The sequence below is a fragment of the Coccomyxa subellipsoidea genome (genome assembly GCF_000258705.1).
Source record: "Coccomyxa subellipsoidea C-169, whole genome shotgun sequence".
Lineage (NCBI taxonomy): Eukaryota > Viridiplantae > Chlorophyta > Trebouxiophyceae > Coccomyxaceae > Coccomyxa > Coccomyxa subellipsoidea.
This window is the reverse complement of record NW_005178040.1, coordinates 275,239-379,110: the sequence shown is the minus strand read 5'-3', so window position 1 is coordinate 379,110 and position 103,872 is coordinate 275,239. Positions and strand designations below refer to the sequence as shown.

The following is a 103,872-nucleotide window of genomic DNA, read 5'->3' as shown; positions in this document are numbered from 1 at the left end:
GCATGCTGACATGCAAATTTGGATTTTAGCAGGTATCACTTTTGCGTACTAACAAGTGATTTTGTTCTGATCAGGTACCACGACTGGCACGATGGCATGGAGACAAAGCATGGTATAAACAAGACGAGTCACTGGCGCAAGGGAGCGCAATGGAACGCCCTCGTACGCAGCCACGCCCAGCTGGCAATCGAGGACACCAAACTTGTGGAGGCCTTCAGCACCGACTGCAAACTGTGCCAGGTGCATCCCTATAGTAAATTCCCATGACATGTAATTTGTGGGGGCCATGTTATGTAACTCTGCCAGATAAAACAACACCATGTCAAAGTGCTCCTGTCTTACGAGAGTCTTTAGTCTGCATCTGTCACCCAGTGTGGCCCAGGCAGGCTGCCCTTGGCCCTCGGCAATGCTGCCAATGCCTGTTTCCAGCATTCTTGATACTGTTTGTTGCACAACTTTAAATGACAAGCGAGGCAAATTCATGCGCAATGCCTTGGCCGTACCTGGCAGGGGGGTGTGACATCCCAGGGGTTTGGTCCTCCCTGAGAATGGGCTTATGCTTCCGGATTCCAGGACGGGATTCTGGTCCACTCACAATGATTTGCCACTTTGACTGTCATTCTTACAGGGCAGGTCATAAGCCTCTGGGATTGCCCAGGGACATTCAAGAATGCTGTCTAGACAAACCCAAACTTCTGACGGGGCCCGGTCAATCACTGGCTGCAGACGCCCTGCGTGTTGCCGTATGGCCTTTGGCTTTGAACACAATGACCTGTAATAATACAATAATCACTGCTGACAGGTGGACGAGCGTTTCTTTGCCACGCTGCTGGCAACCTACGACGTGGAGCACGAGTCGTTCAGGCCCGGATTACTAACATACGTCGACTGGTCGGTGCAAACCTTTGGCGGCCACCCGCGGAGTTTTGAGCCGGATGACGTAACCCCGGAGCTGCTGCGAGTCATGCGCCAGATGGACTGCCCGGAAGCTGCCGACTCGCGCGGCGCAGCTTCCGCGAAGCTGCTCCTCGAGTCGTACGCAAATGTCGGCGCCGAGGCGGCAGCTGCCGGGCAGGTGCTCTTTAAGCCCCTAAGCCCCAGCTGCCTGCTGTTCGGCAGGAAGTTCAAGGGACCCACAACTGACGCCCTGCTTGACTTGGTGCAGCACCAAAGCTTCCATGACTGGAATTATACTCAAGCCTGACTGCCAAGGCAAATCTCTTTATTCTCCTCGAATGAGAAGATGCAGAATGTGGGCTCTCTTCCACGATTGAAGAGAAAGTCTTGAAGGCCCAATATTGGCGGCCAGACAACCTCAGAGAAGGCGTTGCCCTCAATGCAAATTGTCAATTGGGGGCAAGCATGTATTCTTTTTTTCTCATCTCTTGTCTTTTCTTTACCCCTGCGCCGCCAATTGGAGCAGCGCATACTATTTGTGAGAGAGCCTCATCAGGGCATTACTTGATACACATGACACCAGTGAATGGCCGTTTCTCTCTCTGCATAGTGGCCTGGCAGATCTGCTGCTGAAGTCCGCTCCAAGGGCTTCAGCTGACACTTCTGAATATATTCTGAGGACACACCCTATTTGAGGGTGGAGCCAGAATGGTTTCTTTTATTAGGTCGCATCCGGAAAGAGAGGAGATTGTTTGTGGCCCAATAACAGCAAACACCGAGGTCGAAAGCAACGCAAGCATGCTGAGAATTGCGCTGCAGCATGCTTGCACGCTTCATTATCCTCTGGTTTGTTCTTTGGTTGCGGTGGCCAAATTTTTTGAAAGCAGAGGTGCTGCTTCCATATTTGTTTGTGTGACGTGAATCTGTAGTCAATCTGTGTGGTCTATTGAACCACATTCAGGGCAATCTGCTTATTAGCACAGAGCGTGTTTGTGGGTATTTCGAGGTTTGCAGCCGCGAGTACTCCTTTTGCCACATGCATCAGAGCAACTTTATTGCCTCACTTTTTAGTGAAGAATTGGGTCATTAATAGACAGAAGAACGGAATGTCATTGGCAGGCTGGCCATTTGGCAGCACAACTGTTATCTAGATGGGAATCATTCTACAGGAAGTATTCCCATCTAGCTAACAACTGCTTCTTGACCCTGACAATTTATAGGATATACTTGGACATTCTTTCTCAAGGCTCTACTTGAGCATGCGCTCTTGTCATGCATGGAATGAGGAAATGCCTGATCCTCGGTTGAAAGCGAGAATTGATTATGCAGACGGTTGATGTTGATATGCTTGCGTGACGCAAAGGAGCCCAGGTCTTTTGTGGTCCTGCTATTTGACAGTGCCATGCTTTTGTTTCTTGAATTATCTTGTCAAGATGTGAAGGAGCAGTTGTATCTGCAAGTCACACTGCGCGACTTGTACACTGCAGACCTCTCCGGTTGATGCCACTGCACCAGTTGCATGGCAAAATTTCAATGGATTTCTGTGTTTGGATACTGCTGCCGATGCAGCAACTAAAGCCATGTGAGTCACATGGCTTTAGTTGCTGCATTATGGGTCACACGATGTGACCCATGTTGGGGAGGCATCTGTGCCTGCAAGGAAATTGGGTGTAAGAAAGTAGCACTACATAATTTGCTACTCAACAAGTGAAACTGGTCAGCAATCTTGATGAGACTATGGCAGATCATGCGGCTGATTGTGAGCAGATCTGATTTTGTTGGAAATTTGAGGTTGATCTCTCACCTCATGAGCTCGAAGTGAATATGATTATGACTGGACATTCGATGTACTTGCCGTTCTTGTGTGGCCGAATAGAACATGCAGACTATAGGTGAATGTCTAAGCACCCCATATTAAGGAATGCAATTTCCACTGGTTCTTGATTGAAGCATTTCCGCGGCAGCTGCAGTGCGGCACGCTTGCATATACGCATGCATGCATTATGCACATGCATGCGTCTGCACATGCACTGGCACTGACTGGTCCTGAGATTCCGTGAAAATGATGTTCGAACGTAGTCTTCGTGTGTTCAAGACCTGTTAGTGACGTACGAGTGAGTCTCCTTCCAGATTGCTAAGGGTTGAATAAGGCGGGCATCTATTCAGGGGCGTTGGGCATTCTTACTAGGAACCTTGGAAGATTTCGTTCTCAAGGTAGCTCGTTGTGAATCTTGCCGACAATAATTGATATGCTGAAATGTCAGAGATTAGACCCGCATTGTATCTCAGCTTACGAGAATGGTGTCGTTCAATAACGACAAATTGAAGGAGCTGTCCTAATGCCAGATTCCCTGTGCGATAATTAACATGTTCTGCGCTAAGGCCGCCTAAATCCTTTTTTTAAATGCTTCGTGCAGTACAAGGCCTGCGCATGCAACTTCATCACTCTGTGAATATGACAGGCAGGGGTAGACACTGCCCAGTGTATGTACGTGTAGGACTTGTTCTTGTCCTATTTCAGTCAGTCTATTGCTGTCTTTTGGATTCAGAGATTCGAAATCATCCTCGTGTGTCACTGGCGTCTCTTCTTGACGATGAGCCAAGCGTGGCTAAGGCGAAACGTGGTGGTGCATGGGGATTTCCAAGCAAGACCGTCGGACCAGAATTGAAAGCAATGCCCGTCGATTGGTGGTACAACTGGGTAATTATATTCCTGATGCAGACGCTGAAAATGTAACAAAGGTAACTCCCTGGTGTTACCTGAAGCTACATCCGCACTTCTGCATTCAAAGCCAGGACATCTGCAACTGCAAAATTTTAAATTAAAGCCCAGGCAACGGCAATGAGATGCATTCCAGAATGCACTTTTCCACTACGGTACAACTGGCTTGACAAACGGTGTACTTGTGAAAGCAGCACTTGCCAAGTATCTGCACAAGTGACCTCAAGTGTGCAGGCATGGGTGATTTGCAGCTGATGTCATTGGGTGGGAGTTTCATTTACTCCTTGTATGTGTTCTTCCTGCAGGAGTCAGGCATTGCCTTTGTGCCCATGATATATGGCAACTGCTGCGGCCTCGATCAACTGCCCGAGGGCCTGCCAGACAACATAACCACAATCCTGGGTTTCAACGAACCCAACCACATGTGCGCAGCTGCCCACCTGAAACACAAGCTGACTTTGCTCTCCCTGTGTGACACATGCGATGCAAAGCAATAGCCCTTGGCTTGCTTGGAAGGCCCAGGCTATGAAAGCAAGCCCTTTCTGTATGCATGCATTTCAAGGAGGTGCATATTGTGGATTTGGTGCGCAATTTGATGGTCACTTAGACTGCTGATTAGAGAAAAGGCCATAGACGGCGGCTTGGCCTTCTCATTTCCTGCGGCGAACTTGGCGCATCTTTGGCAGGACATACAAGACGTGGCCCTGATGCTCTACCTCACACCAAAATATGGCTGCCTAAACAGGGAGCAGTCCAACCTGACGCCGGAAGCCGCCGCGCAGCTGTGGCCGCGCCTGGAGGAAGCCGCAGAGAAGCTGGGCGCCCGCCTCGGCTCGCCATCGGCCGCGGTGTGCGGCGCAAATTGCATCGAGCGTAATCCCTTCGACTGGTGGGACCAGTTCTTCGGCAATTGCAGCGACTGCCGCGTCGACTTCATTGCTACTCATTACTATACCTGCTCGCCCCAGCACCTGCAGTGGTGAGTAAGCCCTCTCTGGGCCTGTTAGATTTGATAAAGCAGAAGCATGTGTAAATGAAAATCTGCAGACTGTTTTGCCAAGGCTGCCATTTGCCCATGTATCAGCAGCTCGTCAAGGAGACCAGTGTTTTTCAAATGTTCACAACAAACGGAGCCTCATGAGGCATTGTGCTGGCAGCAGCAAGAGTGCTATCCGGGTGCTGATAGAGCTGACACGGTGGACTGTGCCAAAATTTCCTCTGTGCAGTCTTTCTGATGTGCTCGAATTCGTTGTGGTGCTGAGCAGGTACTTGAATGACATTTGGAGCCGGTACGAGCGCCCAATTTGGCTGACAGAACTGGCGTGCCCCAATGAGAATGGCACGCTCAGCCGCCAGGTCAGCTTCATGAGGAACGCCCTCAAACTGCTGGACGAGGATGACTCAGTGGAGAGGTGTGACACTTCCTCCCACTCCTGGCGGGGCGGATCACTTGATGATGAATTGCTGTCTGAAGACTAGAAGCTGCAAGCCATGTTTTTTCCATCAGGATGAAAAGATTGCAGCGGGTCTGTACGGACTTGAAGAAGTTGATACGGGGGCATATGAGGGCCATCTCTAACCCTCAACCCAGCAGACCAAGCTCAAGCTCGAGCAAGTATCTAGAATGAATCTACAAGCTGTTTTATTCAGCTTTTCATCCTTGCATGCATGAAAATATGGGATTATCTGTCTTGCTGTGTGTAAATCAGGTACTCGTGGTTCGCCCCTCACACTGAGGATTTTGGGTGGATTGGTCCGACGGCGTCTCTGCTGCTGCCGGACAGCGATCCACCCGAACTGTCGGTGCTGGGGTACATTTACGAGGGCTATGCGCAGCCGGAGGCGACGACTAATATTAGCGGATCTGCCGCCACGTCAGCCTCGCTGACATCGGCGCTGACTCAGCCGCTGATGGCGGTGGACAAGGCCGGCAGCTGGCTCGCGGCGTGCGGCGGCTGCGTCGGCGCCGCAGGGGCGGCTGCTGTGGAAAGTGTATCTTCGGAACACTGCAGGGACTGCGGGGTGGCCATTTATAACAGAGGGCAGGGTGACAGGGTGATTAGTGGGCATGGGTTCTTAGGGAGTTATGTCAGCAACTTGTCTTGATCGGTCGTGAGATTCCAGGGAAGTACATGGCTGGTAGTGACAGAAGCACGCGTGCGGTGGCTAACCGACTGGATTATAATTGTGACAACATTGAATGTGCCATTTTTGCAGTGTGCTGCTATGGTTCTGCATTCAAACCTATACCGGGCAAATGTGTCGCTGCATTGTACTTGTTAGTATGACTTCTTGTACAATGTCACAGGACGGTCAATGACCAGGTTTTACATTTGTCAACTTGGCAGTTGGTGGATATGGTGCCAGCAGCATTGCTATCATGCGTTACAATTCTTCTATCAGCACTGTAATTCTTGCCATTAAATGCACTCTACTGTTTGCCAATCAGATCTTTGTTCCCTCGCCGGCATGTGTTCCTCAAGGTTCAAAGCATTCACAGCCTCTCTCACCGTTCTCTCACTTCACTTCCATTCGACTTCCAAAGCAGGTTCTCTGTTTGTAACAAGTCCAAACGCTTCCTGGCTGAGCAGAGCTGAGTCAGCTTTTGCGCGCATATGTTCTGCGGTAGAGTGAGTCCACCTCGCACAGGTAGTAAGTGCCGCTGCGCAGATCGCTAATCGGCCGTTCCGGTTTGTACCCTGCCTCTCCGTGCCGCCGCTCTTGCAGCTCAAGCGTTGCCACAAACTCTGCCGGGTCCGCCCTCCGCCGCGCCGCCAGCCTCGCCTGAATGTCCAGCTGCACGCCCACACCAGCACAACTGAACATTGGAACACTGGCAATGAGTGGGAGCACGATAGCATTTGTCAAGTGCTCGCGTAGGTGATACAGGTTATGTCCTCAAGCTCTGCAGTGCATGGATCCAACGCTCAATGTTGTCAGCCATCTGTGACTTACTCTCGCAAGCTACAAACAAACAAGACCACCGGACATTGGGTTCATCATCTTTGTTCCCAAGACAAAGGTGCTCAACGAGCAAATGCACAACAACCGGACAGCTTTTGTTGCACATGAGCATGCTTGACAAGGCAACAGGGTGGATCAACAGGTCAGCTGCTCATATGTATCCATCGATTCAGGGCGCGCCGATCACCTGTTGCACTTTTTAGTTGCTTTCGATAAATTTTTCAGCGCAGAACAGAACATGCCTGGGAAGATTCAAGTACCTATCTGAATATATGAAGTTGATCCAGAGGGAACGGGTCACCTTTGATGCGACGCTGCCGAGGGCGAATTTGCCGTCGATGCGGCGTCCGATGAGGGACCAGAGCGAGGCGGCCAGGCCGCTGCCATAGCTGTACATGAGCACGCGTCTCCCCTCCAGCGCAGTTCCCTCCGCCTCTATCAGCGACGCCAGCCCGGCATGCACCGATGCTGCACAGTGGTCATATGAACACTGTCAAGACTGTCAAAACAGTGAAGACCATTTTCAAATGTTTTGGTACGGATCCTGTGCTTATGGTGACCCAAAAATACTATTCCAAGCTCTGGATGCTAAGCACTTGTTACTGTAACACCTGCCAATCACTTCGCTTAAGCGCCTGCATGACCTCTGGCAGGCCAATCCGCATGGACGCGGAAGTGCCCATAAGTAGCCTTCATTAGGCTGGGAAAATTCATGCTAGAGAGCAGATGAAGGCCTCCATTGTATACGCAGCACGCAACGCCTTTCATGGGGACCAGGATTTCTGAAGAGCGCACCCGCGTACATGTTGCCGCACTCGGCCGCGGCGGTGAGTCCCGGCTGCACCATGCGAGAGAACGCCTCAGCAGACGCTGTCGTCGCCGCGCGCTCCAGCCCCCGATCTGAATAGCTCTCCGGTGAAAACGCGTCCGGGTCTGCCGGATATGCGTCCAGCGAGGCCGCTCCCGCTCGAGTGGCCTCTGCGGAGATGCGCACAGAGTACTGTTACAGATCTAACGAGAGGATAGCAATGGAGAATGCAGGATGATGCCTCCTCAGCAGGGCTCGGAAAATTAACCAGTGGCCATGGCCTCTCCCTTACTTTCTGCCCAGCATTCAGTATGGCAGTCTCGTGCCTCGTCCTGCCCATTATATCGACACGTTATGGCAGACTGGTGTGCAGGCTTTGCAATATAGCAGGTGTCCATGATGGGTGCACCTTCTTCTGCAAGGACGTCGGCTGCCGTCTGAGCGGCCGCGCCGCCACAGCCGCGCTCGGCCAGCAGCGGAAGCGGCTGCTGCGCCGGTGTGGCACTACTGCTGCTGCTGCTTCGCCTTTTCAGCTTCCTCTCTGCCTGATCCTGCCATAACATGCCCACCATTCGAAAGAGATTGTTTGGAATGTCTGCTGGCCCTTCGCAGCTCTGTGTGAGCGACATTCCACTGTAGTACTGCATGGCTGACAGTGCACGGTCAAGCGAGCCCTGCGTCTACACATCCTGCCTACAAGGCAGCCCAACCATTAAAATGACATTCAGCTCCAAGCTAACCTCCACATTGACCTTTCCTTGCAACAACGCAGCAAAATCCAGGGTAGTGTTAAGGAGAACGGTTCCTTTGCTTCAGTGACAAGAACTGATTTGCATCAGTGACACGAACTGATTTGCATCAATGGCCGAGATGGGAGCATACCTGCAGGGCCTGATTCCTGGACTTGGCGCGCAGGTGGTCTTGGTAGACCAGCCGGGCGAACCCCTTGCGCACCATTTTCACAAAGGGTGAGTGCAGTATGCAGAAGTCTGCGTCCGCCAGGCTGAACCTGGGAGGCGAGCCATCTGCGCATGCACACAGAAGGCAATTTATATTTACCCATAACACGCTTTTCCTGCCAGAGGCAAGGCACGTCTTCAGGTACGGCTGCCACATATTCTCCCTCTGGATGGACTCGCCAAATCCAGGCAAGACCCAATCAACCGTGGGCACGGCAATATGAAGGCATGTCAAGTTCTTGCTGGTGACACGGAATGCATCCCTATGAGAGAAAACTGCTAGAAAGGTTGGGCAAGGCATGAAGCGCACTTGATTGCGTGCATGTATTGCCCAAAGTGGCTCGTCGCCGTTGCCGCTCAAATTTCTCACAAAGGCTTGCATAGCATCGGTCCAGGGCGATCAGGTAACAGGCCACCGAGCTCTTTCCATCCACCTGCAAGACACAATTCAAATTATTTACACACGTGTCAAAGCATTTTCAATGCTGGTCAGCTCATCTTGTATAATCTAAAAGGATGGGTGGCCAGAAGAGTACAGAAGGTCTGCTAAGCCTCCATGGCGACATGAGCATGCATGATGGGCAGACTGGCAATTAGAAAGGGATATGATGTGAGGGTTCGCGCACCAGGGGGTAGAAGCCGCAGGGTTTGTAGAAGTCGTAGGCATGCTCCATGTGGCTCGCGCACAAGCCTCGCTCTAAATCCAGCGGTGCATCCGGGCCTGGTGTCACAGGCAGCTGACACACTCAGACGCACAAGTCCAACTTCGTGAGATGGCACTGCACACACCTCTTACTCCTGCTGCTGACATGAGGAGGCAAGTCTTCCACGTTGCAAGGTTCAAGCACCGCACTCTGCAGCTCTCTATATATGGCAACTGCATAGAAGCTGCGCCCAACACGAGCAAGGCTGCATGCATATGGGTATGCCTGAAAGTCAGACATGGTGCTGACTGCGATGGTAAGAGGCAGGAGGATGGTCAGTCATACTGCCTGGCTGAGACATGCAACCCATTCACACGTCTTCCAGCCTAGTCAATGCTGACCAAATACATGCCTTGAATCCCACAGTCACAAGCATGACATGGCACAACCATGCATGCATGACGCAAGATCGGCAACATTATAGAGGCACATCGCTGTTATTTTTTCTGAAAGGATCAGCTCAACAATCTACCTATAAGCATGGCAATTGCGCCGCAGCCGCCGGAGGGCCGGGCCGGCCCGGCCGCGTACATGGCGATGTCAGTGGCAACCACAATTGCCAGGCGGCCGTCCCATGCGCGCGACTCCACCCAATTCACCGCATTGAATAGCGCTGCTGTGCCCCCGTAGCAGGCATTGAGGCTGTCCACCCCCTGCACGCAGGGTGCACCACATGTGTCTGCCCAAAGTCGTGCATGCAAGCTCCGTGAGAGCACAAACGTGGGTTGTGCAGCAGTCGCTAGTGCCCAGCATGACATGCATGCCGAATAGAGTCCAGAAATAATGCGGTCTGATTTCTAATGCGCATGTGGCATGATGAAGTGTGCACTCCCCTGTGCTAGGACCCTCTTGCTGCCACATTTGCAGAGACCCAAAAAAAAGCGGGGTCTGCATTAGACCTAGACCTAATTTAGACCTAAGGGTCACAATGCTAGATGGATTTGCATGTAATGCAACGCAAAGACAGTCCACAGCAACCCTGATTGTCCTGCAGGCGCACAGCTTTGTGGCAGGGTGGAGGGAGCATCAGCTACTCACCTCAATGTCGTGATTGCCATGCTCGGCAAAGAGGGTCATGAGGAAAGTTTTGATGGACTTGCTGCGGTCCAGTGCACTCTCTGTGCCCACCTCCAACCTGCAACAGGGGACACAAAGCAGCTAAGAGGCAAAGATATGCTGTTAAGTGTTGAGCTTGGGTAGCCTTCGACGCCTTTGTAGAGTAGAAATTGGTAACGAAGGCTAATCTCTTGTAGTCTGATCTTTATCTCTTACTTTGAAGCACAGGATGGCCTTTTGCTTGTGCTGTTGTGTCTTTTAGAGATACATGAATGCCTCGTGCATCAGCAAGTTCTCTGCATGTAAACACGATTGTTCAGCGAGCCAATCATGTCAGGTGTCATGATTGGGGCTTGGGGCAGCATTGACCACAGGGATCTCGCATATGGTATACATAAACTTGTTGGAGAAGAGCATGACAGGAGCACAGGGAGCGAAGGGGGACATGCCTGCCAATGCTCTTGGGGTCCACATCATACTTCTCCAGCAGAGAATGCACCGCTGTGAGACTCATGGACACCACATCCTCCTGGTCTCCACAGAAAGCCATGCACCGCTGTCCCAAGCCCAAGGTATATTTCCCTTGGGCCACCTTGTCGTGCACCTCGAGCTCATCTTGGGACACCTGAACGAGTTGTATGCATGTCAAGGCCCATGGCATGGACGTTCGTTGAAGCCTGAGACCAACAGGGCAATCCTCGCTCATAGATGCCCTTCGGCGATAGATCAGGCCGCGCGCATGTTCATGTGTGCCATACATGGAAGGAGTAAGCCAATAAAAAGTAAGAAAGAAGGGAGGACCCACGTAGATGTTGGGAAAGTAGACTTCCAGGGCAAGGATGCCAACGTGCTTGGCCCTCTCCTCCGACTGGACAAGACTCACTGCTTTTCTCACCGGCTGTCCAGCCTCCACTGGTTCGTCATCGATCCGCTGAGGCTCATCAGGTTGCCCATTGATAAACTGCTTGGCCTCCTGGGTGTGGTATCTTTCAACTAGAGCCATCTGCTGTGCTGTTCAAGTCATATAACGCACGCATTAAGGATTCGATTTGCAACGGAAGACGTTTGACATCAATCGCTGAATAGAAAGCAAGCAAAAGCCACGATGAGGCCAAATGAATGGTTCAAGTGAAAAAGATGGCATGCCTCAGATGGAAACAACGGCCACAGCTGATCGGCAAGAGCTCCAGAACAATTTACGACCCGCTCGATGCCAATTACCGACGAAATAAAGCATCACCGGATAAAGTTGTGAGTCTCGAGACCGGATTCACATTCTTGGATTACTTGCTTTGGCAAAACTGGCGGTAGTAAGACACGGCGAAACCCAACCTGGCGCGTTGCACAAAACCCGTCACGCTGACCTGGCAGGCTCGCATTCTCAACTGCTGGGCTTTCTTTCTCCACAGAACATTGGCTTTGCCGCGTTTGCTTGTTTGAGGGCGAGACTGTTATCCAAGACGGGAATCGGCGATGTTTCCCGTCGATGCCGAAGCAGGAGCGGCACGAGAAAGGCAGGGCAGCGGAGGTGGCCAGTTACTGATGTCTTTCGCGGCACGACTTGTGATCAACTGAGCTTGAAAGGCTGGACATCAATTTTCTGACTCTTGCTATTCCTTGGCGTGCCATGAAGCCGCAGCGCGCACCTTTGCCCAGCCTCTGACCCGGGATCTGCTTCAGGTGCAAACACCCAACTTGTATTCATGCTGGAAACATCTCGGGTAGCACCTCGTCTCGATTGCATGTGAAAGAGTGACACATATGTCACACGGAATAAAGTCACCGGCTTTCCTGCTTGAATTGCTGACGTCGGCTGCGGCTGTTTGGGAGACCAGGGTCAGTGTTCAACACATTCATGCATGTGCATTGCGATGTCAGTCCTGTCCTGCCAATTAGCTCTGATTTGAACCAGAACTTAGGGACGTGCTGATTCCCCTCAGCGAAACAGATTTCTTGGGTCTCATTCCACTAGGACACCATTCTGCTTTTGTGGCCTGAGCTGCTCTGAAAGGCAAAATTGTAATGAAGTATTGACTTTTTTTGTGTCAGCAGGGACATTTTACAAGTAACAGTTCCACTGTGACCACATGGGGGCGTATCTAAGTTCGCCAGTGACTGTAAAGGTAACTTTGCCATCGTGTTCCTCCTCGACCCAAGTCCCTGGCCCTTCATAAGGGATGATTGCTTGGACGACCTCACGACACTGCTCACATGTGCACCGATCGCGCGTGTGTGCATCTGGCTCAGAATGTGTCAATCCTGCAGGCGTCTGAAGAGGAGGAAAACGAGAGCTACAATTATGGGGTCTGCGCCATGCAAGGCTGGCGCACAGAGATGGTGAGCATTGCCCTGCATTTATCACCATTTCCAGGCCTCTTGCAGACGCCATGCGCGCTTGAGATTGTGCATGCATGGGTGCTGAGTGCCGATTGACACTGTATCTCCTGATGATTGCCCTCTTGGCAGTGTACTCGTCATTCCATGTCTTGAGGGGGGTGTCAACATTGCTCATGCATGTCACATGTGATTCGCAGGAGGATGCACACAGCGTTGTGCTGGAGATGGAGGGAGCGTCAAAGACCGGATTCTTTGGGGTGTTTGATGGGCATGGCGGCAAGGAGGTCGCCAGATTCACCGCCCTGTACCTAGTGAGTAGCTGTGGCTTGGCACCCTCGCTTGTGTTGCAAATTTTACTCATTGCTCCTGAATGGGCCTTTGCTCTAGTGGGCCTTTGGCAAGTCGTCAGTGATGACCAGACAGGCTTGCCATTGATATTTGCCCATGCAGAGGGAACCCTTTTTTCGAGCCTCACTCGCGTCATCTGTCATCAGGAGTTCTCATAATACTGCTGTGCCTCAGTCTGCCCCATTGGGGCCGTTGGCCATGCTTTCTCAAACCTTGAGGACGTTTGGCTGACACGCCATCAAAAGCTGCTAACATGGTGTGATCACCACAAGGCTATCATCTAGCATGATGCTTTGCAAACATCAGTCAGCAGTCGCACGGCATATGCCCTACTGTGTCATGATCATCTGATAGTGAGTCTTGAGTAAGAACCTTTCTGCACAATGCTCTGTGTGCAGCAGCCATTAGCAACATGGGAACCTGCCCTGCTGTGTCACTATCACTCGATGGCTAGTCATGCTTAGGAGAGTGTGTTGCCTGTTCCGCTTCGTAAGCGATCACTTGATGGTGAGTGATGCTCGGGAGACCTTGTTGCCTGTGCAGGCGCGTACCGCAATGCTCTGTATGTAGCAGTCAAGAGTCAATGGCAGCTGCACTGCTGTCTGACCTCGTTACTTGATGAAGAGTAATGCTTGGGAGTCCCACATCGTCACGATCACGTGATGGTGAGCACTGCTGACAAAGACTAATGCTGACAAAGACTACATTGCCTGTTCAGGCGCGTGAGCTGGCGGCGCTGGAGGAGTATCGGTCAGGGGACATGCAGGGGGCGTTAGGCCGCGCGTACCTGCGCATGGACGAGCTGCTGGTCATGGACGTGCACGAGGCCGAATTGCGCAAGCTCGCCGGCGAGCCAGACCAGCCCTCCGCAGCACCCGGCAGAAGGTGCAGGCCAGAAGATTGTGCATTCTCGTGCTAACAGCAGGCTCCATGTTGCGCTGGACTTGAGTTTTGTATGTCGGGTTTTCTGGGCGCAAGTGGTTGTGAGGCAAGATGTCGGGGCCTGTGTGTGTCACTGGCTTTTGCCGCAGATGTGCCAAGACTTAGGGAGATTTGCTGAAGGTTCCTTGGTGCATGCGAGGACCAGTCCTCACACTCTTCCTTGACTGCCTGCACAGGCTTGGCATGCGCCAAGGTGTCGACACTATTCAGGAATCTCAAGCATTGTGCGAGCGTCTTTGACCTCAGTAAATGGTCCATTAAAGCCAGGTTCCTGTGTGGTTGAGTAGATTTCTTCAAAAGTCCCACTGACGTGGCACTGAGCTGTCCCTGACATGGCAGGCGGCCGAAGCGCGCACCTGCGATGGTGCTGGACGAAGCCGAGCTGCCGGAGGTGCTGCGCGACGCGCTGCGCTCGGCCCGGGAGCGCGCGGCCGAGCGCCGAGCGCGCAAAGCCGCCGGTGCCGGAGCCGGCGCGGCCGGCACTGACGAGAGCGTCGACGAAGACGTGGAGGAGTTTGACGTGGCGGATCTGATCGCGGGGGAATTTGGAGAAGACGATGACGAGGATGATGATGAGGAGGACCCTGATTACAAGCCGGTGGTCGTGGAAGGGGACGAAGAAATGGGACCCCGGGAGCTGGTGCGAACAATGCTCCTCTTGCTGCTATCTTTTCCATGAATTATATATGCAGTGCATGTGATTCGGGTAGGCCCTTAGTTGCTGGGATCCAGCGTGCTTTTTTGAAGTTGTTTTCGTGAGCGTTATCCTTCTGGATGATTCTGCACTGGTGGCTCTTATGTTATGCCAATGCTGGGACTTAGGGCATGGGCATCAAAAGAAGGGCAACTGGTGCAGGATCATCTTTTTCAAGTGATCTCGTATTGTCATAATCACATGGGCTGACGGCGATGCTTGCAGGTGGACCTGGAGATCGACTCGGAGGCCGACCAGGCCGGCGCGCCAAACCCCGGCCTGAGCGTGAAAACAGGCCCCAGCCGCATTCCCCCGGCGGCGCACGGCGTGGAGGCGGACGCGATGGAGGCAGAAGCCGCGGCTGCCGCGGAGACGTCGTCGGAGGAGACCGGCGAAGACAGCGGCGGCGTGAAGAATGGCGGTAAGCGCAAGCGGCTCGAGGGCCGCCGCGGCGGCGGTCGCTCCCGGGGACCCGCCGCGCAGCACGATGGCGTTCCCACATATAAAGGTGCACCTTCCAGAGAAATTGCGCAATGCGTACACAGTATCGTCTCTGAGATGCATCCTTAACAATACGAGTGACGCACGCGTGCCCCTCCTCTTCGGCATGTCGTAGATGGCTTCAACAGCTCTAGTACTGACAGACTCTTTCCTTTTTCAGAGTGTCAGTTCCATTGCTACATGTCTCTGCCCTTCCTCTGTTGTCTATATCAGCCTGGGCCCCCCAGAAGCCCTTTGAAAAGGTCAATAGAATGTAGAGTTATCTCATACCTTATAAAGCTCTCAAGATGACATATCTGGCGGTGCAGGGGAGGAGAGCGGCAGCAGCGGGCCGGAGGGCTTAGCGGCGGCTGCGGCTGCGGCCGAAGAGGAGGAGGAGTCGGGGCTGAGCAGCAGCGACGACAGCGATGAGGCCGAGGTGCAGGAGCCTGCGCGCCAGCAGCCCGGCTTCAGGGGGCCGTGCGCCGGCTGCACTGCGGTGAGTGTGGTATCTGTGGTTCATGTCTTGTGGAACATTCAGGAATTGGATGATGGGTTTTGAGGTGCAAGGTGTTGTTTTGATGTGTCGTAATATGCGCAGCAATAACTTCCTGTCTCGATGTTCTATCTGTGCAGATTCTGCACGTGTTAGATGTGTTTAAAGGATGTGTTCACTGCTCTGGACGTCTTGAGATATGCACGACATCGGTTGCGGAGGAGATTATTGAGTATTTGGCTTTTTAGCAGAGTGTGTGGCTGGAAAGAGCATTTATATCAGTAGCAGCCTGCCCACCTTTGACAAACTTCAGCCCTGTCAGACGTACACTCCTGAAGAAGTTTTAAGATGTCAAAAGGCGGGCAGCCTGCTAAAGGATGTACAGTTCGTCCCTTCCGTGACGAGCTTTACGCGCCTCTGGGGTGACAGCGTCCTTGTCAGCATGAAAGCTTACATGCAAGGTTGCCTGGGGTTTGCTCTGTCGTCTTCTTAGGAGTTGGCAAAGGTTTTGAAGGTTCCAAGATTGAAATGGGTGTGTCTGCGCTCAGGTGGTTGCGCTGGTGCGTGGGCCTGAGCTGTGGGTGGCGAATGCGGGCGACAGCCGCTGCGTCTGCAGCCGCCGCGGCCTGGCTCTGGCGCTCTCGCGCGACCACAAGCCCACCGATGACGAGGAACTGCAGCGCATCAGCCGGGTGCGCGCTCCTTAGTAACAGGCCATACGTGTGCAGTAATTCTGTAGAGTATTGATGTGAATGGCTGACGTCACTGCCAACGCTCTGGCGGGTGCACAGCGCAGTACCTTTTGAGCATCCTGGAAACTCTGAGATACATTAGCATACCTCGGGGATCATTGACAAAAGTCAGTGGCTCATGGCTCCCATCAGAGTGATTCAATTTGAAAGGGCTGCTCGTCCCATTTGCCCAACCAGGCAAAGCACTTTATCCCCCCTCTCAGGCACAGGGCTGCGCCAAATGGTGATTTCATCCGGGTCTTCAGGAGTGTCAATTTTGTATGAAATTCTGCTATTCGCACGTGTGATCCCTATTTGCGCACGTGCCTTCAGCATGCACTGTGCATCTCGGAGTCGGGCCGATACAGGCATTTTCACAAGGGCACCACTTCAATCTGCCACCCCTGAACCCTGAACCCGTCTTAATTGTAATGTGTAATGTGGGCGCAGGCCGGGGGTTTCGTGGCGGAGGGGCGCATAAATGGCAGCCTGAACCTGTCGCGCGCGCTGGGCGACATGGACTACAAGCAGAGCAAGGATCTGGGCCCCGACGCGCAGATGGTCACCGCCGTACCCGAAGTGCGCTCGCTGCGTCTGGAGCCCGGTGACGAATTCCTCATCCTCGCCTGCGACGGCATCTGGGACGTGCTCTCCAACCAGCAGGCACGCCCCTGCAGACACACCACACCACACCACACCACACCTCACCTCACCTCACCTCACTCATTTATTTTATTTGGTTTGGAACGCCCCTGCAGACCCCTCTCACCCGACACTCACCTCAGAAAGTTGAAATTCTATCTACTAGTCATCTCAGGCTGTGCGTTGTCACTGCTGCTTAGCACTGCTAACCGCACACACACCAGGGCCCGTGTGAAGCTTTCTGTGCTCAAATCTGTCGCCGTCCTGTCATATCGTGAGCTCTCGAGATTCACTAGATTTGAGCAGAAGGATGGGCAGACTTACTTATTGCTCTGGCGGGCTGTGGCCCACGAGCCAGGCAGTCATTTCCAAGTAACAATTCACTACCAAAGAATATAGGGCTACAGATTACCCACAAAAGATTTGTTGTAAAGCTGTGGCACCCAAGCTTGTTCAGGGATCCCTGGCACAATCTGGCAAGCTATATCTTGTTCAGACCTGCACATATGCATGGCTTCTTTCTATGCATGCAGAATCAGGGCTCTGTGCAGCAGGCGCTGGCTTTCTCGATCATGGTGCGTCAGAGACTGTACACAATCTGAGGGCGTGTGCCTCCATGCAGGCGGTGGACTTTGTGCGAAAGCGGCTGGCGCAACGCATGAGCCCGCGCGCGATTTGTGAGGCCCTCTGCGACCACTGCCTCGCCCCCAACACTGCGGTGCGCTTTTCTGTGCTGGACAAGTGTGTCCACATGTCCTTGTGCTGAGGTGGCGGCATGATTTTAGGCGCTCGGCCCTGCCGCACATGGCATCAGCAAAGCTAGCATGGTGCATCTTGCAGGATTAGATCAGGGAGTGACGCGAGAAACCGAGCCCTCACTTTTATTGTGATATGCAAGGCTGGCAAAATCTGTAGGATCCAAGATAGGGGACTCCAAGATTTTAAGGACCCTGTTGCAGACTTTCCAGCCCAACTATTACACTGTAGAAGATCGTTGCCCACTCGTTTACATTGTGAACTTTACAATGTGATGTATGGTAGAGACAGCAGGTGTGTGATAGGCCTGTCAATAGCAATCTCTGGGATCCTCTACGCCGGGAGGTGATAGCTATATTTTATATGCATTTCCATGCTCGGTTCCTTGTCCATCTGCACACTCAAGTCCCTCGCTGAGAGGCAGTGATTGAAACGCTCCGCTGTGTGCGCGCAGGGGTGCGGCAAGGGCTGCGACAACATGAGCGCTTTGGTGGTGGTGCTCAAGCAATTCTCCCCATTCGCCGCCGGCGACAGGGAGATCGACCTTGCCTCACTGCCGCCACCGCCCGCGCCAGAAGAGCTCGACCCCATGTTCTTGGGTGAGCACCCGCCTAAAACTCTGCATCACTTGCATTCCTGTGAACAATTTGTGTTCCTGGGTGCGCCCGAGATCTTCATTGTCTATAAAAGCGTCTCTGGGCTCGGCTGATAGATTACAGGTAGAGGGTGTTTGGCGGGCTTGGAGTTTGCACAAGTTGGTCGGCCTTTTTGGAGGGGTTGAGTGCTGACCATTTACCGTGCATTGCTGTGCCTCTTGAGGGCCCTGTAATATCTTTGCTTGGCCGTGTACATAAAAGCACACCCATCAAATACTTTATCTGACTTCACCTCAGCATGGCGTGGAAGGTGGTCGTTTTTCTTGAAGCAAAGGCATGTTAGCAGTCGAGCTCTGTGCTTGTATGTACGCAGATCACTCGGAGCCGCAGTCCGACTGACCAGCAGAATCCACGCCAGCAGTCAGCCATTCGCAGGTCAGTATGCGAACAGCTCTGTCGCCTTCTCCAAATGGCAGCCTAGGATGTGGTCATGCAGCTTTTGAAGCTTGTGTGCATCACAATGTGCAGCGGATGAGAAGGGTGGCATGGTGGAGGCACGCAGGGGCAACAGCCGAGCTCTGAAGGGGCCAGCACCAGATCAGAAGCGCAGCTACTCCCTTCGGCTCTTAGCTGCCCCAACAGCCTTGCGTTGTAAGAGCTTCATGTCAAGGGACGTAGCTAGCAGCTTGGGCGGTCGCGAATGCACATTTGCTGGTCAGCCACAAAAGAAATTGAATCAGCGCCAAACCAGCCAAACGAGCCTTTATCTCCAAACGAGGGGAAGGATGAGCTTTGGGTGTCCCCCTCAGAGATACCCCCCCCTGAGAGGCCAAGTAGGAAATCAAAGAGGCCTGTGCCCAAGAGGAAGCTGCACCCCACGCTTCTTTCTGACATAATTTTGGGCCGTCCTTTCAAGTATGCTGAGCCTGATGCTGATTCTATGGCGCCCACCGGTGTCGCTGCTTCAGTATTCTTCAAGCAGGCCATAAGAGGCTGCGCTGTGCTCTGAAAATGAGAAAGATATAAGGCCTAGGTATGTCTTGTTATGCGCGCAGCTCTGTAATTGCGGGAAGATTTGAGATGCCTAGTGCGAGGGGAATCCGTAATATGATGAGGAGTGTTGTACACCAGTATGCCCTTTGTCACCATGCGCTATAGAAATTATATCACTTCTGCTTAGGGGTGTGATGAGGGTGCTCCTGGGGTGTATATTATGTGCAAGACAAATGCCATGGTGATTGACCCCGCCCCTGCAGCTGCCTATGCTGCGGGGAGCGCTTATGTGTCAGACATTTGTGCCTTTAGGTGTCATTGGAGGTATTTGGATGCATGCCTGTGTGTCCGACATTTATGAGCCCCTGTGCGCTGAGGCACCCCTGTATTCATCTTGATTGCCCATTCATTTATTGTAATTCCTTGTTTACCTTGTGTCCCAATTTTCTGGTGAACACCGTCAGCCACATGCAAACGTTAGTATTGTAGCTAGAACAACCTAACATGCAGAGACCTTTTGCACGCCCTTGTGGCAATGTCTTAATGAGATGCACAGAATTTCAACCTTGCTCCTCCAGCTTTCAGCTGCGCCGGTAAGTACTGTGGCTGATGTCCGTGATGGCTGTCAAAACGGGCAGTAATTGGTACCACGTGTGCGCATTCATCATGCGCTTTCCCTACTGTATGCTGTGTTCCACCAATGCAAGGCAGCAACCCGCCCATCACCTCTACCCTTGAGTATTTTCCACCAGAAGCTCCCATTTAATTCTCTACTGCTCAGGCCATCCCTGTGTTAGAACCTATGTGGGCGGTCTTAAATGCTGAATATGCCGTCAGCACCGCGCAACTGACAGCACCGACCAGCTGAGTTGGCTGCGCCGTGCTGTTTTCATTGCCGTCTGCTGCAAGGAAAGTTGCGGCAGTCACATTGCTGCAGCCAACAACATAGCCTGGGAGGCCAGAGGAGCGCTCGGCTGCTCTAGTGTGGCGGGGTACACCTCCATATGACAGATCTCCACTTCTGCACGCAGCCTGGTCCAGTCAATTGCTTCCATGAACTCCGGATACAGGTTGCGGACTGTGCGGCCCCTGCACATGTGCAGCAAGCAGGCTCAGCGATACCGCTGCTGCTGCTCAGTTGCAGTCTTGTCTAAAGTCCATTGGCCATCTTAAGCCACAGTGCAGTGCAGCAGTGTTGTGCAAGGAATCAATGTGTCAAATGACCTGGCCAACTAACGGCTGTTCACGGCAGTGATAGGTGCCACTGGCATGTGACAAGCAGTAACGAAACAACAAAACTTCGGGTAGATGCTTCAGATGCTTCAAGACATGATAGTTTTAGCCAAGCAACTTCCAACAGATTGTGTTGGTCATGCCACGAAGACCCTTATATTCCCATGAGAGGGATTCGAGACCTTGCAGAGCTTACCCATTGACGGTGGCATGAGCGCCAGCTGGTCGAGGTTTCTTCTTCGGTGCGGGCGGGGCCGCGTACGTTGGTGGGTTCGGAGACCGGGAAGTCTCGCCCAAGCCCCAGTCCCTTCTGCAGGGAGTCGCATAGTAACCATAGTGCGTAGGAGATCTGTCGTCCTTGTCTCCCTGCCCCACGTGTCCCGCACAGGAAAATCTTTAAGGACAAACAATCCTGCAGCTGATGTCGCAGGCCGGGGGCCTTCTTGTCATTGGAACAGGGTACGATTTCTATAACTTTGGAGACATTGCACATCAGTGGCAATCTGCGGATTGGGTCACCACCTGCTGTCGAGGGCTTGGCGTTTTCTCCAACCCTGCCACCTGCGTGGGGTTCCAGGACATCCTACTCTGTCGGGCAAAATCCACTACTTTAGTGGACATGCACTCCACTACATTAGTGGATTTGGCTCTCTTTCTGATTTACGCCCCTTCGGGGCGTGCAATAACAAAAGCAATGCTGCACATCCTTCAGATTTACCTACAACAATCTCAGCATTGCATAGTACCTCCGTCAAGCTAATTATTTCGGTCAAGCCTGTATCTATAGGATCGTGCGCTACTCGTTTCTGCGAAGACAGCAATGCCATTTGCCAGGTTACCGTTGCAAAGTAGGATTTGAAAGGGGGGTGGGACGGCCGCAAATGTTTATGGGAGTAATTTAAACGAATTCTTGAAGTCTTCTGTCGCTGGCCATGTGAGGTTCGCACTTTTGCCGGTTTTTTGGCATCCCCATCCTTGACTTGTTTGGACTCAGCTAATCGAATGTCACGACCATCGACGTGCATGTCTACTTCTTTCGTAGTGACTGCATGCCCTGCCAAGCCAATTCCTTGAAATGAAATGCGTGCAGGCAACACAGAGCGTTCACCTGAATTGAGCACTGATGCACCGGACAGACACTGAAGTCGTCTACAATCTAAACCAACATCAAGTTCAATTGTTCTGGTGAGCGTTACGATCCCTCTGCTGCTGTGAGTAGCCGTGGGTGTCTGCCCTGACCTGGCTTTGCTTGGAATGCCAATCTGATGAGGAGCATCTGGAGAGGACTGTGCACCCCAAAGAGTAGCAAGTAGCCCAGGTGCTTGTAAGGATAGTTGTATCACTTGTACTAGAAGGCATGCTGCTGATGTACTTCTCATTCCTTTAATGTCCTGGTGGATCACTTGCAGAAACCGTTGTGTGATGACTTCATGCAGGACGAATGGTCAGGAACAAGAGGTGGAGGGTCAGTGTCAAGGTGATACCATCAGCCGACACTCCTGCTCTGCTGCAGCCAGGCCGCAGATTTGGGAGGAACCTAGGCAGCACTGTGGCAACATCTGCACCGAGGGGACCCCGGAGGCCGGCCAGCGCCCTTCCATCCTGGCGGATCCCTGCAAGAAACACAGCTCAGCAGGAAGAACAGCAGGATGGCTTTGCAGATGGAGATGGAGAAGCCGCTGCTGCCTATTATCAGCCTCCGCCCTCACGCCGGCGTCTGCGGAAACAGGCAGCTCAAGAGGATAATAGACGGCTGCACCAAGCATGGGATGCGTGCTTTGATGACAATGTATTCAGGAACACATGTTTCCAAGCTGGTCAGCCTGCACGCCAAGCAGCACTGAAGCAGCAGCTGCAGGCAGAGTTTTTGACAGCTGCCAGAGCAGCCCTGCCCGCTTGCAGTCCATGCAGTCAGGCTGGGAGGGTGGGATCAGTGTGGGAGCAGGTGGAGACGATCAGCAGGCTTGTGTATGTCTCGATCAGCGGCAGGACAGAGGTCAGCCCCCCAGCATTCAGGTGTGGCGGGTGCAGTGCCGCCTTCACAGTCGATCCTGTGAGCATGGGATGCTTTCCTGCAACGCCACAGAGGCCGCTGGTTTACTACTCTGGAGCGCTCATGTTGCAGACGCATGAGCTCAGCCTCGCCAGCCCAACCTCAATGGTCGCCTGGACTAGCGCCCTGGAGGAGGTGCACGTCAGGAACGGCTGTGTGCCGTACGGGCAACTGAGTGGCCTGCCCAAAAATATCTGGAGGAACCTCCCAGTGGCGGTCAGACAGTGGCGCAGAATGGACATCGCCACACATGACCTCAACAGGCTTGGCGTGCAGCCCATCTGTTCGGAGGCAGGGCTCAGCGGTGACTCAGACTTGCAGCTCGGCCAGCCGCCGCCGCCCCAGGAGAACACTCAGAGGGAAGCAGCAGCGTCGTCATCGCCACCAGAAATGGAAGCAGGCAGCCTCGCGGCTCAAACTGGCAGAGATGCAGCTGAGGTGGGCCCGGCGACCCAGGAATCTCTGGACAGTCGTGCCTCCGGGGGCCCCACTGTGCAGTGTCCTTGCTGCTTTCGCACTTGCGTGGCAGCCATTGCTGACGCCTGCCTGGGACTCACGCAGCTCAGGGCGGCGGGCAAAGCCTCTGATTTCCTGCAGCCGAAGCTGCCCTATAGCCCCTTCATTGCTGATGAAGAGGTGAAGGCCTTGCTCGCTCAACGGAAGGCCTTGGACCCGGCGGCGCTGGAGCGGCCGGTCTGCTCTCAGTTCGTTGCTGCCACGCCAACCGCCTCAGACACGCAGCTGCGCCTATATGTGCAAGTGAGTCTCCTCGCATTTTTCTGGGATCTTGTTGCGCTTACTGATGTTGGCATGCATCTCATATATCCATGATTTTTTTCTCTTTTTTTCCTGGCCCCGGCTGGCAAGGGTAATACTTGGCAGCACCCTAGCGTGCCTTGCTTCAGGTGGTAAAAATACTGAATACCATGCCCACGGTTGATTGGGTCTTGCTTGGATCTGGCGAGTTCAACAAGGGGTAGGGTTATGGCAGCCTTAAATTGCAGCTCTGCAGGATGTACCTTGCTTGGCAGGAAAGCGTGTAACAAGAAGATGTGCTGGTGCTTTGGAGCCGGTCTGACACTCCCGCATGTGCTTGTGCGTAGGGCGTGGCAGCAGCAGTTTGCCGCCACGGGTATGTTCTCGTGGCGGCAAACCTGTTCACACCGGAGTGCTTTGTTTACTACGAGTTGCTCCTGCAGCGTCTGCTGAAGGAGTTCAAGCCTGAGGAGGGCAAGGATCTGAAGTACTTCTTCATTGACATTGCTTGCCAGTTTGACCCATATTGGCGAAGGTATAATCTTTCGTCCATCATGCCTGGCGTTTACGTCAAGATGTGCCCTGTACAATTATTGCATGGAACAATTTCACTCCTAGTGTCTAGTACTAGTCATGCTATGAGTGTGTGGATTCGTCGGAGTGCACAGCAGCGTCCCCTTTGAATGGTGATGTGTTGTGCTGGCAGGATGGTTCAAGGAAACGTGGAGGGTATGCCTGGCCTGGCAGTGGGGCCGTGGCATGTGAAGGCTCACATTCCGGCATGCCAAGAAAAGTATGGCGCCCGCCGCATGCTAGCGGCAGGAAACTCCTTTGGTGACAACATTGAACAGGCTTGGGCACATTACAGGAAATTTGCACACATCTTGAAGCGCATGGCGACTGCCACGCGGGAGGACTACATGACGGACCTGGTGAGTTCTCCTTTCATATGATGCAAGCTCTTGTAGCCTTGCTCGATGTTGCAGTTTGTAACCCTGTAGGTGCGAGAAGTGACAATGTTGGTCCATGTGCAGGCGATGGCTTGGCAGCGAAAAAAGGAGCGCAGGTTGCCCAAGCAGCTGCTTGAGTGGCATAGGAGGGCTGCTCGACTGCTGGCACAACTGCGGCAGTCCACGGGGGCCCTCAAGCAGGAGATTGCCCAAATCAAAGCCCCCGAGTTGCAGGTAAAATGCACCCCTCCTAGTTGCTGCACCTGTCTCTACTGATTCTCTGGGGAGATGCCATCTTGATATATCCTGCAGTCTGCAATGCTTTGCATGCTCGCTTATTGGCTGATGAATCAGGTGCAGGGTGGCGGTGGCTCAGGAGGCGTCCCATCACCGGCAGGCCAGGATCCTCTCCAAGGCGGCGCTGGTGCAGGCGCAAGTGACGAAGCAGAGGTGTGTTGGTCCTTTTTGAAGGCTCTTCTCTAGCATGGAATAAGTATCAATGGGTATGCTAGTGAGAAGGAGGTGCTCAGAGGACTCAGAGTAAAGAGCTGCCTCAGAAGAAAGTATGCAAGCAGATTGTTTGTTTTGCACGCAGGGGTCTGCCCGGGAGCAGCGGCAGACATCGTCTGAGGGGGCATCAACAAGCGCGCCCACCATCCCGGTGCTGCTCCACTCTGCACCTTCAGTTGGCTGTACTGGTGCTTGTTCATATGACATGATAGGACATTTGACATGTGACTTATGACATGACAGGACAAGACATGACAGGATGTGCATACTGGTGGAGTTTTTGTAAAGAGCAAATGGGATGCACACCTTTGGAAGATACATAAAGATGCATGAATCACTGATGTCAGGATTCTTACTCGCAGGCCCGTCTCACATGGGAGCACCACTACCAAGGCTGCTTGGAGGAGTTGTACGCGCTGGGTGGCAGTGTGACTCTCGCAGCTGAGGGGCAGCAATCGCTCTCCGAGCAAATGCGGCATGAGCACCGCCGAGTCCTTGAGGGCAAGCTGGCAGCGTGGGAGCGCAGGCACCGGGTACAGCTGCGGTGGGTGGAGGCAGACCGGTTGTACCAGGAGATAGGGGGTCAGCGGAAGAGGTTCATGATTCAGCAGCTACATGCTTCCATTGCAGCCAGGTTCGTGGATTACTACGCCCTACAGAGACAGCTGGAGACAGCGGCATATCGTGAGCGCACTAGCCTGAAGCGGTTGCGGCGCCAGATGGAAGCCATCGTGTCCAAAGTCAGCGATGACATCCTTCAGCTGCGGCGCTGGCATGCCGCCCCTGGGGACTATCAGGGAGCGCAGTATGACTGCCAGCGCTTGACCGCCCCTGGCTTGCTCGCGGCAGACACATTGCCGTGGCAGCGACAATCTGCTCAGGCAGGGTTGCTGGCTAGGAAACTGGCCGCGCTGGCGGAGCAGCAGGAGCGCTTGAAGCGGTGCTCCGAAGAGATGACCATCGTGCGGCGTGAGGCCAGGGATATGGTAGTGTTTTATGAGCACTACGCCCAGCAAGTGCAGCAAGCCGCTGGGAGGGGAGAGCGCCGCCTGCCCAGCGCCCGACAAGTTCCCCATGCGGCGGAGCTGGGGGAGGCGGGTGTGCATGCAGCCCTTGAAGCTTTCCAGCTCGGGCAGCAGGTGGTGCTCCTCTCCAAGCTTGAACAGTATCAGCACTTGGGCGGCATGGCAGGCAATGCTGTGGAAGCGCTGCACGCCGACCTCACAAACCTGGACAGCGGCACCAGCTCCGACTCGGACTGGCAGGATGCGCGGTCCGATGCCTCCTCAGACAGCAGCGGCGGCGATGATGAGGACACATAAATATTGGCACATTTGAAAATTTGGCAATGAGCATCTCGCCTTGTCTGCCAATTTTGATGTTCTCGATGCTGTTTCAAACTTTGAAAGTCAGTAGCTTCTATATAGAGTACAGTAATCTTCTATAGAGTACAGTAATCTGATTGTTCTACAATTCATCAGATCCTTTTTGGGAAGGGAGTGCGCTGTGGAATCATCTGCCAATTGGCTCAAAAATCTCAAGATCTCTTAGCAGCTTGTTCTCTCCACACACTTAAAGCAAATAATTAACACAGAGTGCCAGCTTCTTATGTTGTTAATGTAAATATGCATTGCTGTTAAAAATTATCAGTTGTTCAAGCGAAAGGCAGCCTATTGAAACTTCCTGCAACTCTTGCAATTCATGTAGCTCTGAGCAGTGCCTCTCTCTATCTCATATAAGTGTCAAAATGTGATCAATGCCTGTCGTGAATGGAGGTGTCCCTGTCATGTTTTTAAAACTTTGATGAAGGTCCACCAAATTAAATTCGTTGAATTTTATTTTTGGCAGCATATCATAATATTATGATAAAATTATACGGCTAATACTACAAATTAATATTAGTATTAATACTTAAAATTTGTATATATGTACAGGTGTCCACGTTGTTAATAGTTAATAGCATGTTGACTGCCAGCAGCCAAAAAATGAACAGTATGAACCTTGACAAGAATTGCTACTTAGAAAGATTGCCTGCCAGGTTGTGAAGCTTCCTTAGTTAGAGGAAGGCCATGACCCACTGCCCACCATTAATGACAATAAAGACCTTCAGTCTTCAAAAGATTTGTATTGGTTCTAAGAAGATATGTCTGTCATAATGTGATTTTTTGATGACTCTTGGAGAGGTCATGTCAACAGTCGGCAACATGCGCCCATATGGCATGCATGTGACTCTGGACCAGATCCTCAAGGTGTAATTATAGTAAATATCTGGTTAGCTACCTATAGGCTGAGCATGTTGCAGTACCGTCATTGGCTTCACTTTCTACCAAAACCTGGGGGGACTTTAGTGTCCATGCAAGCCTGTGAGTGATCATTCTCATGTCGACAGCTTGTTTGGACCATCCAAATAAATGACCATGATATTAAAATATTTATCAGAAGCCAATTAGCCCTTCAGCTTCAATTAATGTTTAACGAGTCACCCATTGCATGGACTTTATCTCCACATTGTGAATTCGAGTTTCAAGCCTTAATATTTGCAGTGGCTTTAATTCTGCTTTGCAAGAATTATCAGATAAAAAAGAATAATGCATATATTTGACCAATTGGAGCAACAAGGCTTGAAGCCTTGCGAGCCGAGCTTGTTCAATATAATTAAATATAAAATAAATGAATGCAACAATAATATCAATCTGATCTATTGACAACAATATTACACTGTAGAGGCGCCTTCTAGTTATAATCGAGTGATTGCTTTTTAAGAGTACACTGAGGGCAATGGTGTGGCAAATAACTAGTGGGTACCCACTATTCACTTGCTACCAACACCGGTGTTGGGTAGCCATTGTGGCAACTTGCAATTGCCTGAAACGTTGATGCACATGTGTACGTGCCCACTGGCCACGGGCATGGCATGGGTTGCACCTGCAGCACAAGACATGCGTTGCTCATGAGCACATCTCGAGATGCTTGATGCTTTAAAGAAATTTCTCTCAGGTTATAATGTTCGACGGTGGTCCCACTGGAATCTCTTAATGGGTAGCCTTACGCCATTTATACTAGTACTGACCCGATGGCATCATTATGATCATCAGCATGATGCTTAAGGCTCCAAGGCTTTGGCCCGCGGCTTCAACCCGATTTCTACAGCACTTCTACACTTGGATCATACTCTTGCTTTCCTGAGATCTCACCTGTACATGACCAGTGCCCAGTGAATGAGGGCGGTGTGTGCATGCATGGCTCCCGCCTTCAAGGAAGTTCAGTGGTTGAAGATTACTAGGTTTCCTGCACACACAGCCGTGGTGCTTGAAGGAATTTCGAAAACCACACTCTTCGAGAAGGCATTTCAGGGTTTCGTTTGAGCAAGATTACAAAGGTGGCAGGTCCTATGTACTTTTCGCTCTCAATCTTCCCGCGAATAGAATAGTAGCCATTAGCTCTGGACAATGCTGAAGGTTCATCTCGGCCAAGGCAGCTCTGATGGAAATATCTGACCCCTGAGTCCACGGCATTGCAACGTTGCAATGGCACCCTTGCCTCTTGTTTGAAGACCCAGTCGGCAACAGCGTCGTGGCCGTATTCGTCCTTTGTCAGACCTTCTGAATAGAATCTGATAATATAATCACAACCTACACAGCGAGTCAAGCGTTCTGAACTTGCGCAGTTCGGATGAAGCTTCTCCTTGTCACTGCCACACTTGTAACACGGGATCCTAGCAATAATAAGTGACATGCTCGGTACAGAAACACATCACTGATCATTCTCCATGCTTACTGACGAAAGGCCTAATTTTTATTACCAAAATGGCATGCTATGGAATGTGTTACCAGGTGGCATGGCCCCTGATTGCCAATAATCCACCACATTAGTAGCGTTTACATCCACTAAAGTAGTGGATTTTGATTACTCGGGTGCCCTGTCCAGGATGGCGTGAGGTTCCAGCATGGCAAATACATTCCCCACTTGGTGATCATACACAGGATATGCGTATACAAAGGATCTGAGTATGTGTGTACATTTGCAACAAATGATTTGTATGTTTGTGCAGCACCCCATCACACTGAGGCAGCCAAGTGCTCTGCGCTGCAGAACAGGTGGAGGCTGCCAGACTTCCTACGCTTGATCCGCGAAGAAGATGGTATTCCACAATACAAAAGTGGGATGTACGGCTCACCTCCTGAGTCGAACGTCTGTTCATGGCTGCTGAATATGGCAGTAGTGGCGATTTGGATCGACCACAAGAAACTACTTGAAGATCGCCATGACAATTCTAGCTCCAATTATTCTGATGTGATAAACAATCAGCCAGGATCGGCTGGAAGTTGTGCAGCCGGTAAAAGGCGATCGGCGTGAAGAGGTCCAAGGATGGCCCCTGCAGAGTTGTTGTGGCCTGCCCAAGCTAGGTTCCCACGGCTTCCAGGGCCGCTGTGGCAAAATCATGGCGGTCCGCAAAATCATGCCATTGGCGGATGTGAAAAACCAAAGAGCTTGTGTTTTACAGTGATGAAAATGTTTTATCAATAAAGAAGACAAAGGTGAGACAGACGTTTATTGGCTCGCGAAGATCCAAATCGAGCTGCAAAATAAAGGAAGCTCGAAACAGAAGCAAACTCACAGACGCAATGAAGGGTATAGACCGGATATAGCAAATAAGTACGTGCGGACCACTCTGATTGGTGTAGATGGACCTACTCCACGCAGTTCCTCTTCTTTGGCGTATGCTGGGTCCCCCAAACTTCCGGGACCCCCCCGTACTGGGTGTTCAAAATGAGGAACGCGCAGCTACGCATATTTGCATTGCAAATTGATTCCGACACCAGCCCTCCACAGTGCGAATTTCAGTCAAAAGTTGTCGAACAGACCAAACAAGCGACCATATTTCCTGAAGATGCACATATCCAGTTCCTCTCTCGTCAGACAAGGATAAAGTCGTGTTGTGTAAGGAACTTGCAACGGCTGGTGCATGTTACACATATGGAAGACATTGAGCAATTTCAGGACAGACCGGTACATTGGAAGTTTCTTGCTTGCAGCATTGCACGTACAGACTAAGTAAGAATATATTGCCCAATACAAAGCAGTATAATGCGCTTGAGGGAAAGTCTCCTCAGTGGTGACAACTTCGACTTGGAGACAGCCAACAGCGATCTGCTGTCGCCGTCCCTCTTGGAATGTGACGAGAACGTGGATGATGACGGTGTGCCTCAACAGCCCTGACATGTACATCTCAACGTCTAGGAGACTGCTGTTCTCTTGAACTGCGCCTAAACTTCTTTATTCATGAAAACGCTCATCTCCCATCCATATCTCCCTACATATTGTCACTGGTTCTGAGCGGCCTAGGGAAGGTAGCTGGGTAACATGAGACAGGTTGCTCCCACAAGATGGGCAGCACTACTGTCCCTAATACATGAATTTAACGTGCAGGAGAGTGGCCACTTGAGCTCCCATCACCTCCAAAAGCAGACAAATCCGCTCGTGCCGAAAGGGAGGCCAAGCAGACAGCGGCCTGTGAGGCTCTTGCGATGGCATTTGAAGATCTCACCCCGCCACATGCCGGCAGGCAGGAGGCCACATCACCAGAGGTGCTCGCAGAGGTGCTGTATTACCTGCTGTGGTGGTCCTTTGCGCACCATTGCTTTCCAGCGCTTTGTCTGAAGTAATCGCGATGTCTGAGAGGGATGCTGCAGCACAGGAGGAGGGGATGCGGGCAGAGGAGACGGACCTCGTGTCACCATTAGTCATGAGGCCGCCAGCTGGCGGTGGAAGGCGTGGCATGCGCGCATCATTTGACCCGCGCAGAGTCAGCTTGGCCATCGCGCAAAACTTTGACTTGGCCACGTCAGGTGTGCCTCACTCCCTGGAGGGTAGTCAGGTCTACATGGCTTTTGCCTGCTGCCATCATGCCTTGCTGCTGTCCGTCATGTCGCAGTCGGCCCCCTGAAACCTCTTGACTGAGGGAGAAATGGATTCTAGGCCAAAGGAGCAGCACAGTCACACAAATAATGCCAGGAGAGGCAGAGGCTGTTTAAACTGACAGGAGCCTGCTAAGATCCCCAGAACCTTTCTCTGTCTTCTTAACTTTTGTTTCCTTGCAGAGGGGGGCTTGCTAGGCGAGGATGAGTTTCTGGAGCTGACCGGGAAGCTGGCGGCGCCGCAGCCGCGGCCGCAGCCGAGCGCGGATGCTCTGAAAGCCGCTGCACTGCGCGCATCCAACAGCGCCTTCGCAGGTGACTGCCTTCCATGCGCGCTGTGAATTCTCATGCGCTTGTCATGAAGGAGGGAGAGCAGGAAGGGGTGTTCCAGCAGGTCCAGCTGGCAAAGGCTGACCAGAGCACGATGTCATGACCCATGACCTCACAGGAACGCCAAATTTGAATTGGCAACCCAGCATTCATCAGCAGGGCCATGATGAGAGAGTGGCAGCAATGAGGAGAGGAGGCAGTGTGCTTTGCAGTCCCATGGTTGGCTGCATGAATAATCAGGAGACTGCTTTAGCCTGCGGTTGCCATGCAGTGCTTGTTTAAGTGTCCCGGTGCTTCTTCAGAGACATCCAAGGAAGGCAGTGTGCTGTTTCACCCCATGATTGGCTTCAAGAGAACCATGAGATCACTCGAGCTTCCGGGTGTTTCGGCAGTGCTTCTTGCGTGCCCTGCTGCTTCTTCTGAGACATCCAAGGGGTGCAAGACCTGACAAGAACGTTTCATATGTGGGCAGGAGAGGGCAAGATCCGCGCGCATCGGCCGGAGCCGCTGACTGTGGCTGTCCCTGGGGATGGCGGCGATGAGTCACCGGAGGTGGGTCCAGTCATGGCTGAGTCACCCCTGGCGGCCCGGCCGCCGCGCCGGGGGCCCAGTCAGGCCGCGCCCCGGCCGCCGCCAACTCAGCAGTCGCTAGCCATGCGCGACAGCATGGCGCTCTTCCTGCAGGTGCAGCCTTTTTTTGGCGCTGTGTTTTGTGTCCGGCATGGTCAGTGAACTTGCATGCTGTCTCGCCTTGAAATATGCACATGCACTGCGAGCAGTGCAAGTGCAAGCCATCAATCCCCGCTCACCTTGTAAAATTGATCTATAGGAGCAGTACCATGAAGATTTGGGTCCATCAGATGGGACAATGAGCCAGCAACTAGCAATTTGAGCCTGACCTCCGGCAAGAGCCATTGTTTGCATGGGCAGTAGTGCCAGCAGGACCCCGCATATTCAGTTGTGTAGAGGAGGGCCTTCATGTGAGCGCTCCAACTGGAGGCTGCAGGACAGTGCTGGCCAATTGAGGTAACTCACTTTATTTCAGAAGATCGGCTGATGAAGCGTGTGCGTGCAGCTGGAAGGAGCTGTGAAAGGGGAGAACGGCTTTGCAGCAGACGATGTACTGCGGCTAAATCGGGGTGCCACGCCTCAGCTGTTCAGCATCGCAGAGAACTGTGATGTGGCTGATGAATCAGGTAATGACTCTGGCAACTCTGCACCTGATCTGCGCCAAACTTTTGATGACCCTTGCATTTTCCATCCTTACCCTTGCATTCTCCATCCTTACCTTTTATGCTGACCCAAGACAATCTAGCTGAGAGGTCTCACTGTTGATTTTGTCTTCATGACGCTAACCAGATGCAAATTTCTTCGTACATATTCAGATGCTGGGTGGTCATAGCATTGCGCAGTATGTCTCCTCTGGATTGAGGTGGGTTCATTTTTCCACAGAAGACAGAGGAGTGGAGCAGGCTTCGCTGCCAAGGGCACCGCACAGTGCTGCAAGGGCGGAGCCCTCACAGGCGCAGGGGGGAGCCGAAGGCATGCGCGACAGCATGGCGTTCTTCCTGCAGGTAAGTAGACAGAAAATCAAACCTCTAAAATCTCATAAACTAACAGAATTCTGTGCTTTGCATGCATCGTGATCAGTACCTCAGGATGCTCTACGTGTTTGTTGGCTCATGTCAAGATGGCTCTTCAAGCTTCTCTTGAATTCAAAGATTGAATGTATATCTCAGTGCGGTGTAGAGTTAGTGATGTGTCATGTCTGTCCACGTGCAGCTGGAGGGGGCAGTGGAGGGCAGAAACGGCTTCAAGCCGAACGATGTACTCCGCCTGAATCCGGCTGCCGCGCCCAAAGCCGACCACGTATCACTCTTGCCTCCTTCAGCGCCTGAACAGGCTGCACACGGGACCACTTCAGACATTTCCCACACCAGGTGAGAGCCTGGCATGCAGCTGCCCTCTGACACTGAAAATTTTGCTGCATTATGCAAGTTGCTCAAACCGTACACGTGACAAGCAACATTGATTGCTCAAGGTGTGATTTGAGGCATGCATGTGTGCATGTGGGCTGCACAGGTCTGATCAGCAGCAAGCCACCAGCATCCTGCATGCACCACCGCCGTCCAAGATCCGCAGGCCCACACTGGCTCCAGCGGGCAGACCAGCCTCCCACATCCCCTCACACGGTCCCACCGCCACCGCCGCCACACAACACGCGGCAGCTTCCGGCATCGATCGCGCTGACGCAGCGCGCACCGCCGAGAAGCCGGCGACGTCATCGCTGATGTCAGCGCGGAGGACCGACGCGGCCCAAAACAGGCTCCTACCCAGGGAGCTGCCCGCGCCGGGCCGCCCGGGCTTCCCGGCCGGGCGCGCCACTACGGGCGCTACAGGCCGGGAGCCCGTTACGGGGCCGGCAAGCTACCGCGCTACGGGGCGCCCGGGGTTCCGCCGGCCGACGCTTGAGCCGCCAATAGAAAAGACGTCGTCCCCGTCCTTGCTGCGCCGGGTCGCTCCCCGAGTGTTCGCAAGCCGGTGCGCCAAAACACGCTTCGCTAAGATTCAGCACCATTCTGCTGGATTTTAGCTACAGCTTGGCCAAAAGGGACACGCTCCAGCATGAAGTACATCTGTTCCTGTTCATTGCAAGGCACCTGCTGACATGTTGAACTACGGTACGTTTCAGCAAGCGGAATCGGCAAGCATACCCCAGCATGCTGTTTCATGTCTGGTGAAAGTGACATCTTTGTTGGTCGTGTACAGGTCTGCGGCAGCCCCACCGCCAGCAGAGGCGACGGCCGCCGTCGGTCCACTCGCTGCGGGCAGGGCGCGATCTCACGCGCCGCCCGCTCAGCCCCGCTCCGCCCACACCTCGGTACACCCTCCTAGACACCCCTCATCAATCCTTGACGTCTGAAGAGCAGGGAGCTCTAATTAGATAAAGACCCTCCTGCTCCAGAGCACTCTTTTGCAATTCTCTGGTTATTAGCATCCGGTCGACCTGGACGAGGGGCACCCTTTTGAAGCACGAATCATGCTCTGCTGACTGTCAGGAGCTTTTGATTATTTTTGCTTCTGTGCAGGCGACGAGGACGAGGCTGCAGAGCGGCTCAGCCGACAGAGCGCTGCAGCCAAAACAGGCGCCGCAGTCTCGCCTGCCCAGACCCCCCACCAGCATTCACAGGACACCGGTGCGCGCCAATCACATACTGTGGTAGTCATTCTAAAACCGGCACCCCTGGCGGTACGGGAAGTTTTTCAAAGCAACCTTTAGGGGTCTTCCTGACATCGAATGTACCAGGGCCATGCTCCATTGGATTGGGCTTGTCGAGCGCTTTCCAAATCTGGTCTCGACTTCGTCATAGGTTTTATATTTCGGGAAATGGGTATTTATCCACCCTTTTTGGCCAAAGATAATCACTTATTGCGGGATTTGGGATGGCTACTACAGTAATCCCCTCCCTCAGTACTCTGCAGGGGACTCTAAACCAATTTGTTCCTTTAGAGTCCCCTGTACTCTGGCGACAGTGGTGCCTCATTGCCCGAGCCGGGCTTGCCATTTGCTCACACCTGCTATGCATGCTGTAATAGATACCTCACCTACAGGTCATTTGTTACCTAACGGCCGGAGAGCTACATGTATTTGCTGGTTTCCTGGCAGAGGCTGGTTCTTCATCCCGCCATTGTCTCCACAGATTGCTGCACAGGTGCATGAGGTGCATGACTGTCTGACATGAAATAGATAAGGGAAGTCTCTGAGTGTGTTTCTGTGTGCTGGGTGCCTGCAGACGCCCAAGAAGGGATCGATCGACTTCCAGAAGCTGCTGGAAGATGCTATGAATGTGGGAGACGCAGCAGCATTCGCAGGTCTGCAATTGCCCCCTATCTATTGCATAATCACAGTTGCTGCCGTTTGGCAATATCCAAGAAGATTGCAGGCAGGGCATGATATCATGCTGATTAAGGCCACTTGCTTCAGTAGTCATCATTTAATTTATATTGTTCATGGGCTCTTTCCATGCACAGCCACATTCCATGACATCAGTCCTTACCACCACCTGCTGTAGACAGTGCAAAATTGTCAACAAGTAAGCGCTGTGCGCAGAGGGGGGTCTCGGATATTGAGGGGTCCTGTGTACGGTATGACGGATATAGGGAGTGCATGAGGGTTTGGTCCTTGAGGTTCGATGAGATGTGAAGCAGCACTAGGATGCAGACTCTTGTAGGCCCTGCAGGCGTGGCTGCAGACGCCCTGCGTGTATACCATGTGGCCTTTGGCAGTGGCTTTGCCGACCTGCAACAAGAAGAATGAGCGCTGTGCACAGGCAAAGGCGGGCTGAAGAACTCGCCGTTGGACGCAAAGCCGGAGCCGGTGCGCAAGGCGCGGCCCACGGCAGAGCAGCGCCATTTCCAGGAGTACCGAGACTGCTGAGTCAGCAGTGCTGACTGGACGTCCACAGGCAATGACTTCGATTCAGATCTTGTGCAGCATGCGGTAGTGCTGCCTGGCTGCAAGCTGGAGTCCTGGTGGCGTAAGAGGACTGGAAGTTTTCTTCATTAAATTTCAGGAGCACTGATGGTCCAAAAGATACATATTTGTGCCAGTAAGAGAGTAGAATTAAGGATGAGGGGTGCAAGTGAGCATGCTGCCATGGTTGCGCAAGAGAGGGAACGGGGAATAGATGTCAGGTTCTTGAGGAAGCAGAAATGACAAAAGAGTGAGTAGAGCGAGAAACACATCTTGCTTGAATATTAGGGGTACCACCCTCCCTTTTAGCTGCCAGCACCGGGCAGGCGTCACACTGAACATTGGCATGCTGAATGCGGGGCGGAACATCTGAGATTGCTGACAGGTAGGACAAGGAACAGAATGTCTGCAGCTGCGATGGTGGTTTGCCGTCCCTGAGTGGGGGTTCAAAGAATGGATGTTTGCCGATTCAGATATGCGTGGGCAGCGCTGTCATATATTGACAGTTCAAAATTGCACGGGGCTGCACCCTGAGATCTTTTGGGTCAGCAGCAATAGCAAATTATACTTGCAGCCAGCAGTTGCAAATCATACTTGTGGCACAGGACCATGGCAATGATAAACACCAATGAACACATGGAGGATTCCAAGATGAATCTTGATGAACATGGGGTTAGTTCCTGTAGCATAGCTGCTCCTTTGCATGCATAGTGCCAAAAATAGCTCCTCCAGGCATGCACAGCAGGTGACGTGGGCAAATGATATTCATCCAGTGTCAGTCTTCATTCCGTCATCAACATCATTCCATTGTCTCAAATGCGATCTCTTGAGTTCGTACAACTGTGGATATTAAATTGCATTCACAAGGAAAGTGGAAAGCAACATTGGGAGCCCCAGGCCTTTAACGTGATGGGCATGCTAGTCTGTGACTCGGTGTGTCAAGGGATTGATCTGCTCCGGGTCCCCCATGTACTTAGAAAATCTTATTTGAGACCGTTCGGTGTAGATAATCAAGGACTGAGGAGGTCTAGACGACACTTTGACACCAGATCGTATGCAGCTACGTCTGTAACAACCTCTGCAAAGGACATCGTGGTTGTGGGAGGTGGATGGGCAGGTGCGAAGAATGGAAGATATTCATATGTTTTGATCGGCTCGACTGCCATCAAAATTTCTGCTTTCCATGGATCTCAGAAAACGACGGATCTTCAGGAGTTCAGGACCCAAAGTATCACACTTCGGTGTCAATGGATGGTGACATTGCGTTTTACATGCAATACGATGCAGTGGCGATGTAAAAATGGCTTGGACGCAGGTTTTGGAGCTGCGAAGCACCTGTCACAGCAAGGCTACAACGTCACACTTATAGATGCCTCTCCAAATCCTGGTGGCTTGTCAGCGGGCTGGCGCACGCCTCAGGGCAGAGCAGTGGAAGCTGGCATCAAGGGCTTCTGGTACCAGGTGACTGCTACACTGCCACTTACCTGCACAGTGCGTTCATGCATTTGCTCTTTACCCCCGGTGAAGCAATGTCCTCTACTGTAACTTATGTGTTGAACAGTAGCCATTTGTTGAAAAAAGCAGCAGATACAGGTCAATGCATCTGTGCTCTGAGAATACCCATGCATGTCTGGGGGTCAATACCAGTCAATCTCGCGAGCTGTGCTGGCGCATGCTCATCCTTGGCATATAATTTGCCATGTCATGCTGCTGATTGAGTAATCACGCAAGTGTTGCTGCCGCGCAGTACCACAACATATTCGCACTGCTAAGGGAGCTGGGGATCCCCTGGCCCTTGACTGACTGGACCACCAGCGGGTTCTGGTCCCCCCAGGGGCTCACCACCGAGGCGCCCGTGTTTTCGCGGCGGCCCCAGCTGCCCACCATGCTCGGCCAGTTCGTGCACACGCTGCCCCTGTTCAAGTGAGCCACTCTTTCAATATGTACGCTGAGAGCTGCGACCGATCCTCTTCTGAAGAACAAGTTCTGTGATGTGAGGCCTGCTTATGGTCAGGCACAGTGGCTGCCACAGAAGTGTACTTGAGGCTCAATGAGGGGTATCAATGATGGCAAAGTCATCTGAAGGCTCTCGTTGATATCCAACGCCTTGCCTTGACATCCGCCCTTAATGACAATCGCGAGCCTGACCATCTCCAGCCCGCCCCAAAAGCGCACCAGTGGACCCCACTGTTGGCAGCTGTTCTAGCTAGAGGATGACATTCTTTTGGTGCTCCCTGAACATTTTGGGCATACTTCATACCTGATGATTTAGGCGTCCTGCTTGCTTGCAGGCGGCTGTCTCTGGCGGACAGGGCCACTATGGTGCCTCTGCTGGCGGCTGTGGTCGATTTTGATGCCACCCCTGAGACCTACGCACGCTATGACAGCATGACTGCCCTGGAGCTCTTCCAAAAGTAGGTCACTCTCACTCATGTGCAGGACCCGATGCGCCCTCACTTGCAGGGTCCAGAAGGCGTGGAAATCCTCGGATGATTTTCATGTGCATCTTGATGCTCCCTCTGCAGGATACATGTCAGATCACTGTCTCAGCGCAAGCCATACCTTAATGTAGGAACTCTACCTGGGCTTGTTGCTGCCGTCCCTGTAGTCGAAGTGGTGCGCATACTTCAGCTATAGCATCCTGTATGTGTATCATGGCTATAGAGACCTAACATTTAAGTGTCACAGATGCGTCATTAGGATGAGGGATGGCTTCGTATTTTATTGTCATCACTGCGAAGAGAATTCAGAGTTAACCTTGCTTAGCCGATGCGGCCTTACCCATCGGTCGGCCGCATTCTTTCATTTTGCCCAGCTAGCACCTGATCAGCCGGGTGTTTCATTGCCAGGTTTGGCGTCAGCAAAGCCCTTTATGAGGAGTTCCTGCGGCCGCTACTGCTGGTGGGCCTGTTTGCGCCGGCTGAGGAGCTGTCGGCCGCCGCCGTCCTCGGCACTTTCTATTTCTACAGTGCGCCCTCCCCAAAGTCCGGCCAAGTTTTTGGAAGTGTCGGCTAGGGTCTTTGGTAGTGCTTGATACCAGAGGGCAGCATTGAGAGCTGCAATCAACAACTGCATTATGCCGGCAGACACCTGATGCCTGGCATAGTACTGCTTGCAAAGCTGCTCACCTTGCGTCAATCATGACCACAGACTCAACCTACTGCACCCCCCCCAGCTGATTGTTTTGAGCTTTTTTGGGACGACAAACTGTTTATGCAGCACAGCTGAGAAATATGTTTATGGCCTGCTTGCAGCGCTGGCGCACCAGAATGACTTTGATGTGTGCTGGGCCAAGGGGAGTGTCAGCGAGCTCATATTTGACCCCCTGGTAAGACACTTGTCTTGTCCATGCACACCATGCCCTCAGCATTCAAGGACAGCATGTCTGCTATCCCTGTACTGCACATGCATGGTTGCTTGCAGCGCTGTCCCTGATCAATCACCCATTGCCGCTTCCTGCATGCCCTTACATTGCTGTTGGTAGCGCAGCAATCCTGCAGTTGCCAAGGCTAGCTTTGGCCAGCACACTGAAGCCGGCATGTAGGCAGCAGAGACCTGCCGCTTGCTCTGCGCCTGACCATGATTTCAAATTCAATTCCAAAGGAAAGGTCGTTGCACACTACAGGTGCGGCGGATCGAGGCAGCGGGAGGGAACATTGTGGGAGGCAGACTGGTCTCGGGCCTCCAGCTGGACGAGCTGACGGGCGATGTGTCAGCGGTGCTGTCGCGCGACCGGGCAGGCGACGAGACCGTGCACCCCGCCGACGGCGTTGTCTTCGCCATAGGCATCTCAGGTGCGCAAGCCAGCTTGAATGCTCCGACATTCTGATCAATCACTGGGCAGCATGTATACCAGTGTAGATGCAGAATTGGGTAGATTTATATTTTATCTGCATACACAACTGCCCAAGCCCAGGCCTAGTCAGACTCAACTTCCAGTTCCATTGCCTCTGGAGGGGCAAATGCCCCTCTTCAATCATGTGCAGATGAGTCATAGACCACATCCTGCAGGCATGGGCTCATTTACTCGTTCAGTGGTCATGAGCTTTACTCTCCAAACCAGTCGACAGATCGGTTATCAAATACGCCTCGAAATAGGTCTCTTGCAATGTTCTGAACAGATCTGACGTGCATTTTTACTCCACTTGCATTTGTTTGCTTGGCAACAGCGGTGTCTGAGAACTATTCTGCGCAGGCATGCAGAAGCTGGTGGCGGGCTGCCCGGAGCTGGGCAGACGGGCAGAGTTCGCGCGCATCGCCAACCTGCGTTCAATCGACTGCATAGCGACGCGGATATGGTTTGACCGGCGGATTGCCACGCAGTTCCCCGCCAACGTGCTCTCCGGGTTTGAGGAGTGCACGGGTGGCACCTGGTTCAACCTGAATGACCTCCAGGTCAGGAGCTCAACTTTCTGCCAGCAGTTGTCTCCAGTCTCTGGCAGCACGCCTTGTAGAGTGGCATGTGCAGATTGGGGAATCTGCACGTTCAAATGTGTGGGGAGTGTGGCCCTGCTGAGGCAGCTGAATGTCATGGGAAACTACAGAGCTTTCTGGTCTCCATAGATCAGCAACCAAGACAACTCTGGACCTCCCGGCCTTCGCTGATATCTGCAGTTAGCGCCGCTACGTTTGAGCCTTCTTTGGAGCACTTGAACCTGCCGTTCATTGCTGAGACCCCGAAGAGTGCAGCAAACGCGCCTGACTAAGATATGTGCATGCCTTGCCAAAACCAGGATGAGTACAAGGGTGCATCGGGTGCAGTCATAGCAGCGGACTTCTACCACTCGAACGCGCTCATGCCTCTGAGCGACGAGGCAATAGTGGCGCGCGTGCAACGCAGCCTGGAGTCCTGCGAGCCGAGCTTTATCGGCGCCCAGGCATGCACCTGCTTGCTCTTGTTTGCCAAGCAATTGTGGGGTGGTGGATCCCCAAGGTGCACTTAAGAGAGGGTTGGAACAAGCTGTCATAACCACGCTTCACAGAATTTGTGTGACGTGGATGTACGGCTGGATTTCGCCTTCTTTGGACTGTCGCTTTGGGCGAAAGGCATTCAAAAATGCTGCAGTGACAATCGCTTGGTCTCGCCGTGATGCACATCCTCCAATGCTGGCTATACTGCGTTGCCGGTGATCACACCAGCTTGGTGACTAACTGTGTCTGTCACTATTATCAGTTATTGTGCCCTTCAGGACCAGCTGTTTTGAAAACCTGCTCATGCTACAAGATAGTACAAATGTAACTTTGCATGCTTCTGGCGCAGATCATAGACAGCGCGGTGCTGCGTTTCCCAAAGGCGGTGACGCATTTCAGCCCCGGCTCGTACGCGTCGCGTCCCCTGCAGACCACCTCTTTTGGCAACGTGTTCATGGCCGGTGACTGGGTCAAGGGCGTTCCCCACGGCGCCAACGGCCTCTCACAGGTGCGACAATTTCCTGAATCTACATCTTGTGTGAGTTTATTTTGTGTGACTAAGTCCGTGTGACTACAAAATTAACTGGATGTCGCAAAAAGGATCCATGCCAAGCTGCTTGGCACTGGGCCCTCCTTCTCATCTGCATCTTTTTATGCTTTGAGAGTCGGGAGTGCAGGCTGAATGTGCCACTTGCAAGCATGCGCGTTCGGGCATGCATTCATGCGGGAATTCCAGGGGCACTTTTGAATCGTGCAGTGAGTGACTCCACAAAGTTCCTGCACCTGATGTCCTGTTCAGAGGAGAGTGTCCGCATCACCACATGGATCCCATGACACAGCAATTTTATGGGCAGTCGGGTCTCCCAGGTCATTTTGTACAAATACAAGCAGGCTTCAACCTGCTGTTAGCTTCAAGGCTTGCCGCACACATCTGAGCAGGTTTGCAGTGCATCAGCGGCATTCAAATGGGGTCCTTTGCTGCTGCAGGAGCGAGCATATGTGACAGGGTTGAGGGCAGCGAATATGGTGGTAGACAAGTTGGGCTGGGGAGTGCACGCAGACATTCTGCCGGTAGAGCCAGATGAGCCCTACATCGCAGCCCTGAAGGGCGCCAACCGCGGCGTGAAATCTGTGCTGTCCGCTTCCGGCATCCGCAGCCCCTTTTTGTAAGGGTTGTGAGGGTGCAATTAGGTTTGACATGCAGCAAGGTGTCTCACTTGCTGGTCTGTGTGGTTGTCTCTATTCTTTTGTAGCATTAATGGCGTTCTGCTGTGGGTTTGAGATCATTTGGGACTCCTGTCTGGCAGTGGTGGCAGCAGGCTGGACGCCCTCGCAACATCGAAATTGGTGTGAGAGCCGAGTGATTGCATAAGGTGGAGATTCTTCACATCTGCAGAGCAGATGGGCACAGGCAGATCTGATGTTTTCTAGGTGAGCCTGTGCACGTTTTGAATGACTTGAGCTCTGTCTGCAGAAAAATAGGTGATGTGAGAGACATCGCAGTGTAGACACATGCAATTGAACACACGGGTATCTCAGTCCTGTGAATTGATTGCTAAATGGCACAATTCTCCACAACGGCAACGGAAAAGAAAATGGTACTTGAGTACAACAATGTATTGTGAACATTCGTTCCATAGCCGGATTAAGTTAAAAAGATCAGCCATACTTCTCATCCAATTGAACCTCTCACGCAATACAGATAGCCTCATGAGTAACATTCACGAGCACATTTAGGGCCCGCCTCTTTGGTGAAGCAGATGAAAGCAAAACACATGGCCGCCAGGTCCGTGTGGTCACTTGACGCAGCAGGAAAACTGGGGGGAAAAAAGAATCTGAACGCCCGCACTTGCATGCTTTCACAAATCACGCACAGATGTACCCAATCCGGTGGAAGTCATCACCCTGCCTCCAAGCAGGTGTGCCCCAGAGAAAGACATCAAGCACACAAGGAGAGCACTGTTTCCAGGAGACCACCTCAAAAGTCACCCCTACAGTCACCTGAAATAATGACACAGGACCTCTGTCCAGAGGCTCGAGCCTCCGTGGGGCACTTCAGAAGGCCCGAATAATCAAAGGTTCCTTCTCTGCAGGCATTGAGCCAATCATTTTTGCGCTATTGCAAGCACAAAATCAGAGACACCCCTGCAGATTGAAACATCCGCCAACCTAGTGCCCACGTCTTTGCAGCTCCAAAGAGCCCCTGGGCAAGGGCTCAACGAAAGCCCTTGCTGCATGTTTGAGGGTGCTAACATCATAAGATGCCCGATTGATATACTTTGGATGGACGCCGTGCCGCATGGAATTGTGAGGGGGGTCCACAGAGTTTTCATCACTCAAAAGGTCATGCGCTCGGCCTCCTCGCGGATGTTCTGGAACAGGACGCTGGACAGGTAGCGCTCGCCAAAGCTCGGCAGCACCTGCGCATCAGAGACAAAATCACCGGAAGCACCAGAGGCAAAGTCACACATGCCTGGCATCAGCCTTAACCTATTCTCAGCAATGTCTTTTTCTCTGGTCACAATTGCAAATGCCCAGGCTACGCACACATGCAGATACGCTTTGAAACACTTTGCTGTTGTTTGCGATGCACATCCCCGGGCTAAGAACACACATACAACACCAGGCAGGGGACAAGCACACAATCAATATAGTATGCCGAACAGCAAGAAGAAGGTGTCTAGAATGTCACATGCAATGCGCCTACACCGCAAGGCCTGCTGTTTAGCGCTTGCGCTGCCTTGGATGTCTTGCAACCCTCGGTCTGTTCACAACACAAGACAAGGCTCTGTTCTGCCTTCTTGGGGATTTGCACTGATTTGTATGCCCTGCATTTTCTATTGGTACAAAATGCAAGGCTCACCGTCACGATGAGCTTGCCGGCGTTCTCAGGCTTCTGCCCCTCGCGGATGGCGGCCACGGTCGCCGCGCCCGAAGAGATGCCGACCAGTAGACCCTCCTCCAAGGCCAGCCGCCGCGCCATCGCTATCGAATCATCGCTGCTCACCTGCGCGCAGGTGCATTTTTTAAAATCAAATTTGCAGGAATGGGGGGCAGATGGATTGCAGGTCCTAAAAGCAATACTTCTGAAGGGCATCTTAATGATCATATCACTGCATTTGTTGGCACCGGCCGGCACCGATTTGGCCGGCCAAGATGACATGTCCTGCATCATACAAGTCTTGGCTTGCATGTCTGGGCACAGGACACGCCCTCTTAACCAGCCACGCCATATAATCCATGAAATTAGCATGAGCTTGTTTTTCATTTTAAGTCAGTCATAGCTGCAAAGCAATTGTTTATTCCAAAGGGATTTTGTTTCGAGTGACTTGGACTAGGATTTCAACTAGGGGCTCTCAAGGAACTTGATCTAGAAGAATGCAAACACCTATAATTCTGTCCTTCAGTACTGCCACCAGAACATGGTGACATACATAATTCTCCTTTAAGACAGCGCTCCAGTACTGTGTTTTGGAATGTGCAGAGGGTTGCACAATAACACAAAGGTGCAAAAGCAAGTGACTAACCTGGATGACCTCGCTGATGATGCCGGTGTCGAGGTTGCCGGGGATGAAGCCGGCGCCGATGCCCTGGATCTTGTGGGCCCCTGGGGACCCCCCGGAGATGACTGGACTCTCCGCCGGCTCCACCGCCACAATCTGCACATGCACATGTCGTGCGGGTCATGGTCTGCATGAATGCAAAATCCATGAGGGATTGCTTGACAAGAAGACGCTCGACAACACATGCATTTGCTGACAACCTGTAGCAGAATCATCCCAACGCCTCAAGCAACATGTTCGGAAGGAATGTTAATGTGAGGTGAGGTGACAAGAAGCTATTAAAACAGTGCGGTCTCTGCAAGTGCATCTCACAACAACTGGTCTACAAGACAGGAGAGTTGAGATGTTTGTCCCGAATCCAGCTATCTTCCTGTGCCCGTATGTTACAGATGATGCTCAGAAGATGAAAGCGGCGCAAGCTCTTGTCATGCAGAGGATGAGCAGCATCTTGTCTCTCACCATCGCCAGCACCAGAGACAAAGAAACAACAGCTGTCGCTTCTCAAAGAGGATTCAGCGCGCACCTTGATGTTGGGGTTCTTTTCCCTGAGGTACCTGCCGGCGCCTGTGATGGTGCCTCCTGTGCCCACACCAGCCACCAACACATCCACCTGTGAATACACCCAATCACCCCCTCAGCACAGTGGACAAAGCAATGATATCCCAACCACCATCGACTAATCTGCCATCTCGGGTGTGCAAACATTGTCGATTGCTGTTTGTTACGCTGGGGCTCTGTGGCACCATAGCCCAAGATAAGCCACGCAACGCCCGCTCAATTTCTTCGACTGTCACATCAGAGAAGAGAGAGGATCCCGGCATGCTAGTCATGGGATGCGGTGCCCTAGCATGTGCAAGTAGCAACAAATTCCTGTCGAGAGAAGAGGGACAGTCACCTTGCCCTCGGTCGCGTCCCAGATCTCCGGCCCGGTGGTCTCGTAGTGGATTTTGGGGTTGTTGGGGTTCTCAAACTGCTGCAGGATGAACGAGTCCGGCGTCGCCGCCGCTATCTCCTCTGCCTTCTGAACCGCGCCCTTCATGCCTGGACAAGTGAATGATCCTACTCAAGACAGATCCTACACTTGCAAAAGCCCGTTTAGTGCTGTTCCTGCTCTGGGCTCTGCCGAATTTGCGCCCTCAAAGCTCTACTACATGCAAAGGCGTTACAGGGCCGCGGCAAAGCGATATACCCTTTAGCCAGGCACGGCACCACCTTTTCTTCTGGCCCTGTCACACAAAGATGAGCAACATGCAAGGGCACTGCGGGCCGCAGTACATAAAAAGGCCTGTATCGGCTCCGCTCTGCGCCCTTAAGCTCAGCTGCATGCAAGGGCCTTACAGGGCTGCAGAAAAATACCTGACTGTCTCCTCTCTTAGGAAAGAAAGGTCTGTTTGGAGAATGTGCAAAACATTTCACACGACAGTGAATTTCGGCAGCGCACCCTTGGCAGGGTCGGTGAGGATTAGTTCAGCGCCGAAAGCGCGGAGCAGGATGCGGCGCTCCAGGGACATGGAGGCCGGCATGGTTAGCACGAGCTTGTAGCCGCGCGCGGCCGCCATGAAGGCCAGGCCGATGCCGGTGTTGCCACTGGTGGGTTCCACGAGCGTGGTCTTGCCCGCCTGTATCTTGCCCTCCTCTTCCGCGCTGCGGATCATGCTCAGTCCGATCCTGCAATGGAATGAAATGTACTCCCAAATCAGCGCTGGTGTGTGGACATCTGCACACCGTGGTAAGATCGATCCTGGCAGGAGGGCAACGCAGCTCCACATAAACACGCTATCGACATTCACAATCTTTTGTGTCAGCAGAGGAAAACATGCAAATGCAGATCAGCGCCATCAGATTGCAGAGTAAGGGCTTGATGAAGGAACGAATGAGGGGCCCAACAAGGCCATGCTCTGTCTTGCTTGGCAGAGGCCTTTGACAGCGTGCAGCATCAGCGCCCAAATTCCTCATCACAGTGTGGCAACAACAAGGAGAGGCGAGTAGGAAAAAGGCTTCACCTGTCCTTCACAGACGAGCACGGCTCCATGATTTCCAGCTTGGCCGCAATCTTGGCATTCACTCCATCAGTCACCTTGTTGAGGTAAACCATGGGCGTGTTGCCTGCAAGTGCGAGAAGGCAACATAACTCAGTTACCGGATGCTTGCATGCAAGATAGGCACATAAACTACGTGGTGAGGCCGAGTGATGTGCAGGAAGGAGGAATGACAAAGCAGCCGTCACCTATAAGCTCGGAGACGTCCTTCGCGATGTTCAGCTGGGGTGGGGCGGCCACCTCGGCCACTGCTGTGCATCGGAGCGATCTCCTGTTCGCTGCCTTGCTGGCAACACGTCCCTGAAGACAGCCCAAAGGGTCATTCTCCAGGAATCACCCCTGAGCCGACCAGTCTTTGATGGGAGATAGTTTTTAAATAACATCGACGATTAGATAAAGATGTGGCATTCGCTGCGTTTAGACCGCCTCAATGTTGGGGAACCAAAAAATGATTTCGTGGCGACGCGATCTATGTTTCGGCGGTACATCCAGGACTGCAACCCAAGCGGACAGTATGTATAACAAATAAACCTTTGCAGAAATAGTCCTGGAACATGGAGAGATGCTCTGCATACCTTTTGTGCTGCAGTCACGCTCCTGAAGATGCGTGGGGTCACTTTGGGTGTGTCCAAGCACACAGGTACACGGACTGCAGAAGAAGTCTTAGCGTTCATCATGGTGCCCTGCATTGCGGATTAGATGCTTCGTTTGGCCAAAATTGAGCTTTTCCTTGAGATCTCTTCGAGCATGTGCCGTCTCGTGATCTAGTCAGAGGGCTTTCGGGGTAGTCTAACACTAGGGGATAAAGAGTACTTTCTACGTCTTTGCCCTTAAAAACCCTACCAATGCGTTGAGGCTTGCATGAAATCGCTCTAAACTGGATTCAGTACGTATTTGCCTAGGAAAGATCATTGCAGAAGTATTCTACGACTAGATCGAACGGCTTGCAGCAACTTCGCAGCCGTCCGTTGAAGGCAGCTGAACATCAGCACTTTGATCACTTGCTGTAGCTTTGCAGCAATCAAAGTTAGGAGAGTAAGCTAGCTACAATGGTGGCGCGTCAACGAATCACACAGGTATGATGCGCTGCGTGCGTCCTTTGTGACGGGCGATCTAAGTTGGGCTGGTTCACTGAACTATTTTCCAAGATTGACTCTCGTTTGGCTTGATCTTACAGGAATCCTTTGATGAAGCCGTCCAAGAAAACATCACAGAATTTGATATGACGGTGGGTACTCTAAGAAGCGCTGTGATTCTGCGGATCAGATGCAAATGTATCTATGCACGTTGTGATCACGACACTGCTCAAGCCTTTCTCCTGAGGTGCGATCGGTGTGCAGCCTGAAGAGGCGGTGAAGAGCGCTGTGGAGGAATTCGAGATGCAGGTGCGACAATCTCTTACAGGGCCATGCAGAACTTTGGTGGGAAGCATCACTACCTTGCAGAGATTGAACCTGCGTCTGTGCCTGCAGGGAGCTGACTTGACAGGTATTATCAAGTCTGCTGATGGCGGCAACATCGACAGGTTGGTCTTTCATCCAGCTACAAGCTGAATGCCTATCTACATATGCCGCGATTGGTCGCCCTCATATGCTTCTCAATGCATACAGCGCACGACTACATGAGCTCTGTGTTGTGTGTGCAGCCATCCTGCAACGCTGGCAGTGCAGCGTCTCACTGCAGCTGTGGGAGCAGCGTGTGATGCGGGGAGTGCTGAGCAGACGCAGTCAGAGACAGATGCTTGCCAGCAGCTGCTGCAGGTCCTGCGCTCCTCGGACAAGGAGACACGGGCCGAGGCTGTCACAGGTGCCGCTCACTGCTGCATCAGATTGATTCTGTGCATGCCTACTATTGTGACACACATGGCCTCATCAAGTGTGGAACCTGACGGTAATCCCTTTACAAGCCACAAAAGCCACAGTGCTCATGATTGTCCAGAAAGGCAATTTTCAATTAAGCCCACCCTGTCTTGGTATTAGACAACCTGGACTGAGGGGTAGAGCATTTGTGTCGCAGTTGCGGTCAAGGCGGGAGCAGTGCGGGCGCTGCTGAGCAGCCATGCAGTCACACAAGAGGCGGCCAGCGCCGGCCGAACCTGCCTGGCACTATCAGTGCTCCCGGTCCTGCTCATCAGCGACGGCGCCCAAGACGACTTCGCAGCGGCTGGTGGCGTCGAGACGCTTGCCGGCCTGCTAGACAGATGGACCGGTGTGCCCATCTTTGCATGCCTGTGCATTTGTAAAGTTGATGACCAGATGGCTGCCTGCCATAGAACATTACATGCAGGAAAGAATACTACAACTGGTGCAGGCAATGTTTTGAAAGGGGTGAAGGATTGAGCTGCATTGCATGCTTTGGAAGCTATGTGAACGGCCAAGGAAGCTGCTGAGGCGCTTGTGGGCAGGGGCAAATCTGAGGCCGGGCAGCGGTGACGTCATTGGCGCGGCGGCGGCCGCCATCGAGGCAGCAGCGGCAAAGCACGAGAACAGCAAGTGCGCGTTCGTCGATGCCGGGGTGCACACGCGGCTGATCGGCGCAGCGGTGGCAAGCAGGCCCCCCGGCGGTGGTGAAGGTGTGGGGGGACAGCACCCCCCGCCGCCGTCGGCGCTGGCCGCCATCTGCAATGCGCTGCGCAGCTTTGCCACTGCCGATGACCTGCGGCCATCCACATCCAGGTGATTAAACTTCAGGCCAGATCTAGACGCACAGTGATTCATTGTTTGATTTGTGAATCACTTGTATACTGTGACTCACATGTTCAGTCGTGACAATTGAATTTTAAGCCAAAGGTCCAGCATGGTCTTGAGAGCTGGGACTGAGCCCTGCAAGTTTCATGAGGTTTAACACATGTTCCACAGGAGGCACAAAGGAAGCTTATGTATAAAGACTTGAGGTATGATTTTTTAGAGCCATAATTTGAGGCATAGTTCTCAGAACTGACCCACATTACAGGGCGTTCCAGAACGGGCGCACAATCGCCAACGCTGGCGCGCTGGATGCAATGTACGGCATTCTGCAGAGGGAGAATGACTCAGACGCCGCGGCGTGGCACCCGGAGCTTGTGGCTGCGGTTTGCGGCGCCATGCGTCGCATAGCAGTCAACGACGACACCTGCACAGAATTCGCCGACTTGGGCGGCCTGGCCGCCACCATGCAGGTGCGAAATACCTATCTCCCCCATACAATGCACTGTTGGGAATGATCAAGGGTAGATGCTTGGAACATGGGGCCCCGTTGCCAGGGCACCTGATTGGAACACATCAGTCTGGAGACGCAAATGCGCCGAACAAGTGCTGTCAGTGGGGACTGTGTCACACTAGGGCTGCAAGCTGCAGCTGCAAGAAACGGCACGGCGTGTTTACTTCGGTGACACTGACCAGCTGTCAGAGCGAGCACACACACACTGCAGTGTCTGGGAACCTGAGAGTAATTTATTGCTATTCAGGCGGTGCGCAAGGGCATGGGGAGTGCGGCGGTGGCGCGCAGCGGATTTGGGCTGCTGCGCCAGCTGGCAAACAGCGACGCGATCAAGAACACCATCGTAGACCAGGACGGCCTCGAACTCATCAACACCGCCGTGGGCGCCCACATCGCATGCGCTGGTAAGCATCCACCTCGGGAGATACAAACAAAACACAACTATTGTGCAATAGCCCTCTTAATATGTGGCAACTCCAAAGGACTGGTGTGCCTATAAGCCGGAAAGATGTGCGGTTGTGACAACACCATTAGGAAGAGCCGGTCGCTGGTGCAGCCACTCATCACCAAAGAAGCAGCCATGGGGTCCAAGAGGCTGCCAATTTACAGCTTGTTGATTTTGGAGTTTCATCCTTCCGGCTGGCAGAGGCCAGTATATACCGAGCACCGCGCTCACGGTTGATTGGGTCTTGCTTGGATCTGGCGAGTCCAGCAAGGGGTATGCGGCCATAAAATGCAGCTTGTCTGGAGGACGTACCTTGCCTCTGGCAGGGACAGCAAAATAATAATAAGAATTGTAATCTTTAGGATGGCGAACCCAGAGCCCAGAGGACCATAGGGCATACACAGTTCCGTCTGCGGCCGGAAACCGGGGCCGATGCACAGGCTTGCAGCCTTGTCAACTCGCAAAGGAACCCTTGCAACCTACAGGTCTACAACCCCTTATTAGATGGAGTGTACGGTATATGTTATAATGATGTGCTAATTATGGGGAGCCACTGCATGCAGGCCCGCTGGAGCAAGCGCTGGGGCTGCTGGCGTCGCTGATGCTGCGAAACCCGGCGGTGGCCGAGCGCGCGGTGGCGGCCGGCTGCATCGACACCGCCCTGGACGCCATGCGCGCGGCCGAGGCGGCCGGCAACCGCGGCTTCGCCGACAGCGCCGTCGGCGCTCAGTGGGTGCAGCGGCAGGCGCGCAGCTCTCCTCCTCTCACATTTGCTCTTTGATTTTTGGACGGCCATTCCCTCGTATTGATGTAGGTTGTGCCAAATTTGAGAGTACCTGACACCATTGCAATGGACCGTCTGCCCAATTCAAGGTGTTATTTTTGCGTGGCGGTGCCTACAACGAGACAAATATGAGGGCGTGACGTCTAAATAGGAATCTCACTCTGTGACTTATGAAGAGCGATCTGGCCCTGCATAACTAGATTGGTATAGTATTAATCACTGGAGGACTGGTGCAGGCGTGCATGGCATTGCGCAACATGGTGGCACGCAACCCGGAGCTGCGGCCGGCCGTGCTGGAGAAGGGCGCAGAGCCGTTCCTGCGCCGCGCAAAGGTGGCTCACCCTGCCACCTGCGATGACGTCGGCGCGGCTGCCCTCCGCGACCTGGGATTTGACGACTACCTTGCATAAGCGCTTGGGCACCCTCCAGGGATGGCTTCGCCTGAGATCTTGGGAAGGGATCTGGATTCCAAAGCCAATCCTGAAGTTTCCGGGAGCTGTTCAGTGATGGTCAAGATGCTCAAAAACATGTGAACTCTCTTGTTGTCTTGGGATAAACGTCTGGGTTGTCTGCTGGTGCGATGTGTATCTGCCATGGCTTGTTGCCTTGCGTATCTAGTGGACAGAGCCTCCAACTCGGGCCTCGGATCTGACTCTACTGGGTCGATCTTGCAATATATCTTAAAAGTGTACCACGTGTAACCCTGATGCATTCTGAATGGCTTGTGCAAGTGTTTCGGACAGATGCTTCCGACCATATTCTCCAACCGACCTGCCCGAGACATGTCAAAGTGTGCAAGTACTGTCCGAAGCTAATGCTAGCAATCCTTCGGCAATCCTCTAGCTCAGCCGATCGATGCCTGGCTGCCTTTAGGGACTAGGGCGTGTGCAGATGAGTACATATAGTCCTAAAAATTGAGAATTGGCAACGAAAAATGTCATGATGCCCGAGTGGTTAAGGGGATGGACTTGAAATCCATTGCGGAGACGCGCGCAGGTTCAAATCCTGTTCATGACGTTTTTTTTTCTTCTTTGCTCTTTTCAACCACGTGGTCTCAATGCGTTCGTGATTATGGGGATGCCTCAGCTTCCCATGGGCTCCGAGGCCTGATCAACTCAGGATCATTGACTCAGACCTAGGTGGCACCGGAATGGTTCCCGTTCGGGTCCCGCTCATAACCCACAGCGCAAATCACGTCCCGTCCGAGGTGTTGAACGCATCCACGACCATGAACTCCACCACCTAATCGTCCATGTCCTTGGCCTACGCCTGCTCCATGTCCTTAAAAAACCCCAAGAGCGCGGTACTGTTTCAATCAATTGGGGTCGTGCCTCGTGCCATTAGTGATCAGCTTCACGAGCTCCTTCGCGAGGTCGGGTGTGTGCGGATTCGTTCGCGTGTGCGACCGCGATAATGCCCTTGATCACCTCGATGCTTGGGAACATACCACCCGATGCGGTCGCGTATGCGGCCATGGCCTCGCCCATGTTCATGAATAGCACCTCAAGCATGCCCGCAAACACCCGTACGGGGTCGACCATGGCATGTCCGTGACCAGGTCCGAGAGTATCATGTTGTCCATGGCCGGTATCTTGTATTTGGTCGATTCGGGGGTGTGAATGCGACACGAGGGCGGGTGCCCCACCAGGCACATGTTCGCGAACATGTTTGGGACCGCGGGCGGGTACCTTGTCCGGCCACGCCCAAGTTTGTGTCCTGGAGCACCTGCTAGTAAATGCCGTCGCGCACATGTGCTATGCATGAGGGGGCCTGAGGGCTGGATCTCGTTTTCTATCACGCTTGTGTCATCCTCGATGAACGCTGGCATCATGCTCGCGGCCATGATGGCCGCCATCACGCTCGCAGCCTTCTCTTGAACGATCACTCATATGCATATCATATCACAACTTATGTGCCAGTCACCGAGACTCAGTGACTGAGTAAGTTGTGATGCTTTCTAGCATGACATGCATGGTACCTCGGGCGCAACATCTAGGATTGCATTCTTATGTAAGCCCATCTCAACATATGATTGATTCAGTCTTCAGCACTGATGTTCGACAGAACATTGTAAATCATGAAAATGTCACTTCTACCTCCCACATTTCAGGAATGTCAATCCTCAATCTATACTGCAAGCGCCATTTTCATGGCGTGATGATCAAGTTGCTTGGCAGAGAAAAGCTCCTGAGTAGTGGTGGCGCCACAAACAGTAGACAATGCAGCAGTACACATGAGGAGGATCAATTTCAAGACCCTGCTGACTCGGTCCTACTCTACAAGGTTCCCCTCACAACTTGGCTCTTCAAAGTTTCAATAGATAGTTCTTATTCTGAGTTCAGGCAAACACCCTGAGAGACACATACAGGAGCAGGCTGAGATAGTGTGCGTTTGCCTGACCTGGGGTGGGGCTGTCAATGACAGATCCAGATCATGCAGCAGGGCTCAGTGAGCGCCTGTCTAGGCCGCACACATACAGTTCTCAGGCACTCTAAGAATATATATTCCACATACACACAACCACATCTGACAAGGGCCTGTCAAGCAAAATTTTTGCTGTTCTGCCAACTCTTAACAGGATTCCCTTCACTGCTGTTTTCAGCTGTTTTAAGAGGGTTGTCGTAGCACCAAGCTGTATCTGTCTCCCCCTTCCTTTGTGAGAAGCACAGAAACATTGTTCGCCCTTTAAAACAGGTGCGCTTTCCTGTCACAAGCTCCCTTGGGCAGGACAGAATCAGCAGGTCAGCAAGGATGGAAGAAGGCTTCGAATGGTGCTATCAACACCGAATCCTCTTCCCTGACTTCTTAGCTGCCTGAAAGCTGGACTTTGCCTCCCTTATTTGTGGCGCAGATCTGTGATTTTTTCTGCAGTCTCACTCGCTGTTTGTGGCTGAGAGCGCGCTGAGTCATCACTCGGTGATGACTCAGCAACCCTCACAATCTCCAACCTTGAGGCTGCTCTTCTTCAGAGATAAACGCTGCTGCGCCTTCCGCTAGAGTGCTGCATTTTTCAGCACCACTCAGCGCTTCAGCGGCGGCAGCAGCAGCAGCAGCAGATGAGCGTGCAGAAGAGGATGAGCGCCAGAATGACGACCACCACAATGATGGCAATGGCCACCCCGCTTAGTGTCTTGCCGGCCACTGTGAGGCACAGCTTGCCGCTGTAGTCGCGAGTCTTCACCTGCGCAACAGGAACATGATCCCATTTCAGCATACCATGTCTGGAAGCCACCAGATGGACGTTTCACTGTCTACTGTGATTGCTTGTGAGTGGCACTGCATGGTACACTATCAGCCTTTGTCCTAATTTCACCACTCTCTCCCAAACGCTGATGCCAAGCCGCGTGCTACACATTCCTTCTGTCTTTGCTCTTGCATCCATCCAATTCCCATGGACATTGTAAAAGATTTGCAATGCTCATGCCCACCTGTCCATTCTACAAGGTATCACGTAACAGATCACATTGCTCCGTTTGAGCCTCTGGGGAAATCCATATCATTAGATTTGTTGCTAGGAAATGATTGAGTTTGAGCACTCACATTGATGACTGCTCTGGCTGGCAGAATGCAGTCGTTCTTTATGTACACGAAAGCCTTGACGCTGTTTGCGCACACATTGCCGCTGTCAAAATTCTGGCCGGCTGTCAGATTCGCCGCTGTCAAGAGCGCATCCGAGGGGCCTGCAACGAAGGCATTATTATTACTATATTATTACCCACACGTTGTCCAGTCTCAGGACCAGGTAGAACAATTGTATTATTGCTTTCTGCTGTTCTCCGTTCTTGCAAAAAGGAATATGCCCAAAATAATTTGCCAAATCTGCTTCAGCAAGTGCACCAGAATTTACTAGTCTGTAATGGGATGTTCTTCAGGGGTTTGGCGGAAGGTTTCAGCTTTGCTAGCAAAATCGCTGTCCCCATCATTACCGGTGAGAAGCTTGTGCAAAAACGAGATTATGGTGAGCTGGCAGCAAGTTAGGGATATGTGCAGCGCACCGTTCTTGAACACTGACTGGCAGATTTGTGCCCCATTGTCGTGTGCTTCATCGCACAGGGGCAGCTGAATGCTTCCCAGTCCCAGCTCGTTGTCCCTCTTGTTGATGCAGGCGTCCTGGACGTACAGCTTTGACACACTGCAAGCAAACAGCACTCAGCTCATATCAACCGCCTGTACTTTTTTATTCTTCTTTTTACTCTGGTTTTGAGGAGGCATTTCTGATTGCTGCAATTGAGCTGCAGTCCCTGCAAGTGTCACATGCGCAAGAGAATCCAATAGAATATCTTGCTGCATCGTTTCTGCACAGCAGCCCCCACGCAGCCCATCAGGCTTTGGTCTTGTCATCAGACGTGCAACACAGCTGCGTAGCCCAGCGTGCGACCTTGAAGGCTTTGCATTGAAAAAACGTGCTGATTTAATAACAAGTAGATTCCATATAATAAGCTTATGCATGTCCGGATAATCGGAGCGCTAATACGAGGTCCCATCAACGACGCCCCGTGTGTCTGACGAAGGGCGGACCTGATGTTCTGGGGACCGCAGATGCCAATCATCGCCACGAGGTCGACGTCATAGCTGTATTTGTGAGGCAAGTTGTCCACCTCGAACGCCGTGCAGGCGCCCGCTTGCAAGTCAAGCGCGATGTCAGAATTGGCCTCAAATGCCGATCCGCTGCTGAGCAGAGTGAGGGCGATGGCCCCAAGCATGAAATATCGCATCGTAGCTGCTGAATTCCTCATTGTGTGTCTCGCCTTGTTTATATTGTTGAAAGATCGCTAAGATCAGGACGTGCTTCCGACAGGTGGGAACTTCCGATAAAAAGTTCGACGGCAGGCATCTAATAAAGTGTTTTCTCGGAGTTTTGAGAGACCAGCATTGAAAGGTCTTGACCACATCACCTGCGTGCCAGCAATGTAAGCAGAGTGCCCGGCTATGACAAACGTGCAAAGGTCTGCTGTATACTGGTAGGCCTGATAAAGCATGCAACGTAGGCTTAGCACGTGCACATGAATGCACATTAGTATTAGCTCGGTTGTGCGCATGCAACGTCGACTGGGAGGCGAGAGGCGGTGCAAAGGGGATGACAATACTGTCTTTACTAAGTAGGCCTATCTAGTAACTAGAGTCGGACTTTCTAACAGAATTCGAATGGAATGTGTGGCACAGACAGAAGAAATGCACTGCTAACGAAGTATTGGGCTGATCAGTGCTGGACTAGTCAACGCAGCACAACGCTTGACTTTCAGGTGAGCTTGCGAGTCCTGGAGTCAGTCAGTCTTGGCGAAAGCTGTACATACTCTGCAAGCCAAGCGGGTCTGCAACAAGTCAACCTTCAATTTGCCAGCTGCATCAGCACTCCAAGCAAAGATGGCAACCCCAGTGACTTAAAAGAATATTCTACATGATGTCCGGAAACATATGGTACGCACAAGAAGGCCTACGGGCCAAATAGTAGAGGACATCAGCGTCAAAGAATTCATGTGTGTCTCAAACCCTGTACAGTCACTTCAGGCCAACAGTGCACTGCCTTTCAAACAGCCCCACCTGGCATTTATAATCTAGTTCGAAACTGCAAGAGGCTCCAAATGCTCCAAAGTGGCATCTTCTCCCCAACTCCTCCACTCCAGCTTGCTCTCCAAGAAAAGTCGCAGTCTGACAAATACAGATGCTCAAGAGCTGCTCCACACACCCCACACGCCAAGTCCTCACAGGGGTGAAGGCCTCATCATCAAACACACCCTTAAAAATCCTGTCATGCATTCTAAAAAGCCCTGGCGCTCCTCCGATCATTCTGAGCAGCAATTTGATTGCGACGTTCAGCACGTCCTGGCTTTGCGATGGTCTGCTGTGTAGCGCAATTCACCAATGCACTCTGTCTACACCGCGAGGGAGCCCTTCCTCCCTTCTTGGGGCTCGCACTGCCCTCTATGTCTTGTTATCTGCCCTCGATCAATTAAAGCTAGCATCCATTCTCAGGCCCCTTTGCGCCGGCCGAGCTTCTTCTGCAGGATTGGGAGCCACTGGGCGGAGTTGTAGGTGAGCAGCCCAGAGAGCATGATCCCAGTGCCCAGCACGAACTTGGGGCCCAGCGGCGGTGAGGGGTCCAGCAGAGGCCAGGGGAAGGTGAAGGCCCAGATGGTGAGCGGGATGACCGTCTGCATGCTCAGCGACTGCACCACGTTGCCTGGACATGCGCACGCTTACTCAGCATTACTGCGCGTTAGTCAGGATCCGGCTGGGTACCCTGAAGTGCCCTCATGTCGCCACTTCGGCAAGTTGGAGTCACGAGTCAAAAGAAGGTATACGCAGACCTAGGTTTATATAGGCCAGAAACTTCATATGTGCGGTGTTTGTAAGTGCACGACTTCCATGCCTTGATAAAGTGAACTACTTTCTCAAGACAGAAACCTACAAGTCCAGATACCACGCATATCAATTTACCTAAAGGAATTGGACCTTAATCGCTGCGTGCTGCTTCATGTGCCTGAGGCACCGCTTTGAAGAATATAAGGACAGGGCTGTCACCTGCTTGGCGCAGCAGGGCGAGCAGGGAGATGTTGAGACCCAAATTGCATGCGACATAAGCTGTTGCAATCAGTGGCGCCCGACTACAGTCTCCCGCACAATCCGGGGTTATGCCCCTTAGGCACTGGAAACCTGCGGGGAGCACATACATCTAGACATCATCCGCATGTTTCTGCAGATCCTGCTCCAACAATCTTAAACAGCCCTGCAACAACTCCTCAGGCCACATTGATTCTACTGTGAATGTCATCGAATGAAATGAGTCCAACATGTGCGGCACTTGGCAGCTCTTCCCCTAAATATTCAAATAAACAAAAAAATTTGTCTGAAAGTAATTGTAATATGGCCGCCCACCCTAGATGAGCGCCTGAGAGGGACATCAATTCTATTGCCTCTCCAATTCGAGCTGCAGAAATAGGGCCTAGAGATCTTAAACAAACACCAAATTCACAGAGAGATGACGAGTAGACACTACAAATGTTCTTCAAGCAAGTGCCCAAGTAGGGAACATTCTAGTTCCGAGATGGGGACACTTATAAGGAACAGTACCTTCTGTGAGGTATTGGGGCAATTCTCCAGGGTTGATGCCTCGCAGGGCTGCCAAACCAGGCAGCAGCAGGAACACAAATGCCGCTTGCGCCGCCGACCCGAAAGAATTAACCTGCCAAACACACCCATATTCAGTGATAGTGCAACAATCTTGCTGGAATTATCAGTGATCTGCATGTGGATGCCACTGAGGGGCGGAAAACATGGTATTGAGGATGGGAGTATCAGCATGAATGAAGGGTACGCGATTCTGCCAGATCCTGATTTCCTGCTGTGGAAGCAGAAGCATGGCAATTCACTCGCAAGGCCATGCATCAGCCTTCACAGCAAAAAGACAGGATCCGGCAGAAGCATTGGCCATTGGCCAACCTGAATGCCCCCACACGACTGGCACATCTGACATAACAAGCAACCAAGGAGCAATTTGTTGCGATTCAAAGCCTTGCTGACTCGCTTATGTGTCCTCACCACAAAAATGTCCAGCTGCTTGCCTCCCAGCTTCTGCTTGGCATCGTTGAAGATCTTCTCCTTGAAGATGGTGGCCAGCGCTGGGAAGAGCATTGACGCCACGTAGACAGCCGCATACACAGGGCTGATCTGCCACATCCACACAGCATCTTGTCAGCAGCGATGTCATGCTCTTTCATATCTGCACCCTCACCGATATGGCGATCACATCGTGTGATCACCCATGCATATCACCCCGCAAAAGTCAGGCTGTCACAGCCCGAGGTGCACCAACGAAACACCATTTGACACAACCCTGTCCAACTGATATATGCTGCCTCTTTGATCCGCATTGCCTGTTCTTCATCAGTACCCTGCAGAGGGGAAATCCAGGCAAGTGAACACACGCTGACAAGGAGGTCCTGTCACCTGAGAAAAGACAGAGGAGCTGCCTTCGCTGGGCCATGCAGCAGTGAGCACGCCTGCAATCACTATCCCCGCCCCCGCGATCTGCACATCACATGACACAACACTCACATACCCTCTTCTTCAAGTCCCCCTGTACCTTTCTGGACCCCTCATCACTGCCCCATCTCAACTGGTTGCAGTGATCCTTTCCCCTCTGCATACAGTAGTGTGATGATAGCGTGCAAGGTGAGCATTCACTGGCATTGGGTATCAGCAAATTATGGTTCCTGTCAAGCATGTCATGAGATACTGAGGGCTGGGCTGCACCTGTTTGGCATCCAAGCGCTTGTTCAAAATCAGGTAAGCCAGCAAGACCTGCCACACTAACAGCGTCTGCTGTAGCAGAGGCAGCACAACACCTGCACACATATGGTGAGCATGATTTTGCGTGCCTTTGGTTCATTGGATGCCCTCAAGCTGCGGTAATCAACCTGATGCACAGTGCATATCTGCGCATGATTTGTTGTGGCTTGCAAGATCTGAATTTGGCGAATAACTATAATAGAGCAAAGGCGCTGTGAATGAAGGGCAGGACAGTACCCGGGAGCTTGGCAGCACCAATGAATCCCAGCAGCTGAGACACTGCTTCCAGGCCACCAATCCACAAGAAGAGCTTCTTGTTGGGGGCGTTTAGCATGTCCTTGGTGACTATGCCTGATCTGTACCACAGCACATACCTCAGTCTTACATTAAGCACTTGCATCTCCCATCAGTAAAACATCAATCACACAGAGCATGAGCAACGAATTGCTGAGAGCTGAAACAGCTATTGGAGACTTTTTGTATGAAGGCAGCAAGCACCTGTAGCGTATGAGCAGTGCTGTGAAATACACCAGCACGTAGCTGCGTAGGCACATGGAAAAGACTCAGTACCCTTCCCAAGAGAGCCTTCGCTACCTCTCACTTTCCATTCCCGGCATTGCTGGATCGCATGAATATTATACAAAAGTCTCTTGCTAAGCTTTGAGTGGCCATACTCGTCTGGCTTCTAGAATGCGCACCTGAATGTTTGGAACTGGGCCAGAAAGAATATGTAGTCACCAAGAGGCACAAGAGCCATCTTGTAGAGAATGCGATTAAATACGCCAAACGTCATCACCACTGCTACCAGTCCCTGGTCAGCAAGAGGCAGCTGGCATTCATATGAGCAGTACAACACTTGACTGCGCATGCATCCAATGCATGCCTCCAAGACCAACAACAGTCGCCAGGTGCAAGGCAGGTGCTTTGCACTGTTCGAAAACGCTCACCAGACTTTTGAAGTCGATGCTTGGACTGGAATCCTCCTTGACATCGTCCACAGAGGATGTGGCTGGTGCGTTGTGATGATCGGCATCATCAACCGAGGAGCTTGGACTTGCATGTATTCTGTAGCTCCTGGGCAAGCGCCTGGCAGGGCCGCTGCAGCCGCTGGCAAAACTGCTGTCTGATGCGGAAAAGCCCTGAAGCACAGAAGATGAGCACATGCATTGGGAATATCGTGAGAATTCATACAGCAAATAGCATGGTAACTTCCGGACAGATCCCGTAAGGTGAAATTCGCAGCATGATCTGTCTGGAAGCTTGAGATCGCAGGTGAAATACAGCATGTGGATAAAAAAAAGTTTCACAGATACCGGTGGCCTCGCTGTCCTTCCGTGCAGCTCTGTGCTTGTGGCACGGCATGCCAGTAGATGTTTCCGCTGCTGTGACGTCTTCAACGACGTAAACGTCTGTGGTCTGCATCCCGAGTAGGAAAATGCTCTATTTGCAGTAGACAGGGCTTCAAATGGGGATGAAATGCTCTGACGTTGCACAACTGCCCTTCTGACAATCAGACCAGAACATCTGGTTGGTAAAAGACAAGCAGGGATCATCGTGCCGTGAATCCAATATCAAAAGCAAGTCCTTCAGTGCAAGGTTTTTCTCCGACCGGTGCCCAGATCGCAATTTTAGGCGCACCAAAAAGTGACATCAAGCACTTGTCAGCACGTGATATCACGTGCTGAATTGCTCCCAAACAGATTATCCTCTGCTGCCCGTCCTGTGGCTACTTGCAAAACATTAAGTATATAGAACGATCTCTATTCTGGCAGACTCCATTTCGGTTGTTGAGTGGTGCTCGTAGACTTCAGAGAGGCAAGTGCATCTGGCCGTTGCAGAGAACTCTTTTTTTTAGTAAGATTGCCGGCTCGATAATTGATTGAGTAGATGATACACGCTATTTTGGCCCGCACGATCAGAATATACCCGATCCAGATCCCAGTCTGCTCTGATTTGGAATGCAGTATCATCAACTAAGCATCACCTCGTCAGGAAGGGCTTGTTGATAAATCTGCGTAAATCGGAAAGAGGGAGTGGAAAAGGCTTCAAAGAAGGCTACTTGCCAGGGGAAGATGACATGGCTGGCCTGTTGGGGAGCCACCGAGGAGCAGGCACCAGTGCAGAACGCATCCCCTCAGTCCGGATCCTGATCGTGGGCAACGCAGGTATAAACCCGCAGGAAGCAAGTAACGGACCTATGATAGCATTCATGTCAGGCCTCAGGTGCGAGCTGAGCATTCATCAAGAGAGATTACGCAGCACCAAGCCTCACAGACTGCAGATGACCATCAATTATTTCAGGAAAATGATGGTTGAAGTGTTGGCTGTCCAGTGTGAATGAGAATGCGTGTCATGCTGCGGTGCAGGCGCCGGCAAGACATGCATAGCGCACCTCATGGCAACCGGCTCCCCGGCTAAAGGCGTGCGCCAGACTGTCGGCTGCAGCACAAGTGTCGTGCTTGTGGAGCCTGCAGACAGTGGCGGCCTGAGCGATGCGCGGCAGCGGCCGATTTTCATAGAGCTCTGGGACATTGGTGGGTGCCCCATTCCCTGGGCGCTGATCCTCACAGATGCACGAATGTCGACTGTGTATTTTATCATGCAGGTCAGGACAAGAATGTTGATCAGAAGGTTGAGGACCATGCATGAATGTGCAGCTCGGTAATCCGAGGTGATGAATCAGCAAGGGTGTGGTCAGATAAGAGATGTGCTGGGTGCTGCGCAGGTGCACATGAGCGGTATAAGACGCTGCGCAGCAGCTTCTACGCTGACATTAGCGGCGTCATCATAGTCACTGACTCAGCCTCCAGCAGGTGCCATACCCATGCATCTTCTTGCCTCCTCGCACTCGACCTCTACCTTGCTCCCACCAAAACTACTAGCGACAGAGATTGCCTGTCAACCTGGACCCAATCTCGTCTGAATGATTTGTGAAAAACGATACTCACAGAGGACTTCCTGCAAGGATAGAGAAACATATCATAATTTGCAGCGAAGGGATCACAATAGTCACAGCATGTGAGTATTACAAATACCCGTCCTCTGATTGCATTGGTGGTGCCATGATCAGGTCGCAGGCGAGCGTGCGCAAGTGGGCGGCTGAGGTGGCGGCCAAGGGGCGCTTTGTGGCGCCCATGCCGCCAGATCAGGCGGCGGCCAATCCAGGCTCGCTGCCTGTGCCCTGCCTTGTCATCAATAACAAGGCTGACCTGCGCGGTGCGCCCCTCGCTTTGTCTATACGTCTTGGACGCAGAGTGATGCTTGTTCTGTACTATTCTCTGGGCATGAAGGCACATTCACTCATCCACACATGTACGTGCGTGCTCCATTCTACACTGTGGTGTGCTGCTACTGTTCTAACTGCAGGAGTAGGTCTAAAATCTGACGGTCTTGATCGGGCGCAGGAATGGGGATGAGGCGAGGCGTCTGGCTGAGTGGGTGGTCCAGAGGGTTCCTGGTCTGGCTTGAAACGATCATGCGGCAGTTCAAATTCAGGTGAGAATCTCATTAGGATTGATTTGCATGCTCTTGTGACGATTCCCTCAGCCAAGAAATAATCTGCTGCTGGCGATGGCTTACGAATGATATGCTGCTGGGCGCAGGAGAAAGCTCAAGACACTGCTGCGGCCGGCATCGAGCAGTGGTCTCTCAGACGAAAGGCTGGCAGTAACCGTCATCAGCGCTTCAGCTGCGCAGGTGATGCGATCCCTTGCTTGTTGGGGTTGCTGCTCACTTGCCACCTCGCTTCATCGGTTTCAGGCCCTATTCAGGGCCTTTCCACCTCTCTTGGTGCTTCTCACAAATCAGCGCTGCATATTGTGGCGGAATCTCTGTCGGAATGGAAAGCAAGGCGGTTTTTTAGACATTGTCCGCACCTTGGGACTGCTGATCTGCATGCTTCTATTTCATGCGCGAATGGGAGCATCATCAATAGCCTGATTTTTCAGGGCTTTAATTTCGTACTCAACTTGGCAGCGCATCAATATATGGTGCATATTTCGACAGGGCATCATTGACGAGGCGGCCGTGGACGGCTTCTTCGCGGAGTGCATCGCGCGGCGGCTCAACCCCGGGGCGGCCGGCGCGGGGGCGGCCGCCGCGAAATTCGTGCGCCGGCCGACCAGCGGCGGTGCCGGCGGCGGCGGTGGGTCTGACTTTCAGAGCGCGCGCAAAAGGCCGCCCATCGCGCACTCTCCCTACTCGGCTGACGGGCCGCCGCCACCGGCGTATTCCCCCTCTCCCACACCGGTGAGTACGTAACTGTCATGTAACAAATTGCCCCACACATTTTGCCCCACATAGAGCTCGTCCGAGGCCTAAGGGTCCAGAGAAGTACTATATTCCTCCTTTCTTGCTGCACTAATATCCTACCCTGCTGGAGTATGTGATTAAATTCTGCAATACTAGTGATACTTCGGCTAGTACTCTTGCTTCTTGTTTCTCAAACTGCGCAGAGTGTCTGGGCAATTCTTTATCTGCAAGTAAGGTTCTGGGTGCAAGTACAGTAGTGCATCTGCCATGTTTCTGGCTTGTGAGACTCATACCAGATCATGTGGACTGGGGACTTGAAAAGAGAACAGTAGGCTGTTTCTTTATACGAGAGTGCAAGGTACAATTTGCGAACACAAATTCATTGGACCTCTGTTGGACAGGCAGGCAAGCAAGAGTGCACATGACATCCAATTGTTTGTGCAGCAGCTGCCAAATGGAGGCCCTCACAGCGCCAGTTCTTGGGGCGGGTTCAGCCGGACTACTTCATTCCACAGCACCATGTCTTCCACTGGCGACTATGGCTGGGCAGGAGACCATGGTCACAGCGCGGTGGACGACTCGGACGACCTGGTTTGATGGCAAATTGCATTTGAGCAGCTGAGTACACGTCAATAACACATGGAAGAGATTGTTGCATCTTCTGCAAATGAGGGCAGATCAACACATCTGTAGATTCATGCAAAGGGGCTGCGCTTGACTACAAGCAGTACCTGTTGCGGACAGTACCATGTGGCTTTGACTCTGCTGCGGCCGGGTGGATCCGGGATTACTTGAATTGATCCAGCGCTAGTTCCGAGTGACTCCAAGGAGGGTGTCAGAGGTTGCTTCCCAGCAAAGCACACAAGCGCTTTAATTAAAGATGTGAATGATTGCCAGAGTGTGCTATATTCCTTGTAAATTCCTTTGGTTGCTACAAATGTATACTGTGCTGTTGCAAAGTAGCTACCTTGCATGCATGCAGCCATGGCTGCTGTACTGCAGATACTGGTGCAACGGCTGGCGAAGATGAGATTGTACTGTCCTCGTGCATCCCAATCCTACCAGGCAGCATCACTGCAACGAGCTGGTCAATCTATACTAAAACACAGCACAGATCCTATGGAGCTGCACGTTGAGGGCGGACACTGAAGTAAATTTCTTTGGTTAGCTATTTTATTAGGGGATCCTCCAAGGTGCCAGAATATCACCCTTGAGCCTTGCGCATTGTATATCAGCCGCAACACCTGTCCCATTCGAAACTCTGTAAGGGCAGCCTTGCTCGCAGTAGTATAAAGAGATACTTCAGCTGCAGGGGTCATTGGTTTGTCAGGTCGCAGCATGTAATGCTTCTCCACCGAGGTTGGGGCACGCATTTGCCTGGAAACAAAAGCTGTGCGGGGCTGCAGAGCGCCTGAATATACCTCCATTCCATCCAGGGTGCATCCCCATCTTATTTGTTACAGCACGCCACAAAAACCCATGCTTTCACAGGTGCAGATGTGCCAGGAGAGCACCCTCCACTCTGGCAGTCTGCTGCATGTGTGACCAGCCATCATTGCTGCGCTCAGCATGCAGAATGTCATGAAGCAGAAGCGTAAGCAAACCCTCTGCACTATCTAATAAGCGTCATGTTCAATCAGCCTCCACACGTTGCAACTGCCATTGAAAGTGGTTGCAGACATGTTCACCATATATCCAGCATGCGCCAGATAGGTATTGTTCAACCACCTGTTGACATCATGCCATTGCACGGCTACTGTTTGCATGTCAGCTGCTGCAATCGCTGTATCTGCGCTTAGCAAAAGGCACGCTGCATGCGGGCCAGCATCGGGCCGCCCACAAGGCGTGGCACACGCAGCGTGCGTGCGAACCAGCCCTTGCATGGCTGCCCCATGTATCGGTGCCGGGAGCCAAGCGCTTGCTGGACAAGGTGTCTGGCACCTGCACTGTGCTCCGCCATGCGCGCAGCAGGCTGCACTGCAGACCGAGAAACCCTCAACGTGTCCCGCGCCTGCCTGAGGTGGACGATCTTCACCACGTCCGGCTGGTCCACATACTGCACCAAGACACGCTCGAGCTCCAGCTCAATTAACACGTTGACGAAAATCACCTGACAAAAACCACACAAGGCTCAGTCGCCCACCCAATTGCAGGCTTGGCTGAATGCCATTGTACCATCATAGCATGCTACTTGGCAATGCATGTGAGATGACAGCCACAGATGCAATTAGAGACGGAATCTTGAAACATATCAGTTAATGGATCCATACATATGATCCATACACCGATCGGACCTTGACGTGTCAGCAGCAATAAGCAGTATAATTGCTGACAAGCATACAGCAGTAGCCACCATTGCATACCTTGTCAGGCTGCTTGTCTGGCCACTTGGCGAATCCTTGCATTGCCCGCTGGAGCTCTTCGTCGGTCTCCGCCTTGAAAGGTGGCAGTGGCACCTTCCTGGGGCGTCCAACTCGCCGCTTGGGGCGCTGCAGATTGACAGCAAAAACTTGACAGCTGTGCTGCTCGTGATATTTCGCACAGCGCTCTGCGTGCTCCCTCAATGATGCAGCTGAGCCTGCTGAGCTGAGCTCGAAGCCAGTGCTGAGAGGGCCGTTGCCAACAAAAATGTCCAGCCTCCTCAGCATATCATCCTTGGTTGCACCAGCATAGTCGCTGCCGCTGTTGCGCTCTGACAGGGCTTCCTGGCCAGGGCTGCTCGCTGACACGGCTATGCCAGCACTTGTGCTGTCCTGGCTGCCTGCAAGTGTGTCGCTGGCCATGCTTGGGCTGCTGCTGCTGGCAATTGAGGCTTCATACCTTATATTCCGCACTTCCACAGCACGCTTCAGCCGCAGGGCATGGAACAAGACAGCGCTGCCAAGCACAAGGTGCAGGCCCCGGCTGAACTCATGCTGCAATGCCCATTCTAGGATCTGCTGTCCATCGGCTGTCTTGACGTTCTCTTGCTGCAGTCTGCTGCCGTGAAACTGGCTCAGCGCATGTAGCAGGAGGTACTCTCCTAATTCCCTGCTCGACAACGCAACAAAGGGATAAAGATTCTGAAAATGCAACACTAAGCCTTACTCTAAAGCCAAATGTAAGACCGGTATGCAAGGTGAACAGATGAATGGCTTGTCATAAAGCACCACGAGGAGGCAACTCCTGCCTAACCAGGGATTAGGTGCAAGTATACGGAGGTCGCAGGTATACCGTGCAGATGGCTCTGTTGGCGGCGCTGGCAGTTGCGGCCAGTCGGCCATGGAGGCGAGGGCGGCATTTAGCATGGCTGCAGCTAGCAGGGGGGACGAAACTTCCATCCAGTGGTGGTCCGCCGCAGCCACGAGCCGGACAACGCCGTCGCAAAGCAGATCATACTCGGCGCTGCAGAGGCAGTCAGGATCCGCCACTTCATGTCGCCCTGCAAGCCGATGCCTGATTTTGCGACACTCCCAATTTCACACGCCAGGAAAACTGGGTGCATTGCCATGGATGGGAGCATGGAGTCACGTTGAAGCCAGTGCTTACAAACTCGGCTGTGATTACGATTTTGTATTTGCTCTGGACAGTTTCTTGTGCAGATGTTAACACACCAAAGGAAGAAATGACCAAAGCACACAAGCGCCTCACTAGCGCATCTCTTGATAGTTGGCCTATCCACTGACATTGCACTTGCGGTCAGGGCTCACCTGTCAGTAGAAGGTCTTGCACGATTGCCTGCATGATTGGGTTGGAATCATCCACAGAGCTCAGCATGCGGTCATACGCTGTGCGAATTCCCACTGCCAGACCCCGTGTCAGAGCAGGCTGCATGGTTTTCTCCCAATTGTTCAGATTGTAGGCTGTCTGTGTGCTGAGGTATCCTTCATCCAGCTGCAGCAACAAGTAGCAGAAGTGAGCTTCTGAGTCCACCAAAAGTTGGGCACTTCTATTAGACAAGAAACAGTGGGGACGTCTCGAGACTCAATCAGCTGCCCACACAAAATCCTTCTTTCTCTGAAATCTCAGCTACAAGTGCCGGACAACAGTTTGATGTTGACCAAAAGTGCAAAAGCAGCACCCCATTTGCTCGTCCCACAGCAACACAGACTTATGGCCCAGAAAAGCCTTGATGACTCACAGACAAGCACCACATACCTCGCGCAAGCAGAGGCCGGTGAGGCCCTTGTACCCCTCTGTGTAGCTCCAAATGGCATATGCCCAATCCTCAATAGGGTCATTGAGCTGCCCGCCGCGCGCCTCCACTAGTTGGAGCATGAGCTCACCGATCTCAGCAGGCACAAAGCGCGCGGGAGACTTGGCCCCTGCCTAAGATGAGCACCCACATGGTAAAATCTTGCCCTCTGGCTGCTCACGCTTATGGACAGCCACATCAAAGAAGCGCACAACATTATGACTGAGCCACTAGATTAAATTGCTCTTCCACTATACTTAAAAGGCTGTGGCGCATTATAGCGGTCTGCTCAAAGAGGAGAATGGGACCAGCAACATTTCAGTGGCAAGTAGATCCTCACCACGGCGAGTTTGGACCAATAGTCGCCATCCAGTGCATCCGTGATGGCCGCCTTCAAGCGCGGCGTGCCCACCAGCATCTGCCCAGCTAGCCTGCCCCAGATGAAATGACACAACTCTTAAGCATCGCTGCCAGGGCAAAGCCACGCTGCAAGAAGCTAAAATCATGCTGCGCTGAGAACATGCACGAGTGCTTACTGGGCAGGTGACTTGTCGCGCGTGCGACAGCTCACCTGCTCTCTTGGAGGCGTGCTTGCGACAGCGCACGCACGCAGACAAGCCAATCTCCTAAGACGCTTGAAAACTTGATCAACGAGTCGCAGTCGTCGAACACAAATGCCACTAAAGGACCGGTAGGGCGCCGCAGATAGCTCTTAAACGTATCGTAGCACGACTCGCCCTGATCTGGGGTGAGGCCGAGCTTGAGAAGGATCCCCCGCCAGATGAGATCTGAGTCACGCGCGCGGTTGAGCGCAATTTTGTTCGCCACCGGACCCAGGTCCAAGTACACCACCTGTGCAAGCAGCAAGCATCAGGCAGCACCTAGTAGGCTTGAGAAGGACAAGCACACCTGGCAGCTCGGGGAGGGAGTGCATCAACAGTTTGCTGCCATGTGAGAAGCAGATAGTCTTGCATACAACAAAGCTGAGCGTTGTGTATTCGCCACCATTGGCAGATGGCTGAATCAGATCAGAACAACAAGCATGAGGACAGCCCACCATGCACTGCACCTGGATGCCGCGCTTGCGTAGGCGACGGCATACTGCCAATGAATCTGTTGTTTTGCCAGTCTTACGAGACTCTTCGTAGATGACGACCCTGCCCGTGTGCAACTCGTCTGCCAGGAACTCCACTAGGGCGCTCTCCACATAAAAGTGTGCACTCGGGATGGCGGTGTCATTCGCCACAGTCCGCTTCTCTTCACATGCAGCACACCGCAAGCTTCAATACGTGGTTGTAAGGTCAGCGCTAGTGGACGCAAAGGTGTGCATCATGCACACGAGAGATTCAGTATTCCCACTTCCCAGCCACCAACACATGGTGGAGGGTGCATATTTGAATACATGACTCTCGGCAACAACCGCACGGTGCACCCAGTAGCAGTGTTGCAGACATACACGTGTTGGAAACAGACACCAAGAGTCATCAAGATATGGCTAGTCTTTCCTCGCATGACAAATCGCTGGGCACGTTAGACAAGATTGGCAGAAGCATATAGCAAAGCTCACCTATCTCTTGAGACGCGGGATCCTCCATGAAAATTGTGCCTGCAATGCCCAACATACCTCAAAACCATGTATGGTTTGCCATGTATGGCAATTCTGCTGCAATACAGCACGCAACAGATGCGGCAGTCCAGCATGCAAAGCGCACGTGCTGCCAAGCAGGTGATGCAGAATGTCAGATCCCAGCAACAGATTCTCAATGCAGGCCAAAATAGTCCAGCGTCCACAAAGTCCAAAGCAGCACCAGCAGGCACTAGAGCTGGAGGTGCAACTCTGCGCAGGGCTATAGCCTGACTCCGTACTCGACTCTGACCATGGGCAAATGTTGGAGATCAAAGCACTCACACCGTTGCTGTAGGCCAGCAGCGGAGTGCGCTCACCTGAGCCGGGCAGCTTGGCTTCCAGAGCCCGCATGTCTTCCAGGAGTTGCTTTTTCTCCTCCTTGAGGTCCTTATAGACCTCCTTCAACTTGGCCTCCAGATGTCCATCCATGGTGCTCAGCCATGCGTCCTTCGCAGCCTCCACCTCGGCAGTCAGAGAAGCGGCCTCGTTGTCCAGCTGCTCCAGCCGCTGGGCCAAACCACCCATTCTGCACAAACAGTAGAGATCCTGTTGGATTCCTGTATCAACGGTCACAGAGCTCCAGGCTGCTCGGCAGCAGCAATTCAGCAACAGGCAGTGGAAGGAAACTGTCCTACTTCAGAGAGGCAGGCCAAGGACACATCTTGGCATGGAACACACACGAGTGCAAGATGAAATGAAGCAATAAATGCAATCTTGATTCTTGCAATTGCTGCTAATCTTCATCTCAGCTCTCAGGCAACTACACAGAGTCTGCTGCAGCACAGTCACCTGTGCAGCAGAACAATGGTATCAGCTGCACTGACCACACTGAGGCTTCTCCACCGCACGCGTGTTCACAGGAGAGCCTGTCCTACAATCATCATCCTGCAGAGAGCAGCGCGGCTTGCATTGCCTGCTGCGCATCCGTAACCAACCCACTGACAGGCAGCCTCAACGCCAGGCTTGCAGAGAAATGGAGGCAAACCTTGTTGACTCACAGAAATCTACAGAAGTGCACAGCCAAAACAAGATGAGCTGCCCCTTGTCCCAAAGACATCTGCCTTGAAGGGCAAATCTGACGGTTCAGGAAGGTCTGCTTGTGTTGGGGAATGAAGAGCAGAAACGCCAGAATCTCCAGGAGCGTCCAGTGCCACCTGGAGGGGCAAATGTCTACGATGATAACGCCAATTGCAGCTGTTAGGTGTGCTGGGACAACTGTGACATGAAGCCTGCTTAGGTCTTCCTGGGATAAATCCCAGAAACAGAGTGTCCCAGACACGCACTGCACACTAGCCAGGCACATCTGAAGCAGTTTGTAGACATTTCTGGAGCATTGTAAACACATACAAGGTCAGGTATGGAGTTCTGCTTTGCTATAGAAAGAAAGAAAGAAATTAATAGAGTACGATGACAGTCTTCAACTTCGCCGTCAGGGAAACTTCCGTCAGGAGAAACTCCTCTACCTGGCAGCGATCCTGCTGATGACTGACGCCTTGAAGCCCACCACCCTGTTCAGCACCGAAAAAAAGGAAGAAAGGTCAAAGGATGGAAGCAGGTACGAAGGATGAGGTCTGCAGACGTACGAAAAATTCCATATCACGTGAAATGCCACAGTGGCATCCACGTGCGCCTCCCTCACTGTAGACCTGTTCACATGATCAATTCTCGCCCACGAGCCCTTGAATTCACATGTGTTGAGTCGATTCTAATATATTCACACGGCAATTGCCACAAATGACGAATATCGGCGCTGCACATTTGTCAAGCATATCACAGCAGGCCAGAACGTCTTTGATACCGTTGCTTGCTGGACGCAAGATACGATCGCTCAGGTGTTCGCACATGCCCACAATGGCCACAGCAGAGGTGAAGCTTAGTCAGGACGAATTGAAAAAGCAAGCTGCATGGAAAGCTGTCGAGTACGTGACGAGTGGCATGAAGTTGGGCCTTGGGACTGGGTCCACAGCAGCCTTCGCCGTTGACAAGATCGGGCAGTTGCTCAAGGATGGTACCTTGAAGGACATTGTAGCCGTCCCGACATCCATCCGCACCTACGAGCAAGCCCTCAGTGCGCCTTTGCTCCTCACCGCCAGATGCTTTACCACTGGGATCTGGTGTCAAAGAGAACAAGAAATCGCAGAATTTTGTAAAGTAGCGATGAATCACGGATATATAAATGGAAATTTTCATGCTGGACGCGTCTTCACAATGTCGAACGTGCATGCAGGTCTGGGCATCCCACTGGCAACTCTGGATGAGGTGTCTGAGCTGGACCTGGCGATCGATGGCGCTGATGAGGTGGACCCCAACCTGCACGTCGTTAAGGGCCGCGGAGGAGCCCTGCTGCGTGAGAAGGTGATGTATCTCTGCTGGATGCTTGTGCTGCAGGATAAGGGGGAATTTGCACACTGCAGCTTACTGTCAATGATGGATTGCCCCAATGTTCCATCTAAGGAAGGATGTGGTGTGCAGATGGTGGAGCTTGCCTCCAAGAAATTTGTGTGCATTGTGGACGAGTCAAAGCTCGTGGAGGGCCTGGGCGGCAGCAAAGGTAATCAGCAGAGAGTCACCTGCATGGGTGCAAGTTTTTGTTCCCATGCTGCTCTTTGTGTTCTTCTCTGGCAGCACATCATGACCTGCATGGACGCATCTGTTTCAATTTCATGCTGAACATGATTTCTGTCCTGGCCTCTGCCCTGCGCACAACCATCCCTGCATGCACTTGCTCGGCCAGTAGCACAGCAGCAGTCTTTGGCAGAAGGGCAGTGTTGGTCTGGTTGCCGTGTTGCCTGATACCTCTCGCACTCTGCTTTTGGGGGGCTGTGGCCTTTGCTTGCTTGCCATACCCTTGCATTGCCTTGCATGTCTTGCTCTCTCCTTGGTCAAGTTCAAACCAGATCGCATCAAATCAAAGGAGAATACTGCAAATCAAATATGTGTTCCAGATGCGATGCCTGTGGAGATAGTGCAGTTCTGCTGGAAGTACAACCTCAACCGGCTGCAGAACCTCCCAGAGCTCACCGGCAATGTGGCCAAGCTGCGAATGGACGGCGACAAGCCTTATGTCACAGACAACTCCAATTACATCGTGGATCTGTACTTTGAGGACCCCATCAAGGACCCCCACGCTGCTGCAGAGGCCATCAGCAAGCTCACAGGTGCGTGCTAGTGTCAAGTGCTGACATCCCCGGGGGATCCACCCCGTAGTTGGGCCTGTACTTTTGGATTCTGGGACGGGCTTCTGGTATGCCCAGAACTCCCTTTGCCACAGTAACATTGCTACATTTACTAGGCAGGTCTGAAATCCCTGGATTGCCCAGGGGCATTTAACACTACTGTCTGGGCAGCGGTGATCTCTGCTAAGGCCCCGTCAATTCCTGGCAAGTGTACAGTTGATTGTGCTTGTATGGACATTTCTGAGAATCTGCATTTTTCGTGCTAGTACTGGTCGACACAGCTGTGGGACACTTAGTCAGCCCCGAGTGTGCTGGAATGATGTAAAGTCTATCTCTGTCTGTCTCACAGGAGTGGTGGACCATGGGCTCTTCCTGGACATGGTGGATGTGTGCATCGTTGCGCGCTCGAATGGCATTGAGGTCATGGAGAAGTGAGAGGGTGTTTGGAATGTCTTCCAAGGGCATGTGAGATTGACTTGTCAGCCGACAGGTAGCACGCATTCACAATGACCATATGGTCAGCTGAGGATGCCTGCAGGAACAGAGCGTGTAGAGAGTGTGTGCAGACTCGAGTGTCAAATTTTTTGATGTTGTCCCTTTTGTCTAAATTCAGAAATTCAAAAGTTGACGCAACTGAGTCCTTCCATGCAGCCTGCCATTTGTCCTTGTCTATGCTGTTGTGCGAGAAAGTGTTGCTATTGCATACACCATATAAATGCGCTAGCCAGAACAGTTGTTCATATGTCAGATACTTACAACAATCATGATGAAGGAATCAACTTGATTTTGTCAATGTGCAAATTGGGACTTCCACTGCGCGTATCAGGCCACTTTGCATGAGTTACTTGCCGATGCAAAACTCGCTGAAAATCGCATCCAGCACATCTTCGGTGTCGATGGCGCCGGTGATTTTCCCGAGCGCTCGAGCTGCGGCGCGCAGCTCCTCGGCCGCCACCTCGACTTCCTGCCAGCTTCCCTCGTAGCGCTGCAGCGCCGCCACGCACTCCTCCAGCAGCTGCCGGTGCCTCAACCTGCGCAACTTGAAACTCGAATAAAATTAAATGCATTTGTATGTTCTTTGTGCGGCTGTGCTGCCATGGAACCACCTCCTACATGGCACTTATATGCTAAATAGAATCAAATTTGGTTACTGAATTACTTCATGGCGGGGAAACATCCTAAAGCAGAAACATCCTAAAGTCTTCTGGGTGTTTAGAAGTTGCCAAACCTGGTAATGAGCGTGCTGTCTCCATCAGCTATGCCGTCACCGGCCACCTGCCTGATCAGGCGCCCCAGCATGACCAGCAGCTCCTCAACACCCTCTCCTGTCTTGCATGACACGCTGCAGGATGGCGGCGTTGCCTCCTCTTTTTCTATTATCCCCTGCCCGCCAGCTGACGCCTGTTCTGGCTTGCTGCTCTCTGATGATGCGCTTTGAGTAAGCTTGATGCTCGCTGCTTCCCTGGCTTTTTCACGTGGGCCTGAGGCGTTGTGAGAGGAGCTCCGAAGATCGCTCTTGTTGTACACAACGAGAAGTTTCGCGGGTTGCTCTCTTGAACCCAAGTCAGGGCCCGCGCCCTGTCCCGTCTGTTCGTTGCTGGAAAATCCACTGGCTGTCTCTGATTGGGTATCCCTAGCGTCTGCATCTGACAAAGAGCCCAGAGAATCAGAGCTGGATGCCTCTGCCAGGAGCAATTTTAAGCTCTCCATGGCACTTTCCATGCTATCATCAGAGAATGACGCATCCTCCGTCCCTGACTGCTCACTGCTGCTGAGGTCATCTTGTGCCGTCCTCACAGTGTCGGCGGCGGTCGCAGTGTCACAGGGAGCTGACTGGTCGAGGACGAGCGCGATGATGTCAGCATCACTCATTGCTGACCTGGCGCGCTGCATACCCGCCACCTCGATCGCATCGCCGCTCTCGCGCAGACCCGCTGTGTCCACCAGTGTCACCTGACACAGCATTACTGTCAAAATCAGCTCTGCCCCACTCGCATGAAAACGCTTGAACAATTTTCAGCAACAACACCCATCTTGTCCTGGGGTTTTTGCCATGTGTACAGTTTATATCTATTCCTGAACCTGCCATGTAAATTGAAGGCAGAGTCCGAGCATATAGAAAGGAGGAAAGCAGGAAGTATGCTGTCTTTCCAGTGCTGGAAGAGAACAGCGCCGTGTTGGGTGCTGGCAAGCCTCGATGGAGAAGGGAAACACACGGGAATGCCTGTGGTGCAGGGGCCCCAACCTTGAAGCCTTCCAGCTCAACTGCAACCTCCACAGCGTCCCGGGTGGTGCCAGGAGTGGGCGACACGATCGCGGCATCTCTTGCCGCCAGCATATTGAGCAGGCTGCTCTTGCCCGCATTGGGCGGGCCCACTATCGCCACCTTCACCCCTGACCGGATCAGCTCGCCTCGCCTGCAGGAGTCATGTCCTTTCTACTCAGTGCCACTGCCTTCTTCCCAGTGCACTCACACTTCCCCACAAAATTCATGCATGAGCCACACCCATAGCCCACCAGGCGAGAAGCTGCTGCGACTGCGCACCTCCTTCCGTTGCTGACATGGCATGCCAGCTCAGCGCGGACGGCCGCCACGCGGGCGCGCACGTCAGCGGCCACGTCGGGGGCGATGTCTTCGTCCTCGCCAAAGTCGATGATGGCCTCGGCGGCCGCCAGGCATCGCAGCAGCGCCCCCCGCCACCGCTCGTGCCGCCGTCTCATCTCCCCGCCGCTCTGCCGCAGCGCCTGCGCGCCACACGCTCCTTAGTAATATTTTGGCCCATAATGAAACACAGAAAAAGGTGCAAGGACCTTCCTGCAAATCTGCTGCACCACTAGTAATATTCAAGGCCATGATGGGGGACAGGAAATGGGCAAGGGGCTCAGTGTAATGCCTGTTGTAGCAGCTGGAGGGGCCTCGCAGACAGGAGCCACAGCCAGGGGGCATTAGTATTCTTGAGAGTGGGACAAAGCATAGCTGGCTCTTTCAAACAAGACATTTTGATGCTTGTGAGGAGCGCTCCGGGTGGGCAAAGCGAACTGTGAGATGCCAGCTTGCCTTTTTGCATCTCCTCGCCTTCGAGGCTCGGGGACAGGGCAAATTTTTCTGCACCAGAACAAGCTGGTGCACGCTGTGGATTCATTTCCGGCATGTACAGGACGGGTTGTGCTTCAAATCTGAAGTGCACGTCCATGGCTGACTTTAAAAAAACCACTATACTTGGCAATTCGAACTCCGTGACTACCGGCCGCATGAATGGGCATTTCAAGTAATCACTGCGGATCATTGAGGCTGAGCCAACCTGCCTGCGCTGCGCGTCGGTCTCTGCAGCCACCAGATCAGCCAGGCCCTCAGCTTCGGTCAGGTCCAGCTTGCCGTTGTGGAACGCGCGCATCGCAAACTCCCCGGCCTCGGCCGGCCGCACTCCCGGCAGCGCATGCAGCGCGTCCAAAACGGCGCGCACCGTCGCTGGGCCGCCGTGCACGTGCAGCTCCACCGTGTCCTCCCCTGCATTTGAATTGAGTTTTGCTTGTAAAGCCTCAACAACGGCCTCAATTTTCAAATCTGAAATCTCGAATTCCCTGGCAGTCTTTCCTCGACCTGAGTAAACCGCCATTGTGAGGCAATTAAACTCCTGGCCAGAGATCAGAAGGTCATGAAGTCAATGCGCCCTCCTGCAAGTCCCTGGAAGCAATCGTGTGGTCGCTAGCAACCAGATTGCCCTGAAGCACCTGTAAAGCTGGCGGGGCCTGGGAATCGCAGCACAAGGCCTCGGTCCAGCTGCTCGCCAGAATTCGGGTCATGCAGGCTCGCCAGAGCCTGCACAAGGACCACAGCAATAAATTACACTAGCTGCACGATATTCCCATTTGCAACGCTTGTTATGGGACGACGGAGGTCACCAGAGGATAGGATACAACATGTTCGCCCCATTTTGCATGTTCCTCACTTGCGCCTGAACAATGCCTGCAAGGACTTACATGGTGAGTGGTGTAAGAAGGTGGATGTTAGCATTCTGGGGCACACACCGCCATGCGTGGCTGAGGCAGAGGCCTTCCCGGCTGTAGCAGCCGCTGCAGTGCAGAATCTAGCCAACCCCACAGAAGCAGTCAGCTGCATACTTTAATGCAGAGATCACTTTGCATGTGCCAGCCCTCAGGGAAGACTTCATCAGCATGCTGAATGCACCAAAAAGTCACTGGAATTGACATAGGAATGGGCTGGCGAGGTGTGAAATGTGATTATAGAAGACTAAAGGAGAGGAGGAGTACCGTGCCCCTGTTTGATTGGGTCTTGCTTGGATCTGGCCAATCCAACAAGGTGTAGGATGTGGCAGCCTTAATTGCAGCTTGTCTGCAGTACTTACCTTGCCTTTTGGCAGGAAAAGCGTGTAGCATTTCTATTATAAAATATGAGAGGTAGCTGCGCGCACCTGCTCTGGGTCCAGACAGCCGGATGACTGCGACTCCACTGCGGCCAGGGCCCGAGCTCAGCGCTGCTATGGTGTCGCGAGCATTGTTCTCAGGGACGGCTTCAAATGCTGCCGCTGTTGCAGTGGCGCAGCAGGGGCCGCTCTGTGTCTGCATCTGCCTTGATGCTGAGACAGGATATGCTGCCAGATCTGTGGCTGGTGTGGTCGATGGAATACATGTGGCGGAACTGGCAGGTGCAGCCAGCGGCATGCAGTACGACTGCGTGGGTCTGAGTGGCCACTTGCATTTTGCAAGGCTCTCCACAAGAGGCAGCTGCAGGCCCAGTCTGGCAAATAATCGTGACAGTGGTGAGCTCATACAAGGCTCCTTGTTTCTATATCCACTTCATCAGTTTTGGGCTGTACCATTCGTGCGTGAACCTGTCTGTCTAGCCTGGTGCTTGTGCACATCTGAAGATATCGGCAACCGGCAATTCGACCTCTTCTGTCACTATCGCTAGCTCTCGTGATATGGAAATTACTCCGAAAGCTCATCTGCATATTTTCTGGCCCTCCGATAGGCTGTCAAAGTTAATGAAGGCGATGCCCAACCACATGCTCGCAAGCTGCAACACTGCAAATTCCTCACTGGACCAAGATAAGAACACCTTTGTATTTCAACTATCGCAAGAGTTTGTCACAAGACTCTCCAGGGTTTCCTCCAACAGCTCCAGAACATGTCTTCATCTGGCCCAGATTTGGCACCGGGGCGAAGCTTCCATGCAAGCGGCAGCTGACCTCCTTGGACCTCTCCGACAGCTCAAGCGACGCTCTCACTACACCTTTGTATAATAGGTGCTGGGGTGCTGAATTGTGCGAACATCTGATCCAACAAAGACTTGAATATAGCTGTATACCGTGAAAGTCGTTGTACAAAGGGTGTCCGCGAGATGGTGGCCACCATGAACGGGAACGGTGCGCACAAGACCATCGATTGCACGCAAACCGATGTGGCCATCATAGGTGGTGGTGTCGTGGGAGTTATTGCCGCCAACAGAATGCAGGAACGAGGCATCCACTACAAAGTCATAGAGCGGCAGCACGACTTCGGTGGCGTCTGGCATTCACATGGCAACAACCACAGCACGCTGCAGGTGTGACTATGCTCACACACACAATATTTCAAAATTGAATGATTTTCTAGATGAAACTTCAGTCATACCTGGTTGCTATTAACCCGTCTTCCTTCTTCCCGGAGGAGAACAGGGAATACTTGCAGCATGTTGCCCTGGACACCTGCAGGAGAAAGCTAGTTCTATTATCGTATCGCCTCCTTATCTTCACAACTACTTCTACTCAGTACACACTGAGACTAACAGCCGCGTCAGTAAGCTTCTCTTCCCAGCATTCCCTAGCCTATCACTTGACTTCACAAGGGTGAGTGCTGCTGCTCAGGCACCGGAGCTGTCTTATCGCACACACCCCAAGTACCCTCTGGGCAAGAAGGGGCCGCTGGAGCAGATCACCGGCAATGCGGTGCTGACGCGGCTGCGCCAGATGGCGACAGACCAGGGAATCGACCAGCACACCGAGTTCTGCAGTGAGGTGGAAACCATCCGCCAGCAGGACGATGAGTAAGCTGCTAGTCATCCTTGCCTAACACCAATCACTTGCCTTCACTGGTGTCACAACATGTGACATTGCACATGTCATATTGTCACATCCTTGCACAAGTTGCTTGCTGCATATGGGGAGCAGGAAACATGACTTGCCTGCTTTTCTGGACACTTCTTGACTTGCCCAGTGCAAATTGCCACCCAAAAGTTCTGCCTGATCTCGCTGTTTTGCCTGCCCCCTACACATTTCTGTATAAGCCTTTCAGCAATGCCCTGCTGAAGTGCTTGGCTCGCTTTCAAGCACCAATTCAGAGCAATGTACTTGTTCCAGAGGCGCTGGAGAGTTCAAAACTAGTGAGCTGACCTTCAGTTGGTGTGCACGCAGCTATCTGCTGGTCATCAGGGATGTGAACACCCAGAAAGAGCGCCACCTGCTTGCCAAGCACATCATGATCTGCCACGGCATTCTGGGCCGCCAATACACCCCGGAGGTTAGAAATCTACTGAGCCGTGATTACTGTTAATGGTGGCCCATGCACGTTCACCAGTTTCTACATGGATGCGTGCTAGGATTTCTACACAGGTCAGGTGATTTTAGCATGTTTGGTGCCTATCAAGCTGTGGGCGGTATGTGGAAGTAGTTCAACAATAGGTTGGAACAGTGCTGTAAGAATGCAAATTGCTTGAAGCACCCAGCAAAATCGAGAAATATACTGACGAACTCAAAAACCTTTGCAGGAGCGCAATCTGGTGATCGCGAAATCCTTTGAGAAGAGCGGCGGTGTGTTCACCATGGGCGGCCGCTGGAAGGGCAAGGACTGCGCTGTCAGCGGCTCCGACATCAATGGAAAGGTCTGTCTCGACCCTCACGGCACTTGAGCATTAATAATAACTCCTGGCATCAGTATCAGCCCATTGTCAAATGATTGTGCAGCCATTGGTGGCGCTTTGTTAAATGCCATCTGCCAGGCATATAAACTGCGTGCACAAGCATCATGCGCATGAGGCAGTGAAAGGATGCATGCATGCGGAGCTGGTCTCTCTTGTCAGTGACTGACCCTCGCCTCCTCACAGCTTTTTCTATTGGATTTGTTTAGTGTTTGAGTGACACAGGAAACAGGCCACGAGAACCATCACCTGCATGAGATTATAAAAGGATGCTTAGGTGCATTCAATATTACGGAATTCAAATGCATTGTTCGAATCTATGCGCAGGACGTTGTGGTGATTGGCGGCGGCGCGTTTGCATGCGAGGCGATGCGGGCGGCAGTCCACAACGGCGCTGGCAGCGTCACTATGGTCACCCGGGAAAAGTCAAAGTGAGCCCCTGGCCAGCATCCCAGTCAGCCCTCAACTAGCAATCTCTGATGACCCTGCTATGAAATTTGTATAGACTGCTGATTGAGAGCGGTCTCTCAAGCATGCTTGTGGACAAATCTCTCCCCAATCTCGCCCAGATTCTCAACAACACTGCACAAGATAGGTTGCTTGTTTGCATCGGTGCATCTGCACAGCCTTCACATGGTATTACTATTTATGAGCCTCAGCCCAAAGCAGAAGTTGATCCTTCAAGCCCCCTGCTGATCCCACCTGATGAGTTTCCAGGGGGTGAGTCACCCGGGTGAGAGTGATGCTGTGGCGCATGCAGGTGGATCATCCCCTTTTCCCGCCAGTTTGTGTCGAGCGCGATCGCATTAACTCCCCTCTTCCCCTGGGCCTGGAAGATGGCGGTGCTGAAGTGGTGGCTGACTAATAGTTACTACAAGCCATGCGGACTCGGCCACCTCATTCCCTCAGGCGGGCCCAAGGACATGAACTACACAGGTGCGCGCTTTCTATGACTTATAATCTGGAATGAGAATCCTCAGGACTTTAATTTAACATATTCTGGGAACCTGCATGCCTGTTGCCATGCATGAAATGCTGCAAAGGCCTTATTTTCTTTCTCGTGATGTCAGCCTCTAGCATGACTGTTCTTTCTCTCATCCAGAGCAGCATCAACGCATTGAATAATGATTTGGATGACTCACTGCAAGAATGCATTGCACGTATTATGGCGATCGGCAAGGCAGCTTGTATGAAGAACGAGACGATTGCCTGGCTATCTTCCTCTGTAAGTCACGAGCAGTACTGCCCTTGGAAAGCACTCAAATCACACATCAAAAAATCATTATTTCTGTGCCATGACCGGCCTGCTGTTCTGCCCTGCAGGCCAGTCGCACGACGGCTTTTTCGAATTTGCGCGCGATGGCCGTGTGAAGCATGTGCTGGGCACCGCTGTATTTGTCAATGAGCAGGGGGTGCAATTGAAGGACGGCACGCTGCTGCCGGCGCACATGGTAATCTACTGCGGAGGCTGCGAGTACCAGGGCTCGCCACCCTTTCTTAAGGGGCTCAACCTCGGTAGGTTACCTGTCACTTACCCGCCCTCAAATCTCTGTATGGCGTGATGCTCTGCCGGACATCTAATGACAATATGCTTGTGCATTTTTGACTTCAAGCACCGCCATACAGGAAGGGTATTGACAAAACAAGCATCATGGCGCAGGAATGCCATGCATCTGTTTATTTTTCTATTACTGTTGTTGTTATTGCACGCTTTTCCTGCCAGGAGGCAAGGTGTGTCCTGTGGATAAGCTGCAGGGTGAGCTGCCGAAAATGCAGCCCCTTGGGAGACTCGCCAGACCCAAGCACTAAAATTGTCATCGAAGACACCAAGAGAATTCCCCCTGCATGCACAGGTTTTGAGGACCTGCACAGCTTCGCGTTCCTGGGCAAGAGCGGCCGCATCGGAACCGCCAGCGATGGTCTCTTCTCCTACGTCCCCGCCGGCCCCAGCAAGCAGATCGACATGTTTCTGCACGCATACGACCTGCGCGCACAGGGGCGCCTGCAGGTCAGTCACTCTTTTATCTTTATAAGCTCCAGGGAGATGTATGTATGTGACCCCTTGTGTATTTATGGGTTCTGGGGAGCAAACCTCTGGACCCTGAAATTCCATGTCCACATTAGAACACCTGGTAGGGGAGGCAGGCAGGCCTGGCTTGGCCAGAAGGGCACTCATGCTCTTGATTATTGATAGGCAGCACAGGCACAGTTTTCCAATCGCAAGGCCGTGACCTCCAAAAGGACTGCAAGGGGTGATTGTGCATGTTGCAGACAGGTTGGAAAAGGGCATTTCCTTTCGTTTCTAGAGATGTGCAGATCATGATCTGAGTCTTCCTGCAGTTGCATGGACAAGTGGAATGGGTCTTACAGAGAGTCTGTCAAGGCTTGCATGTGCTTGATCATTTCAGTGTGTGACCAAAGGTGCATTGCTCTTAATTGTGGCAGGAGCTGCAAGCCGAGCTGGAGCACACGCCGATTCCCCACGATGATGTCATCGCCAAGGGGCATCGCACCGTTTGGTACACCTGGTTCGAGACCTTCCAGCCGCGCTCCAACCTCTCCTGCCTCTTCGAGGTCCGTCAGTGCTTTTGCACCAAAACTGATTTGCAGATGTTTGCATCACAACAGCGCTCTCTGTGAAAGTAATCATCGCCCACACAAGACGCGTCGCTTTAATTTCGTCCCGGACAATTCCCTTGCCTGCACGGGATGCATGCTAAACCTGTGCTCCGGTTGCATGCTGTGCTCTCTGCTCATGATGCATGTGCCGGCTTGAATGAATCAAGTTTCGGACTATGTAATCTGTGATGGATGATGGGTGCTTTGCATTGTAGCCATAGTGTTGGACAAGTCAAGCAAGGGCCCACATTTTGCATGTCAGAAGCTGACAGAGCACCGTGACAAGTTGTTGAGCGATCTCTGCATGTGCTGGTGTGCAGCTGCGCAACAAGGCCTACAAGAGGGTGATGTCAGCGGGCCTGTCACCGTGGGGTCAGCGCTGGCTGGCATACAAGCTGGTCTGTGGCGAGCTGTTTTTGTGGAATCTGCTGTGCGTTCTGGGCACCATGGAGAAGTTTCACAAGTGGCGCATCTACTGAACTTGACGGGCACGGGGATTGCCTCTCCCCGGGTCAGTGAAGAAGTCCAGGAAGCCAAAACAAAGGGGGGAAGCCACCTGAAACGCCTTGCAACATATGTGGAGTGTATATGACAAGCGGGACGGAGAATAACCTGTCATTTACCAGGGCAGGTTGCATGCCAGCTGGGAACAACTTGCCATATTAAATATGGCATATTTGGTCCAACAACAAGCAAGTGGATTCCAGCATGTCTGCGTCCAGTAATTCGATCATATTTTTATACAGATATTCTTTCTGGAATGCCACGCCACGCCAAGATCCGAGCTAGACTTGCAATTGCACCTGCATTCTGAGATCAAGTTGACTTCAGTCAAACCAAGGTTCCGGAAGTCATGTCGGGGGGCAGGGGAAAACGAGCTAGCAGACATGGTTGTCTTGTGCTCTAAAGCGTCCATTTCGAGTGTTTGATGATCTAAAACAGCCCTACCTTTGTTCATGTAGACGAAGACCTAGGCCACGGGTACTGTAAAGGTTTGCAGGTTGGCATTTGGTGTTTTATAATGGCACTCGCTTCTCTGGGTAGCATCATAGTAAGAGTTCCAGGATCAGCGCACACGCCTGCATACGACATTTCTAGAAGACGAAATTCTGTACCTCAGATCCTTTCGCAGATTTCAGAATCCTCCAATCGTCCTGTCGCATCTGCAACATCTTCGTCCAGTGTAGCAGAGACCCTGGGCGGAGCTCAGAGACTTAGCGATGCCAGCTTGAGTAGTTTATTGGAGTCAGCATATGATTCGGAGCCATTAGAGGCGGACCAGTCCCTCCCGCAAAACGCAGGGCTTCCCCTCAGTGGGTGAGTACCAGTTGCATTTACAGAAGCTGCCAGATGTGATCGTCTCTCACCACGTCTTCAACTATTACTCTTTGAAGCTCTGCAGACGTTTAATTTGTAGCAGAGGCATGACATCACATGCTTGGTGCACCACAGGTGCGAGGCAGATGGGCCAAGGTTGCGAATAGCACTTCTGCTCAGTGGAGGCGTGGACAGCAGTCTGGCGCTGCGCCTGCTGAAGGCCGCTGGACACGAGGTTACAGCTTTCTATTTGCAGATCTGGTTCCAGGAGGACTTCAGGAACTACTGGGACGCCTGCCCTTGGGAAGAGGATTTTGCCATCTGCCAGCAGGTTTGCAGCTTGTTGCTCTTACATTGCTTTTGTCAGGCAAGTAGTAGTTTTGTCATCTAAGGTACTCCAGACTGACTTCCTGCAACAAATGTACAAAGAAAGGTTCACAACCAAGGTGCCATGGATTTTGTGCTTTCCTTGCTGCATCCTGGTGGAGACAGAAATGCAGTGGTGAAGCTTCCAAATGGGTGCCAACCTGTGCTTTATGGGGTCTGGACAGGTATGCGAGCAGGCAGGCGTGCAGCTGCACACAGTGCCATTGACAGAGCAGTACTGGCAGCGGGTGGTCTCCCACTGCCTGGCGGAGATCAAAGCTGGACGCACCCCCAACCCGGACATGCTGTGCAATTCCAGGTATGCTTCTGTACTGCACAGATTGAATCTCTGAGAATGGGACCACAAGGGTCCTCATTGAGGATTCATGGAAAACATTAGCTGATTCGATAGATTGCGCAGATCTTTTGCTTTGACAAGACTGTTCTGATGTGCGCAGAGTGAAATTTGGAGCCTTCTACGAGTACTTGGAGCAGCAGCACGGCGCAGGTTTTGACAGAATAGCATCGGGCCATTACGCGCGCATAATCCGAGACCCTCAAAACCCCTCGGCCCCCGTAGAATTAGCGCTCACCCCTGACCCTATCAAGGACCAGACATACTTCCTGGCCCACCTCACGCAGCAGCAGCTGTCCCGCACCATCTTCCCTCTCGGACCCCTGACAAAGGTACAGAATATTCTTTCTCTTTCTTTGTGTGTGCATGCATTGTTCGGCTAACGGTCACTAAGGCAGCGCAAGCTTGCTCCGCATATGCAAGCCTGCGCGTGGCTAACTCTGGCATGGTCAGGGGAGTGTAGTTAAGCCTGCATTGAAGCAATGTTTGCATCCCAGAAACTGCACTAGAAGACTTGGCACGTAGACACAGCAGCCGAGACCCTTCACACCCACCAATTAAGCAGGAAGTATACACATAGCACACAGAGTCTCATCCGCATTCCTTTGCTTAGCACAGGGGTGATTAACCTTTGGGCATGTGCAGGGGGAGGTACGCAGGTGGGCAGCTGCGCTGCAGCTGCCAAACCAGGCGCGGCGGGACAGCCAGGGGATCTGCTTCCTGGGGAAAGTGCGCTTCTCCGAGTTTGTGCGCGAACATCTCGGCACCTGGCCGGGGGCGATAGTCGAGGAGGAGACCGGGGAGTTGCTGGGGCATCATGAGGGTTTTTGGTTTTACACCCTCGGCCAGCGCAAGGGTATTTATCTATCGGGAGGGCCGTGGTGAGTCTGTTCTCACAAGCCAAGCCTTTAAGCATTGGCACACTCTGACTGCTTTTCAGGAAGTATATATGAGGATGTCAAGCTACTGAAGGTGTACAAGTCTGAGGGATTGCAAACTGTAATGCAGCGGCAGAATCTAGGCAAGAGCTCTTGTGCAACAGTCATTTTCTTCTCAGGACCTCTCACACAGCTTGCGTTTGCATGTTAGAAAGCACAGTTGCGTTGCCTCTAGTGGCAAGAGGTGAAGCCGTGCGGCATGGCCGGAACCCTTCATTTGCAGGCGGGCTTCCAACCTGTATCACCAAAAGCTGACATGGCATGATCTGTGCAGGTTTGTGTCTCGCAAGGATCCGGACGCGAACGTGGTGTATGTGTCCCGCAATTACTACGATGAAGACAGGCGGCGGGACAGCTTTGTCTGCGGTGGTTTCAACTGGATCGCCCTTGAACGGATGGACCCGGCGCGGCCACTTTTCTGCAAAGTGCGCCATGGGCCCAACATGTACAGGTATGCCCTTACTAATGTTACACCCTTGACCTTGCCTTGTGGTCTGCATGTCAATGACTGTGCGCCTGCTCAAAGCCCTTCCCAATTCTGCTGCTATTTTTTGTTCCTGGATGACTTTCTCATGTCCCCCTCTTCGTCCTTGAAGGTGTGCGGACTCCTTGAGATTCCCTGCTAAAACCATGTCATGCCGCATTTTGAACATGAGGACGATGTCCGGCTGTTGAGAAGACTTTTGTGATTGACGGTGGATTTGTATGTGACAGGTGCACAATGGAGGAGCTGCCAGGTGGCGAGGCACGAGTGGTGCTGGAAGGGAATGATCAGGGCTTGGCTGCTGGCCAATTTGCCTGCTTCTACCAGGACGGCGTCTGTTTGGGGTCTGCTGTCATTTTGCAAGGGCAGTGTTGTGATGACCGTGGTTCCTGAGGTGACAGGCAGCTTGCATATGACCTAATTAGGCCTGATCATCTATAAGAATGTGCAATGTAATTCCATTGGTGTGGGAAAGGACCTTTTGGTGAGTCATTACAGATCTCGCATCATAAGAAATCCGATCGGAAGGTTCTTTGGATTCCCCAGCGCGCAGTCACCGCGGGCCACCAAAACATCACACGTTATTGGGTTTGGGCTGGTGCTTTGGATTTTTCTGACAGGGCTCTGGTCCTCATAAATCTATGTGCCACATGGACTCCCACAGTTACTAGCGAGGTCATGGATTCCTTGCGGGGTCAGGTTTACTTTATGTGCACCTCACCTCACCTCATCCGAAATCTTTCTTTTCCCTCCTAACCTAGGCAACGGCTGTTTCTTAGGTTGTCTTGACTGGGGCCACACGAGGGATGGCATGCATCTTCATGCCCTTGGCACATGACAGCGTGATGTTGACCTGCTCCGCTGCCCTCACTTCCTCTGCTGTGCCCATCTGCGGGGCAGCCATAAAAGTCATCAGTACTGCATGAAACATCACACCTTCCATTAGTCCTCCCTGTGGAGAAGAGGCAAAGCAGGGGAAGCGATGTGAGCAGCCCTGAACATGCACAAAAGTCTTTCCCATGCTTTCTCCTATAAAGAATGCCAGGATCACTCATTTCACCACAAGAAGCATCACATGCTCCATCAGCTGTGCGTTCCAGAGCCGAGCTGCAGGGCAGCAGACATGTCGTACTTCCCTGGACATGGCAGAAGATGACCTCTGAAGAGCTGCTCAACATTCATGCATACATCCCTCACCCCGGTACTCAGGGGATTTACAGAAAAAAAACCCACGGCCAATTCCTGTCACGAGGGCAAAGTGACTCGAGATACCGTACATCAGCTTGTGTTTATACCTCGGAAGCCAGGCGGAAGCTGAAGCTGCCGTACAGCTGCGCGAGCGCCGTCGTCAGGTTCAGACGCGCAAGAGTCTGCCCGACGCAGTTTCTCGCGCCGTCTCCAAAGGGAATGAACCGCTTCACACCCTTACCGTCCAGCTTGGCCCCTGGTGCATACTCAGCGTCGGCCTGCATGCGCACAGCTTACTTTATTGCCTGCATGTAGGCACAGAGTGCAGCAGTGCCTAGAGAGGACACAGCCGATGTGAGCTGAAGGGTTGCTGGCTGGCTCGTTCTGAATGATGCGGATGCCAATTAGCACTTGAGTAAGTATATGCGTGCGCAGAATCCCTCTTATTTCAGCAGCGTGCTCGGTTAGCACCAATCTTCTAAGCAGCATGCCCAGTCTATCGAGGACCCAGCGATCCAGAAACAGACCCACAGCACCCCTTCAACGCATGTGTGTGGCTCAGTAGCAAAGCACCAGCAGAAGGGAGGCTAAAACTCTTCACCTTGCACCCTCCACAACAGCCCTTGCGGGGTCTGAAGATCTCACTCGCACACACCTCACAGCCCCGAGGCTACCAACAAGAGCACCCACCTGCAGCCAGCGGGCGGGGTCGAACTTCTCTGGGTTGTCCCAGAGCGCGGGCGACAGCTGAATTGCGGCGATCGGCGCATGCAAAATGGCGCCCTCAGGGATGACTAATTTACCGCCGCCCAAGACCACGTCTCCCGCGCCCTTCACTGGCGCGCGGAACGGGGCAACTCCGCCCGCGGGATACTTCCTCATCGACTCCTGCAAACAGAATATTTGAATTCAATTTTGAATTGGAATTCAGGGGGTGAAGTTAGAAGTGAAGGTACAAGGCAGAACGGGCGAGGCACAAAGCACCGAGCTGTTGCAGCAATTTGGCCATGTGCCTGTTGTCTTCCCTTGGCATGCATGCTATCTGAACCCCTGGCGCAACTGGATCAGGTCCTGGTGGGTCACAGTCATCATGCATATCGGAGTGGCATTTTACAATGTCACAATCTGATGTGCCGGCATGGCCTACATCATGACAGCATAGTCCGACTCACGCTGAGCTAATGGTCACCATGACTCGCCATTTCAAGCGCATATGGAAAAACAAGCTTGCGCTCTTACACAAGGCTGAGGAGGCACCTTGATGACGGCGTTGAGGTAAGTCAGCTTGCTGAGGTCATCCCATTCGATGGATCGCGGCTGTGGCTGCTCGTGGGTGGCTAGCAGACCCAGGGACGCCAGCTCCTTAGTAATCTTGGCCTCAATATCAGCGTCCTGACTGACAGCGTACAGCGTCCAAGAGGCTGTGTGGCCCGTAGCTGCACACCGCGCACAAAGTGCTGTCAATATCCTGCAGGTATTGCAATTTCTGTCTTTCTTGTGATCAGAGGAGACAAGTACGGAACTTCGACGCATGACTATAACAGGGCCATTCAGGAAGACAGAAGGACAATGAGTTCTGAGTGAAGTAGGGAAAGTCTTGCCACTCAATCACCCATAATATTGGGAGGACCGAGCCCAAAAAACATTTTGAACTTGCCTCAAGGCGAGATCCTGTTCTTAGCACACTGTCCACCCAATGAATGGTGATGGATCAGCAAGCGCGATGCACAATCATTTCTTAAATGCCCTCAAGAATTCACAACCCCCAACAACAAAAAAAGACCACCAGAAAACACAATGCAACCTAGCTTGCTAATCTGCAGAGGGAGGAGAAAAGAGAAGGGCCCTCACTCTCAAAGCCAGCGAGGAAGAGCAGGGCGATCTCTGGCTTCAAAAACTCGTCCGTGATTGTCACCCCGGTGGCGGGGTCGATGATATCTAGAAGATGCGCCGCAAATGTCGCCTCTGCCGGCCGCTCCCGTCGAATGTCCGCCATCAGCCGGGCTATCACCTGGATACAAATGTGACCCTTTCAGGTTTGATCAAAGCCCCTAAGAACCCTGGGTTGTGCTGTGGCCTGAACAGGATTCCTGATCCCTACTCAATTCCTGGTCCCAATGCAAGCCCGTGTAATTTTTACAGCCAGAATTTGGAAACTTCCAGTAGCAATGGAGGCGCGTGACACACCTTGTGGAAGCGCCTTGTTGCAGCTCTTCCCGCCCACACATCCTGCGCAAAACAAGGATGCATTCAGCATTGCGGTGCCAAATGCACAGGATGAGCAGGAGCTTGCTTTGACCCACCCCTAGAGTTTGGAATTTTCTTTCAACAAGTAAACTTGCTGTGCCGTTGTGCAGGAATGATTTCCTGTGCCTGCATACTCTGTGCTCCAGAGCAGCAGTTTGACCCCGTAGCAGCTATTGGAAGCATGCGGATTGGCAAGACAAGCACACAGCAATGCAGTTGGGCTCTGCTGGGACGGATTATAAATGTCCTATGGAGACCAGGGATTGGAAGGAAGTTGCGAGGCGCCTCCAGTAATTTCCCAAGGCCGTGAAGCAAAGTCGCAGCGGCGGAGGACTTCATGTCCCATGCCCACCGAGGGTTTTGCAAGCATTCAAAATAAGCCAGGCTCTGAAGCCTTTGTACTTCGATGTTTCACAGGAAATATCTGAACGTGGCTGTAAGGCGCTCACCGGGCGCCAGAGCTTGTAGCGGCGCAGAGGGTCGTTGAGGCCGGCCTCGCACTCGGCCTGGGCGGCCTGCGTCGCTGTTATGGCCTGCCCCGGCTCATCGTCGTCCAGGAGGGAACGCGTCGCGCCCATGTCCCTCCCAAAACCCACTTGGCCTGCATGGATCAGGGCATTTGGGCAACAGGGTTTCCCGCAAGTACAGACCTCCCTGCTCTTTATCAACCTGACTACAAAGGGCTAGGGCCTATACTACAGCATGCATCTGCAGAGCTGTGCATAGGACAGGCCTGTCTTGGGTAAAGCTTTGCGGCAACAAATTCGCAAAACCCCGCTCTGCGGTTGCAAATTTCAGAACAGGACCTGCAGAAGCTCCTGAAGAATAACCACAAGCAAGGCAGACCCGACAAGGGTTTATAAGCCGAATCTAAATGTAAAAGGACAGGTGGGGGCGCACCGATCACATCCAGGGACTCCCTACAGGTCGCGTTGTCCATGTCCACTGCCACGCTCGGCCCCACCTCGGCCAAAACCTCAATCAGCTGATTGCAAGCCTTTCTGATCCCTGGCACAGCATGAACACCAAATTTAGCACCCCAGTCAACCACCTCCTACGGAGCCATCTTGTTCACCTTTTGAGTCCCACAATCCAAGCAAATGTCCAGCATGAGGTGTGCAACTCTATGCCATGCTGCTTTCCCCAGACACGGTTCTTGCCTGACCACACACAATCAGAGCATAGCAGGGAGGAAGGTCGGGATAGAAGTGAGCTCCCTCATGTAGCAACTGCAGGAGTTTTCTTTCGCAATTCCATTGAGAAACACTTTTGAGGCGTAAGGGTCCCAAGAATAGACAAGTGACTGGATGCAAAAGCGTGTATCACCTGGAAAATTGGCGCGCATGTTGGAAGTGCTGAAAGCAGTGGCGACTGCTTTGCGCACGGCCTTCCAGCGCTCGTCCGTGGGCAGCGTCAGAATTGTCTTGTGCGCGTTTGGACCCGAAAACTGCACACAACACCGCCGCAGGATCAGCATCCAATATCCTTTTGTCTTCATTGAATTGCTGAATAAATTACTGCACACTGCCGTCTGAGCAAGGTTCCTGCGCACGGAGCAAAGGCAGAGAAAGAAGCAAAATGTGAGGCAGACAGCGCTGCTTTTGGCCCAGGAGATCCGTCTGCTGCTTTCTACGTAACAATCCCAAGACGACTGTGCCTGGGAAGGTAAGTATCACACATGATGATGTGAGGTTATGTAAGGATCACCTCGTCCAGCGCGCGGCTGCCAAACTGCTGGGGCAGGTCCTTGTCGAGGCTCTTGTGGCGCAGCGCCTCCGCCGCGATGACAGGATCTGTGACCATCACCACCTGCACAGGAAACTGTAAGTTGAACCCTTTTCTGTCAAGGGGTTGTAAGAGCAGCCCTTCTCCTGCACCATTGCCGGTGATCTAAGCTCCATCGCCCTCTATGCTTGAAAAGTGGTCAGGAGCAGCCTTTGATGCAGCAGACGGCCTGCATGCTCAAGCCAACGACGACACGGTCTGCATGCATGCCAATTTAAGGCAATAATTGTCATTTCCTCAATACTGTAGCATGCCAAAGCACGAAAGCAGCGCACATATGGACACTAGGCCATTAGACCGCACACACCTTTGCGGCAGCTGCAAGTATAAGATGCACAGTCGTTTAGTTGTCCGCCGTAGAATGCAACAGACAATGAAGATCTAAGGCTGACTCACGTGCGTGGTGAGGATGCGGTAGGTCATGATAGGCCCGTATTTCTGCGCCCACTCCACATAGAGCCGGTGGCGGTCTGTTCTATCGCGCATGACCTCCAAGGGTCCCAGCAGCGAAGGAGGCAGGCTCGGCAGGTGCCGCAGCTTCCTGCAGCAGTTGCACCGCAGCTTCTCAGCTCCTGCTCAGTCATCCTTTTGATATCCCATATAACTTATCCAGCTTTTTGAGACCCACCTAGCTACGGGGGTTTGGCTGGGACAGCCAGTTAGGCATGGGATACATGCAATCCCCAAATGGCAAGCAAAACTAGTTCTGCTGCAGGACAGTGTGAGAGGAGGGGACAGGGTATGGGTTCCTAAGTGTTTCCGAACCTCAACAGATAGGATCTGTGATGGGCGCACCTGCCAATGCGCCAGCATCTGAAGAGGATGAGCGCCCCGTGGCAGATTTCGACCAGGATCCATACTCCGAAGAGCTTGATGGTTAAATCGCTTAGTGCGTAAGCGAGGTCGAAGGACTCCGGGATCTCCTGTCAGAAGAAAGCACACTCAACGTTTAGAATGGGCTCTGCGTAGTGAGTAAGGGAGTGCTCCATGTGCCTGGGCATGACTTGCAATGATCCAGGCCCGGAAAATTGACGCCATATGGTACATGTTCCGAAAGAAGCATACAATCTGTGTCACAGCCACACGATGCTGCGAACAGTGTGTTCGTAGAGCGCCCTAGTGGCACCATACTGTCTCGCAATCAGAAACTCACGGCTCTACTACACATTTACGATGGGCATTGTGAGGCCTAGAGAGCAATAGTACTGCCGAAAGTAGTGCGCATTTGCGAAGCTGAGCAACAACTGCTATGAGAACGGCCCAGATCACATACAGGCAACCAGCAGCGTATACGGTACGTACCATGCCGTGTTTGGCGTGCACGCTTCCAAATGATCGGTTCCCTTCTGATGTGTTGCGCCGGATTTTTGATCTTGGTGCCCTTCGGGGTGGTCCGTTGGAAGGTGCTTTTGACAAAGTGCCTACAAGGTGCTCAACTGAAAATCGTCACGTCCGTGATAATTCTTTTGCTTCCCGACAGACAACTCCATTTCAGAGTCAGGGCATCTACTTTCTGCTCTCGTTTGCCTGAGAAATCAATTAGCTGAAGGTTTACTTGAAATCGATGACGACGATGACGATCGACGACCACGTCAGCAGAATCTGACCTGGCATGCAGCATCTTTCGCTTTGAAGGTCCCTGCAATGATTAAGGAAATATGCTGCTCTTGCTGGCATCAGAAACCTGTGATGCAAATTACACCAGAAGCGTTGGCATTAGCTTTCGACAATAAATAGCTTGGGTTGCATGATTTCTTTCAGAATCTAGGTAGCTGCGCGCCAGGCATGCGCATGCAGCCTACTTCTTCAACGAGTTTGAGCTTTAAACTCTTCCAATTGCAATGACTTTTTAGAGCCCCTGGGCCAGGCCATACCATAGTTTTTTTTTCACGATCCGCGCTCAGCCGCGGTGGCATCATGCCAGCAATGGTGCTCATGATACCACGCCTAGGCACATGCACTGAACGGTCCAGTTAGTTTACGTTGTTTCAACGCAACTGGGCCTGTTGATGGTGACTTACATCCAGCATCAGATCCTGTCATTCACGCATTCATACCTCCTGACTTTTGAAGCCAAAATAGGACTCGTGGTGGATCTGCCAATCATCTGATGGCATATCCACTGCTGCTTCTTGCTCTGAGCCTAATGTAAGTAGGAAGAGGAAAAATTGAGACGAAAATATTTTCTTCTTTACAGTAATATTCTGTTACCGCATTATGCACACCTGAGATTCTCGAGACTGCCAAGAGCGACGTAATCTGAAGGCAGAACACTATGGTGCAACATCATGCCCTGCATAGCTCACAGGGCTGCAGCACTTTTTCGGAGAGGATTACAAATAAAAGAGCTGCATGCATATCCCACACGAGCAGAGGTCGAAGGAGGCATATTCCCATCCAGGTGAATCTTCCCTCTCTTCTTGGCTTTTGTCTGTTTCCATAGCAATTTCGGAAGTATCGAATTGAGGATTTCGCAATCTCACTGATATTGCTGGGACCTGGCACATCATCCGATCTACGGATAGTCCTTTGTTAGCTGTGTTTCTTGCCTTGCCCTGTGTTGAGAGGTGAAATTTTCCATCAGTGAGGTTCTGTGCTGTGTCTGTCCAGGGGGTTGTAGCGGAAGGTCCCATTATTCTGCCGCAAGAGAAAAAGCTTGCTCTGCCAAAGTACTGTGAGAGCATCTACCAGACAATCCGGCGACCAACTCGCACGATCCACGTGAGTTGATTTCTCCAATGCTGCCTGTACTTTGACCAGGAATGCACGCAAGCTTGCTTTTCCGAGTACATTGCAGAGTGTACTGGACAGTAGACATTCCGCAAATCTGTAGCTTTCCACTGCCTGGGCAACAGCGTAGCACCAGCATCCCTGATGGTGTTCTTTGATGGCTGCAGATTGGCAAGGTGGAGACTGGGAGCGAACACCCAGTCAGGTTGCAGACCATGACGACCACAGGTACACATTGCGCACCACATGATGTCTATATCTGCTGATTGGTCCCACAATATTTTTAGACAGCCAAGCTAATAATCAGCCACACAGGGCTCTCTCTGTTTCTTGCGAATTGCATGGCTACCGTCGGTTCTCATTGCCAGTGCTGGCATGCATGCTCCAGTGACATGGCGGTGCAGAGCTGGAGGGCTGCTGCTAGATGAGGATCTGGGGAGTGGAGGCGGTTCAATATGATATCTGTGCTGTGCAGATACACGCGACGTGGCGGGGACGGTGGAGCAAGTCAAGCGGTGCGTGGATTCTGGTGCGGAGATTGTGCGGATCACAGTACAGGGGAAGAAGGAGGCGGCTGCCTGCATGGACATCCGGGAGGCCCTCTTCAAAGATGGGTGCGCAACGCTCTGAGCTCCTGGAGCGCCTTCGTGCAAGTCCCAGGAGTCTCCCAGTGGCTGCTTGCCCTGTCATACGCATCCAAAAAAGAAAATTACGCTCAAGCCGTTTGCGCCATAATGCCAGGAGCTAGTTTGCAAGGGATCTCCAGAGAACATCAAGTGCATCCTTGTTCGAGATTGTCCTGCTTAAAGGCCGCTGTCATGACATTTATTGTACGGTATCTGTGGCAGTTGCAGCTCAAGGAATTGCATGCTTGCGGCATGCGTTTGTGCTGGTCCGCTTGTGACAATCATGCCACAATTAGTGAGCTGCATTTTGTCGGCTGTGGTGCAGGTATGATGTGCCGCTGGTGGCGGACATCCACTTTCAGCCTCAGGTGGCGATGATGGTGGCAGAGGCCTTTGAGAAGATCCGCATCAACCCGGGGAACTTCGCCGACGGGCGCAAGACCTTCGAGGTCATCAATTATGACGACCCCGCCCAATTCAAGGCAGAACAGGAGCACATCCGTGAGGTGGGGCCATGTCTTTCTTCTGCTCTTTCGGCATTTCTGGTTTGCTTGGTTTCCATGCAGCGGTTGCGGCGACATGTACCCCCTTCTTAAGCCATGCAAGGAGAGCTCCGTGTGTTTGACCCCATGAATTGGTATGTCATAGGTAGTGGTTTCATGTCCTGGGTTTGTTGGTAGCTTATTGCCATCACTATGATGTTAACCCCAACGGCAGAGGGTCTCTGTGGTTCCTTGGAGCATGTGTTGACGCAGTGCTACTTGTCATGCTTTAGGGGGTCGTAGATATCTTCGTTGTCTTCGGGCTGTCACCATAGAGATGTCGGAAACAACATGGCCCTGCTGGTATCTGGTTGCCATCACTTTCAAGATTGCCACAAGAGCCGAGAGCGTCTACGCACTCTGCACAGCTTGTAGTGTTTTTTATGCCGCTGCAGATACCTTGGTGAATTTGCGTCAGTCATTATGATGATGATGCTTACATTGACTTCCAACCTCTTTTACGAATCAAGTGGTACCCCCGTGTATTCAAGCCTTGAGCTATTATCCCGCTCAGCTTCTGAGCCCATCCACTTGTGTATTTCTTGCAGACCTTCACGCCGCTGGTCGAGAAGTGCAAGCGGCTGGGGCGCGCGATGCGCATCGGCACCAACCATGGCTCCCTCTCAGCGCGCATCCTCTCCTACTATGGCGACACCCCCCGCGGCATGGTGTGCATGCTCTGCTATGCTCTGCATTTTGAATTTGAAATTGAACCTGGTCCACCACCCACGCACCTACTCTTGCCTGAGTGGTCCGGGAAGGCGAGTGGCTCTGGTTGGGCGTCTCTTGAGCCATAATGTCTGCAGATGCACTGCAGCAGGCATGCAAGCACCTGCTTTTGCCGGCTGGTTGATAGGAGTTGAACAATGACGACCCTGGAACCTTCTCTTGGCTTGTGCCTTGCAGTGGAAAATAAGGGTGTCCTGGGGGTGCGCAGGTGGAGAGCGCGTTTGAGTTTGCGGACATCTGCCGTGACCACGATTACCACAATTTCCTCTTCTCCATGAAGGCATCCAACCCGCTTGTGATGGTGCAAGCCTACCGGCTGCTGGCAGAGGAGATGTATGCCAAGGGGTGGGACTACCCCCTGCACCTGGGTGTCACTGAGGTGCGCTGCCATTTATCTTCTCCCTTTTTCCATCTCCTTGCCTTGCCCACTGACCTGCAAGCAACTCATTCATTCTCCCCCCTTCTGCAGGGTTTCTCAGGGGGTCTATATATAACTCTAGTATGTGCACCCTGCATGTCACTATATCTGATTTGAAGAGATGTACCTTCTGCGTTTCTGCAACAAAGCTTTGTATAGATGCATGCCTCCCTTTTGGCGTGCACGGCTGCATCAGGCACATGACAACAGTGTGAGACTATTGCCGCATGCAACAAGTTGTCATGACATCATATCATGTCAGTGGCTCGTACAGACTACCGATTTCAGCGAGTAATCTGAGGCACTAATCAGGGGTTACTAATCAAGCACGCGTTGCCTGACTAGGCGGGAGAGGGCGAGGACGGGCGCATGAAGAGCGCCATCGGCATCGGCGCGCTGCTGATGGATGGCCTGGGCGATACGATCCGCGTGTCACTCACGGAAGACCCCGAGCTCGAGATTGTGCCCTGCGGGTGCGTGATACCACCGATGGAGCTAGTCCTTGGACCTTTCAGGGACTGGGGTGGGCTTCCCCTCATGCTGACAGGGGTGATTTGTGCCAGATTGCGGAGGCATAGAGTGTTGCTGTGCTGCGTTCTGCACATGCCTTTGCTTTTTGGCAGACCTCCCCCATTGCCAGCATGAGCGCACATGTACCGCAGGAGCCAAGTGATGCATTGCTAGCACCATCGCTATAACGGCACTGTTGCATGGAGGAAATACCGCCCCGGAAAGTTTTACAGCTTTTTTTGAGCTGAGCTTTTGGGCGGAGTCAGAGGTCTATAACGTGGATAGGAGGGCCTCGGGTATGGGGCAGTGATTCGATGGAGGTGCAGCACATTACAATAACGAGCAATCATAGTATCTGACGCGTGCTGCAGGAAGTTGGCGGGCTTTGGGGAGCGGGCTTGCCGCGAGGGGTTTGGAGTGGACCCATTTCCGGAGGCGCACCGGGACATACACACCTTCACGCGGCGCGCGGGGCGGCTGCCGGAGCAGCGGGAAGGGGACCCCGTCGACTTCCGGCCCCTCCTGCACCGCGACGGCTCCGTGCTGTCTGCGGTCACCCTGCAGGTGCGGGCCTTTTCTTTCGCCGTATTACTTGAATCTCCCTTTCAACTGGAGAAATGGAAAAAGAGAGCAGTGTATGCTAGCCTGATCAGGCTAGGGACAGTGCTGTCTGTGGTCACCTTCCAGGTGTGGGCATTTTCTGTGCCTGTTTGCTTTGTATTTAGCACAAGAATGCGAGTGCATGCTAGGTGATCAGGGCAAGTAACAGGGCTCCACTGCTGTTCGCGGTTACCCTACATGTGCTGTCTTGTTTGGCCTAAGGCCCATCAGCATACTAAAGGTTTAAGCTACATGCAACTCTCTCCTGTGGTGTGCATGGTATCCATCCACCCATCTGGAGCTCGCATGCCAGCCTGTGAGAGCAGGCAGATGCTGTCAGCCATGACTGTGCAGGCATCACATGATCCGGCTCAGCATGAAGCTCTGAAGAAGGAGCTTTCTTGGATTCTCTCCACATGTTACCTCTTGACAGTGTTGGGTGGATGCAGAGTGGACCATTTTTTGCCATCGAGATTTGGCGGGGTTGCAAATGCCTTTGCAGTGGACTCTTGCTGATCTGAGATTGCCGCAGAAGAGCACCTCCTCGGCATTGAGGATTGGAGGAATTGCAAATGCCTTTGAAGGGGAGAGTGGTGGGATTGCAGCTGTCTGTAGTCCACTCCCGTGAACTTTTCTTGAAGGGGCCCACACACCTTCAACAGCACTCGAGCAGCGTCTCCGGAAATGAAGGAGATTCATTCCACCTGGACATTGTTTGTTGACGGCCAGTTTGGCATGCGCAGGAGCTGGAGAAGCCGGAATTGACCTACCGGAAGCTGGGCGCCAAGCTGGTGGTGGGCATGCCTTTCAAGGATCAGGCAACCTCCGACACGCTGCTCCTCCCTGAAGTGCCGGCGTCCTCCGACAAAGATAAGCGCCGCGCACTCGCCCGCCTGCAGGTGCGGAGTCTTCCTGCAACAACTGAAATCTTGGAGCATTTGCCTAGACTGACAAGAGGGAATATGTGGATTCAGTACTTTCCAGCAAGTCCACCGATTCCTATCATGCCTCTGCCTCATGGAAGAGCATACCTGGCTGTCCCTTATGCATCCGCTCTCTCCAACCCCTCTGAATCTTCTGACCCTCAACTGGCGCTTCCCTATTGGCAAGAAGCTGTTTGCGACAGCTGCCCTGATCAATTGACACAACCTTGCGCAAACCTTGCACTCACAGAAACGATGAAATGGCTGCTGTGTTGTGCTGTGCTGGACCTCCCAATCTAGCAACGCTCCACCCTCCCCGACATCGCTGCTGCATGCATACCTGGACGAGTATCTGCTTCATGCATGCCTGAAGGAGCCATATTACTAATGTCATTACATGATACTAATGCGCAGGAGGTGGGCGTGCACGTGATCGCGCCGGCGGCGGCGCTGGAGGCGGACCCGCTGCAGCATGCGGTCGCGGCGTTCCCTCTCTCCGAGGCGGCCGCAGCCGTGCGCGCCGGCGGCGTGCGCCTGCCGGAGGGCGCCGGCCGATTCGCCGTCTCCGTGGACGGCACCGAGCCCGAGGAAGATGTCGCCGCTCTTCGGGTGTGGTTTTTGCTCACTCCCTATTTCTACTTCTGCCATTTCCCTCAAGTTGGTCATCTTCAGTATTCTGGCCAGTTGGGGTTCAGGGTCAGGGTGTGGGAGATACATCAAGTAGGAGGAAAGAACAGAAAAAACAACAAAGAACGAAATTGGGTGTATTGTTGGCCTTTCTTGGCCGCTTCGCCTTGTCTCTGGACAGCACCGAGCCCGAGGAAGATGTCGCTGCACTCCGGGTGTGTTTCTTTTCCTAGTGTATCAGCCGCACCCTTCTTTTCGTGGCCAGTTGAGTTATGTTCCTGAAGGCGACAGGTGGCCTGGGGATATGTCGGCTGATATGGTCACTCTGTCTGTCTCAGAAAAGGTCTTCAGGCAGGTTTTGTTGGAAGGCAGAGGCGGTCCATGGTCTCTGTTGCCTGGCCTGACCGCCCTGCATGTGCGCATCTCTGCCTGTCAAGCATTCCTAAGATTTCATTGCATTCAATCTTGAAGGCCAGAGCTTGCCTCTAGGTTTGCATTCAAGGACCTCGTAGTTCATTAAGGTGTGTTTCATTAGGAATGCACTTTCCCTCAACAAGTGCCAATGGAGGCTGGAGATCAATGTGGATGGCCCTTTGCCGAGCTTGGCTACTGCAGCATTTTGAGACCACTGAACGGCCGTTTGTGGATCAGTGTGAGTGTCATCTGAGGTTTGTGTTTCTGTGTGCAGGATTCCGGCGCAGTGCTGGCGCTCCTCAACGTTGCACCGGGCGTCAGCCGCGTGCATGCGTCCCGCCGCTTCTTCGAGCGGCTGCAGAGCCACGACATTGACATCCCCGTCATCCACCAACGCGTCTTCCCAGCAGGTAACGCTGCTGCCTTTTGGACAAGAGAGCACTGCATTGCAGAACTTGTGCCAATATCATAAGCGGATCTCTTAGATTGCATTGCAGAGCCTCTGTCGAAGTTCCCAAGCAGGGCGTGTCAGAATGCGCAGCTTTTAATTGGATGTGCGGCAGAATTTGCAGGAACCTTGTCCAAGCACCCAGACAGGGCCTCTGATTATCCAGTACAGCAGAATGCATCGAGAAGTCCGGGGTCTGTCAATGCAGGATTGTCATGATCTCTACAGAGATGTACAGGGTATTTCTCTGTGGTTCTATAATCTAGTTCTAATTGCATGCGCTGCGTGTGTAACAGGAGTGTCACGCGACGAGCTGGTGCTGACGTCTGGCACTGAGATCGGCGCGCTCCTCGTGGACGGCTTGGGCGACGGTGTGGCCATCGAGTGCCCATCAGAGGACTTGGACTTCCTCCGCACCATGTCATTCGGCCTTCTGCAGGTGCTGCTCTCTTGCCTGACTCCTGCTTGAATATCCATGACCATTATGCACCTTAGTCGTTGTGGTAACACCTCTTACAGCATCAATCACTGTGAAAGCAGGCGGGCAAATAGGCGCCATTATGTGTACTATCACGTCTGCCTTCTCTCTCAGCAGTGCTTCCACTGTTTGTCGTGCTACTGGCGACTTGAATGGCAGAGGTACCCCTTCTGTGAGTCGGGATATCTCCATACCCTCTCACTGGCACAGTACTTCAGCCGTCTGGCCATTCGGCGTCAGTGAGTGGATTGGGGTGTGTGCCATGTCTGTGGATCATTGCCACCTACAAGCATCTTCGTATCAGCAAGTGGTCCTGTCCAAAGTCTTTTGTGCTCCCTCAGCCGGGGAAGCATACCTGTTGCTTAACGCGCAATGTGAGGCAGCTTTCTTGCTTCCTCTGGCGCTCGCTCTGCCTTGACCTTTCCCTCCAACAGTGCACATGATCGCATGTGCGCGCATGTGCATCACTTGTATCCTGATCAGACTCCCTCGCATGCATGCAGGGTTCTCGGATGCGCAACACAAAGACCGAGTACGTCTCCTGCCCCAGCTGCGGCCGCACACTCTTCGACCTTCAGGAGGTCACCGAACAGATCCGCACGCAGACCGGACACCTGCCGGGTGTCTCCATCGCCGTCATGGGCTGCATTGTGAACGGGCCAGGCGAGATGGCCGACGCCGATTTTGGGTGCGCTGCCTTGCTTGTCTCACTGAGCAGGAAAGAAGAAGATCTTCTCCAACATGACAGACTTCTTGGGGGCTGTGATTCCCCGACCGCATTTCATGCAATCCTCTCTATAGCCTCTCTGGGTACCAAGCCACTGTCGGTGCTATGCCCTGCTGATCTCGCAGAGAGCAGTTGCAAACCAAGCGTGTGGTTTTTTTTTTGCTCGAAGCGACCAGCCCCCTACCGTGCATCCTTTCTGAGGAGTCTCTCAAGGTGAAATTTGGTGTCCCGGAGGCTTCCCTTCCTGTGCTACCAGCCCAGGAGCAGAATGCAGCAGAGAATTGCATTGGTAGCAGAAAACCTCCTGCCATCTCCAGCCGAGCTGCGCATGTGTTCACATTCCTTGGAGACGGCAGAATGCTCCTCCCATCTCCAACTGAGCTGCACTTTGTTGAGACCCTTTCATGATCAGCAGGGCAACAAAATAATCCTGCCTTGACTCTGGAACATGTGCATGTGCAGGTACGTCGGCGGGGCGCCAGGAAAGATCGATCTTTACGTGGGCAAGGAGGTGGTGAGGAGGGGGATCCCAATGGACGGCGCCTGTGACCAGCTTGTTGAGCTGATCAAGGAGCACGGGCGCTGGAAGGAGCCAGACGCTGAGGAGGAGGATATTGAGGCCATCGCGGAGGAGCGCCTGGAGAAGGGGGCACACCTCGTCTGAGCGCCAGTCTCTCAGTGGCGCTGTGCGTTTTTGGGCTTCTGGAGGGAATTTATCTTGAAACAGAGGTCTTTAGAGAGGTTGGCAGCGAAACAGTACTGATGAGTTGCCCACGATGAACAGAGGAAATACACTGGAGGCGAATTTGTAAGTTGGCCATGTGGAAATGCTGCACAATGGTTTATGCATGATCCTGGGCATGCCTGCCTTTGAGATCAACAATTGAGGAAAGAGCAACAATACCCGGGTTCATGCATTGACCATTTCTTCTTTGAGAGGTACTTATTGACAGCAATCAAAGAGGCAGCTGCTAGGGATCATGAGGGCTCAAACCTGACAGCGATGAAGAATATAGGCGACTGTTCAAGAGCGCCTCGAAAAGCTTCAGGGGGACACTGCTGGTTTGACCACTTCTGACCATAGTTGCACGACACGGCTGGTCAAAATTTGGACACGCGTTTGCGAACGTTCGCGACACCGCGACACCGCGACACGCGTGTCCAGACCTGAGGACGTTAGTAACCATGCAATCGGGTGATGACTACAGATTACTAAGGTTGACGGAACCTCAAAAAGCTGTTTCCGGACCCGACAACGCATCAAAACACATCGGAATTGTCTCTAAACACCTTTACAAGCATGTTATGTGTGTTTGGGGTGTTGTTGGGTCATTTCCCGGCGTCCAAGCGGCCAAAAACGATCAGAAACGGTCAAACGTAACCCTTACGTAACCCGGTGTCGGAGCGGTGTCGGAAATGGCCAAAATTGGACACGCGTTTGCGAACGTCCGCGACACTCCGACACCTGACACGCGTGTCAGGTGTCGTGCAACTGTGCTTCTGACACTACATTTTGGGCTAATATGTAAGTGTGGCTAGAGATGTGGAGTGACTGATTTATGAAAGAGTGCATGACAGTTTGGCTTGTCTTCAGTGACAAAGGATAAAAGTATAGGGCTGCGCAAGAATCATTCATATACAGCTGGCAGGCCCTGGCAATATTACAACACCGAAATGCAATATTTGCAATCTAATCACTTTGAACAGTACCATTGAACTGACAAGGTTGACCCAACCAGAAGCCCCCTCAACTCACTCTCATGTGATTGAGCAACCTCACTGTTTGACACTGAGACATTACTCATCTCAACTCCAGCCGTGGTACCTGGCGTTTTCGTACACCTACCTGCCTTTTGGATTGTATGGGAAGTTTGCTTGACAAACATCCTCCCTGCAGAAGAAGTCGTCTGGCCAGTCAGGACGTCCCGTCCAGTGGGGGGAACAAGATTGAGATGGAGAGAAGGGGGGGGGGGTGCGGGTGCACGGGGCTGCACTGCACTGCACATGCACATGCAAAATACTCCCACATTTCGTTTTCAGAACCATCTGCAAGCACTGCGCATGCGCAACAACAGGTCATGGTAGGATACTGCCGCCAGGCAAAAATACTTTTCCCGACAGCTTTCCCTAATCCCTAGATTAAGGCGACCAAGGTTCCCGCAAGGGTCTAGAGCTACAGCTACATCTGTCAGGTGTTAATTTAAGCGATCGCAAACATGTTGTCTTAGCTTTCGCAGGTCGTCTTCTGGGTCGGCGTCACCCTTACTTCTGCCAGGCCAGGAGAGACTTTGTACACATGCAGAAGTCACTGTGCATATGGCTCTTTACTTCTACCAATTCGAAGGAAGAAATGATGCACATAGTCTCTCGTGAAAGAGTCGCAGCCCACCCACAGACGTGTGAGATGGTCTGTTTCTAAGCGCAAAGAAATGTGAAGGAACAGGGACGAACGAAGACAGTTTGAGAGTACTTAAGGATAATCAGTACTCACCCATAGAGAATGCAGACGTCTCGAATGCGATTGAAGGTGGAAAAGACAGGCAAACGAGATCCCTCAATCGTCCTGAAGAAAATGACTTCAGTCTGTGACAATGCGCAAACAGTCAGGCAACAGATGGGCAAATGTGATGCTCGGTGCGACTATTTGCCTCAGCTCTTTTGTACAGACTGCCAGGAAATCTGAGTTAACGATTGATTGGTTCTTTCTGCCATCAATTCCAATCACGGCAATCATTCGAATGGCGCAGCATTGACGCCCGTGCACACACGTCCATCGGGGGCGTGCCTAATCTGGGATGGCGGTTACAAAGCGCAACAGTGACCTGGTCCTGCAATCATCGGACGACTTGCAAGAATAATAATCTCTATTTTCAGTCTTCATGTTGCAGAGCTTACGAGCATCCTGTCTTGAACAGAGCCTCCTTATAAAAAGCGAATACTTAGGAAGGATGTTCCGCAGAAGTACAAAACAGCGGGTTCCACCTGAAGCGGATCCCCATTCTCCGATTAGGTGAGAGGAGAAATTAGGAGATGCTGACGATATGCCATGGACCACCTTGCTGGTACGAGCTTTATTGATGTAGAGATAACCACTGCTTTGTGCAGCACTCCTGATGAAGGATCGGCTTTTGACATCGCTACGTCGAACTCAAAAGTTCTTGCCACTGTGCTGCAAGAGGTCATCCCATCTGAAGTGGATCTTCATTCTCCGAATAGGTGAGACGAGAAATTAGGAGATGCTGACGATATGCCATGGATCACCTTGCTAATAAGAGCTATACTGATGTAGAGATAACCACTGCTTTGTGCAGCACTCCTGATGAAGGATTGGCGATTGACATCGCTACGTCGAACTCGAAAGTTCTTGCCACTGTGCTGCAAGAGGTCATCCCATCTGAAGCATATTGCCAGGCATTCTATACAACTGTCCCACAGCAACGCCCTTCCAGCACTGTTGACACGCACACGACGTTAAACTAAGTTGGAGCTCTTAAACAAAAGATATGGGCCTTCCTAGTTCCTTGATGGTGGTTCATGCTGTAGCTGGCGGATGGTGCCCGCAGACACGCAGCGGCAGCCCGCAGACAGTCAGAGGAATTCCACAGAATGGGCATGGAGTACCTTGAACAAGAGCAGCGCTATTCCAAAATGCTTGCAATGATGGGCTGGCCTTATTGCACAGCTGAAGAGATGCGTGTTGATGAGCCTGAACTGAAGCCAGCGCTTAAAGGTGAAGGAGCCAAATTTCTGACCGAAGTGCACCTGAGAAACGACTGAATTTGGTGATGCACATCAAGCACTGCTTTCCTGGCAAGCCTAAGAATTGATAGCACAGTTGCAGGTCCCTCCCACACTGCAACACTGAGCTTGACAAGGGACATCGCAGTGAGTGCCAAAGTGGTGGGGAACGCAGTCGCAATGAATGTTGACCACGGCGAAGGCTTATGGGAAAGGCTGTGTAGAGTCCTGGAGGCAGAGAATGTGATCCTTGAACTGCGGACCAGCAATGACTGCGATTGCATCATTGGCCTGTACCGGGTCAAAGCCAGGCTGTATCGCTCCGATGCCCTAATCCCCTT

The 103,872-nt window shown here is 52.5% G+C and overlaps 18 protein-coding genes and 1 non-coding gene across 19 annotated transcripts; 10 read left to right on the top strand and 9 right to left on the bottom strand.

Annotated features, from left to right (window-relative positions):
- Positions 1-1,422: 1,422 nt before the first annotated feature.
- On the bottom strand, positions 1,423-2,587 carry COCSUDRAFT_52543 (hypothetical protein). The gene is made up of 2 exons (XM_005650185.1): positions 2,494-2,587; positions 1,423-2,443 (listed from the first exon to the last, which is right to left on the bottom strand). The coding sequence occupies exon 2, from the start codon at positions 1,852-1,854 to the stop codon at positions 1,585-1,587; it is 270 nt and encodes an 89-aa protein (XP_005650242.1). The 5' UTR covers positions 1,855-2,443; positions 2,494-2,587; the 3' UTR covers positions 1,423-1,584.
- Positions 2,588-6,217: 3,630 nt separating this feature from the next.
- Positions 6,218-11,350, bottom strand: COCSUDRAFT_27385 (hydroxymethylglutaryl-CoA synthase; the record flags this gene model as incomplete). The annotated part of the gene is made up of 10 exons (XM_005650184.1): positions 10,916-11,350; positions 10,560-10,735; positions 10,093-10,189; positions 9,527-9,707; positions 8,977-9,071; positions 8,661-8,784; positions 8,274-8,416; positions 7,379-7,559; positions 6,885-7,051; positions 6,218-6,415 (listed from the first exon to the last, which is right to left on the bottom strand). Exons 1-10 carry the CDS (start codon positions 11,111-11,113, stop codon positions 6,218-6,220), a joined length of 1,560 nt encoding a protein of 519 aa, XP_005650241.1. The 5' UTR covers positions 11,114-11,350.
- Positions 11,351-11,551: 201 nt separating this feature from the next.
- COCSUDRAFT_46338 (protein serine/threonine phosphatase 2C) lies at positions 11,552-19,561 on the top strand. Its single transcript, XM_005650183.1, has 14 exons — positions 11,552-11,790; positions 12,163-12,233; positions 12,376-12,447; positions 12,645-12,758; positions 13,514-13,680; positions 14,077-14,377; positions 14,657-14,939; positions 15,241-15,410; positions 15,956-16,099; positions 16,589-16,783; positions 17,314-17,355; positions 17,403-17,498; positions 17,991-18,135; positions 18,506-19,561. The coding sequence occupies exons 2-14, from the start codon at positions 12,198-12,200 to the stop codon at positions 18,529-18,531; spliced, it is 1,791 nt and encodes a 596-aa protein (XP_005650240.1). The 5' UTR covers positions 11,552-11,790; positions 12,163-12,197; the 3' UTR covers positions 18,532-19,561.
- COCSUDRAFT_64783 (hypothetical protein) lies at positions 19,522-20,940 on the bottom strand (the record flags this gene model as incomplete). The annotated part of the gene is made up of 3 exons (XM_005650182.1): positions 19,522-20,214; positions 20,555-20,724; positions 20,878-20,940. 3 exons carry the CDS (start codon positions 20,938-20,940, stop codon positions 20,049-20,051), a joined length of 399 nt encoding a protein of 132 aa, XP_005650239.1. The 3' UTR covers positions 19,522-20,048.
- Positions 20,941-21,079: 139 nt separating this feature from the next.
- COCSUDRAFT_22040 (hypothetical protein) lies at positions 21,080-22,700 on the top strand (the record flags this gene model as incomplete). Its single annotated transcript, XM_005650181.1, has 3 exons — positions 21,080-21,297; positions 21,449-21,543; positions 21,795-22,700. A coding segment is annotated over exon 3 (900 nt), but the record flags the coding sequence as incomplete, so codon positions are not given.
- A 7,015-nt stretch (positions 22,701-29,715) lies between these two features.
- Positions 29,716-35,313, top strand: COCSUDRAFT_60708 (hypothetical protein; the record flags this gene model as incomplete). The annotated part of the gene is made up of 13 exons (XM_005650180.1): positions 29,716-29,827; positions 30,058-30,227; positions 30,326-30,476; positions 30,729-30,860; positions 31,348-31,559; positions 31,951-32,071; positions 32,328-32,449; positions 32,658-32,815; positions 32,958-33,416; positions 33,645-33,756; positions 33,965-34,072; positions 34,670-34,748; positions 35,207-35,313. 13 exons carry the CDS (start codon positions 29,716-29,718, stop codon positions 35,311-35,313), a joined length of 2,043 nt encoding a protein of 680 aa, XP_005650237.1.
- Positions 35,314-36,630: 1,317 nt separating this feature from the next.
- On the top strand, positions 36,631-41,430 carry COCSUDRAFT_60707 (FAD/NAD(P)-binding domain-containing protein; the record flags this gene model as incomplete). The annotated part of the gene is made up of 10 exons (XM_005650179.1): positions 36,631-36,810; positions 37,097-37,272; positions 37,641-37,763; positions 38,199-38,317; positions 38,604-38,677; positions 38,975-39,143; positions 39,545-39,744; positions 40,083-40,178; positions 40,610-40,768; positions 41,248-41,430. The coding sequence occupies 10 exons, from the start codon at positions 36,631-36,633 to the stop codon at positions 41,428-41,430; spliced, it is 1,479 nt and encodes a 492-aa protein (XP_005650236.1).
- Positions 41,431-42,596: 1,166 nt separating this feature from the next.
- On the bottom strand, positions 42,597-46,551 carry COCSUDRAFT_35350 (cysteine synthase; the record flags this gene model as incomplete). Its single annotated transcript, XM_005650178.1, has 9 exons — positions 42,597-42,680; positions 43,124-43,267; positions 43,788-43,919; positions 44,347-44,433; positions 44,719-44,864; positions 45,265-45,491; positions 45,827-45,929; positions 46,051-46,102; positions 46,438-46,551. 9 exons carry the CDS (start codon positions 46,549-46,551, stop codon positions 42,597-42,599), a joined length of 1,089 nt encoding a protein of 362 aa, XP_005650235.1.
- Positions 46,552-46,770: 219 nt separating this feature from the next.
- On the top strand, positions 46,771-50,699 carry COCSUDRAFT_64781 (ARM repeat-containing protein; the record flags this gene model as incomplete). Its single annotated transcript, XM_005650177.1, has 11 exons — positions 46,771-46,938; positions 47,040-47,090; positions 47,203-47,247; positions 47,335-47,387; positions 47,508-47,668; positions 47,879-48,070; positions 48,267-48,537; positions 48,815-49,019; positions 49,308-49,464; positions 50,069-50,238; positions 50,526-50,699. The coding sequence occupies exons 1-11, from the start codon at positions 46,912-46,914 to the stop codon at positions 50,697-50,699; spliced, it is 1,506 nt and encodes a 501-aa protein (XP_005650234.1). The 5' UTR covers positions 46,771-46,911.
- Positions 50,700-51,225: 526 nt separating this feature from the next.
- COCSUDRAFT_t22 lies at positions 51,226-51,306 on the top strand. The gene has a single exon. It is a non-coding gene; the product is annotated as a tRNA-Ser (tRNA).
- Positions 51,307-51,480: 174 nt separating this feature from the next.
- On the bottom strand, positions 51,481-51,830 carry COCSUDRAFT_60704 (hypothetical protein; the record flags this gene model as incomplete). The annotated part of the gene is made up of 2 exons (XM_005650176.1): positions 51,481-51,531; positions 51,717-51,830. The coding sequence occupies 2 exons, from the start codon at positions 51,828-51,830 to the stop codon at positions 51,481-51,483; spliced, it is 165 nt and encodes a 54-aa protein (XP_005650233.1).
- A 441-nt stretch (positions 51,831-52,271) lies between these two features.
- COCSUDRAFT_52539 (hypothetical protein) lies at positions 52,272-55,036 on the bottom strand. Its single transcript, XM_005650175.1, has 4 exons — positions 54,808-55,036; positions 54,285-54,421; positions 53,830-53,969; positions 52,272-53,470 (listed from the first exon to the last, which is right to left on the bottom strand). The coding sequence occupies exons 1-4, from the start codon at positions 55,023-55,025 to the stop codon at positions 53,318-53,320; spliced, it is 648 nt and encodes a 215-aa protein (XP_005650232.1). The 5' UTR covers positions 55,026-55,036; the 3' UTR covers positions 52,272-53,317.
- Positions 55,037-55,667: 631 nt separating this feature from the next.
- On the bottom strand, positions 55,668-60,157 carry COCSUDRAFT_64779 (hypothetical protein). Its single transcript, XM_005650174.1, has 11 exons — positions 59,892-60,157; positions 59,526-59,717; positions 59,277-59,389; positions 59,077-59,118; positions 58,816-58,934; positions 58,543-58,634; positions 58,237-58,317; positions 57,829-57,957; positions 57,361-57,472; positions 56,812-56,943; positions 55,668-56,470 (listed from the first exon to the last, which is right to left on the bottom strand). The coding sequence occupies exons 1-11, from the start codon at positions 60,129-60,131 to the stop codon at positions 56,259-56,261; spliced, it is 1,464 nt and encodes a 487-aa protein (XP_005650231.1). The 5' UTR covers positions 60,132-60,157; the 3' UTR covers positions 55,668-56,258.
- Positions 60,158-60,655: 498 nt separating this feature from the next.
- COCSUDRAFT_39981 (P-loop containing nucleoside triphosphate hydrolase protein) lies at positions 60,656-63,426 on the top strand (the record flags this gene model as incomplete). The annotated part of the gene is made up of 8 exons (XM_005650173.1): positions 60,656-60,743; positions 60,945-61,112; positions 61,304-61,391; positions 61,649-61,794; positions 61,983-62,073; positions 62,181-62,274; positions 62,584-62,826; positions 63,274-63,426. The coding sequence occupies 8 exons, from the start codon at positions 60,656-60,658 to the stop codon at positions 63,424-63,426; spliced, it is 1,071 nt and encodes a 356-aa protein (XP_005650230.1).
- Positions 63,427-64,624: 1,198 nt separating this feature from the next.
- Positions 64,625-69,155, bottom strand: COCSUDRAFT_60700 (hypothetical protein; the record flags this gene model as incomplete). The annotated part of the gene is made up of 10 exons (XM_005650172.1): positions 64,625-64,939; positions 65,193-65,859; positions 66,043-66,250; positions 66,519-66,702; positions 66,967-67,137; positions 67,344-67,434; positions 67,575-67,855; positions 68,073-68,260; positions 68,571-68,609; positions 68,915-69,155. The coding sequence occupies 10 exons, from the start codon at positions 69,153-69,155 to the stop codon at positions 64,625-64,627; spliced, it is 2,385 nt and encodes a 794-aa protein (XP_005650229.1).
- Positions 69,156-70,481: 1,326 nt separating this feature from the next.
- On the top strand, positions 70,482-72,241 carry COCSUDRAFT_60699 (ribose-5-phosphate isomerase; the record flags this gene model as incomplete). The annotated part of the gene is made up of 5 exons (XM_005650171.1): positions 70,482-70,698; positions 70,858-70,985; positions 71,103-71,181; positions 71,576-71,788; positions 72,156-72,241. 5 exons carry the CDS (start codon positions 70,482-70,484, stop codon positions 72,239-72,241), a joined length of 723 nt encoding a protein of 240 aa, XP_005650228.1.
- Positions 72,242-73,040: 799 nt separating this feature from the next.
- Positions 73,041-85,194, top strand: COCSUDRAFT_35346 (5-methylaminomethyl-2-thiouridylate-methyltransferase; the record flags this gene model as incomplete). The annotated part of the gene is made up of 7 exons (XM_005650170.1): positions 73,041-73,133; positions 82,801-82,989; positions 83,210-83,343; positions 83,483-83,711; positions 84,025-84,260; positions 84,592-84,768; positions 85,032-85,194. The coding sequence occupies 7 exons, from the start codon at positions 73,041-73,043 to the stop codon at positions 85,192-85,194; spliced, it is 1,221 nt and encodes a 406-aa protein (XP_005650227.1).
- A 382-nt stretch (positions 85,195-85,576) lies between these two features.
- Positions 85,577-91,326, bottom strand: COCSUDRAFT_39976 (cytochrome P450; the record flags this gene model as incomplete). Its single annotated transcript, XM_005650169.1, has 13 exons — positions 85,577-85,690; positions 86,097-86,267; positions 86,680-86,877; positions 87,247-87,425; positions 87,841-88,000; positions 88,177-88,218; positions 88,686-88,837; positions 89,137-89,244; positions 89,563-89,683; positions 89,944-90,045; positions 90,418-90,562; positions 90,817-90,944; positions 91,324-91,326. The coding sequence occupies 13 exons, from the start codon at positions 91,324-91,326 to the stop codon at positions 85,577-85,579; spliced, it is 1,623 nt and encodes a 540-aa protein (XP_005650226.1).
- An 850-nt stretch (positions 91,327-92,176) lies between these two features.
- Positions 92,177-100,457, top strand: COCSUDRAFT_27377 (putative chloroplast 1-hydroxy-2-methyl-2-(E)-butenyl-4-diphosphate synthase precursor; the record flags this gene model as incomplete). Its single annotated transcript, XM_005650168.1, has 15 exons — positions 92,177-92,422; positions 92,632-92,742; positions 92,919-92,979; positions 93,227-93,365; positions 93,703-93,883; positions 94,468-94,587; positions 94,857-95,027; positions 95,412-95,539; positions 95,948-96,140; positions 96,920-97,075; positions 97,514-97,708; positions 98,415-98,550; positions 98,885-99,027; positions 99,570-99,754; positions 100,256-100,457. The coding sequence occupies exons 1-15, from the start codon at positions 92,297-92,299 to the stop codon at positions 100,455-100,457; spliced, it is 2,247 nt and encodes a 748-aa protein (XP_005650225.1). The 5' UTR covers positions 92,177-92,296.
- Between the last annotated feature and the right edge of the window lie 3,415 nt (positions 100,458-103,872).

What these genes read in the sequence shown, in the direction of transcription:
- COCSUDRAFT_52543 (XM_005650185.1), bottom strand. Translation starts at nt 1,854, where the DNA reads ATGTGGTTCAATAGACCACACAGATTGACTACAGATTCACGTCACACA.
- COCSUDRAFT_46338 (XM_005650183.1), top strand. Translation starts at nt 12,198, where the DNA reads ATGGGGGCGTATCTAAGTTCGCCAGTGACTGTAAAG. An exon ending in AAGGCTGGCGCACAGAGATG is followed by an intron (nt 12,448 to 12,644) that starts GTGAGCATTGCC and finishes TGTGATTCGCAG; the next exon opens with GAGGATGCACACAGCGTTGT. An exon ending in CCTGCGACGGCATCTGGGAC is followed by an intron (nt 16,784 to 17,313) that starts GTGCTCTCCAAC and finishes CTATGCATGCAG; the next exon opens with AATCAGGGCTCTGTGCAGCA.
- COCSUDRAFT_52539 (XM_005650175.1), bottom strand. Translation starts at nt 55,025, where the DNA reads ATGAGGAATTCAGCAGCTACGATGCGATATTTCATGCTTGGGGCCATC. An exon ending in CCAGTCAGTGTTCAAGAACG is followed by an intron (nt 53,970 to 54,284) that starts GTGCGCTGCACA and finishes CCTTCGTTGCAG; the next exon opens with GCCCCTCGGATGCGCTCTTG. An exon ending in CAGCCAGAGCAGTCATCAAT is followed by an intron (nt 53,471 to 53,829) that starts GTGAGTGCTCAA and finishes CCTGTTGCGCAG; the next exon opens with GTGAAGACTCGCGACTACAG.
- COCSUDRAFT_64779 (XM_005650174.1), bottom strand. Translation starts at nt 60,131, where the DNA reads ATGATCCCTGCTTGTCTTTTACCAACCAGATGTTCTGGTCTGATTGTC. An exon ending in GCATCGACTTCAAAAGTCTG is followed by an intron (nt 59,390 to 59,525) that starts GTGAGCGTTTTC and finishes CTTGCTGACCAG; the next exon opens with GGACTGGTAGCAGTGGTGAT. An exon ending in GCCCAGTTCCAAACATTCAG is followed by an intron (nt 59,119 to 59,276) that starts GTGCGCATTCTA and finishes GTGCCTACGCAG; the next exon opens with CTACGTGCTGGTGTATTTCA.